Source organism: Pavona decussata, unplaced genomic scaffold, assembly GCF_977016875.1.
Source record: "Pavona decussata unplaced genomic scaffold, jaPavDecu1.1 SCAFFOLD_27, whole genome shotgun sequence".
NCBI lineage: Eukaryota > Metazoa > Cnidaria > Anthozoa > Scleractinia > Agariciidae > Pavona > Pavona decussata.
In genome coordinates this window covers 1,568,657-1,686,710 of record NW_028145450.1, presented here as the reverse complement: position 1 = coordinate 1,686,710, position 118,054 = coordinate 1,568,657, and the positions used below count along the sequence as shown (strand labels likewise).

General features: G+C 38.8%; 3 protein-coding genes and 1 long non-coding RNA gene across 6 annotated transcripts in view; 1 reads left to right on the top strand and 3 right to left on the bottom strand.

The window, feature by feature from the left end:
* Positions 1-7,001: 7,001 nt before the first annotated feature.
* LOC146485269 (germinal-center associated nuclear protein-like) lies at positions 7,002-53,813 on the bottom strand. Of its 3 annotated transcripts, none has more exons than XM_085103639.1 (43): positions 53,668-53,813; positions 52,841-52,937; positions 51,836-52,108; positions 49,539-50,335; positions 48,073-48,178; positions 46,740-46,816; positions 43,789-43,858; positions 42,342-42,422; positions 41,192-41,265; positions 40,450-40,518; positions 39,877-39,942; positions 39,146-39,292; positions 38,756-38,817; positions 37,327-37,459; positions 36,868-36,944; positions 35,794-35,907; positions 33,755-33,803; positions 33,160-33,273; positions 31,851-32,000; positions 30,689-31,012; positions 29,857-29,901; positions 28,865-28,948; positions 26,676-26,794; positions 25,031-25,144; positions 23,179-23,382; positions 22,517-22,660; positions 21,355-21,423; positions 20,554-20,806; positions 19,860-19,937; positions 19,317-19,436; positions 19,104-19,218; positions 18,640-18,752; positions 17,898-17,985; positions 16,497-16,570; positions 14,951-15,080; positions 13,919-14,020; positions 12,561-12,639; positions 11,372-11,647; positions 11,194-11,282; positions 10,010-10,202; positions 8,570-8,678; positions 7,993-8,099; positions 7,002-7,278 (listed from the first exon to the last, which is right to left on the bottom strand). In XM_085103639.1, exons 1-43 carry the CDS (start codon positions 53,692-53,694, stop codon positions 7,227-7,229), a joined length of 5,664 nt encoding a protein of 1,887 aa, XP_084959765.1. In that variant the 5' UTR covers positions 53,695-53,813; the 3' UTR covers positions 7,002-7,226. The 3 variants fall into 3 exon arrangements, with proteins under 3 accessions (XP_084959765.1, XP_084959764.1, XP_084959766.1); XM_085103638.1 differs by having other exon boundaries at positions 21,355-21,427; positions 22,518-22,660; XM_085103640.1 differs by having other exon boundaries at positions 21,355-21,427; positions 22,518-22,660; positions 49,539-50,329.
* A 4,370-nt stretch (positions 53,814-58,183) lies between these two features.
* Positions 58,184-89,642, bottom strand: LOC146485267 (uncharacterized). The gene is made up of 15 exons (XM_085103651.1): positions 89,555-89,642; positions 85,792-85,883; positions 84,306-84,559; positions 83,074-83,191; positions 82,827-82,946; positions 82,571-82,693; positions 81,681-81,803; positions 81,110-81,229; positions 80,854-80,976; positions 79,128-79,250; positions 77,813-77,932; positions 77,556-77,678; positions 76,662-76,784; positions 75,977-76,111; positions 58,184-58,859 (listed from the first exon to the last, which is right to left on the bottom strand). The coding sequence occupies exons 2-15, from the start codon at positions 85,880-85,882 to the stop codon at positions 58,489-58,491; spliced, it is 2,067 nt and encodes a 688-aa protein (XP_084959777.1). The 5' UTR covers position 85,883; positions 89,555-89,642; the 3' UTR covers positions 58,184-58,488.
* LOC146485268 (uncharacterized) lies at positions 66,455-68,747 on the bottom strand. Its single transcript, XR_014863461.1, has 3 exons — positions 68,648-68,747; positions 68,405-68,528; positions 66,455-67,310 (listed from the first exon to the last, which is right to left on the bottom strand). It is a non-coding gene; the product is annotated as an uncharacterized LOC146485268 (long non-coding RNA).
* A 24,396-nt stretch (positions 89,643-114,038) lies between the features above and the next one.
* The window catches only part of LOC146485266 (uncharacterized), a 5,749-nt gene continuing 1,733 nt past the window's right edge, over positions 114,039-118,054 (top strand). The window contains exons 1-5 of the mRNA XM_085103548.1: positions 114,039-114,420; positions 114,905-115,051; positions 115,779-115,901; positions 117,148-117,270; positions 117,786-117,929. Coding sequence (XP_084959674.1) covers positions 114,084-114,420; positions 114,905-115,051; positions 115,779-115,901; positions 117,148-117,270; positions 117,786-117,929 — 874 coding nt within the window. The 5' untranslated portion in view covers positions 114,039-114,083. The remainder of the gene's footprint in view (positions 114,421-114,904; positions 115,052-115,778; positions 115,902-117,147; positions 117,271-117,785; positions 117,930-118,054) is intronic.

Below are 118,054 nucleotides of genomic sequence, written 5' to 3'. Positions count from 1 at the left end.
TAAAGTATAGTGGCGCTACTGACAATAGCAAACGGCACTTACACGAACAATGTACCACTGTATTACTTTAATCCTGTCTGGGGAGTAGATTCATTGGGTATGATTGTGCCGGCTGAGGGGGGAGGGGGAGGGGGGAGGGAGGGGGTGAGAGTTGGGGGTGTGCGCACTTTCCCTCTACCGGCCGGTCTGTTTCCGACTCTTCCTTGGGCTTCCCCCATTTCCTTCTTCTACTGAAGTATTTATCTCACGTATTACTGTACTTGTGTTATTTCTACCATGCAACAAATGTTTAATTTCCAGTTTTATCTCTTTTCCTCCCATCTTTCGATTCTATTCCCCTCCCCTTTCCCCTACACATTCTCTGCACACGCTACAGTACCATATATACTTTTCTCTGATAAAGTTACTTTTAAGGACGGTGCCTACTATTGTTAGTGCGCATACGTTCTGCGCATGTCGAGATACTCAGGTTTCCTATGGGTGGTGCCTACTAATACAGGGATATTTTTGCGCGGTTTAAATCTATGCGGAGAAAGCAGAACTTAGCAAATGCTCTTGGTATCTCAAAAGAAAATTGGAGGTAGCCATACATTTTTCAGAGATAATTAAGGTTCAATTTAGGAAAAAAATCCCATACATTGCTTTATATTTTAGCGTTTTTTAGAGATATTGTTGCTTAATTTTCTCTGAAAAATGCGCGGTTACCCCCAATTTTCTTTTTGGATTCCAATAGCCCTTGCTAAGATCTGCTTTTCCCGCATAGTCATAAACCGCACAAAAATACCTCGGTATTAGTAGGCACTGTCCTTAATTTCAAGAAGATCTGTAAAGTTTTAAGTTTTATTACGATGGGATTAATCTGTTTTTCCTCTTAATGCGATACTAAATACGGGCATCTAAAGAGAAAGATCCGAGACGAACTTTGGGGGGGGGGGGGGGGGATACAGGAAGGCTTTAACCCAGGTTATAAGGGGAACAGGAATCGGGAATTGGGAAGAAAAGAGGGGGCTATTGCATAATATTTTTCGCACAGCGCCCGGAGCTACTATACCGTGATCGTAAACTGCAGCGAAATGGGAAGGGACTTTAGGAACGGTTGGATGCACAGAGCTCCCCCCACCCCCACCCCCACAACCACCTCAACTAAAATGTAGGGGGGAACGGGAGATTCAGACCCATTAGTGGTTCCTATTATCACCTTTAAAGAAAAAACAAACAACAACTGACAAAATGTAGAGAGCCAGCAAAGCAATAAGAAATGACATCGTCGTTTAAAGCAATATAGCCCGAGGCTTAGACCCAGTTGAAGTACCAGTAGAGTGGTCTGTATAGCCTGTATTTCATTATCTCATCCCTTCCCTCCCCCACCCCTGCCCTTATTCTATTTCTCGACTACGTGTTAAGATTTGTTATTATTGTGCAATATTTATTGCGGTGATATGTTTTCAGGACTGAAGCAGACTAGCATCTCAGTGGACAATTTGACAACGAACCCTATTATTATATGGAAATAATGACTGGGCATTGTTTTCTCATAGATATTGGATTGACCTGTCAGTTTGACACTTTCAGACAAAAACGGGCCGGTAGACGGTTAAATTGCTTCCGCCCGCAATCCACTTGAGCGTCTTAATAAACAGCTTGAGGACTTTTTAAAGTGAGAAGTAATTTAACGTGCGACCCCGGGGGGGGGGGGGGGGTACTCCTCGGAATTCTTGGTGGGGGTGTGCCGCCCGGGTTTTCAAATCCCGACCCTATTTCAGACCTAAACATACCATTTTACACACCCGTTTTCAGACCTGACCTCTAAAATTCATACCCGTTTTTAGACCTGATAATTATGCATCAGTGCCGAGCGGAAGTTGACGCAAGGAGTAAAAGTAAGCTGGAATGACATAGTTTATCTATTTCTTTCTCTCGCTATCGGTTAGTCGTTCCAGTTACGTACTGAGAAGAAAAATATGTTTCTAAGCTTTCGTAAATGTTCCCCGCCCCAAAAACCCGACCCGATTTCAGAACGTAATAGTCAAAATCTATACCCGTTTTCAGACCAAAACGGCTCAAAAACCATACCCTTTGGGGCGGCACATACCTATATAGCTTATATAGGGGAGTACTCCTAGCTGGGTAAAATATTTCGCTGCGTACAAAATACACAGTCACTTGATAGTAGACAAACGTGTTTCCATATAAGGAAACTATTCAGTCCAACGTGTGATAGTTTTAAAAATAACTGTATCATGTATCGGTGACTGAGAATGCCAAAATACAGCTGAATATAGTCGGTCAATAGACCCTTATCACTCGGCGGCCATGTTGAGTCTCAGGAGAATAAAAAGCTTTGTTTTTGTACGGTAAGCCTCGCACTGAATTCGCGTCTGGCCGAGGCTTGCCGTGCAAAAACAAAGCTTATTATTCCCCCGAGACTCAACATATGGCCGCAGAGTGATAAGGGTCTCTACGCCAATGTTTATTTAAACCCCCGCGGCTTCGAAGCGAGCGTGCTGCACGTCTGGCACCTCTTCCTCGAGTCAGCATTGCCTAGTTCCTAGGCCTCTCGCTGTCTTTCCTTTGGTACAGGCTGGCGAAGCCGAATAGGAACTAGGCAAGAGTCAGCACTGTATCTTGTGTAGCTTTTTCAATTAGTGCTGTGATATGAGTGTAATTAGCAGAGGCTTCCCTGATCCATCCTTCCTGTTTCAGGTCGATTCAGAAAATGGAAATTTGAGAGATTACCGGAGAGGCACTCTTGTCAACGAAACAAGGTCACCATAGAGCATCTGAGATTGTTGGTCATAGATTTAATATATCCAGTCGAAGTTGCATCTTTGCATAATTGTCCCATCAAGAGACCTATTCGGGGCTTCGGTAAGCTAGGTCCATGTCCAATTAACACCGGCGTAGAAGAATATGGTGGCTACGCTTATGGTTACTAGCAAAACCCGAAAAGGTTTAATCGGCAGGTGCAATGGTTCTGTATGGACGTTATGCATCTTGGCACATTGTAAGCCGTAGAATGACTCGACGAGAACAGCATGGAACTGACTAATGACTAATTCTGCATCGCCATGCTGCTGATGAACCTCAACAGCGATTTAGTTAATGTTTTCAAAGATCTTCAAATGGACTTTAAAGTTTTCTAACACGTGTAACTATTTAGTCTATTGGCAAAAGAAGCGTTTAGGGTTTATATTTGAATAAAGAAAAGCTGAGGCAAAACACAAACTTGTTTCTTACATGCTGTTGTACTCGTCGTATCCGTAGCGCTTCAGTGTTAAACTCGTTACGGCTGGGAGTCAATAGTTGGTTGAAGAACCTCAAAATGACCGAATCCAAGCACACGAAACTGCCTGATCCTCAGATGGACTCCATATTGTTTGTAGTTTACAAGTTGGAGCTCTTGTTACTTAAATCTTTCTTTGGACTTTCAAACCACTAGTCAAAACATTTGAAATCTTGCACTAGGTTGATCCGGGCGCTTCTTGGCCGCACAGGCCAACGATCCCAACAAGATCACGACATTTATGCCAAGCAGAGTGTTTAGCTTATTCCCTTGAAATCCTGTGAAATGTTTCTTTCCGAGACTATAACAAACTTCTGCCCTCCATTAAATTCTTTGCAAGCAAGAATCGATGGCTACCCCCTCCATCCACCTCACCCCTCCTCACGAACTTGGCACTTCCCTCATGAGTTTGTCAATCAACCTGCCTGGTAAGTAATTCAGTCTGTTTGGTCATACTACAACAATTCGTCCACCCCCGCATCAGTTGGGTCTACGCTTCAACAGCAAGTTTAGCGCCTTTTTACACGTTTTAAATGCATTCCGTCGGATAAGGGATTAACTTTTAATTTGGGCGCCAAAATGATCACCTGAGAAGTTAGCATAATTATTTTTCGCGGGAGCAATCTTTACACTTGATTGAGTATGCAAATAAGCCTATTGTGCAGTCACTTGAACCAAGGAATTTTAATAATATACGGTCAGAAAAGCTCAAAAACCTTTTATAATAGTTTTGATAAATAACTTTTGATTGTAGTGTGTTAATCATACATAATTATGATTTGACGTGCATGATCAATCACAAGAGAATTGCAACATACAATTATACTCCCAAAACTCAGCTAGTGCTGTGTTCCCTCTGATGCACAAATGCCGTAATATTTTAAAAAAACACTGATCGTACTGATTTCGCTGGGGATCTTAAACTTCGTTTACACTCGGGTTCCAGACCATTATCTTTAGATATGTCTGAGCAAAACGCAAAATCTCGCGGCGCAAATTCACATGAGGTACTAGAAATACGTGACTCGCGTAACCTCGCGGAGCTTGGGCTGGGCCGGGACAGTTGATTCGAAGTGATGTTGTCTTTTGTCTCTGCTTTGTGGTTTCCTGATGTCTCCTTCTTCTTCGCTGCTCGCGCTGAGTTTCGTTTACTAGGTTAGCGTACGAGAATCGTACGAGAATCGATCGTTTCTAGCTCAGGGTGGATAGAACTTCTGAGCTCTAAACCGTGATCAATTTAAAGACCCTTTCACGGCCACAACTTGAGTCGTGGAAATGGGGCACCGGCGCTATCATTAATTGCCCTTGTTCCGACTGTTTCAATCGCACGGAACGACAATAGCATGCAGACTCTTCATAAATCTGATCGGTTAAAAGGCACTTGTGTGTGTGGGCAAGCCTCTGTTACATGTACATTTTATTTAAAGATACCTTTTAAAATGATATCTCAATTCCTGATTAATTCAAGTTCTTAATTTCTGCGGCACAGAACCGACCGATTAAACATCCCTATCACGGTATGCGGGGATGTCATATTCAAAATCAGTCGCATGCAAACTCGACCTCAGTAAAAAACGTCACAGTGAAGTTTTACGAAGAGGAACAAAAGAAATGACTCTCGATCTCGTTACAGAAGCAATCATTGTCTATAATCGACAACAAGAGGCAACCTTTTCAAACTGACCGCACTGATTGCCAACTAGATAAAAGAGTTAACTTCACTTTGGGTCAGTGAATTGATCGCAGTCCGGTTCGGGAAGGGATCTGTATTTTAAACCACATCACAAAACTACTCGCGACGTATAATCGAAGTAGTTTTGACGCATGGCCAACACATAACGAGCGGTTGTTTATTAAACTTAGCCAGTGGGAAAAATCATGAAGCGTGACCATTGCAACGAAAGCAACTGTTGATCAACACGTTTCTGTGCTAGTTTTTCTATGCTGAGTAAAGACGTTCTACTTTTCAATGTCTAAAATAGAAACTTTTATACGAAGATTGAAATAAAAGCCCTTGAACAGTCATTTCTCGCAGATTTAATCCTAAATTGTTTTACCTTAAATACTGCATGTTTTTTTTTTTTTGTCGTCGTCGTTCTCTCAAATTGTTTCCATTCTTCAGGATTAAACGGCCCTTCCCTAGGTCGTGAAAGGTTAGCGGAAGCAAAAGACAAACATAGAAGTGAACTTGACCGTACAATTTTTGTGCAAAAGGGCGTTTTTATTCGCTTGGTGATTTTTAATAGCAAATTACGCTTGGCATGCTTCCTTTGTCTTAGCAAACCCCGATATACTAATTTTAAGGCGCCGCTCTGACCGCAATACAATCTTAATAAAAAGGCTCGACTGAATCAGTGAATGGAGCAGAAACATGCGCAATGAACTATCACGGACGGTTATTATATTCTTCATTTGGTTTCTACGACCTACGCTTTCGCACTAAATTAGTACCGAATTTGCAAACGCTCAAAATATTTGTTGCTGTTTGAACGATTTTTCATCCAGTTTGCGTGTTACATATAACAAAACGACCACTGTACGGCGAGGGTAGGGTAGCGGTGTAGAATTTGAATTGATGTCCATAATCAAAAGCCCATCTCAGCCATTCAATATTCGAGACAGGAGAAAGACATTTGGATACGAAATGACTGGTAGCGAAAGATTACAGAACTGGTCGGCTCTTTCGCCCCATTTCCTTCTCTTATATTGTTTCGACTGCGCAAATTATTCGCCCCACAACTGCGAGGAGGATTCATACTAAAAAAAATGCCAACAGTGTTAGAAAGGACGACTGGGCAAGACAGTGGGCGTGGTATGGCTTAACCTCGGTCAAACGTAAAACACTGATTTACCCTTTAACCCCTGATATCAAAGAACAAATTCTCCTAGCTTGTTCCCATACTTTTCTTATAAAAGTACTGGAGAGAAGGTATTAAAATATCAAGAAAATTCACCTTGATCATACCTTAATTCTCTTGACCTCAGGGGTTGAATAGGCATTAATATTACAAGGAGAAATTTGATGCTGATCACTGAACGTTAAAGATAAGGTTTTTACTTCGAGAACAGATGATAAGTTGTCTTGTGAATGTATGAGTTTACTAAACAAAAAAATTCCCTGACTCTTCCCTGAACACCAAAGACAAATCCTTTTATAATGAATAGATGAATTACATAAGTGAATATTTCACAATTATTCCACGAGCGCGCGTTGGGCATGAGATGATAGATAGCCAACGAGGCGCGTAGCGCCGAATTGGCTGTAATCATCTTATATCCAACAAGCGCGAGTGGAGTAATTGTTCTATCAAAAAAAATCTGAAATATTGCTAGATCTTATTTGATTTTGCTTTGCACGAACAACCAGACTGGTGGCTAGGCACTGGCATCTTTATATTATAGCAGTGTAGTTTGTTGCTAGAGAGCGCAAAACTCAGTTTATGTCTACCTCTGCATGAAGAAAGAGAAGAAGAAGAAGAAGAAGAAGAAGAAGAAGAAGAAGAAGAAGAAGAAGAAGAAGAAGAAGAAGAAGAAGAAGAAGAAGAAGAAGAAGAAGAAGAAGAAGAAGAAGAAGAAGAAGAAGAAGAAGAAGAAGAAGAAGAAGAAGAAGAAGAAGAAGAAGAAGAAGAAGAAGAAGAAGAAGAAGAAGAAGAAGAAGAAGAAGAAGAAGAAGAAGACATTTCCCCCTTCTCCAGTTCATCTTATTATCCCTCGCGCATTGAAACTTACAAAAGTCTTCATTTATTCTTCAAATAATCTACAGTAAGACCCATAACAAATGGGCAAAGCATACATCAGAAAACTACAAACATTAGAACAATTATTCACTTCAGACACTAGTGATGCTACAGTCAACACTTTATATCCGGAACTAAGACTTCAGCTTGAAACGAGCTCATCCAAAATGATCGTGTAACGCGAGGTCTTTGTAGTCGACCTTGTCTCAAGATTCAAGACACTCCCTCAGTCTTCTCTCTGTGAGCATATCAGAACGCCTGTGTGCACAACAAAAAACCGATACCAGCTATCAGAACACGTAAAAATGCGATACCGGTATTTGCGAATGTAAAGAATTAATCCAGTAAAAATTACCCATAGGGGCTTGTATATACGACAACAAGTGGTGAGGTGCATGCACTAAGCCCCCAAAATAAAATATATCATGCTGGTAGCAGACCGTATAACATGCTTTTGACAGCTTTACACGTTTTCCCGCTCCTGTCACCAGACACATGTTTTTCCACCCTTGGGACCGGTCTTCCACTCGTTAACAGTGACGTGTCTTCCCGCCCTTGTCACAGATTACATGTCTTCCCGCGCATGCGACCGGTTAAATATTTTGTTATCGGTTACATTTATCCCGCTCATGTTACTGGCCACTTGGTTCTTCGCCTTGTCACCAGGTTACATGTTTGCCCGCGCTTGGGTACGTGTACAAGTTTTCCCGCGTTAGTTAGCAGTTACATGCAAGCTTTCAAGCTGTTGTTAAACCGGTTACGACCGGTTTACGTTGCACGCTTTCTCCTGTTTATCGCCAACTGTATGTTTTCCTGCATTCGGTAACTTATCACACGTTTTCCGCCGTTTTCAATGGTAAGGAAACATACGGGTTCGGCTAATAACAATTGCACTGACTGCTGACACAGATGTAAATGTTCGCAATAACCTTAGTTTTAGTTTTACGATCAAAAAAATTAAAGCTTCCCTACCTTTGAGATTTTAGCGTTTCATTGAAGCAACTCAAGCTTTCTTCCAGGGAACTAAAAGAGAGATCAATATGTGGGATGTCCAGTTCTTCAAGAAATTTCGGTGACTTCTACAACAGATAAAGAAACAGCACTTAAGTTAAACAAAAAAAGCAATGAATAAGGGTGCTTTAAAGGTGTTCTTTTAAAATTCTATATTTGCAAAGGACAGAAAAAAAAAAACTATCAATACTATAGCAATGTTAAAAAGATGGCTCTCGTATTTTATCAATCTACACATGGCTAGGATGGAAATGGATTGCAACTTGAAAAAATTCCCAAAGTTCTTCAAGTTCTTCCTGTGTATTTTGAAGAAATCGCTGTAAACTGTTTATAGTTTGTTCTTCCTTGGAAAATTACTTACGCTTGATTTTCCTTCCGGGGCTCTAAAGGCAATTTCATGCTAAAGGAAAGGTTGTTTGTGAAATATTTGAGTAAATTTGAACAAAATACAGCAAAATCTCCACGACAATGTCCCCGGCTTTAAATTCAATCACACAAATGAACATAAGAATGGGTACAAGTCACATGACTTCTGTACCTTGCTTTCGCCCAGGCTCTGCGCTTTTCGTTTTCTCCGCAATGTCGGCGCCTCTAACCCCACAGGACTATCACCATCACCAAGAACATTCTTGAGTAATTCTTCAAATCTGAACGCATTAAAAATCAAATTACACGAGGTGAATTAAATTACACAGGGTAAGTTTAAAAAGAAAGTATAAAGCTGACCGCTAGCTTGATACTTTGGAGCAACAATTGACCATTCTTCACAATTATTCGGAGTTTTCCTGACTTTTCAACATTCTATAGGCTGCCTTGCTTGCAAAAAAGACGTGGGCGCTAAGTCCAGTGTCCACACTCACAAAATCAAGTTCTGGTCTACACGTATCAGTTTACGATCGAATTTCTCCGTCCACATGTAAAGTAACAACATTGGAAAAGGCACGAAAAAAGGAGAGTTTTGATTAGTTTAAATCATTTACGTGTAGACAGCAAAAACATGCGCTCCGCACATTTTTTTTTTCTTTTTTTTACGGCGATGACACCGCATGGTAAAATTTTTTGTATGCGAGAGACTCAAACTCACCTACTGCTGCAACTTGCAAATGCGACACGAAAATGCTATCTGTAGACCTTTTTCATAAATGGCGGCCGATTTATTATTCTTTTCAATATATGTTAATTAGCCCTACTAACCTCATTTCAGAGTAAAAATTCTTTTCAATTTTGAACATGCTGACGAGGCTAGTAAGGCTAATTTTCATGAAAACAAAAGAATAATTTATCGGCCGCCATTTATGAAAAAGGTCTATACTAATTCCCCAGTGATTACCCGCAATCAGCGCCGGTTACATTTTCGATTGGTCCATTTTCTTTCCCTCTCGCCTCGCACTTGGCTAAATGAACGCCTGTCATACAAGTTAGGTTCATTGAGATTCTTGAGTTTGCTGTGACTGTCTTGAATTTTTTGTTTGCTCTAATTTGGTTGTAAAAGACTCAATAGACCCTTCTCCAAAATCGCGGAAACAGATTTGCATGAGTTAAAATTGAACTGAATGAAAAACTGATACCAGCACTGGAAAGAGCACCTTTACTTTAGTAACCTTGTAAAGTTTCAGCTTTTTAGGTGTTACATCAGCTTAGGAAATGTAAAATGTATTTGACAATTTTACAGACGTTTGTATGACTAGGGGTATACGTCATACCCCCAGTCATACAGACGTCTGTAAATTTCTCATTTTACAACTTACATTTTCTCAACTGATATTACACCTGATACACTGAAACTTTGCGGGGTTACTAAAGTAAAAGTGCTCTTTCTAGTGCTGGTTTACGTTTTTAATTTTAACTTATTTGAATTTTCAGCCGCCATTTTGGAGAAGGGTTTATTGAAAACTGCTCGAAGAACCGCCGGCTTCTAACAATTTTTCAGGCAAGAGCATTCCCAAATGAAGAGGAAAACGACTAGAGCATAACCCACCGTTTGGACTCCATCTTGGCTTCTTCTACTGCAGCTTTTAGCTTTGCACTTGTTACTCGTACCGAAGGATCTGAGGAAGTACTGGAGGGCTTGACTTCTACAGATGGCGTGACTGAAGTTGGCGTGACTGTAAGTGACGGCGTGACCAGTGATGTCGTCAGTTGTGATGGTGAAGTGTTAACTTGAGATGTACCTACATCAAAAATAATTTGATCTGAGAAAGATATCTTGATTCACTGAATGATCGATCGAATCAATCAATTGAAAATTAGAAATATAAATATGCACGCTAGTATTTTTAAAAAGAGAAGAGGGTGGGGAGGGTGGGGAAGAAAGGACAGAGAAAGCAATGCGAGGCGTCAAAACAAAGAACGGAATGTGGGATTTTCCAGTTGACTGGACGGGAAAACGAACGATCCTATGATCCACTTCCCCACCTCTAAATGGGCCAAACCAATAAACTTTGGCAGGAGCCCATGATGGGCTCCTGACTTTTGGTTGATGTTTTGGTGATGGAAACGCTTTCACAGATGGTTTAAGTGGATGTTATTTATGGGGAGTAGGGATGGCGCAGTGGTGAGAGCACTCGCCTCCCACCATGTGGATCGGGTTCGATTCCCGGACTCGGCGTCATATGTGGGTTGAGTTTGTTGTTGGTTCTCGTCCTTGCTCCAAGAGGTATTTGTTCGGGTACTCCAGTTTTCCCCTCTCCTCAAAAACCAACATTTCCGTATTCCAATTCGATGTGGAGAGTGTCCCCATACTGTAAAGAGCTTTGATCATCTCGTCATGGAATTATGCGCTATACAAATTGAAAAATCTTATTACAAAGAAGGTATGTCCTCTAGGTACTGGCGGGCTTTCAAAAGGGAAACCAAACAAAATCCTGTTGGGGGGAAAGTTGGAGAGGGGAGGGGTGGGGAATAGAAAATGGACAAGCATCCCGTCCAGGGAAAACTAATGGCAACATGTCGCTTCATACCAAGGAAACAGAAGTATTGAGCGGGAAACGTGAACGACTAGCTTGTGCGAACATTAAAGCAATGAACCTAAAATATTGCTTCTTCCTTTAGCCCGTTCTCTTCTATTTCAACTAGAAAGGTTTACTGGGCAGTCGCAATATTGGCGTACTATCTGTTCTACTAGACTTGCACATAAAATGTTGTCAGGAACCATCTGTATACCTTTTATCTCATCCAGCTGTTGTTCCATGTCTAGAAATGACTCGTGCAGCTTGGTGTCTCTGTTTTTCCTTGGTCTTGATGATTCAAGCCTTAAAAATGTTTACAAATTACATGTGATTATTATTGAAAATGACGGCACCGTTTGATCGACTCTGGGATAAGAAGATTAAGTTATTACCTTGTCGTATTGTCAGCACTTGCTGCTTCTTCTTTCGAAGTCTTCGCCGACTGTCTCCAAAGCAACGGCTGAACAAATGCACTAAGCTCTTCCTCTAAATAATATACATATTGTTCGGCTAGGCCTGCGTCTGAGTGCAGATACGTAAGCCGAAAGTTAACGCATGCGTCAACGACAAGTGGCCAGGGAACCTTAGAAGCGGAGAGCATGGGGCTAGTCGAGAGGAAGTTGATCTCGTTCAGGACTCGTTTTGCACGAGCAAGAATCCACTGCACCCTACAAAGAGTTAAAAAAGCTTAAATCCACCACTGTACTGAGAGATCGACTCGAACACAAAAAGGTGGCTCTCTCCTCCGCCGAGGTTGCATCATGAAAAAAGAGAGGAAATGGGAAGGCAAAAGGGAGCGTGGGGGACGACCTTCCCATGGTCCCCCGCGCTCCTCGTCCGGTTATTTCAATCTCTCCAGTCCCTTATTTGTCTCCGCTCGAGCGCGAAAGAAACCGCCTGGGGAGGAGAAGTAAATGTAAAGATTGTATTAGACAAGTAAACAGGGACTTAAAGTACCCAAGACGAAAACGCCACTTACAAAAATATAAATTCACGTTACTGGTAAACATACGTACCAGAATTAACGTACCATGTAATATGTCTCGCATTTTCCGTTGCTGCAATCGCTACCAATACTAGAATCAAATTATTTTTCTGCCAACGATCACGGCAGCATAGAAACAGCGAAAATCCAGGTTGGTGGACTTGTTACACTAGAGAAACTTTCCGTATAACCCAGCGTAGCAATTTTGTTCAGAGACAACTGAACTTGCGCAGAACGCTTCCATCCAAGCTACTCGCAGCTAAAGCTTATGTATACTCGGGTAATTGTTAACAACAGTGAACAATTATTTTAACATTTCCATGGATAGTTGTGGCTGTCAATTTGTAAACACCAAATTTATTTGTATTTAGTTTAGTATAGACATACCTACCCGCCTCGACTAGCTTTAGATACTTGCGGGTAGGTATATAACCAGCTTGTAACTGTCTGTTTTAATAAAGTGTTGTTGAAATATGTTTTCGCCATCAAAGGCACCCTAAAAACCGCTGACACTGCAGCTTTAATTGTTATTGCCCAGCTTGTGTCCATTAAATCAAATCCCCAAGTTTTAGGGTAAACAACTTCGAGTACTTTACCTGTTTAGTAAACCTGCAGAGTTGGGCGACAAACATCGAGCGTATTCCAGACATAATTCACTTTCGGTCTCCCAGGTACCTTGACAAGTAAAGAAAACAATAGCGAATCAGATTCTAATTTCGCGTTACAATGACAGACATTTGATCCAGCATTCAATGCACAGGTCAAAACAGTAGCTTCTTTTCACAACAACGATGCCTTTTTGTCGGTAGGGGTGGGGAGGGGGGACACTTTGCTCCGGGAAAACGAAATAAGACAGGTCACGCGGTCTCCTACGCGGCCGTTATTTATGCCGTGGCGAGCGTTGCGTGACGTCCCAAAGAGTTTGGCGGTGCAAGTTCCGATTCCCGTTGTAGTAGGAGCATGCCATTGGAGAGCATTCTGCGCCTCAAAACCGATCGGTTTGACATTACAAACTGCTTGAAGCACTTGTGTAACAGCTTTACACAGCTTACCTTAATAGTCAACAGTCCATGAGCTTTATTTCGGAGGCGAGCTGGTGTGGCGGGTGGGGACTTATCAAAAGAAAGGCTTTTAGTATCTGAAATGTCGGGCGCTTGTGTTCAAAATTTTACGGTATAGGTGGTTTGCATTGCCGCCATGTTGGTGTACAAAAAAAAAAAGAAAAAAAAAAAGAAAGTTCGTTGACATAGTTTCCATAGAAATGGCAGTTAACTCCCAGAGGAGAAAAATCTTATTGCTCCTGTACACCAACATGGCTGCCATGACGTCACATGCAAACCATGAAATGAATTATACGTGAAACAGATTCCACTAAAATGTCGATTATTTCGCCTTTTAAGAATTTAACGAAAGGGCAAAGTTTCGTACAGATCTGCTCTGCAGGCACACACTGTCCACCCACCTCACATTCTTTGAACGTTTGATATTTGGTCGAGTTTGAAGCAGATCTTTATGAATCTTGTTGAACATTTTTGGTTTGGTTAAATTTGCTGCATAATCTACTCTTGGAACTCTTTTGCATTTCATTTCAAATTTTTTTTCAGCGTCATTTACCGTCAAACCAAGTGAAGCGTACCCCTCAAGATTACATTGATGAATTGATTATTTGAATATCGATCCCGCTAGTCGCAGCTAGTAGCTAATGAATTGATTTTTTGGATTTTGAACCCATTAGCCGTATTCTTGGAACGCCTAGCAAGTTCAATGTCCGAATAATCAATTCATTATTGCAATCTTGAGGGGTACGCTTCACTTGGTTTGACTGTAAGGCGTGGCAATGATTCAAAAAGAGAATTCCTTCGATATTCAAACAGATTCTCCAAACAAATCCACCAAATGAATTCATTCTTAACAAAGGAAACGAAAGTAAGGAGAAATAAGATTCTGATCTCACCATCCTCAGCAGCTGGTGGCGGAGGAGGCAGCTTCAATGCTGTTATACAACTGCGCAGTCTCTGTAGATTTTCTTCGCTATTCCACGTCACATGTGGTGCCCCTAAACAAATGGAGTTAATGTAATTACACCTGGGTATCATAAGGGTTATGACAAGCAAGATTTGGTAATTACATAACGTGCAACCTGGTCTAAAGCTTTTCTGTACCAAGAGCGCTGAAATTCAAAACCAGTAAAATACAACAACAACACCGTGATACATTAAACAATCAAACAAACAAACAAACAAACAAACACAGAATTTCCAATACCCTTTCACAAAATATCAAGAGAAAAAAACAAGTAACGCGCTTAAGTGCCGTTGAAGAACTTTACGTCACATTCAGAATTCCAAGCACAAACTCAGAAGTTAGACCACCTTGTACAGCATAATAAACAGCATTACAGGAAAGTACTGCCCAGTAGCTTTCATTTGAATGGTCACACTTTAGGATTTCAGTCCAAAACTCAGTAAGTAGAACCATCACAGAACAGCACAGGAAAGAACTGTTCAGTAGCTTTCATTTGAATAATCACACCGGCTTTAACATTTCAGCTATACACTCAACCGAGAAAGTGAAATTTATTTTTAACAAAATAGAAGAGGATATTGTTCAAGATAAATGGACGGTGCACCCGGTTTAGAGAATTTCAACGCTCGTAACAACAAACAAAAAGGCAAAAACAAACAACGAACAAATAATTTAAACGGTTGAAAGTCGCTTCATATGGGCATGCACTTTTTCAAGGCAATTACAGTTTCTATCGTCCAAACGCTCTGAATGTACATACAAATTGAGTCGACAAAGCTTTACGTAAATTTTAAGTAAGATTTTAAAAACGGCCTCCAAGAAAAGCTGCACTTCGTCGCTTTAATTTTTTTTCTTGTAGTAAGGTAGAAGGTAAGATAAATAGTTGATAATGATTAATAAGCCGGGGGAAGTGCCGTGTATAAATTAAGTTACCCTATCCTTATCCTTTTCTATCCTATACCTTGGTCTAATGTCTCTTTATCAGTCAATTCACTGATGGGCCACGAGAGACGCTGTAAACTGTGTGATGATACAACTGCCCCAAGATGATCCAAAACACTGTTGAACAGCTCGATGATAGCCTCTGGACACTGAAAAATCGAGAATGCTCTTAGCTTGCGTTTAAGCCAGAAGCTATGAGTAAATGATAAAGTTGTTAACTTAATAGATGAACAGATGAAAAGTCTTACATAGTTACTGTTTTGAATGGGATTCAACCCTTGACCCCAGCAAAAATGACGCAGTGCTCCACCAATTGAGCTATCAAGCAGACTTGGAGCTGGGGCAAGATTCGCGAAGCACACCTAAGTTAATATGTATCGTGGTATTGTTTCTTAACAATAGCCTATTGTCAATGTAACAATATACTCTTTATGTAAGGCCCCGAGGGAAACAGTTTGTTTTGTTTTCCCTTGAGTCCTGATGTTTCCTGAGACTGACTCTCGGAAAAACAAAACTAACTGTTTCCGGAGGAAGCATACATTCAGTGCTTTGTTGTATATTTAGACTTTCCCTTCAACAATCACAGCAAAACAAACAAACAACTGAGAGGGCAACAACTGAGGAATTATATCCCGGTCGGGATACATTTGTATTTGATCAGGGGCACGTGACCAAGAATCAACCAATCACAGTGCTCGTTTTGTTGAGTGGAAGTCTAGGTATATAACAATAGGCTACTGTTAAAACTAACAATAAACTATTGTTACACTAACAGTAGCCTATTGCCGAGAATCAATACTTATGTTTGTCCCATGAACCTAGGTTAATGGCCTTAGCTCCCGCGAGTCTCTTGTAGCTCAGTGGTAGAGCATCTGAACTAGTAATCGGAAGGTCTTAGGTTCAACTCCTGATAGGAGCACTCGGATTTCCTTTTTCCGAGTTTGCCTGTGTCATTACTGAATAATACATCATTGTCAATACTTAGGATACAGCTCAAGTTAAAGTGCTTAGCGAATCTGCCCCATGGTCATTTTGTGAAAGTTAAATCACAATTTAGAGTTTGATTGCTCTTTCTTTCGGTTCAGGTATTATAAAGTAGTCGAGCGAGAAGAAAACGCGTCAGCACGAGAAAATCGCACGCTCTTTTTTTAATGTTTTCCATAATACTTATGGCGGTAACATTAAAGAGAACGACTTCTTCTTTTTCCTTAAAAATTTTCCACTAAAACTTCAAGCTCCACTAAAGCTGTTCACATTGAAACTTCAAGCTTGTCTGGATTCCCTGTGTTTATATATAGCAGTGGCAGAACACCCAAGACACGAGTCATTTGGCCAGGTTTCCAAATAACATCCTCTTTAACCCAGAGGCAGTTAGTCCCGACTTCGCCCATGAAATTTTCGCCTCGCCCCGACTAGTAGTCTCCCTCGCAGCCGTTCTTTGTCTCGTCACGCAACGCTCCTCCTTGTGTGGAGGAGCGTTGCGTGACGAGTCAAGGCTGCGAGGGAAACTTCCCGACTAGCTGCCCCTGGGTCTCCCCGGGTGCAGTGCTGTTTTGCTTGAATACCTGTTGTTCAAGTTTGGCTTGTTTTCTTATGAACAGATCCTCAGCTACAGGTACTGTGAACTCTCTTTGAACACCTTAAGAATAGAACACAACAAAAAATAAGAGGTTACTGGGAGAGAGGAGGGGGGAATGAGCTGAAAAGAGAGGCCCCGTACGTGAAACTCATATCCTGTACAAGAATAAAATGTATTATCCTTGGCGCAGTGGTGAGAGCACTCGCCTCCCACCAATGTGTCCCGCATATGAAGTAGAGTCCGGGATTCGAACCCGGGTAATTGTTGGTTCTTGTTCTTGCATCGAGAGATTTTTTCTCCGGGTGCTCCGGTTTTCCCCTTTCCCCAAAGACCAACATTTCCAAATTCTAATTTGATCTGGAGAGTATCCCCAGTTAATGCTCTGCGCTAAATACATTGCCACTTGAATAAAGTGAGCCATCAAATGTTTATCCTTCCTCAGATCAAAATGGCAAAATCAGTTTTACTCTTATTTTAGAGGAGTAGCGTTTATCAAAGACAAAACGGCAAAAATCTCTACAATGAACCCTGCATTTCAGACGAAAGCGGCTTCCAAACCATACCGCTTGGGACACTGATGTCTATATTACTTATATTTGAAGGAGACTATACCCACTTCACAAGGAAAACGTCAAACAGATCCCTCGAGTAAATGCCACGAATGTTATCCCCTCTTAACCATCATCGACTAACTTTTATTGCACATTTTCGTAAGTTCATTTCACCTTCTGACAAGTTCAAATTCTTTCTACAAACCTCAGTTGCCCTGCCAGCAGGGAGATCGGGGGTGCTTACCATTTACACATGGAAATTTTCGGCATAAATACGAAATGATTTAGCTTGTCTTAACAGAAGATGGATAACATGCAAAATGTATGAACATCAGCTGTAAATTCCAAAAGGAGTAATAAAAATGCATCACTTTGACCAGAAGCCCATAATTTCAGAAGTAATCCAAATGGAATGATGCGTACCATTTGATTTTCCAACTGGAATTTCCGGGTTTTCCAAGCAAATGGTAAGCACCCCTCGTTACCCCTAAACACATCCTCCCTCTTCTGGGTATTTGAACTCTCCTTTTACATCGCAAAAAGATCATGGGAGGTGGATAAGACCGAAGGCTCGTTTTCTGCCACTCCCTCCGGTCCGGGGTAAGCGTGGGCTCATTTTCCCGAGCAGCGGCTCTACCAAATTTATAAATTATTCGCAATTCATCCTATTGGATGCCAATGATGTTTTAATAAACTATTATCATTATTAACACTAATCAAGCCTAATAAGAAGCAACTTTTCACTTGCTCGCCCCATACCAGGCTTCCTGCACACCCATGCCATTCAATCGCGCCTCAGTCGCGCCTGCTACTTCATATAAATCCATACAACTTACCATCCTCGATAAAATTTACCAAGCTGTCCGTCTTTGGCAGACTTGAAAAAAGCATGTGACGTCCCAGCCATGTGACCGCTGAGTTCAACTGCAAACAAACATAGCGATATAAATTAAGCTCTGTTTACATAGAGGCGAGCGAAGTTCCTTCAAAGGTAATATTTCACGTCGCCAGAGACAAATTTCAGTTTTATCCCGGCATAACTATCGCTGTACAAAATCAACCGATGGTGAACTCATTTCACAGGTGTTTGGTCAAACAGCGAGAGATAAAATTCGTCTATTCGTCTTGGGAAGAAAAAAAAAAAGATCACGGAATGAAACAAACGAATTAAACTTGTAAACAGCTGCAAGATGAACATTTTAACCACGTAAACGCTTGTCTCTGAAAAGGAAAAATTCGGATACCACAAGTTATCACTCAACAGTGATCTTCAACAAATTTCTCCTTGTAATATCAAAGCCTAATCTATCAGAAAGGTTAAGAGAATAAAAGATATGATCATCCAACATGAATTACCTTGATATTTTAACACCTTCTCTCTAATGTTATAAAAAGAAATGTATGGGGGCAAGAAAGGAGAATTTGATATTTGATATCGGGGATTAAAGAGTTATTCTCCGAGTTCCGTTGCACACAGACATACCATTTGTTGAGGAAGAAACATTAGCTTACGCGAAGAAGAAATGTTTATTTATTTTTTATTCATAATAAATGTGTAATGTTAAATTAAGGACAAACCGTTTGTGAGAGATCATCTGGATGAACATTTGAGCTGACACCGAAAAGTTTGCATTCGGACAGGAGACCATCAATCCTCAGTTGCTGGATACCAAGAATGGAGAGAATACGTGCTGAAAAAAAAAAATGGATACAGTCTTGTTATATAAACACCAATGAAATACCAGGTGAGCTTTCGCGCGAAAACATGATATCTTCACACGTGAAAAGATCACCGTTGCTACGGTTACATAATAAACCGCGCTTTTTTGCGATGATTTGGTATTTCATTGGTGTTTTTATAATAAACAGAACATTACATAATACTCGAAGAGAAATTTCGTATCTCCGCGCGGTCACATCACACATCGTTTGTACAAGCAGAGTCCTGTGGGTCGGAAATGTCTGGCCAGCGTAGTTTTTCTATTTCTACACTGAAAATGAACGTATTTGTGGGTGCGCTTACATGGTATAAATTAACTCACTTGGAGGTAAAGTGCTTTTGTCGTTGTCAATGGCAAACACAGTCACTGGGAGTCTTGGTTCTGGAGGTTTGCTTTCCAATACGCGTCTCAGTCGAATATGGGCCTCCCTTGCGGCCTAAACAGGGCAGAAGAAATCCAGTATTTTAGGGAACGGTGACTCTACTTTGACTCAGTCATTTATAAGAACTGAAATTTCACTTTTGGCACCCTTACTCGCTGATTAAGCTGAAGTTCTTGCAAGTCCACGACAAAAATGGCCGCACACGCACCGAGAAACTGCCGGCTGTCCAAAACCTCTCTCGCTTCTGAGTTTGTCAACACGCCATAACAAGCCTAAAATATACGAACAACAGACGACAGATCAATATGGTGAGCTTCACACAATCTATTTTAGTCAGCCATCTTCGTCTTAAGACAAACAAACAAAAACAACAACAACAACAACAAAACACAACACAGCCCGTCTTATTTCGGAACGATTTTTGTGATTGGATAAATATCGCCATGAACGTATGCGACTAACTTGAAAACGTATACTTCCGTGAAACAGACGTATCCAAGCAAACGTTCACCACATGTTGTATCGCAAACAGTTCCGTCAACTATAATACAAATTCATATGTCCAAATTGCCGAAGATGGCTTTTGATAAGAAGCTATATTCAAACTAATACGGAGAATCTCCGTGTGTGCGTATGTCAGAACGTAGACATCGCGTTTCAAAGGTTCAAACTTTGTGCCTTTGCAAACTTCTAACCTTAGTGCATATTTTAAGAATTCTGCTTTGCATTGGAAAGCTTCCTATCTCTGCTCTGTAGAGTGACAACAGATCGATCTAAAAAGAAAGAAAGGAAAAAAAATAGTAATAGCAATTAGAAAAAGCGGGTGATACCATCAGCGATTGAGTTATCACGTGCAAACGTGTCACGAGGTGATTGAAGGCACTGCACTTTGCACGTGTACAACGCGTGGCTTGTAGGTGACAGCTGACTTGTGATCGCTCAGGTTTTGTATCGATTTCTAAAGACAGTGATGATAGCTATGTATCACAGTTGTGATACAGAGTTTTAACTATTACAAATTACATAATATCATGAAAATGGATTTTTTTTTTCCTTTTTAATGTATCCTGTGATACAACAAAGTAAAACAAATTAAAGAAGCAAAGCTCGGTCGAGCAGCTATATGATCTGCTTTAGATCAACTTTGAGACAGGATTTCTTTTAACCCTTTAACCCCTAATATCAAGAAACAAATTCTCCTATCTTGTCCCCATACTTTTCTTACAAACGTTCTTGGGAGAAGTTATTAAAATATCTACAAAAGTCACCTTGAGTGAATATCGTTATTCTCATCACCCCAGGGATTGAATAAGCATTGATATTACAGAGAGAATTTTGATGCTGATCACTGTTATATAACGGGTTAACAAGGAAGAAACGCAAACTGACCTTTTTCTTGAGCCCTTGTGGAATGCTATGAGCCAGCGGATACACCCCTCTTTTGAATTTTTCCTTTATGACAAAACTCATTAATCGTCCTCTATCACTTTCAATCAACTCTCCTTCCTCGCAGCCCTCCGGTAAGGAAATAATCAGTTTCCAGTAAATGGGAGACCTGGGAACTAATCTGTCGGCTACCGGCTGTGATCTCATGGAGTTTGCAAGCAGTGAAGGTATGTCCAGTGGTTTGCAAGCTTGCTGCCTAGAAAATACAAATGGCAAAAAAAAAAAAAAATTGTATTCGCGATGAATTCATGAGTTTTGAGAGAGCGAATACGGACAAAACCGACACCCCTATGGGTTTAAGCCATAGGCTTTACCACTCGGCGGCCATGTTGAGTCTCAAGAGAATAAAAAGCTCTGTTTTTTCGCGGCAAGCCTCGGCCAGACGCGAATTCAGTGCGAGGCTTGCCGTGCAAAAACAAAGCTTTTTATTCTCCTGAGACTCATCATGGCGCCGAATTTATAAAGGCCTATTGGGGAGTTTAAGAAGCTACTACGGCGAAGGCAACTATCAACGTCGCAAAACAATAGGATTTAATGAGAAAAACAAAGGTCCTGCACGCCCTTTTAAATTTTGGTTCATTTCTTCGCCGTACTCGGCCAAACAACAACGTGAAATGACGAACTCGTTCAGACCTAAATTTTTTTCAGGGTTTCTTTTCGCAACTGCTTAAGTTACGTACTAACTACCAGCATCTTTCTTCTATTTAAGCATATTTATTTGTTACTTAATTCATGTAGTTATACCTGATGCGACCCAACTCAGCTTGCCTTTTCTCCAACGTGTCCCGAATTTCACGTTCGTGGGCACCAGTTCTGCCGGCGAAAATAAAAATCACACAATGTCGATCAGTCCCCGCAAGCTTCACAGTCAAACAAACTTGACACGTTTTTGGTAAATCGTAAAATGATTCAGTAAACTCACATACTCACCATAAACTTATCAGCTTTAAGCTCTCCGAGGAAAATCCTTGACTTTAACGGACTTTCCTTATGGGCGAATCTTTGTTTACACTTTTTGCCTCATTAACATATGCTTATCACTATCTGACGACGCTAATAAAATGAAAACTCTGACTATTAAAAGGGCATAATAGTTTCAGTTTTCTCTGAAACTTTGAGCCCAATAGATCAAATGGTTTTGGAGAAATTCTCTTTTAAAAACTCGAAATTTTACAGAGAATGTATGGTTCATTAACTTTTTTGCCACCCAGCAATTTCGCAGTTTTTGATGGCTGATATTTCCTTCAATATTGCTTGCAAAGAGCTGAAAATTGCACAAATTGCCCAACTTAATTAGCTCTTTCAACTTTTGCATTTAGTTCATATATACGACCACGGCTTCTATGAGTTAAGTCGTATGTTAATGAGGAAAAATGTAAACAATGACATCAGCAAGGATTAAGGCCCGGTTCAGACGCCGTACTTCACATGAGCCGAATCGAATTCGAATTTAGACGACCCAAGTTATTAATCCCGGCTGAATTGATTCAGACGCCGAACTTAATTCAGCCGAAATTAATACACTAAAGCATATTATGACTGAAGGAAATTCCGGATTTGTTATAATTTATGTATTTGATTAGGCTCATGTGAAGTACGGCGTCTGAATCAAAGCCGGCCCACAGCCGTTACTCCCGGCTGAGCCGATCCGAATTAGATCGGCCGTTCTGAATTGATTCAGACGCCTCATTGATTTCTTTTCGGCTCATGTGAGCCGGGCTTAACAGATAAATCACTTTGTCAAGTTACCGAAAACAGGGAAAACAGAAAGACATCACTTGGTGAGCCTTGCGTGGAGAATTCTCTCGTAATCGAAATAAAACGGTCGAAAGAACCTCTTGTTCAAAACGAAAAGGAAAGGTAATGGAAAAAGACACTCCACACGGGATTACATGAAGCACATTACCGTATAGCGGCCATTGTGATGCTCTGTCTGTTGTGTCCTACAAGATACTCAAGCTGTTCCTCAGTACTGAACAAGGGAGCCCCTGGTGGAAAGGTGCTTAGAAGGCCCTTGAGGTGCACACTGCTTCGGAAACATTTTACCCATCTGAAAGGAAAAATGTATATGTTATTCAGCTACTGAGCAACAATTTCTTGTAGTACTGATTATCTATAACCCTAACGTTTTTAAAATAACTCAAATGAAAGCTAACGAGCACCTGTTTTCTATGGTGTTGGTTATTCAAAAGTACAAGGTGATTCTTATCTAACTTTTGCGTCTGTGGATAAAATCCAAAAGTGTGATCATTCAAATGAAAGCTACTAAGCACTACTTTCCTGTGGTGCTGTTTATTATGCTGTACAAGGTGATTCTAACTTTTGCGTCTGTTGATGAAATCCAAAAGTGTGACCATTCAAATGAAAGCTACTGAGGAGTACTTCCCTGTGGTGCTGTTCATTTTGCAGTACAAGGTGGTTCTAATTTTTGAGCTCGTCAAAATAAAATACCAATCTGTGACCATTCGAATGAAAGCTATCGAGCAATACTGTCCTTTAAACAAGTCACTTCTGGAAGAAATTTCAAGCATTATGAAGAAATATCATTCATATAATGATCCACAATACCTCTTAAAATATCGCGCCATTCTGCGTTTCATAATCTGTTCAGCCAGTTGTTGCAGTCGTGCGTCTCTTTCTGCCTTTTCCTCCTCCAAAACTTCCCAGGCGAGGTTCTTCAGTTCCCCTAAAACTCCTTCTTCGACTAAAGATAGGCAGATTTTTCTTGAGGCGTTTTCTGTCGCTATTTTCAGAAGTTCTTCTCGTACTTCCCTAAAACAAACAAACAAGTTAACCACCTAACAAACAAAGAGGAGCTATTTCAAGGGCTTTTTGACTCTTGCGTGTCTTGAAGCCTTGAAAGCAAGAGGTATGAAATTCAAAAAAAAAAAAAAAAAAAAAAAAAAAAAAGAGGTATGAAATTCACACATTAGAGCGGTTTCCAATTGAGTGTCGTAAAACCAAAACCAAAGCAATTACTCTCGCCAATCAGAACAGGTGCAAGTAGCGCAATGAACCAATCAGAATTCAAAGCAAATACATGTAACCGGCACCAAGCGCGGGAAAACGCGTGCGAGCGAGGTACGATTGGTTTCGGTTTTACATCTTATTGGTTGAGAAAGTGGCGCAACCAATTACAGAGCGAAGTAATGCAAAGCCAAAGCAAAAACGCAATTGCTTTCGACACTCAATTGAAAACCACTCAAACAGTTTACAACACAGGTGCCCTGGTATTCATATACTACGGACGTCATGCCAGCAAAAAGCTGCTAATGGAACAAACAAATAAACAAACAGCAAACAAACACAAGTTGTTTCAAAGGCCTTTTCACTCTTACGCGGATATGTTCAGGTCTTAGAATGAACTCTGCTGAAACGCAAAATCGACATTTCTGTCCATTTTTGCTTTCTAGATGTATTTAAAATAATAGCCTGCTTCCGAAAAAAAAAAACGAATGAGCTGAGCTGAAGGAGCTGAGTTGGTAGGCTCTCGTTCCGTTTGTTCTTTTTTCTTAGGGGCGCATTTGATCAGTTTGCTTGGCACGTTCTCGATTTGTCCTCCCCTTGTGAGGGAAGGCGGCGTGGCCTTGTGGTTGGGGCGCCGGACTCGTAATTCCGAGGCCCAGGGTTCGAATCCCACTCTGACTACTTGGATTTATGAATAGCCAACTGGTTTGCCTCCTTTTTAACGAATGTTATGTTGCGAATGTTAACCCAAGCATAATACTTAGGGCAATTTCCGTATATCAGAAATGGCCGGCAAGTTGAATCATTCCGCAAATGGAATGCACCTATTTGAACGACAGTTTATATGCCACTTTTATGAATTGCTTCAAAATGGCGCCCAGTACTCTCAGAATGTGCCTTTTCGAAGAATTCGAAGAATCAGTCTTTCAAATTGGTACACTCCTTTTACGAACTGACCGGTCTGGCTGCATGGCCAGCTCTAACAAATTGAAAGCGCCCTAAGGCCCTGTTTATATGGAGAAAAGTTGTCCTGTGACTACCCGAGCTACTCTGGGCGAGCCAACTTTTGCTACATTTCCTTACAAAACTTGGCGAACCGTTTACAAGAGAAACAAAAAGTTGGTTCGGCTGGAAGGGTGACCCGCCTAGCCGGGTCACCCTTTTTCGATGGTAGGGTCACCCTCCTAGCCGGGACAACTTTTTTCCATATAAACACTTTGGCTCGCCTAGCTGGGTCAACTCTGTGAAGGCGAGACAATCAGAACATGCGCGAGTGCTGTTGGTTCGGGCAAAGGGGTCAACTTTTTTCTCATGTAAACAACGCTCGCTGAAGTTGACTCGGCTGCTGAGAGGGTGACCCTCTTTCCCGGGACAACTTTTCTCCATATAAACGGGGCCTAAGATTTCACAAACCAAGCCAAAGCGAGACGAAACGACAAAAACCAAAGCTTACCTCAAAACGTCCTCTACAATTCTTGCACATTCTTGGGAAACAAATTCCTCTGTGATGTCACCGTGGACAGCACGTGACACTCGTTCTTTCGTTGCCGCATTTTCTTCAGCGATTCTATGTAGAAAAAGAAGTTTCGTTTGCTTAGTGTGATCATCGGGGATCGAAGACCTTCAAACGGTTATGGCTTATTTAGAGCATAAAGTGGCTTCATATTTACCGTAGGCACTTATATATTACGAGCTATGACTTTAAAGAATGGTAGAAATGTTATAGCCTGCGAGAGCAGACGCCTTTTTCTGGTTTTGTTTGTGTGGTAATGGAACATTGAGATTATTCTTAGAGTCCCTTAGGTTACGTTGGGAACATAGGAACTGGAACTAGTCAAAATCGCACGTGATCATTTGTAATCGGATTGTTCGGATTATTCTTGTTTTGAGTGTGACTCTCGAAGGAACTCTGGAACATTATTTCTAAATGTAGCGGAATTTTTATCTTGTAAGTCGTGAGAAGCGGAATTCTTTCTCAAGGAATGTTATCATGTAAATCTTCGAGTTTATCTGCGTATTAAAGAGTTTGGTCAAATTCAATAGGTTATATGCAATTTCTTTAGTTATAGACTGCTCAGTTGCAGTCTGTTTCTTTCTCGAAGTTTGTGTAGTGGTGTAAACACGCAGCGAAAAATAGGACGACGAGGATTGGGACCAGGCAAGAACGGCGCGCGAGATGAGAAACCAATCCCTTCTCGTTCATGCCCCAAACCCGACTCGTTCATACTCCTATTGTAGTTCGCGCTCGAGGGATTGATTAACACTCGACAGATCTTAAAGTGCACCTAACCTCCAAATTTTTTTTCGCTTAAATAAATCTTTGCTCCAGTTCGAAACGCATTGAGCCTTTTTGCGCCTTTTTTCAACCAAATCTTGACTTTTTATTGGCTGTAAAAGTTACGAAGTCTAGCCATCATCTGTCCCATGACCGAGCTAGTAAGGAGCATGGGTCTATTCCTTACATGACGTCACAAACTGCTTTCCATGCATTTTCACAAAGACTTAATACAATGCAAATCAGTTTGTGACGTCAAGTAAGGAATAGACCCATGCCCCTTACCAGCTCGGTCATGGGACAGATGATGGCTAGTTTTCGTAACTTTTACAGCCTATAAAAAGTCAAGATTTGGTTGAAAAAGGCGCTAAATAGCGCAATATGTTTCGAACAGGTACAAAGATTTATTTAAGAGAAAAAAAATTTGGGGGTCAGGTGCACTTTAAGAGAAAAGGGGGACTGAAAGCTGTCTACTTTAGTTATCAACTGTATAATCGAATCTCTTTAACCCTTTAACCCCTAAAATCAAAGAAAAAATTCTCCTATCTTGTCCCCGTATCTTTCTTATAAAAGTACTGGGGAGAAGTTATTAAATCATCAACAAAATTCACCTTGGGTGATCACATCCTTAATTCTCATGACCTCAGGAGCTGAATAAGCATTGATATTACAAGGAGAAATTCGATGCTGATCACTGTTAGGGTTTAAAGTGTTAAGGTGTCCAAACATTCGTCTCTATTCCCCACCGACGCAGCACCGCAGCTTCTTTAGAAACTAACGCCTTTATCCATTCAATATAAACCAACAAGACTAGAATATTCACCTTTTCTTTTCTCTTTCTTCAGAGAGCACCGCACTTGCTGTCTCTCTTGTGAATTCAGACAGCGTCTGGTCATGAAAATCATCAGCAATCTCCGAAGATAATTGAAGGCAATAATGAATCTGTTAACAAGAAATAACATGATGTGAATAATCAAGCGCCAATGTAACAATTTAATTAAAAGAACAGAATAATACTTGGGCCAGCAAATACTACAAAAAAGACTCAAACGAGAGTGATGTACAGTCGAACCTGTATATAACGGCCACCCTCGGGACTTGAGGAACTGGCCGCTTAATACAGGTGGCCTCTTAATACAGGATCACTGAAAATACTCACTGGGCGTGGTCTAATGTCAATTTTAATGGCGTATCATACAAAACACTTCATGCAAGGAAACAATAGGACAATCAACACTCTTTCAAGCGATTAATACTTAAAAGTTCAGTGCCAACTTGTAACTTAACGGTATAATATACGTAACTTTGTGTAAAAGTACTATGCAATAAATATAAATTGTCCTCTACTCTTCTACGGTATACACTGCTCTATTTCTATGACTTACAGTTCACAACAAAATATCTTATTCCGTCATTCCATAGTTGTTACGCTCAATGTTCAATGTCACATGGCTGAAGAACAAGCTAATTAAAGATGAATTTCTTGCTAGAGAGTGAACCATATTCAAAACAAATTTCTTTTAGCGTTCGTGATATGGTACTGTACTTCAGCACATTGCGGACATGTGAAAAGCGTTAACGATATTAAACAACCGAGTATCAGCTTACAGTAGCTTTGTACATGTTATTTCTTTATAGCGATGCTGGATCGCATTTTAAACACAATAAAATACCGCATAAAATAACATGGCTTAGTTTCCATTCAAGGGTGGCCGCTTAATACAGGTAAAAATAACAAAGAAAGACAAACATAGGACTGCTACAGGGTGGCCGCGGCCGCTTAATAGAGGTGGCCGCCTAATACAGGTAACAAATACAGTGTTTGTATGAGCGAACAATCGGGACTTTGAAAACTGGCCGCTTAATAGAGGGTGGCCGCTTAATACAGGGCCGTTATATACAGGTCCGACTGTATTATTCCGTGAATGACACTAGCATACTCGGAGAAAGGAAATCGATCCGAGTGCTCATATCAGGAGTTGAACCTAAAACCTTCCGATTACTAGTTCGGATGCTCTACCACTGAGCTACAGGAGACTCGTGGGAGCTAAGGCCATTAAACTAGGTTCATCTGACAAACGTCCTGCATACTGTGCGATTTGAATGGTGAAACAATCGATCGAAATTTAAGTGGAAGTCGACTCAAGTACTGGCTTCAGTTGTTCAAAGGCCGGATAACTTTATCCGCTGGATAAGGCACTCTTCAGCGTCTAAAATATACTTCACGTTAAATGTTGTCCAAGGTTTTCGTACACTCCCAAACTAAGCAGTGGTTAGAGTGCACATATTCGGTGGTGCATAAGGAAATACTGAAATCTTTGCACAGATTGAAACTGTCGGATAGTGACTTATCCACTGGATAAAGTTATCCGGCCTTTGAACAACTAGGGCCTGCAATAAATGGATACTGGTTTTCTTTGCTGCTTTTTGTCTGTTTAAATGTAAATATTTTAAACATATATTTGAACTGCGGATGAAAGATCGGGATTCGATTGATCCTATGACCTCTGCGATGCCGGCGCAGTGCTCTACCACCTTTAGAAGCTATCAAGCCAAGTGGGAGCTGGTCACATTGTGAGTTCGTAATATACTCTGTATACTAATTTTTCTGTTTGTTTGCTTTCGGTGACCGACCACGTGATCAGTCAGTAAAGTACCAATTAATCTCCAATATCAACAAGTATATTCTCCTCACTGTAAGCCACACATTTCTTATAACAGTAGCTGGGAGAATTTGTTTAAACACAGACGTCGTTTCCTTTTACTCGTGACCTGTATGTTTGATCAAGTAGTGATAATAGAGAGATTGAGAATAGACCCTTCTCCAAAATGGCGGCAACAGATTTGAATGAGTTAAAATTGATCTGAATGAAAAACTGATACCAGCACTGGAAAGAGCACCTTTACTTTAGTATCCTTGCAAAGTTTCAGCATAGTAGGTGTTGTATCAGCTTGGGAAATGTAAGATGAAATTTGACAAATTTACAGACGTTTGTATGACTGGGGGTATACCTTGTCGAGGGCATCTTTGGTGATTTCTGTGCACATTTCATTCAGTACTTCCAAGAAGAGACTTTTAGTAAAGTGCATTATTTCCTACAAGAGAAAAAAACTTACAATCAGACTTACACTGAATACCTTTGTAGCCACGCGTGGTTAAAAACCGAAAAGCTTAAAAGTTAACGATGGCTTTAAAAGCGATATTAGTTACGTTTTGGTTGCCGCTGCAACCTTCATCAGCTAAGAGGAAGGTTGCGAACAGCAACCGAAACGTCGCGATATAACAAATACCTTGAACTACTAGGAAGTTAATTGGTTTGACTTTAGTTCAATAGCGCAATACACTGTAGAGGGTCTGCAAGGGATAAACTGATGGCTGAGAATTGGCCAGAATTTTAACTGTCAGCTGAGAAATGGAGGATTTTTGAACTGATAAATGAGAAACTTAACTTTAGAAGACTGTTAGCTGGGATGTCTAAACTTTCCTGAGCATAGCGTGAAATTTACTTGCCAATTAACCTGCAAAATCCTAAAAAATCCTAAACTGCGATAATTCAAACTGAATGAAAGCTAAGAAGCAGTATTTTCTAGTGGTGCTGTTAATTGTACTGTACAAATTTGTTTATTAAATTACAGTGGAATCCTGTTGACACGATCACCTTCGGGCCGCGAAAATGAGGTCGTAATAACGGGGGTGGTCGGATTAACGAGGTTGTCAAACTAAGGAAATGACTGGACTTTCAATTCATTTGGGGCGTAATAACGAGGTGGTCGTAGGGCGGAGTTCCACTGTATCAGTTTTTGAAATCGTCGCATGACACCTTCAAACCAAGACTGCTGAACAATACTACTAGGGTGTTTTATGTTTTCTCGCTTTCTACCCTCCCCCCTCCCCCCAATTCCTCCCGCCAAAAACAAAAAAATAGAATCATCGAAATTCTTATTTTAGAATTCTTGTGAGGTAGAAGTCAGATATCCCGTATGTAACCTCACTATCAACCTACCTCTCCAGTATAGACTACTTTGGCCTTTGGCTGATCCTGCGGAGGCTAAACAAAATCGAAGATTATGACACAAATTAATCAAACAGAAACAGCGTTAGTAATTTGAAGCAACATTCAGTTAGGGCGCTGTTACAATCTGCAATTTTTCCTTCAACTTGTCTCGCAATTTTGTCGCGACAGTCACACAAGTTGCTCGAATCGTTGCTTAGTATAACATGCCCTGAAATGAACTTGCCTCGCAATCGTTTTCTTGTAATCACCATTGCACGAAGTAGACCCGCGCTGAGCAACTGGCAATGGCGACTTTCAACGCCACAAAGCTTCGCGGAACGTTGACGCCGTGTAACATGGGTCACCTGAGATGATATCCAACGCATTTTTTCAGTTGCAAGATTTTGCAGCTGATTCAAAAGCTCGCAATGTACTAGCTGAGCAAAAATTACACAGAAAATCGTCCCCCCTGCATCCCGCACGGCATCAATTTTGCGCACAACATTATTGCGTTCGACGTTAGGGGAACGCATACTATTCGTGTCACTTCTTTATGGATGCTGTACGATTTCAGGGTTTGGGCGCCATCTTGGACTGGCTGACCACTTGCCTCGATTTCATATGAGAGTTTTGAATCCCGCTGTCTGAGTGAAGTCCCGCGGGTTGACTCGCTTCGGTCTAGATGCCATGAGATCGAACGCATTTTACTAATCCATGATTATTACTAGCTATAGTAGCATTAATTATTTTTGCAGCGTTCAAATCCAAACAAGTACGTTGTTTCGCGCTAAAACGCATCGTTGCTACTCATCACATGCAGCATCGCCTTAATGAGGCTAACCTGCGTAAACGGCCTGTGGACAGTCTGTACAATGGGTCGCTTAACAACGCCCACAGCAGTACCAGGGGGTGCTGTGGATGTAATTGACAGCTGTCTGTCAGAGGTATCTGATTCTGTTGGTGGTCTCCCTGGCAACGGCAAGGCTGACGCAACACCGTCAAATGTATCAGCATTAGTTTGATCTGGAGTTTGCGATGGAGGAGCGTTCTCTTTGGAAAATACTGCCACGAGCTCTGCTGTGTCTCCAATGTAGCGACCATCGTCATCAAAGCTCAGGCATGGTTTGTGCTGTGGGGGAGGTGGTAGGGGACCATTGTACACTACCTGTTAGTTGCGACATTACAAAAAGAGAATAAAGTTATTACTTTTCCACTAATTTAACTTTTAACGAAGTCACTGTAATCACCAAAATTAAATTTATTCAAGTTTCAAGTTTATTCAAAAATTAAAAAATTTAGCAAAAAAGAGAGACTGGCCCGCAGGTAGCGAGAACTAATCTAGGCGGGCCAGACTTACAACTGTTTAAGGATAAAATTAATATTATTACAGTTTTTACAATCAAAGACAAAACAAAGAGAATTTAGGGGAACAACAAAATATAACGTGGCTACTTAAGGACGGTGCCTACTAATAAAGAAGTATTTTTGCGCAGTTTATGACTATGCGGGGAAAGCAGATCTTAGCAAGTGCTATTGGAATCATAAAAGGAAATTGGGGGTAACCACGCGTTTTTTTTTTTTTTTTAATTTTTTTTAAATTTTTTTTTATTTTAGAGATAATTAAGCAGCAATTATTCTAAAAGACAGTAAAATGCAAAGCAATGCATGTTTTTTTTTTTTTTTTTTTTTTCAAATTGAAGCTTTATTATCTCTGAAAATTGCATGGTTACCCCCTATTTTCTTTTTGGATACTAAGAGCACTTGCTAAGTTCTGCTCTCTCTGCATAGTTTTAAACCGCGCGAAAATATCCCTGCCTTAGTAGGCACCACCCATAGGAAACCCAAGTATCTCGAGATGCGCAGAACGTATGCGCAGTAACAAAAGTAGGCACCGTCCTGAAAGATATAAAATGTATCTACTTGGACATCCCGAAAAGAAAGTTCGACGTAGATCGATGTGATAATAAACAAAGAAATATTTATGTTAACAAACAACGACTCACCTCTCCAATGGAACTGTTGCGTTTTGATTCAATCAGTTTCAAGGCTCGCTTTACTGGAAATCTGGTCTCGGGCTCCACAAACGACGACCGTGCAAAATTGACACAACCTTCTGTAACATTCAAACCATGATACGTGCAAAATTCCTCGGCCTGATGATAAGAAAAGGGAAGATTATTAGTATGTTCATTGACCTGCAGGGTGGAGGTTTGATCCTGGGTTCAGGGGACAACACACAAGAATTTCAAATGTTACAGGCCTGTGTGCCGTCACATTAAATTATGGACCTTAATCAACGACGACGGCAACGGCAACGAAAACGTCACCTGAAAATATATCTTTATTTCAATTATGCTACTCGCTCAACTTTTACAAAAATGGCGAACTATCCAGAAACCAAAGTTAAGAAAGAAAAAGAAAAATTCACCGTTGTGCGTTCACGTTCTCCACAAAACCTTAAATGTGGTCATTTCACGTTGTTGTTTTGCAGAGGAGGGCAAAGAAATGTACCAAAATGTAAAACGCACGTGCAGAGCGATTGTTTTTGCTCATTAAACCCATTGCTTTGCGTCGTTGTCGTTGCCATCGCCGTCGTCGTTGCTTAAGTTCCCTATTTCACTAGAGACGCAAGTACTGGCGCAAGAACAAGCATAAGAGCTTTATGTCAAGTGAAAACGCGACGCAAGCACAAGAGAACGAAAATTTTTGATCCTTGTGCTTGTGCTTGCGCTACTGCTTATGCTTGTGTCAAGGCCGTTTTCACGGTGAAATAAGTATTCTTATGCTTGCGTTTGTGCTTGAGTCGCTAGTGGAAAGCAGGCTTTAGGGACCTAAAGATCTATGAGGGTTACGTTGATGAAAACGTCGCAAAACAACCGCTCTGCACCGGGGTTATGAATTTTGGTATATTTCTTTCACTTTCTCTGCAAAACAATAACGTGAAATGACCAAATTATGGGGAACGTGAGCAAAAGACGATAAATTTCTCATTAATTGTCCCTAACATGAACGCGTCTTCTTTAAACTTGCCCATTTGTGAGAATCAACACGGCTTAAGTGACTTCTCATCCAGTCACCTGAAAACACTCTTAACAAACGATAAGTGTTGCTTTCTCATCGTCTCCTAATCGTCGGCAAAATTTTACAAAACGGTACTGTGAAGAAAGAGGTACTGCGCATTAAGGAGGGGGCCACGGGGGTGAGTGGTTACGTTGTAATCAGGAGTCGGGGGTGGGGAGGGGTAAAAAAAGTGTTTTTTACAGAACTTGAAGTAACTAAACGAAGAAGGCAACAAACATATATTCACAATACCTTTGATTCGTCCTCAAAGGCCAAGATATCGACCAGGTCTTTAAGCTGAAATGGCGTGCTCCTGTTGGAGATACTGAGAGAGTGATTTAACGTCTGGATAGCTCTGCTGCGAACCTGCGAAATAGTTAAAAATATACATCTTTAATTGATTCGATGTCATTATCTGCCAAAAATGGTGAAATAAGATCTTCGCTTAGCTATAAAATAATTCTAGAACAACGAGAAAGAAAGAAATCAACCCAGTTATTGAAAGGAACAACTCGTGATCTGTTCCAGCGCATTTTGGAAACAAAAATGCGAAAACTTGAAAAACGTTAGCCTAACATTTTTCAAGTTTAAATCCATCCCGACCTATTCTGTCTCTGGCCAGAGGCACCAATCGACAGTTTTATTGCACTGGGGGGAAGGGGGGGGGGGGGGGGGGACTTATAATAAAACTAGACAATTATACTTTTGTTTCTGTTGACAGACAAACATTTTTGGGTTTTGAAATGACATCGAATTCTCGTGATACTTCCCCTTTAAAGGGACTTTGTTCCCAAAAATCGCTGCTTTTTACCGTGCATAAGTAAAGATTACTTATTTACTTACTTACCTGAGTAAAGTAGCGGTGGAGCAAGCAGGCACTGAGATACTTGGCATTTCTAACAAGAAAAGGAAAAGGAACGTTTTTTTTTAAAAAAAGAAAAAGAATTAGCTGAGGCTCAATATTTTATTTCACATTTTGCATTCCAGACGTTTTGAATATAAATCAAGCCCCAGAAAACTGGCAAAAAATTGCAGTAAGTAAGCCCAGTAACCACAAAACAGGGAATAGCCTTAACTTTAAGAATTGAATGACTCACTCGAGAGTGCGTTTTTTTTTTGAGAGAATCCGAAAACGGATTTGTGATCTCAGATCATATGAATTCTTCATCACCAAAAAAACGAAAGATCGGAAAAAGAATCATTTGCCATGAACAACGCAAGATGGAGACAAGACATAACACCACTCATCATTCTATCACGTGGATATATCCTACTAAAAGGAGTACTAAGGGTTGAAAATACGCCACAAGAAAATAAATAGCTTAGCGATCGATAAAAACTGCTGATAAAAAAAAACATACCCACTAAGTAACAAATCGACGACTATCAAAGGTGTTTTTGCACTCAAATTGGTTAGCTGTAAGTAAGGTGCTTCGAATTGCTGTAAAATACCTTTTTCGTAAAGTTTTTTGCGTGAAATTAGCAGAGAAACCTACCTTTTTATCTCCTCGTGATAGGAAAAGGTAATGAATCTCAAAATTCCGGATTTAAATTTGACCTCAAGAATCCACCCGTAGCGTGGATTTTATGGTTTCATGATCCTTTTTACGGATTTCACCAAAAAACCGCAAAATCCGTTTTTGGATTCAGAAATCCGGATTTGGATTTTCCCAAAAGAACGTAACCTAACCCCCCGTTGACCAGAGTAACAGCAGATTCGATTCTTAACTGAAACCTGAATCCACTGTACCAAAAAAGATGGGGACTGGTCATTTACCCATAACTGTCAGCGCACGAAAACCCTAAAAAAGCTAATAAAAACGCACAGAAAAATTGTTCAGACTTCAAACCTAGCATAGGCCATGTGAGGTTAGCAAGGTATTGTGGTAAAATGTACATCCGCCACCTCTTTTCATACGGTGGATTGTGTTAGCCGCGACTGGGATGTGACTACATTAACACCCCCTTCCAAAACAAACATACAAACAAACAAACGAACATAAACAAAAACAGAAACTACAGATCAATAACCAGCGACCGAGTGACACTTCCCCCACATTACGATAACTCGTTCATTGCGCATGCGTGAAAGTTTACGACACATCGAGCGAGCGAGTGAAATTTCCCCCACATTACGATAACTGGCTCACTACGCGTGCGCGCATTCACGAGTTAAAAACGGTCTGCTGTGACAAAATACAAGACTAGTGTAGAGTCTTAGGGGCATTATTTTACGTGTTTACAATGCTCATTTCAGGCTGACTTTCCTTTCAGGCCGATTGGTTTTGCTTACAAACAGGGTTTCCACCAGGTAAGGGCTAAAAGCATATTCAACCTCGGATAAAATTATTGTCAAATGCTGCAATTACATTTTAACATTGAAACTATGTGCTGGAAAAGTTCGAAACTACAGCTGTACATGAAGGCACTTACAAAAATTATCACACTGATTCTAACAGAGCGGTTTTCAATAAAGTGTCGTTAAACCAAAACCAAAGTAATTATTCTGGCCAATCACAACAGATGTAAACGACACAACGAGCCAATCAGAAGTCGAAGCAAATACAAGTAACCGACGTCAAGCGCGGGAAAACGCGTGCGAGTAGGTCACGATTGGTTTTGGTTTGGCTTCCCATTGGTTGACAAAATGGCGCGAACTTTGCCAACCAATCATAGAGCCTAGTAAAGCAAAACCAAAGCAAACGCGAAATTACTTTCGACACTCAACAGACAAGCACTCTACAAGAACTCGCCAATAGAACATCATCTGTTAGAGTTAATTTAAACTAGGAACTGTTAGGAACTGACGATTATGCCCGGGCGTCTTATAATTATATTCGGGGCGTTTTCAATAAAGCTTATTAACAATTTTTAAACAAATAGTACCTCAAAAGTCGGAAAAACCTGACAAAATTATTGCTGTTCAGTGCATGGAAAATATCCATTGCAAATCTCACTTCAGCAGACTTCTGAACTTCCTCTCTAAAGGTCATTGCCTCTCTGAAAGGAAAGAAAGAAAATAATCGATTTTTATTAAAATCTAGACATGCACAAATCCCTGTTCAATAGATACACGTCAATTGACGTAAAATCTTAATTTTCTTACTATGGAGGTACATTTACATTGAGATTGATGTATTATTTAAAGTGACACAGGTATATTCGGAAAAAGGAAGTCCGACTTCTCCTTTCAGGAGTCAAACCTAAGACCTTCCGATTACTAGTTCAGATGCTCTACCACTGAGCTACAGGAGACTCGTGGCAGCTAAGGCCATTAAACTAGGTTCATGGGACAAACATCCTGCATACTGCTAGGATTGGAATGTCATGTGTGGCATATGCATGAAAAGTCCAGCGAGGTTACTTTAACTCTTCTCAAAAGATGATTACCAGACCTTCCATGAACATTTTTATTAACGTAGAATTTTGAAAGTAACCCATACTAGTGCGGGGACACAAATAAAATACAACTAGTTAACAATAACTGTGGAAAATTATAATTACAATATGTACAAGGAGTTTTTATTAAAATACATTAAAAAAAAAACGTGACTGAAAACAAGAAACTAACGCCCAAACTAGTAATCAAAGACAAGGGAGTGCGTTCGATGTCACCAGGCTTTCTCTCCTTTGCCAAGTTGGTGATGATGTTATCCGCCCCTTCAAAATCTGCGAGGGATGCCAGATACACGTCCCAACATCCATTCATTTATTCGTTGATCGATTGACTGTCCCATACAATCTCGACTCCAAACGCAATTAGGAGTGCGTTCTTTCTACGTCGAATGCAACAAGGTAAATACGACGGCGACATGCTAAAAATGCCACTTCCATCTTAAAAAAAAATAAAACCTTTCTCAGCAGTTGGACAATCCGACTACTCAACGAAAGTTGAGCCTGAAACTTGTGACGCGAACAACACCACTAGCTACAAAGGGTACCTCCTTCATATAAGTTTACCTTAATATGTCTCCTTCATTCAAGTTCAACAAAATGTCGTAGGCCCGGAACTCTGCTTCGTGCGGGCATGTTACACCCTGGAAAAAAACATAATAAATTTAACGCATGAGTAGTCTTTCGACACTGTTTAAATAAATTTGCTTCCCATAATCTTTTACAGATGTGCACAAGTTTCCCCCAAAATACCCATGACAAGATGAAAATAAAAACAAATAACTAAATAAAATAATAAATACTATGAGTAAATAAGAAGACAAAAACACACACAAAAAAGGTACCCACGCGTACATGTGGGTAGCGCTGTGCACGCGCTGTCGACCTGTTTGTTTTTCGGACACTCACTCGGTCGGTCGGTCGGTCGGTCGGTCGGTCGGTCGGTCGGTCGCTCACTCACTCACTCACTCACTCACTCACTCACTCTACAGTGCACTGCCCACAACAAATCAATAAGGAATTAACCTTGTCCTTGTAAAGGTCTCCATAAAACTGCTTCAAAGTTTGCAGGCATTTGGTCAAGTTCTCAGTATTGATCTTTGCATCAAAGGAGTTCATGTCTTCCTCGCACAGCAAATGGGCACAAATAATGTGAAATCTAAAAACGCAAGAAAAAAGACAAGGTCTTTGTCATTTCTCACTAGCATTTTGGCAAAAAGGGGGCAACTGTACAAGACTTTAAACACGGACCCGCACTATAAAAGGAACCTTAATTGGCCTAGCCAAGTCATTTCATTGTAGACACTGAGCTGTGAACATCGCAGAGTCCGTGCAGTAAGGTACAATAGATTGTTGAAACAACAAATGTGAAATTCGTATGCATATTTGGCTCGTGAAAAAAGCTAGAGTTTTGCTAATTTGTTTTCGCGGCTCAGTTGCAACATATTTTGTCCAAAAAGTTCTTTTAACAGCTTAGGTTAATTTTTTCAAGATACGTTTGGCTTTATTTCTTGAAATACCTATTCTCAAACTCATTAATAATTCATGCAGTCAAAAGCCAATAAATGACCTCCATTTCGGTCAGGTGGATGAATCTTGATACCCCAATGAAACACCAGATGAAACACCACCAGGTTTTCATCTGAGATGAAACATGTTTTTCATCTGAGATCAAACATTTGCATTTTAATGAGATTAATTTCTTATTGTTTCATTTGAGAAGACATGCCAAAAACTCGGGCTTCGTGCTTTATCACGGGTTCCAAATACCTCGAAACAGATGAAAGCACTCGGCCTGCGGCCTCATGCTTTCATCTGTTTCTCGGTATTTGGAACCCGTGATAAAGCACTCGCCCTCGTTTTTGACATATTACTTCCACAACGTTTACTTTCTACATGTATACTTGCTCGGCCTCACCATGTCTGCCATCCCCGATGTTGAAGCGGTGACCGTGTGACAAAGGTGAGAGGAGCTATCCCTTTTCAGTATAGTGCGGGTCCTTGTTCAATTATGTTATTTCAATCTCTACATTTCACTCCCAACAAGATATCTAGTGTAACATTAAGGGACTAAAGGACGCTGCCTTCTTTTGCTGCGGAGGATACGTTCTCTGTACCTCGGGATGGCCCGATAAACTCGCGTTTCAAGATTCGAACAAGGGCTACTGGAATGTAAGTAGAAAATTGGGGATAACCACGCATTTTTCAAAGATAATTAAGCTTCAATTGGGAAAAAAATGGCATACATCGTTAGGCATTTTTAAACCATTAACTAGAATTATTGTTCCTTGATTATCTATGGAAAATGCGTGCTTACCTTCCAATTTTGTTTTTGGATAACAAAAGCCCTTGCCAAGATCTGCTTTTCCCGCGTAGTCATAAACCTTGCAAAAATTTCTCGGCATTAGTAGGTGCCGTCCTTAAAAACGTGACTAAATTTTTAAATTATAGTTACCTCGCTGTTTTCTCCACAAGATCAACACAATCTGGGTCACATAAGTGCTGTTGAGTGATATCCTAAAAACGAAGCGACAGTTATTTAATGATTGCTTGCTTGATTGATTCAAATTCCAAATTACATTACACGACAAGACAATCTGATGAAGCTGAGGCCATCTTAATACACAATACGAGATTCCTTGCAAAAAAATCGCCTAATATATCAGCGATAGTTACATGTAATAAGTATTTTGTTGTTTATTGTTTAAATGAACAGTTTAATAGATTTGTCAAATTGGTACTAAAATGATGTTACAAAGTAAAACATTCATGAATAAATGGGTATGTAAATAAATAAATAAATAAATAAATAAATAAATAAATAAATAAATAAATAGCTGTTTACCTTTCTGATTCCTCTGGTTCTATTCCACACAAAATCAAACCATTCCCCTTCCCTGCCTTCCACGAGATCCATAATATTTGTTGCCAAATAATCCATTGTCATCTTCAGAACTGGGACAGGACGAAGTTCATGAGGCAGGGGCTCTTCCTGGAAAAAATAAATTTAATATGTAATAAATAATAATGATAATAAAAATAGCATTTTGTTTAAAAACACTCACAATAATTATAGGTATTCGAATGCGCTTTACAAGGTGGAAGGAAGACTTGTTAAATGGACACAGTCACGGCGATTCTACTTTACTTTGGCCAAAACTGCCCAAATAGTTTTTAGACGACCTGGTTGTAACCTACAACTGCTCGCACAACATCAGGAAGAAAATAATAAGGTTTTTCTCCAGGGAACTGTGGTCAGTTTTTAGTGACTTCTCCAAATTACACAGGAATAACTTGAAAAAGTTGGCCAATTTTCTCAAGTTGCAATTCACTTCCATCCTAGCCATCCGCAGCCAATAATAATTAAACGTTGTTTCTGTGCACCAGTGGGGTTATTGTTTAACTTAACAAAACTCTGCCATTATTTTAACGATTCCATTGAAAGAAATACGCTTTTTGGCTATTCATAGTGACACTAAAAATAACTGACCCTGCACCTTTAAAGAAAAGTCTTCAAATGATGAATTTGCATTGATTAAAAACACAAAAGTTTGAAAGACAAAATCTGAGACAAACCTTATCTGCTGCTGATCTGTCATACTCCTTGATTGCACAAGCATGGTCCACTTGAGGGTTTTCATCCTAAGTGTACAATCATAGGAAAACTGATTACCACAGCACTTGTAAATGCCTAACCCAGTAAGTTCAGCGTAATGGTATAAGGTAAGATAAAGGTAAAGTCACACTACAAGCCTTATTAGTGGCCCTTACGGCCAGAGCAATAGCCTGGTTTCTGTAGCATGAAGCAACTAGGCCGGAGTATTGCCAAACTCAGTGGGATAAACAGCATAAAGGTAATAAAAGACCTAACAACTAGGAATTATTAATTTCAGTTCAGTGGCAATCTTCATCAACCCAGTTGAAAAAGTTGTCATGAAGATAGACACCATGGGTTCCCAGGTTGATAACCTGCGAACGCATACGTATTCCCGGCTGTCACTTCTCTTTTCGGTGGAGAGAAGCTACAGCTTTTCGCTCTGACAAAAGGCTAACGCTTGAAATGTCAACACTCAAATCTCTATACAGTGGCAATTTATCTTTAGTTTTCAACTCTGCTGATCTACATTTGTTTGCACTGTAAGCACTTACAATGCTGCCTGTCCCTGGAATGGCCTCAAACACACTCAGCCTTCTTTGGTGTTCCCTCATGTATCTCTCCTGTAAAAATAGTTGAACCCATAAATAAATAAATAAATAAATAAATAACCTTTATTTACCCTGGTCAGTGTTTATAGCACAAGTGCTAGTGGGGCCAAGCATTAAACTTCACAAACAAATAATAATTAAATTATTTAAATTGAACATAACATGGTTGAAAATTCTCACTGACAGGAGGCAGACCAGCTGGTTATTTACAAGGGCGGCCGAGAAGTTGAACTCAGGGCTACCAAGAAACAACTCCAGCTAGTGGTCAGAGTCAGGCTTGAACATGGGACCTTGCAATTTCAAGTCTGGCACCCTAAGCACTCGACCATGCTGCCTCCACTACATAATTATGTATATGATTGAATGAAACTGAGCCTGCTTTTAAATAATGTATTATTATAAATGCATCATGAAATAAATGCAGTAGGCTAGAGCTCAGTGGTGTAACAAACAGGATCACATTGTTGCCAAATTTACTGGTCACCAAAGAGATCATTTGAAATTTCAAGGAAAATGTACATGTAGTTGGTGCTGGAACAGACCTGTAAGAACATCACTTTGATCACCCTTTGGAACTGACAGCATCTGTGGACTATAACTGTGTGTACATACATGTGCACGTATTTGTGTGCCAAATTAATTATTAGTATACACCTTGGTTAAAGTTTTACAGTACGTAGTTTACCTTCTCTGGGCACATGTCTTTACAGGTTCCGGTGACAGCCTTTGCAGAACTGATATCCGATGTTCTCTTAAACACTGTAACATTACAGTAACACAAGACGTAGGTCAAATCAATCTTATGTGAACTCCAACCCAACAAAGCATCCAGCAGTTACTCATGGCTATAAACACACATACAACCTGTTAGGTTGATTGGGACGTTTTGATTGCTGTACTGCTTAGGTGCCTGCCTACCATTAACGCAAAACACATGGATGGAAATTTTTGGCATAAATACGAAATGATTTAGCTTGTCTTAGCAGAAGATGGATGACATGCAAAATGTATGAACATCAGCTGGAAATCCCAAAAGGAGTAACAAAAATGCATCACTTTGACCAGAAGCCCACAATTTCAGAAGTACTCCAAATGGAATGATGCCTACCATTTGATTTTCCAACTGGAATTTCCGGGTTTTCCATGTAAATGGTAAGCACCCCTGGTCTTCATTAGGTGATCTCCACCCACCATGCTGTTACTGATATTGATGATACATAGAGAGTCGGGCAATACCATCGCTTCTCATTATTGACAACATTTTATTGGCTTTAAAAATTGAGTTCACACAGATAAATTCAGCTAGCAAGAGTCAGCATTACTAGATAAAATTAATAAGAAAAGAGAGGTTTGAACCTCACTGTCCTTTTTTACTACTGGATAGAGGGGTGTTATGTAATAAAGACACCATCTTTTGAAGTTGCGCGGGAAGGAGGAAGCAGGTAGAGACCACCATCTTTTTTTGTGGTTTGGTGGGTCCTGAGCACTCGAGTATCGTAGTTTTGGAGAAAGACAAAACAATAGGTCATTGGTTGGGAACAATGGATCCCCCGCAGAAAACAATGGGAGCTACAGTACTAGGGGACCAATGAAAATAGAGGTCGGGAAGAGGTACTGTACTATCCTAGTTTTGACCACTTTCCTTACCATAAAAGTTTAAAAGTTAAACCAGTTTTAAAGAATTAAACCAAGCTAAAGATTTAATCATAACATGGATTTAGTGGCCAAGTCTGGAAACAGGCATTACAATATATTACATGTATATTTTGGTCCAAAATATGGTTTGGGTTTGGTGAACTGGTGGCACACCCCTGGGTAGTAAAAATTCTCAGCACCTTGTCTGAGTTTCTTGTCAATCCCTTCCAAAACTTGAAGTTTTTCTCCAGCATTTTCACTTGGTTCTACTGTCTTCAGATCTAAGGATAAAGAACAGAATTCATGCATATATTTAATAATCCACTACATGTAGATAATAAAACAAAATAAATTAACAAAATCATTAAAAAACATTCTGAGGTGAAACATGTACAGTCACGCAGCGGTCGAATGATCGCTGAAAAAAGAATTAATTTCAAGTGAATGTGGGGGTTCTACAGTACTTAAGTTGTTCCTACATGTACATGTAGCTAGTTCCCATTTGCTTGAAACAGTAGCACTTGGTCATATTATTACTATTAGTTATGTAGCATTTCAGCATAAGCAACAACATAACATGAGTATTAACATATTAACACATACATGCTGTTCATTCTAAAATATAGAAACACAATAAATATTGAGTATATTCTTAACTTCCTTCCTTCCTTCCCTCCTTCCTTCCTCCCTCCCTCCCTCCCTCCCTCCCTCCCTCCCTTCCTTCCTTCCTTCCTTCCTTCCTTCCTTCCTTCCTTCCTTCCTTCCTTCCTTCCTTCCTTCCTTCCTTCCTTCCTTCCTTCCTTCCTTCCTTCCTTCCTTCCTTCCTTCCTTCCTTCCTTCCTTCCTTCCTTCCTTCCTTCCTTCCTTCCTTCCTTCCTTCCTTCCTTCCTTCAGTTAGTTTGCCAAAAAAATTAATATCATTTCACTCCAAAAATGTTTAAATTAAAATATATCATGTTTACATCAGTTGCAACTTCTGACATGTCAGTGGCACATCTAGGGGAAGGACTCCTCCCCCTTTATTTGTTAGACCAAACCGGGGTCCCGGGCTAAAGGTGTCAAAATATTTTGTGTCATGAAGAGGAGGCAGTTGAGTGCTTTAGAGTAGGGGTCTGTTTTTTCTTGAAGGTCCCAAGAACTTACCAGGCTCGGAAAGTGTCCTTGGTGATAAATGTTTCTCAAATTTTATTTTTAGATTGTAAGCTTAGATTTTACAATTTTTAGATCTTAAGTTTATAATTCTATAAAATCATTGGCCAAGTACCATGTCTGTTATCAGCGAAAAAGCATTTAAAAATATACCTATGGGGCTCGGTAAGTTACCCGAACGTCTGGTCATCCACTACTGCATGTTACATTAGTTTGAACAAAGTTACTTACTGATAAACACAAAAAAATTTAAGCCTCAGGACAATTGTGCTAGACCATGAAATATTGACATTACATAAGAGAAAGAGAACACTCTTGTAGTGAGGAATGGGGAGAGGGGGAGGGGGCTTTAAAGTCAGGGGTGTCCTTTGTCTCCCAGCACCTCGAGCAGGTACTGACAAAGGTCTAAGGAGAGGAGATCTCAAAGTAGACTACGGTCTTATCTAAAATGTGCATGCATCATGAGCATTACAATATAAAAAGGAAAGTTAAACATACAATCTTGAATCTCTTTTAGTGCTTCGGAGCTTTTCATGCTCATTGAACTCTTGTCATCAGTCAGTTTAGCCTGCAAAGAGAACAGTGAATGAGGTGCAAAAAATAAAAAAAAGTTATACCAACTAATTTGCACTGGACCCTGAAGGGAACAGGGAGTATAGCTTTGACCACTGACCATTTGTTAAATACCGTTAAACTCATCAACAATAGATGAGCTTGGGAGCTGGTGCCTAACAAGGTTAGTGGAACAAGGCAGCAATCAGGCAAGGCAACCCTGCAAGCCGCCACCACCAAAGGCACCATCACACTGAACCCAATCAGTGGAATACTTACCAAACCTGATACTTGTACCAAGGGAAGATGGAGAGGCAAAAAAGGCTTGAAAATAAAGCAAGCAACATGACCTTCCTCACAGGCCAGCAAGCAAACAAATGCAAAGCAAATCATGAGGTGAACCAGCAGAGAGCTCAAAGGTCAAAGGTCACCCCTGAGCCGTGACGAAAGGCGACCGCTGACTGGCATTGTCTTGACTTTAAAGTGCCCATATCGGAATTTTTTTTATTTTCTTATCTGAATCTAAACATCACCCTAAGAACTTCAGTGAACAAATTTTTCGATTTGCATAAAACGCAATTTTTTTATGAATTTTATAAGACGTTCAAATTTGCCGCCATTTTGGCCCACCATTCGCATTAGTCTCCTCTCGGTTTAGCAAGAGCTGTGACGTAGATTCAGGAACACGTGACTTCAGCCTTTCTCTGGATCTCAGTGAAAACAAGTCGCGGTATTTCTGCATGTTTCTCGAAAATGCCGGAAAGATGTGTTGCAGCGAGATGTGGAAACATCAAAGACGAAGCGAATGGAATAAGCATGGACAGGATTCCTTTCTTTGGCACCACATGCCCGCAAAGACTGAGGAGGCGAAAGAAATGGATCGATTTTATGCTGGAGCGGAGGAAGATGTGGACGCGCGCCTGGAAAGACCTTGTCCTTGTGCTCGATGCACTTCAATGACGAGGATTTCACAAGGCTGATGAATTCAGGTTTAAACTTAAAACGTGAACTGAAGTAGGATGATATTGGCGTTTGTGTTTATCCTTCAAAACATGCTGTCTGTGAGCGAAAGGAAGACGAAGACCAAGAGCCACCTTCGAAGAGGAGTGGGGAAAAGCGAATGGTAAGCCGCTTTGGATACTGAATATTCACACCCGCTTGTGACATTCTAAGCGTTGTGACCTTCTGAGATTTATAGTTTGACCTCACTGTTAACTCAGTCGCAAGTTTTATAAAATATGGCGTAATTCTTTTGGTATATATTCTCATAGATCGTGAGATCCGCGAAGTTTCGTTGAGACCAAGCTCTCTAAAAATACTAGCACTAATGCTACCACTGATGTAAATAGATCGATGTGAGAACAGTCACACTCGGCGAACACAGAAAACATTGTAAACGACGATGTAGATAAGGTAGATAAACTGCAGCAAGAATTCAACGAGCTCAAACAAATATTGTACACATATGTGTTGCAGAATTCTGCAAACAATAAAAATGCTGAAAAGTATAACAGCGTTATCTCTGAAAACCTAACCACCACAACGGGGGTTCAAAATAGAAAAAGGGCACAAAACAAATAAGCGCAAAGAGCGCAGAAAAAAATTGGCTAAAAAACGGATTGAGACACAAAGAGAAAAGCACGAGAAAATATGATTCATAAAGAATTTTTCAAACCAACAACTTAGCGACAGCCTGTTAGCGTTTAATATTCCTAAAGGGATCAAATTTGTCCCGACACCGGTGACAGACGCGAATATATATTTACATCAGACGCCAACTCTTGTTAGACTTCGAACATTTCGCAAGACGTATGCGCCTAAAAGATACAATGGATTTCATAAACTTTATGAACAAGCTAACAAATTCCATCCTACAATTAAATTTTTGGCCGAAATTTCAGAGAACGAGACAAGCTATTATTATCACAGTTCAACGCGTGTCCTTCCTGTAGTTCCGCGAGAACAATGTCGCTAGTCAGCTAAGTCAGCGCCGGCTTCCCAATTGCCTTCGAGTTCCTTGCAGCAGTAGTACTCGCTGATATTTGCTAGCAGATCACGGCTACAGTTACCACAAGTACACCTACATGGAAATAATTCGTTCGAATGTTTGTGAGCACTTGGCCATAGTTTAATTTTGACAGATGATAATGAAGAGCGCGTACTCAAAATGCAAGGTGAGAACTTTACCATCCACTAACACGCTCTCTATTCTCCAAGTGTTTCGTTAAATCTTCCTCGAGTCGTCGCTTCTCCTCTTGTTCCTTGCGATATCTTTTTAGCCATTCTTCGTCTGCTATCGGCTCGTCCGCGTACGGTTCGAATGTCATCATCTTCACACGTATTACTTGTTTCGTGGACGCCATCTATCGCCTCGACTTCGACGCTTTCAAATTCGTCCTAGCTGCTTTCTTCAGCGGTTTGCTCACTTTCCGTGTCAGATAAGTTTTCTGCCATGGGATATACTTATTTGGAGCTAATTTTTTCTTTCCTACTGGTGAATCTGACGATTTTCTTTCTGCCGCGAATGTACTTTACTGAAGGTCAAGTGAGTGCATAGACTCGAGAGATCCTGAATGTACGTCACAGACTATGTCACGTGGCCCGATTATGAGCCCGTTGGCATTCTCATCAGCAGGGCGGGTGGACCACAATAAAATAGAATTTTAAAGATTTGTAAAATTCATAAAAAATTCGCGTTTCATTCAAATCGAAAAATGTTTTCGCGGAAGTTCTTCGCGTGATGTAAAGATTCAGATAAGAAAATAAAAAAAATTCCGTTATGGGCACTTTAACCTTGCCTAAATTACATTTAGCCACATTAAATGAATTTGTTTGTTTGTTTGTTTGTTTGTTTGTTTTCTTTTTTTTTGGTACATGACATTATGTACAAAAATTACCTGGTTTAACATCTTTCGGCCTTTCTCAGGACTTCTTCCAACTGACTTATCAATATCTGGACTTTGCTGATCACTCTCTAATAAAAGAAAAGAACAACAAATTAATCAATTTTAATTAAGAATTTAAGCCTTATTACATTGTAACTGTTTCAATTTTCATGTGGTTATACCACATACAGTATGTTATAAGTTTATTCCTAAACTGTAGCCAATTCAATTTATACATACAAACAGAATATAGATATAAAATATATTATTCATTTGATACATTGTAGATGTATTTTTTCAGCCAGTGACACAAGTATACTCAGAAAAAGAAAATCAGAGTTTTCAATTTTAATTACTAGGTCAATTAGGTTCGACTCCTATTAGGAGAGTTTAAAAATTTTCATTTTTCGAGTAATTGCCTGTGTCAAATTGGCTTGAAAAATACAGCTATTATTTATTCACCAGGCTTCAAACATAACATCACATTTTATTTCCTTTCTCATAAAATTTATCATTTACGCCATACAGTGGAACCCTACCTTATGACCGCCTCGTTGATACAACCATGCACTTTTTTGTGCCCTGAACAAATTGAAATTCCAGTCATTTTCTAAGTTTTACGATCACATTTTCATGACCTGAAGGTGGTCATATTAATGGGGTTCCATTGTATACAGTCGAACCTCCACTAATGGCCACCTCTCCACAATGGCCACCTCTCTACAACGGCCACATTTTTTTGTCCCGGCGGACAGTCCATACATTAGCTCTTGTTTAAACCTCTCTACAACGGCAACGGCCACTAAAGTGTGTCCCCAACTGCCAAAATAACCTCTCCACAACGGCCAGTACAGTTCTTTTCTGTAAGAACCTTTTTTTATAAACTGATGCAGTAATCGACATTTGTCTTCGGGAGATTACGTTTCTGTATCCATTTTAATGATATACGTATTTTGATTGTGTTCCATTTATATGCTACAGTAAGCATAAATTGTCTACAATAATATAGCGAATGTTGCGAACCTTCCTCATTTCGTCTTGTTAACATTTTGATTCAAAACATTATTTACGTTTTATTGTGTATTTTGTCTATACACATATTATTTAAGATTGGATTGCCGTTATAGGCTACAGTAAGCATGAATTTGGCACAATAAACATGTTGTACTTCCCGAAAAAAAGGTGTCATTTTACACCCCTACCTCCCCATAACGGCCACCTCTCCACAACGGCCACTTTCTTCTGTCCCTAAAGTGGCCGTTACAGAGAGGTTCAACTGTATTTTATTTTTGTAAGTACACTGTACATGCACAGTGTACAAGACAGACTGACTGGTCACAAATACCTGATGTTGTACTTCTCCGTTTCCCTTGCTGTTTCCAGAAAATCTCCACAGGAGGTAAACCTTGTCTCAGAATCTTTCCTCTTTTCTTAGCTGCTTCTGCAGCTTCCTGAAAAATAGTAACAGTAATTATTCGTCATTCAGCATCCTTTTTAATGGTCATTAACGTTACTATTGAAGAGATGTACAGTGTAATGTAACTGCAAAGAGATACAGAAAAGTACATGACTTGTACATTGTACTGAACAGTATAAACTTTCTTTGCAATAGATGCACACATCACCCCATGCAGCATTGTTAGCAAATGTTGGAAAGAAAAACTGTCTTCAATGGACAAATTGAACGGTTGCCTGGAAAAAAGCCTTAAGTGACTTCGGATAAATTGCTATATTCTCCTTCCAAATTGCCTTGTTTTTCGCTTGTGAAACAAAAGGAGAATTCAACCTTACATCAAAAGTCACTTTCTGTGCACCCCTTCAAATAATGGTTAACTGGCAAAGCTCAAAACAAGTACAATCGTCACTTCAAGAGAAGTATGTACAAGAGTTCCATGATCACCTAAATGCTGTGAACAAAATCCTAAAGTGCAACTTAACTCAATGAAAGTTGACGAGCATTTCTTCTTCCTCATTTTTGAACATGGGTTTCAATTCTTGTATTGGAAATCTAAAAGGGTGCATTATGTTGTGGTTTAAAATAATTAAATTTTTGGTTTGAAAAGTTTCATTTGAACCAATTTGATTTTCATTTCCCTTTGTCTTGGATCATGGTAAATTGAATACTGCACAAAGGAAAATGATAATTAAACTGGTTTGAAAAATGTTACACTAAAAAATATTTTATACCACAACACATATAATTATACAACTAAGGAGTTAGTAAATAAAGAAACTGTGGTGCGTTATTGAGTGAAAATGAATAATAATTTGATTTCGACAAACAAGTTGATAAGGGGTTGATGAGGGATCGAAGCAGGGATGATGCAGGAAAGTAGCTGGGTTGGCACAGTGGGGAGAGCACCTCGCCTCCCACCAGTGTGGCCTGGGTTCAATTCCCAGACTCAATGTCATATGTGGGTTGAGTTTGTTGTTGGTTCTCATCCTTCCTCCGAGAGGTTTTTCTCCGGGTACTCCAGTTTTCCCCTCTCCCCAAAAACCAACATTTCCAAATTCTAATTCGATCTGGATAGTGTCCCCAATTAATGCTCTGCGCTAAATGCATTGACACTTTAAAAGATAATTAGTCAGTGATTCATTTATTTTATAACTTCAGGTGGTTTGACCGTAAAGAGTTTTGACAGCTCACGCTTGGAGCACTAGTGCATCATCTTCATGTAAATAAAATGTCAGCTCTTAACACTCTTTATGTTTGCCAAATTGCCTTTAACAATGTGTTTGGAATGATAGAACCCAATATTTATAGTCTGCGTAATTTTAGTTTCTGACTTCCTTACAAACCTGACTACTTACATGTGTTTTAAATGTGATAGTCGCACTCTTTCTTGCCGCAGTGCAAACAACCTTGGTCACCTCACCAAACCGTGAATAGAATCTTCTCAGCCACGCATTTTTATTGTACATTTCAGGTATGTCCCTAATGACCAATGCCGTCAGGTCGGCAGTTGGTAAGCCCCTAATCTTCTTCTCCACAACCTTGTCCTTATTTTCCTTTTCCTGGTGGTCTCCTGTTGCCGTGGCAAGTGCGCGACTAAAGGTTCCTGCTGTTCCTGATCCTGGGTTATTCATTTTTGCTGTACTAAATGTAGAGGAAGATTGCATTATTGGGAAAAGAGGTTTGGAGACAGAAGAAGCAGCACTTGATTTTCGCTCATGAGGATGTGGTCCCGTTTCAAAGGAAAACGATGGCCCACTTCCCATGTCACTAGCCGCACCACCCGATGAGGATTCTCTTGAAGTTCCTGGTGAAGAACCTAAGTTGCTGAAACTACCAAATGTCAGAGCGGTAGAGGAAGGCTGTTTGATTGAATCTCCAAGCTTAAAGAGGGAACTACTACTTGTGGCTGATGAAGAAGAAGCCAAATCTTTTGAGGCAGTGCTTCTGTGAAAGCCTGATGAAAAGACAGGAGTTGAAGCTTGGGAAGTTCCAAATAAAGGAGCTGGTATCTGAGGACCTACCATAGGTGCCGCAAGGACGTTAACAGATGTGTTGGGCGATGATGAACTTAATGTGTTAGCCGTCTTAGACGTATTTGTCCCAAATACTGATCCAAAAACACCACTATTGGATGATGAAGAAGTTGCTTCACGTGAAAAGTAAAAGACAAGCACACCCAGTTACAAGACATGTATTTTCATGTGAAGGGTACAACGAATGTTGTGCTGCTAGCACCAACGACACAAATGATGATTTTGTTGTGCTTCAATTTTATCCTCACACGCAATTGGTTCAATTGTTATTTTCCTTTGTTTTTGTGTATGGTAATGTATGATAATGAGTATAAAACAAAGAAAAATAAAAATTGAACCAAGCATAAAATTGAACCACAACATACAGTATGCATGGTGAAGTGCTAAAGTGCACCCACTTATTTCTTGCTGAACATTTGTCCCTTGGCTGATATACTGATATTTACAAGGAAAAGGGACAACACACAGGCAAAAAAAGAATTCTTCAACCTTCATTCTTCAACCGCAGGAATCGTCTGTAACTAGGAGCGCTTTCCATTTATCACAACTGGCCAGCCAGACTGCTCAGTTTGAAAATGGAATGTTTCACATTTAAGGTTAAGTTTGATCCTAGTCCTTTGAATTTTCATAAAATAGCGCAAACCCTTTAATTTTCTGAGTGATTATTTTTCAAGATTTTGCAGCACCATCCCTTCAAGATGGTGCATTTGATTTACAGACTGGCTGGTCCGGCTCACCAGTTCTGGCAAATGGAAACCACTATAGGTCTAACATATATCAATGGGCATTAGAACTGTACAGCTGTAGGTGCAATTAGCAGGCTATTGGGTACATCAAGCTTAAAAAATAATGATTATCTAAGTTAACAGAGCTAAATTGTTAAAATTACAGCCTAATTCATGACACATGCTGTCATTTCTCAACAATCCAATCAATTTATCACTCTGTCAATTTGTCTGTGCACAAGTTACTAAGAATTTGTCTTGTGAGAATCTTAAAACCAATCACATTAATTTTCTATTTTATTTAAGTAAGAAGTTGTAGGTCTACACTGTCCTTTCTTTTGTTCTGCTATATTGAAGCTGCCTTGCTCTAGTTTCAAATACATGTAGCTTTGTGCTTTGCAACAACTACATGTACAGTCAACTCTCGCCTTACGGACAGCCTGATAAAACAGACAGCGACTAGACCCCCGGCAAAAATCAATTACAGACGTTTGACTGAAACAAATTCCCGCTATTATGGACTCTCGGTAATAAGGACAATAATATTATTCCCGGTTCCCGAGGGTGTCCGCAATAAAGGGAGTTGACTGTACACTTACATGGATTTATCTAGTACATGTATGTCTTTAGTAAACATCATGTTTAAGATGGTGGATGTTTTAGTACTTTAATTTGTAGTAAATAATCCACCCCCCCCCCCCACCATCTTCTTTCTCCAGAGAAGGGATTTTCTTCAAAGACCCCTACTTATCTGGAAATTTCAATATTTAGCTTCACACCTTCGTTTAAATTTTTTCACGGGGGTGAAAAGTCCACCCTCCTGGATTTTCCAATCCCTACTGTGGGGGAGGGGGAGTATGGGATACTTTCTGGGATTGCACATCATGAACCTACCAGCAGACGCTGAAAATGTAGATCCAAAGCTGGGAGCAGTTGAAAACGGAGACACGGCTGAAATAGTTGTTGTGTGTGTGAACTGAGTGGCTTCACTACAGATCACAGTTTGTGCAGTACCAAAACTAAAAGCTGCTGTCCCAACCGGTTTAACAGGTTCTGGTTCGTTGCCACTACTGACGACGGAATCCTGATGAAGTGGACTGATGTGGCTTCTCTTTGCAGGCCTTTGATTTGCCTCATATGGCTGCTGTCTCTGAGTGCGATGCTGATCTACAAAGTTCATAATCAGGGTTCTTGTAATTGGTCCTTTTTACCATCTATTCATATAAATGTTACTGGCTATTTTGAAAACAAAACAAAATGTTTCCAAAGTTATTGAAACCGCAAATTCATTATTTTTTGAAAAACTTGTCTTTTTGTGGATTTGCTTTCCATAAATTAATGTAAAAGCATCAACCAGATAGATCACAGGAGAATTCAGGTGGAAAATTTTTGTAAAAAAATCATTTCTAATTTTGCCTTCAGATGCAAACATAATTTTGCTATTATACAACAATCATCTTGATGCTCAAATTAAGTGATGCTGATGTTTACTTTACAAAGTTCAACACAAATTGTAGAGCTTGGGCTACTTGTGGATAAATATCATGTTGAAAATCCACATCAAAAACAACACAGACTTTAAGTCCCGCCTTATTTGGTTAACAAGATCACGTTCACCTGCCTTTGCAAATTTATTACCCTCTATAACAAATCTTAAGAAATAACCCTGCAATTAACCTTGTTGTGAAAATACTGAACAATGCTAAATTGGAAAAGTTACATTGCATAAACCACAATTACACAAAATAATAATCATTTCAAACATAACAAGCACGCCCACAACTGATGATGACGAAACACCCTAAATAAAATAATTATACAGTGTTGCATCACCTTGAAAATGTTATGATTATGGCATTGCTTTTGGGAACTTTTATGAACCATTTATGCACGTCTTACCTGGAAATTTCCTACGTTGAGGCCACTGGCCAGAAGCATGTGACGATGTAGAGGCACTTCCAGAACCCTGTGACAGCCTCCGTACAGCTTCTTTTTTCTACCAAAAGTACAGTAATTCATTCATGTCAGCAAGGCTAAAGGCAGAGCACATGAACCGGGCTGGCTTGGTTTGCTGAGATGAGCTTCAGGCTTGCATTACATGACGATGTACATGGGGTGAGCAAGCCCAATCTTGACTAAATTTAGACAGTTAGCCAAGGTCCCAACTAGCCAGGGTGACCTGGTTCTCATGTGATCGCAGCAATGACGTTTGTTGTGTTTAATGGTCTTTAATACACATACCAAGATCTCAGCTAACTAGGCCATCCCCACCCCAAGTAATTGGCCCTTTAATAAGAGTATGGCAATAGCCTGGGCTAATTTCTCTTTTCTGCTTCCAAAGTTGGCAAATTATAACAAAACACCTACTATTTTTTAGTTGCATATTCAAGTTTCCCATACCCTGCAAGCAGGGAGATCGAAGGGATCGCTGCTTGAAGGGTAGGTTTCCGAACACATATCTCAAAGATATGCTAAAATTCTGTAAAATTTAAATAAGAAATCGCCAAAAATTAATCTAGCTAGCTACTCAAGTTACTGATTTTGCGTTTCGGTCTGTCAGTTATCTGGACCGTACAAAATAATACGATCAACTCACATCAAAACCAAAATTTAAGTTTCAGTTTGCTAATCTGTAGTCATTACAGGTTTCACCTTTTCACCTACATGTATCACTCAGGCACAAGTCGATCAATAAGCTGTTTAAAATGTTAAATTTGAAGACTCACCTTCTTTAGTCGAATCGGGGTAAGCATGTTTTTAAAGACCAATGTAACTAATCCTTTTAGCTACAGAAAAGATTAAACTTGATAAATTGTAATCAGGCGAGCAGAAAGTATTCTTTCATTAGAGAGAACTTTGTAGAAACTCAGCTCAACAATCGAATCTGAGCCGGTACCGCTGACACATTGGAGATTACGTCATGACAGGTGCACAAAAACTCGCCTAGTTCCCAGTACCGTGTCTTTCTCAAACCCCCACGGCCCGGAAGGAAACTATTTTACGGGGATCTCAATGGAGTTAACCTTAAACGGTCAAGCAGCCCATAGTCGTCAAACCTTTTGTATCTCCTTAAAGAATGCTGCTAAATATAAGATAACTTAAGGCTTTTTGCGCGTTTTTTTTTGGACCAAAATTTGGTTTTACTATGCGTTTCATTCGTGACGAATGTCATTGCAAAAATTGCAGTTAACCAACTTTTAAAGTAAGCAGCAAGCCAGGAAGTAATTCTCAGCGATTTAACCCGGGCCCCGTACACTATTAACTGACTCCACCAAGCGCCATAAGCCCAAAAAAACATTACATTTAATCAGCGAGATTCCGAAATAAGGAGTGTTTACCCGTTGGACGGGGACATTTTGGTTGAAAGAAAGCAAAGGGATCAAAATATTAATTTCAGAAATTCCATCAGGAATTTTCGGGCTATCTTCGAAGTAATTGACTTTGTTATTTTCCCATTCAGAACGGAAAGTGAGAAAATTTTGCACCGTTTATCGTTTATCCCGTTTCAAGTCGATCTTGTTGCTAATGGGGGGCCGGTGACTTAATTTTGCCGGTTCAAATATTCATTTATTGATTGATTTCTCTTTATCTTATCGTATATAATTTAACTATAAAAAATTGCGATAATGTTGAAAACTTTAAAAAATTTAAAACCGTCTTGGTTTAAAAGTTTAAAAAGCGACGACGTTTCGACGTTTGCTCAACGTCATTATCAAGTCAGTGATGAGCGAAATGAAAACGAATAAAAATTTAAAAGAATTCCTTAGAGACAAATGAAAGAGAAAATATGTGATCATAAGGAAGTATTCGCACACGGAGTCATGTAAAGAGTTTAGCGCGAATAGAGTCTCTCTGAGTATTTAACTCAGGGTTCAATTCCTTAATGAACAACATCTCAAAAATCAGGCAGTCGAACTTTGATCTACATTTCTTTAGAACAGAGAATTGCTTGTCGGCTAAATCAGCCTTCGATAAACCGTGTTGCTCAAGGTGCCTCCCGATTGCAGAATATTTGTGTTCATTAATGCGCTGGTGTAAATGACGAGTGGTGTACCCGACATAATCTGCGTCGATCACATTCAAATATATATATTTGTATATCCCTTTTAAGTTGTGTTTTGTCGTCTTGCGGGGCACCGTAATTGATGAAGTGTTTCTGATCTGTTGCAAGTCCCTCCCAATTGTGTATTGATTTGCATTGGCGTATCTTTTAAATAAAAAATGTCTTTTGTCGAGGAAAATCGCGTGTAAATATAAACATATATCATTATTCAACGTTCAAAAAATATATATAATTATGATAACGACTCGGAAAAACAGCAGCGGTGATCCCAATTGCTTTTCCTTCAAATGCAAAACTAGTATAAACCAGTATAAACTAGAATTCAGGAAACCACGTCTTTGACTCCGATACAATTGGTGAATACTTAAGAACTGGTCATCAGTCACGGGCTTATTCTAGCCGTTAATACACTGTAAGAAAATTAATTCACTAAGAGGCTTCAGTTCTTATTTGGACAGTTTACAAAGTTGCTTTAATAATAAATCAGTGGGAGAGCAAACAGCAACCTGTTTGAGTTAATGGACAAATGTCAACACAGTTAATAGGAATAGACCTGGTATATTTTAAGCCTTGTGAATTTATTTGTTGAGAATGATGTATTATTCAAAGTGACAGAGGCATGCTCGGAAAAAAGAAATCCGAAAAAAAAAACATACCATCACACTTGGTACACCCAAGTACTCTCACACTTGGTACACCCACCGAATCGTTACGATTTCAGGTCAGACCAACTAAGATGTTACAACAACAACAAAAACACTTTATTAAAACAGACAGTTACAAGCTGGTTATATACCTACCCGCAAATAGCTGAAGCTACTCGAGGCGGGTAGGTATGTCTTTACCAAACTAAGTACAAATAAATTTGGTGTTTACAAATTAACTAAAATAAAAGTTAAATAAGTAGTAAACAAATTACTGAAATAAAAGTTAAATAAGTAGTAAACAAACAAGTGAATATACAAAACAAAAAGGATTCGCAAGGTGATAGAAATGTAAGGATTGTTACAAATCCGTGCATCCAAATGTTAACTGGCTAGCGGGTGGTTGTCCTCACCATCACGTCCCATGATATTATTTATATCGCGACGTTTGCCTGTTAGACCAGCTTAATGTCAAACGTGAGCTCTGTGGTAAATTACTGTGGTAAGTCCCACGCAACCGAGGAGCGTAGAGTATAAAACCACACCCCTTTGTTGGATGAATCTGGTCACGGATTTGGCAGGTTTAATTGATTTAAGGCTAAAGCTGACAACACCGCAATAAATATAAACGGTTAAACTTAATTACCAAACGTGGGGCGAAAAACAACGCCACTAATATGGACTAGTAGACAAAGAAACAGTAATAACCCGTTGGCTGGCGAAAGAGGAGGGGGCGAAAAAACTTGTCTCTCGATATGAACACTCTGATGGCAAGGAAAGGAGGGACGCTTTTAACAAGAAATTTCGACCGTAAAAACCTAGTCGGAACCGCCCTATAACTTCATTGGTTAGACTTAACGCAATCTTGGTATCTAGCACCGATGACCTCAACAGGTTATCACGTGGGCATCATGTCGCGACATAAATAACATTACGAGTTCTGTAAAGTTTACTTATTGCGTACCGTTAATTCCTATAACTAAAGATGAAATCAGCCAAAAGCGAACAAAGGGAAAAACGAATCAAACAAAAAGAACCAACCAAACTAAGAAATAAGAGACTCAAGGAGTAAGTGGCTTATAGACGAAGAAACATGCTACCCGTAAGGAAAAAGGAGGCTGTGACAGACAAAATGAAGGGGAATGTTTTCTGAGCGGTTTTATGTTAGGAGAAGTTACTTGTATGGAGACTGCAGATCCGAAGTCGTACCAGTCTGAGTCATTTGTATCCGTTAAGCTTCTGAATGAGGTAGACATGTCTGACATGATTTTTCAGGACATTTTACCCTAATACTGTTTGCTATTCTGTGGTTCACGAAGAAAGATTCCATATATAGTGGTTGATTCATTCTAATTCTGGCAACTTGCTTGAAATTGAAAACAAAATGCTTAGGGTATAACATCAACTAAACGACCCTGTCGTTTTCCACTGTTTTTGTTGGAGCTTTTGTAAGCAGAATCTATTGCCTGCATTTCTGTTAAATTTTGAGCCGTGATATTTATGTAACTTGTTAGAAACTGTGAGGGCAAAATAATAACCACTTTTACGTTTAACAACACGTTGCTATATTTCTTTCATTGCGACAACCCTAACTGTGTAACGTTTACAATCTACTCATTGGTTCTTTGAGAATGGTCCCAAAAGTTATAATTAAAGATATACAGTTATCCCTTACAATTGTAATTTATTGACATTATTTTTTACCTCAACAAGAAAAACATAATCAATCATGTCTAGGCTTCACATTTAATTTTTGGATTTGGTGTTTCACATTGCTTCATTTTGCTAAAGGTTTTGATTGCAGTAAACAAGTTTTTATGTTATTTATTTATCTCAAATTCAATTTTGTAATTTTTTTTTTCGTAACTGGCGATGACTGTTGTAACGACCGAAAAATGTTGTACTCAGTTTCTTCCAAATGATTTAATTGCCTCCACATCTGGGAATACGTACTAGCATCAGTGATATGTGAGCCTGATGAGATACATTTCAGCTGGCAAACTGCTCAAAGAAATGGAATTTTCCTAGTTCATCAAAGGATCAAAAGTACAATTATCGCTGAGAGACAACACTGCGACTGTTCCAAGTGGGCTTTGGTACATTGTTATATATGATAATACTTGCAGTTGAAAGTGTAAGCGCTTGGTTAGGCTCAAACTCAAGGCGCCGGAAACAAAACCTATTCAGTAGGTTGTTTTAGCTGGTTTCATAGCAATCTTGTACCCAGAGTCCTCAGGGTTTTTGGTAAGCGGTTGGGCGCCAGGAAAGACCCTGTGGACTTCGAAATTGTTTTTGATTGGCTGCTCCGTAATGGCTTACATTGTTTTAGTGAAGAAATCCTGCAGTAATAAAATTCCAGTTCACCACAGTTCCTCCTGGCGACTAACCGCTGGCCAAAGAGCCCGAGGACTCTGGGTAATACTCCATAGTAATTTCCGCTCGAAAACTGACCTTAAAAGTGCAAATATACCTATAGCGCAAACAATTTATTTTCAATTATTAATTCCAGTATTTCTTGGCCCTCGGCTCCTTGGACGTGGAAGCATTAAAGTCAAAGTAAGTTATCAACATAACGTCTTCATGCTCTTGGAAATAACTAAACTTGAATTAACGACAAGTGCAATTTGTGATCACCTTCTCAATATAATAACCCAGAATGTTTTGTTTTTAAGTATTTCAGGCTCGAATAATTTTCCCAAAGCAAAATAATTAAATTGGAAAATGTTACTGTACTGATCAGTCCCAAGATAAGAAAAAAAAACTGTAGTTATGGTCTTGATTAGTTGAAAAAAAAATCATCCATATATATAAAACAAAACTTAGACTGAAAGAGAACAGTCTCAGTTCCTTCTCTTGTCACTACCACAGAAGCGGAAAGGGCAGTTAGGTGTGCCACTGAGGTAATACACATAGAAAGAACTGCAGTTCCTCACTTGGATGGTAGTTGCCCAATTGCAGCAGTGTCCAGAATAGTGGAAGCACACCGTTCTGTTAACTTGACCATCAGCAACATTAGGGTGCCCTCCTGTTAACCATCCTGTTGCATAAGTGTTACACCTAAAAGTGGGTGGGCATGAGGAAGCCATTCGTTTTCCTGCAGCTCCCTCAAACCGATACCATCCATGAGTCATTCCTTTGTCACAATTATACTGACGAGTGGTGTAAGTTATCTTTCTGTCAGCACTGTTCAGGCTGTAATAGTTTTGGCATTCTGAAGAGAAACAGTAATAAAAGTCACGCAATGGTATTTATCACAAATCAGACCAAAACAAGTTTAAATTCGCTGTGTTATCCCAGATCCTTATTACCAGTGGATGATCGATGTTTCTAAGCATTAAAATATCATAATTATTATATTCATAATTCAAAATAATTTCAGCAACACCATTCCAGCGTATAATTCATTATGCTGCGAGGGAATACAGGGGCGTAGCTACCATACACGCACATACACTTGAAATCCTACAAACTGAAAATTAAGATTATAAACAATAAATAACATAAAAAAGAAATTAATCTTGTGATTTAAAAATATAAATCTTTCACTGCAGTTCGTTGAATTTAGCAAGACAAAGTAAGTTTTTAATCCGGGGTATTAAAATATAATAAATTGTACCGTACGCAATGACGCACAAGTCACGGTTGATTACTAACATCTCCCAGAAATGTCGCCGCTTTGTGGGTTGCAGGTGTAAAGATCAATTCTTCATGTTCATAAACATATGGAGGTTTACACTGGTAAGATCCTCATTGATTTTGCAAACGTTAAGGATAGGCGTTAGGCTCTTTGTCTGTACAACACTGATAACAATCATTTTTATTATTATTTTCTATTTCTCAGTGCGCGAGCGGGCGGGCTTCTGTAAATCATGCAATCTGATTGGTTCCGGCAGCGGGCGGAATTATTCCATCTTGTCCACGGACCCGGGTGGAATTCCGCCAAAATTGCTGCTTTAAATCATAGTTACTTGAGGGACTGGTTATGAAACTTTGCCATGAAAACAATGGTTCTGCAGTTTATGTTGGAGGGGCCGCGACCCTGCACAAACCTTTGTTTCAAAGTTCACATCACCGTTGAATATCTTAAAGGGCCCTAGTCAGCCACACCTTTGTTTTTGTTTACATGTGAGAGTTTGGCTATTATATTTAATTCGGAGCATGTAGAAATAAACGAAATCACTGTGAAACTACTAAAGATAATGAAACATACTTTCAGGAACACAACTTACAGTTAAGCAATAATATTTCGCTTTACTATGTAATATCAATTATTTCGATGGCATCGAAAATGGTGAAGGCTGACTAGGGTCCTTTTTCTTTTTTTTTTTAAATACTCAACTTTATTTCAATTCTACGTCATGTTAACATTCCTTTCATTTAAGTATTTTTTTTTTTTACATTTATATTTGATAAGTGATAACACATATGTATATATGCAAAGTAAAACAAACATACAAACAGTATTATATATACAGCCAAGGAAAATTAAAAGATTACAATTAACATGCACTGTCAAAAACACGCACACTCTCTCTCTCTCTCTCTCTCTCTCTCTCTCTCTCTCTCTCTCTCTCTCTCTCTCTCTCTCTCTCTCTCTCTCTCTCTCTCTCTATCTCTCTCTCTCTCTCTCTCTCTCTCTCTCTCTCTCTCTCTCTCTCTCTCTCTCTCTCTCTCTCTCACTCTCTCTCTCTCTCTCTCTCTCTCTCTCTCTCTCTCTCTCTCTCTCTCTCTCTCTCTCTCTCTCTCTCTCTCTCTCTCTCTCTATCTATCTATCTCTCTCTCTCTCTATCTCTTCCTCTTTCTCTCTCACACACATCTACGGAAGGCTACTTAGACGAAAGAAAAAAAACCTAATAGATACAATTACGATTGCTTGTACTTCAATTAGAGCATTGATCAACTACCTATAACACTGATTAACTTTTTCCATTTTTTTAAATGATAAGTTAATTTATCTCTTTTCCTGGCAATATGGAGCTCAATAGAATAAACTCTCTTCGTTTTGGCAATGAACCCTTTTAAGGAAGGCTTGGCGTTTTGGCATTTCCGAGAATAAATATAGTATTTACCCAACAAGAGAATATGATTGATTAAAGTAAAATCGTCCTGAATGTCGAATTTCCCAAAAATTAGATCAACTTCCTTTAATTCGCCAACGTAGATATCCTTATCTCGGAGCCAGGACAAGACATGTTTCCAAAATTCACAGGACTCCTTACAGGAAAAGAGTAGGTGCTCGATGGATTCGTCCTCTTTTTGGCAGAAAGTACATAGCGGTGATTGCGTAATGCCAAACCGAAAGAGCTTTTCATTTGTAAAAACAATTCGATTTAGAACTTTGTACTGAAATTCTCTTAATTTAGAGTCCATGGACGAGCAGAAGGATAAAGAATAGACCTTCTCCCAATCGACAGCAGAGTGTGGGTATTTATCAGACAATTTCTTTTGAGCAGTAGGCACTTCCTGCTTCTTCGCCTGGAACTGGCGGTAAATTTGTTTAGAAGTGACATCAAAAATTTTTAAAGAACTTCCATCAACAGTGATGGTGGGAACATCTGGGACTGGAAAAACTATTAGTAGAAATGAAGCTTCTTTTATTATCGTGCGCCAATGAACTGGGATGGAGTCAATGATACTCATCACAAAAAAACGTTGTTCAGGATTGAGCAGTAGATTCGTAAAGCTAAATGCTGTACCGTTACCCGAGATTAAATCCCCTAATTTTAAGAGACCAATGGTAAAAAGATCCCTTCTAAAAAACGATTTTTTGTCAACACAAAGAAACTTATTATTCCATACAATTTGATTCGCAACCTCTTGAAACGAAAGTGGTGTATTGTTGTTCATATCAGACCAGGAATCGAAGCACTTTTCATAGAAGGGCGGCAATGTTACTCTTAACTTGGTAGTATCGAAATTGCAATGAAGTACAAATTTACCACCCACAGATAACAGACGTTCATCGAGGAAGAACTTCCAAGGACTAGGATAATCTTCCAAATATTTCTTTAAACAGGAAACACGTTTTGTAAAAATCATTGAGTCAATATCGAGCATGTTTAAGCCCCCACTCTCAATGGTGGAGGTGAGAACATTTCTTTTAACTTTATCTTTGCCATTCCAGATGAAATTGAAGAAAATGGAATTCGCATTTTTTATAAGTTCTTTAGAAATAGGTATGGCTGATGCCCTGAACATAAGTTTGGGAATCGCGAAGGTTTTAACTATCTGTATCCTCCCTAAAAGTGACAAACCTCTCCATTTCCATAGATTTAAAGATTTCTTTATCGACTTTAAAGTTTCCCTAAAATTTAAGTCGTCCCTTTCTTTATCGTTACCACCGAAATAGATTCCTAGAATTTTTATAACACTGCGAAGGTTGTGCATGTTAGATAAATCTTCCCATATAGAACTGTCACCAAAGGCTAAGGCTTCTGTCTTCTCATGATTTACTTTCAAACCCGAGCACTCTCCAAAGTCGTCGAGGAGGCGAAATAGGCTGGTATAAGACCTTTTGTCTTTCAAAAAACATGTCATATCGTCAGCGAATAAGTTGAGCTTTACATTAACTTCACCAATTTTAAAGCCTTGAATGGAATCGTCGTTTCTTATCCTAATCGCCAAGACCTCTAATGCGATTATAAAAAGATAAGGAGAGAGAGGGTCACCTTGTCTTACCCCTCTTCCTAATGAGAAAGGCCCTGTTGAAAAACCATTCTTCATCACAGAACTTGAGGCATTTTTATACAGCACGCGTATCCACTGGATAAAACTAGGTCCGAAATTAAATTCGTGTAATATTCTTATTAAATAATTGAAATTAAGAGTGTCAAAAGCTTTCTCAAAGTCAACGGCTACTAAAATTCCAGACAAGCCTTTTTGTTTAGTATGCTCTATTACATCTTCTATCGTTCTGATCGCATCGAAAATCGTTCTTCCTTTGACAAACGCATTCTGATTGTAGTGAATAATTTCAGGAAGAGTCTTTTCCAAACGTTTTGCTCGGCTAGAGCTTTTGACACTATTTTCGCATCCACATTTATAAGAGATATTGGACGCCAGTTCTTTATCAATCTTTTATCCTTCCCTTTCTTTTCAATTAAGGTTATAATAGCCTGTTTCTGTGAATTAGAAAGTTCTCTATACTCAAATGCATAATTTAAACTATCGACTAGCAATGCTCCAATAAGAGGCCAAAAGGCAATATAGAACTCTACAGTTAAACCGTCATTTCCTGGAGATTTATTCTTTTGGAAAGACTTTAACACATTATAGCACTCTCCATATCCTAGTTTTCCTTCGCAAATATTTCTCAGATTTTCAGGTAATTTTGGAATTTGATTTGATTTGCTAATAAATGTAGATATGGTATCCGAGTTTGCACAACTATTTCCATCATAAAGACTCGAGTAATAAGACTCTAATTCATTCATAATTTTTTTGGGGTCGTGTGTCAATGATCCCTCACTTGTAAAAACTTTTCTTACGCTGGTTTTCTTTTTATTAGAATTTTCAAGATTGAGAAAGTATTTATTGTTCCTCTCACTCATTTCGTACCAAGTCGCACGAGAGCGTATGATAGCTCCCTGTGTAATAAAGTCGTACAAGTTCTCATATTCTGCTTCCAGAGATTCCAGTTCCTCCAAATTTTGTGAGGAGGGGTCCTTGTCACATTTATGAGAGCATTCTTTTATACATTCCTCAACCTCTAGCAATTTTGCTTTTCTTTCGCGAGCTTTACTTTTACTATACTCAATAGTACACTGACGTATTCTATATTTTACTAAATCCCACAGAACTCGTTTATCCAAAACCTCTTTAAATTCCTCTAACCAAACATTATAATTTGCGTTAATTAGTTGACAGTAATCTGAATCATTCACTAAATTGGAGTTAAATTTCCAGAAGGAAGGTCCTCGCAGACTTTCATCCAAACTATTCATACCAAGTGTTATTGCGGAATGATCTGATTTTATTGCCGTTATAACATCGACGGTATCAATGTCCACTTGCAGACAATCACTGACCAGCCAGTAATCTAGACGTCTTTGGATAATTGGTGTTTTTTGGCGCCATGTAAACCTTGTATCTGTAGGATTGCGAATGCGCCAAATATCTATTAAGTCGTGTTCTACACACATTTCTTCGACAAATTTAGCAGACTCTTTCCTCTTCTTGTTCGCTCCCCGCCCGTCTAAAACCTCGTCAAGGATTACGTTAAAATCGCCTCCAACAATGAGAGATGAATCACACTCTGCTGTCAAAGACTTAATTTCTTCTGAAATATTTTGAAAATATTGAATTTGGTCGCTGCACTTATTTGGAGCGTAAATATTCAGAAGACAATCTATAAGTTTCCTGCAAGAAACAAATATCCGCGCCAGATTTACTGAGCCAATTGAATATGACTTTCGGCTTTTCAAAGGTACGAATCCCTCGAACATTTAAGGACAATAATTTAAAATTAACATTGCTAGGCCCCATGTGACTGAGAGAAAAAGACAATAGGACAATGGAAAAAGCTGAACAAAAAAATACAGTTTTGTTTAAAAAATACTAATGAAGTAACAATGACAACTAAGAATTGAGGATGTAAATCAGATTTTGACACGTCCAAATAGTCATCAGCGAAAACAAGAGAAAAAAACAAACAGAAACAACATACGTAAAGAACTGCACAAGGAAACAAAATTTAAATTTAAATTTAAGAGGGCAACAAGGAAAAATATCCCGAGTGCTGCCCTTGAGAGTAGAACTCGTATCGAATAAGAAAGCCTGACCAGTCTTGGCCGCTTAATCTGCAAGGCCGGCAAAGGCTCCACTGCACCTTATTATAGTATTATAATAGAGTAAACTGAAACGCAGCTTATCTAAAGAATAATTCTAAATAGCATAATATTCAAACAATAAACAGTTCAAAGTTTATGAAACAACCTTTCCGTTAATTATTAGCTTGTCGGGTTCTGATTTACTAAAGGATACCCTTAGCCCTTTCTCCTTGGCTTCTTTGAACTTTGGCATCTTCTTGCGCCTCTTCTCGATTATTTCTTGTGGAAAATCTTGAAGTATCATATATTCAGTGTCTTTTAGTTTGAAGCCTTGGCTGAGAATTCTTTCTCGGTCTTGGAACCGCAAAAAGCGTGCAAGAATTGGCCTGGGTTTACCATTGATGGACTTACCGACCCGGTGTACGTGCTGGATCTCTATAGTGTTACTTGGGTCATGGAAGCCGAGCGCCGTTTCCAAAAAATGGTTTAGGACCGTCCTTGTGTCAAGGGCTTCACCGCCTTCTACAGCGTTGACTTCTTTCTCTGGAATGCCAAAGAACTTCAGGTTTTCACGCCGACTGTACGATTCAAGATAGAGATGCTTCATGTGTAGCTCGTTGATCTGCTTTTCCTTTTCCGTGAGTTTACCTCGCAGCGCGGATACTTCGTCTTTCAATTTAGTGAGCCCAGCGTCCATTGTGTCAATCTTCGAATCCATCATGCGTGTCTCACTTTCCAATTTCTCCACAGTCCTTTCTGTCCTGGCAAGTCTAGAAGAAATGTCCCTCAAAGATAGCTCAATGGCATCCAGTTTCTCTAGTTTCTTTAGAATCATATCCAGTACTGGTTTAATGTCCTGGTTATCCGGTGTGTTTGTCATATCGCGAACCGTTTCTTCTTCGATCTCAGCGACTTCAATTTCACACCTTCCGAGGTCGCTTTTCTTAGTTTTGGAACGTTTATCTTTCGGTGAACTCGATTCTGTGGAGCTCATACTACTTCTCTCGGATCTAGTGCGCTTTGATGATATATTTGTCTTTTCCATTAAAAGGCTACGCTCAAAAAATTAAAAAAAGGCCGCGGAGCCTTGCAAGACACGACTATTCGGCAGCCATGCTCGTTCCAGTCTCCGACTAGGGTCCTTTAACAAAAACATTTCGATTGGTCGGTTGCTCCAACACATTCCAAATTCTATTATTGGTTGTGCAGGGTCAAGGCCAAAAAGGCAAACAAAAACATATAACAAAGAAGTTTGTCAGGTTTCATAACCATTGCCTTCAATTAACTATGTTTAAATATAGGAGAACATTTGCTGAAAACGGCCCCTGCTGACGAATTGTCTTCTCAAGTTAAATATTGAACAAAAATGTCACAGGAAGGGATGGCATCCCCTTTCCCTCTCTTTTCTGTCCGAGTATAAAAATTAAGTCGCAGTATTGACAACAATTTAGTGTTTAGTTGGCGTGATGCGTTGCCATGGTAGTGTAACAAGTCCGAACAGAAATTGTGGAGAAATAAGAAGAGCGGCTGAGTGAGTGGATAATACCCTTACAATTTAACTTAGCCAACGTCCGGTCTATCAACTCCACAAAACTATCTTTTGTTTCGCTAAATTCCAGCCAAATAGGATGGCTTAATTACAATGGGCTGGTCTTGCGGGAGAAACGGATGACCCTCCAGCTTCGATCTTCAATCAACACATTTGTTTTTCTTCAGAAGGATACCCGTTGACATTATTATACATACATACATACATACATACATACATACATACATACATACATACATACATACATACATACATACATACATACATACATACATACACTGTAAAAGCTGACCAGTTACCATAACCAAAAAAAAAAGGTTAAAGTTTGAATCTGAGGTAACAGTATTTTTATTGGTCACTATAAACTTATAATTACTGGTTAAATTAACCATTCGCTTTTCAGTTAAAATAACCGTTTTTGAAAGGTTGTTTTCACCAAAAATATGGTTGTTTCAGACATAATGATACCCGCCTTTTAACCCATTTTAAATAGGTTGTTATTACCCAATATTTTTAGGTTGATATGACCTTTTATATTAGGTTATGTAACCTTTAAATTTTGGTTAAAACAACCATTTTTTATGGTTGTAGAACCATTTAAAATGGTTACAGTAACCTCAGTTTTTTGGTTCTGTCAATGAATCTGAGGTAACCAATTTAAAATGGTCGAAGACTGGTCAATTTAACCATTCTTTATCAGTTGCAAAAATAGGTTATTTTAACGGATAGAAATAGATTATAGTGACTACGAAATAAAGGTTCAAGTAAACGTTTTTAATGGTTATTTCAACAATTCTTTACACCCAAGATAATACAATAAAACAGAATACAGTTCTTACAATAACCTTTAGTGACTATTTCAACACTTACAAAATAACTATTTCCATCATAGCTCTAATAACAAAATAAACAACTCTACTTCAAAAGGAAAGAAAAGGAGATTGACGTGTAAATTACAAAATTTTGAAAACTCCATGGAAACCTTCAAATTTGCAAACTGTTACTACCTCAATCTTTTGTGTTCATTGAAAAGTATGTGTTCCAGGTTTTTGTAAGTCAAGGTTTGTGTAAATCACTAAGAGCATGTTCCACTAAAACATCTTGAAAGTGGAAGCGTGGCAATCCAAGCAACACTGTGTGCCGTCAGTAACAAAAGGACATTCTAGTCACTGCCAGCATTACACTTTGAAAACTCCATATTAAAACAATAGCTAGGTAGCTTGAATTTACACACCACTATCCTTCCGAGGTCAAGAAGAGTTCTTTTAACTATTCAAGTGTCCATTTAAGGAGTAGAATTTGTGGTTTTAGATGGATTCTTTTCCCAGTCTGGATTTAAAAACCCCTGAAAAAAACAAAAACAAAAAACAGTTAATACAATTATTTTCTACACTATCTCAAGTTAAAATTAAGAAAGTTACAAAGCAGATGAGTTGAAAACTAGTCGTTGCTTAGTCTCCTAGACTTAGTCTACTAGACAGTGGTCTCTGATCGGGTATCTGTAAACTCCGCAGCACCGGATGCATGCGAATGTCGGATGGCTGGTGATAAAATAGGGATGGAACAAAACAAACCAATAATAAAACAATAAAATAAAGGGAAGAAAAAAGGAATTGGCAAAAGTCGTGGAAGGAGAGAGGGTAGAGGAATAGTATGTTAAATTTAGTGGTGCGTCATGTTAAAGTACGTCGTTTGGGAAGAAAATTGTTTTAACCAAGGACCAGGGAGACTAAGTGAAGGGCTCATGTTCTTAGCAGGATTTGTCATGAAACTCGGAAATTCGGTTTCGCAACCGGACACAATTGATTTACTCTTGTCTTGTGCCAATGGAACATCTTATCACTAGTACGTTTCTGACAAGAAAAACACGTTTGGGTGGTGCGTTTCAGTGCTTAACTTCTCTGTACAGTCCAGAATTTGTAATTTTATTTGTACATTAATTGGCTTTTTTAATAGACCCTAAACTAAATGTGATGACAATTGTCTCGAGCTGGATCGTCACGCAACGTGCGAAGAGTTGTATGACGAGCCAAGCAAGCAGACAGAGGAGCGAGACCAAAAAAACCGCGCGCATCCGGTCCTCGTTTTACAAATACCCCATTTGACCGGCTCAATCATGAACATGAAATCTCTGTAACCCTTGCAAATGACACGGGAATTTGGATAGCTTGGTGTAATAAAAGTCTGAATACACCATTAGGGAGAGTTAAGTTTGTTTCAATAATCTCAAAGGGAAATATGAAGAACACAGAGATATGCTATTTTTGAAATATGACAGCCGGTCGTTATACATGAAATATGCTGATTTGAAAAGCAAAAGAACCATCTATGTAATGATCAATACCCCGATCCCTATCCACGGTCGCAAGACCATGGCCATTTGACAACAATTCTTACTTTCGCTTGCAACATAGTGATAAGACAAAAAAAAAACCTCACCATTCCGTCCACGCAAGTCTTGGCAGTTTCCGAAGCTTAACTTTAGCAGTCAAAGACTGTATTAATGTCCGGGCAGATCCATTTCGATGAAGCTCTCGCCATCAAGATCAGCATCTTTCATAAGCTAGAAATAAAAGTGGAATTCCCAAATCATTTTGCAAATTTAGAAAAATAATTCAGTAAGATACTCTTATGGTCCTATTACGAGAAAATGAAGAAGGCATAGTGAAAATACAGGGTTACCTTCCAACGTTTGTTTGATTTCTCCAAGTCCCTTGCTTTCAAGGAATTCCACGACCTCTCGGTTCACTGTTGATTTGCGAGAAATTGCCATATCTTCCACTGCTGATATTGCCAGGCTCGATTTTTAATTGTCCTAACGTGGTGTACTTTCTTCAATGAACAATACGTCTTCACTGTAGAACGAAGGATTTGGTTCCAAATTCAAAAGGCCAACGGTAAAAATACTGCCTTTGGCCGCGGCCGCCAAAATTCTATTACCTCTTATTGAGTGAGTTGTCAGGTTATTACACACTTTCGTAACATCTCATTGGTTGTATTACTTTTAACGTGTAAGTGTTTTTTGTGGTTGGTAACCACAGAAAACGTGACCCGGTCAGGATAAAAGATTGGTTAGATTAGCGGAAATAACTCTGTGTCCTGGCACCGCAAACTAATAGAAACAAAATGCCGCTGCAATGCCAGAAGTTCCTGAAATAATTTCCTGATTTTGGCACACGTACACATGCCTCAAATATACCTTGAATTCACGGGACCCGGCGGCTGGATAAAACAAAAGACGGGAACCATGAAAAACCTAAAATGCCAGCTTTACCCCGCTTTTTACACTCTTGCCGTGGTGTTAAGTCATTTGATTGGAGTTTACAGTAATGATCTGCACATTTCTGGCAAATGTGACTTGCGTGGGTGCCAACGTACAGTTTAAGTTTATTGAAAGCCATGTTCCTACCAGTCACGTCTTCCCCGGGATCACGCAGAGTTCAATTTACATTCACCGAAACAATAGTGTATGGAGTGAATGAAGAACAATTACGGCAAGAAGAGGAATAAATTCCAATGGAAATTGCGGGAACTGAACCAGATATTGATGAAAATCTTTGTTCATGTTCAGAACCAAGTGATTTATATGTGAAAGTGGTAACAGTTGTAGTTTTTGTGGCTTCTTTGTCCTACTTGGTATTCATCCTCACAAAGGCATGTTACTACCTCAAAACAACACTCCGGTCTGACAGTAAAAGTAAAGAAACGTTTCTTGTATGTTTGTCTTTGTTTTAGCCTGATTAGATGTATTCAACGATTTTTTTTTTTTTTGGAAAACGTCCATTTGGTTAAAACAACTAACACAATTGGTTACATCGTTATAGACAGTATTTACTTGGTTTATTTTGACAAAAAAGGTTGTTTTGACAATTTCTTGTTCAACCAATTTTTTTATGGTTGAAGTAACTTTTACTAATTGGTTAATCTAACCATTACTGAATAGGTTATCGAATTTAACCGATTAATTGATGGTTAAAATAACCTAATTGCATCGGTTATAACCTTTTAAAAAGGTTACCTTAACTGGTCTGCTTTTTAAGAGTACATACATACATACATACATACATACATACATACATACATACATACATACATACATACATACATACATACATACATACATACATACATACATACATACATACATACATACATACATACATACATACATGCATGCATGCATGCATGCATGCATGCATGCATGCATACATACATACATACACACACACACACACCGTGCAAAAACGTGTCATGTGTTAACGCGTATTAAAGGTTTATACTGAAATATTAACTACACTTTAACTAACTGGAGTCCATTATATAATACATTGGAACAACATGAATAACATCAGATAATTAAAGTTGCCTTGCTTGCGGTTACATTTCGGTTGATTTTGTTTTGTTTCGTTTTTTTGTTTTTGTCTTTGCTTTTTTTCTGTTTCCGTCTTTCTTTGCCCGTTATTTTTTTTTAAATAAGTACAGTAGTGGGCAACGCAAAACCATTCTAACCACCAATGTTCTCACTTTTAAGCGACGAGATTGGAAAAGACGCAATGATCGTAGTAAGTTTAACTTGTTTTTTCTCCTTCACTTTTTGCTTGCAGCGCATATCAACTTATCCACTTGCAGCCCTTACAGCAGAATGATAATGCCCCCCCCCCCTCCCTCACTTAAACCGTAGCACGTATGTTTAAAATTGTGTCTAATTTTTATTTTCTTTTATTATGATTATCATCATTAGTTTTTTTATCATTTTACAACTGACCTAAGGTGGCAACAAAACTTGTTCATATTTCTTCAGAGATTAAGAACCGTTGTCTGAGAAAACCGGGCAGGCGTCACGGATGGGGGTCGGCCGATTTCCTTCATTTTTTAGCTGTTTTCTAGTTTCGGTCAGTGATGTTGAAAGGCAATATTTTTATATTCAAACACCTTATAGTTTTCAAGATCTGACCACCCCCCCAAAAATCGGCCGTTACGGACGCGAAATCCGGTAAAATTCAAATGCTTAACTTCGGTTACGCGTTGACAAATTACTCGCTACTCAAATTCTACCAACTTCGAGAATCTCTTATTTGGATAGTTTTTCTCTGATTCTAAGTCATCTCAAACTTTCTCGATGCGTTTATTACCTCAAGAGAGGAAAAATGATTTGCACGTAATAAAATTCAAAAGATAAACATGTGTGTTTATTGACTTTTCGTAAGATCGTTTTCTCGAAAAGGCGGCCGTTTATGGTGAAAGAAAATAGTTGTAAGAAATCATTATCATCCCCTTAACACGAATAACGAAACTGAAGTTTGGGATCTACAAAATCAGAAGCGCTTTCAACCTTGATTTCAGGTGCATTTCATGCGTAATATTGGACAAAATAACATGTCACGTACATTGTCACGCACTTTTTGTTGACAAAAATTTTGGCAAATTTTAATTTAAGCTGTAGCTCTTTCCCTGACAATTTGATCAAGTGCCGAAATAAGAGACTCGATTTGTATTTAGAACCCAAAACTGGTCAATTAGCTCCCTTCTCCAATACATGTATATTTAATTTCTGATTTTTGGAATGTTTATATTCGATTCTTGTCGCTTTTGAAGTGTTGCTGGAACTCAGCTCGCTTTGAAGCGTGGCAATCTCACGAGAGAAACACAGTGTACAGCTTTCTCAAACGTTAATTTTTTCCAGAGTTTCTGAGAGTCATAAAAATTCTTGGTCTGACAGTGATCAAACCTTTAAAGAAATCGCTTAGTCCATATAATTTTTTTGGGTCTTAATTGAACTGAGTATCTGAAATAATATTTCATTATATTCATTTTAACAGATTTTAAATATTCTTTTTTTTTAATACGTAGCAACGCACTATATCAAACAAATGGCTCAACAATCAACGAAGGAAATGTTCTGTATTAGTTTAGCTGATATTGATGCCTCAACTTATCTGTTAACACTTTTTAAATTTGAAATTTGCCTACAAATTTCGGAAAATAGTTCGACAAACATTTTTCTCGTCGGAATTCACTCATCATTAAAAACTGCGGGGAGATGTAATTATCAATATTTTCAAATTGCGCACTTTCACCGCACCAAGAAAAAATAGAAGTTCACGATTGCCAGAGTGAGCTGTTCGTTTTAAAACGCAAATTAACCCTGTGGTCCAGTTCTGGAACAAAATAATCCCACGATCGTCTCAGTGAAATCTTGCAATCATGATTTACACAGCCATCTTTCCTCGCTTGGTATAAGTGGAAGAACGCGAGATCATCAAACTGTATTTGCTTGTGAACCGACCAGTTCCAGTTGGAGCGGGTAAGAAAAAGTCATTCTTAATTTTCCGGCATGAGAAAAGTTTGAGTGGCCAGTCTTCAGTTAATTTTTTCTTTCCTCCATAAACAATTCCAACGAGAGAGCCGCAATGTTGATAGCCTTGCAAAATATGACGATTTTTTAAGGTATTTGTAAGTCTTATCACATCGATCATTTAGTACTTAGGAAAGGAAATAAAATTCTCCAGGTAAATATCTTTTGTTTCTTACTGATCTGGCGCAAGTCTTTTCATTGGAAGTGTTTGTTTGGGTAAGGTTTTTTTTTTCTTATTCCAGGTTATTACATATAGAAATCGTGTCACCGTTTTCTGTAAAAGTAGCTTAAGAAATAGAAGGAAAACATGTCGACTTTTAGAGTTTCGTGTACAAATATGAAAAACTATGCCCGATTTCTGTAAAATGTTACCAAATTTTACCCCGCACAATCCTTCTCGTGTAAGGGGAGGGGGGGGGGGGGGGGTGGGACCCTGTGTCTCTAAGGGAGCGGGTTTTTGCACCACCTACAATATATGATGATTTTTGCAGCTTATGACCATGCGGCAAAAGTAGATCTCAGTAGCAACATTTTTTGGTGTTCATAAAGAAAATGGGGGTAACAGCGGAGTTTTCAGAGATAATTCAATATATTATGTTGTGTCAGCTTTGTAGTAGTCTTTGGACTTCCCATCGTCTATTTTTTAAGTTTGGCTGATTAGATCTCCTGTGAGATCCAACGTACAAGCAAGCAGGATCTTTGTAAAAGGCTTTGCAGTTTTTAAAGTTATAATTCAGTAGCAATAATTCTAAAAAGATTTATAGTACATATCAATGCATGGCATCTTTTTTTCTTTTTCTAATTGGAGCTAAACGATTTAAGAAGAACGAGCGGTTACCCCCATTTTTTTTAATTCTATTATCCCTGGCGGACATTTGCTTTTCTTGGGATGTCATAAACCGCACAAAAAATACCTGTGCCTTTTCACGTTTCACATAAAATAGCGTGAACCTTTAGACTTTAGCTTCGCTTACTCGTCAAATGAACCTGTTTTGCGACTCACTATGGTCAGTTCATGAAGAAAAGTGCGGTAACAGTGGCGGATCCAGGGGGAGGTTCCATGGGGTCCGGACCCCCCCGTAAGACCAGGGTTTTTTTTTTTGTATTTTTATTTATTTATTTATTTATTTATTTATTTATTTTTGTTCTTTTACTACTTGTTTGACACTTAAATTCTTGCAACGCAAGATATCATAGCATATCACTATTCAATTAGTTTTTTTTTTTAATCATTTTGCCATAAAACTAAATTCTAGTGCTCTACAGTGCTCTACTCTGCTTTCTTTCAACCTGTTCCATCTGCCGTGGTGAAGCATGACAGTCTTCGTAATTTAGCAGAAAAGTAGCCGGCAGAACAGGCGTATCAGTGCTTTTTGCGTTTCTTTCAGGCGAGCGGAGGCAGGCACGAGGCGAGCGCGAAGCGTGAGTGACGCGCAACGGCCGGGAGTGGCTCTCTCATCGCGTTTGTTCTGCAGGCTAGTGGAAAGCTACAATTTGGCAACACGACTTACCTACACCGTCCACACTTCAGTCTTTCTGGGTTAAAGGAAAGGCAATACTTTTGGAAACATCACACACCAAATTTACCACTACCAGGAAATCTTATGGAGTGTGTAAAATATGCTGACGGGGGGGACTCGTTGGTGTAGGGGATAAGTAATTTACCGTAAAAACGTTTCAAAAGTTTGGACCCCCCCCCCCCCTTCTATCCAAGATTCCTGGATCCGCCCGTGGGTACGGAGTGAGTTATGAACGATTTTTAAACATGTCCCACTTGTTTTCAACAATATAGAAAGAAATATAGGAAGAAATACTTGCGTAGTTCTCACGTAGACGGCAAACGCGAAATAGCCTGTTTTCACGTAGAAACAGCGACCGGCAAGCGGCGAAAAATGGCGGGAAAATCGTGGTCACGTGTTTATTTTTTGCCGTTCGCGTTTCACGTTTACGCGATGCTAACTCTCTAATATTTGCGCAAGCACCTTTGAGACTACGAAATTGTTTTTAAAAATTTACCAGAACACAATAAATTAGCTGTGGTTGGTTAGTGTTCCGTGACATTGATGTCACCATGGCAACCAAGTTTTGACAACCCGTTTTTGAAGAGAAAAGAAAACTCATATTTTTAGCTGAAGAAAAATTACCTTTGTCACAGTAACATTTATGTTTGTAGGTCATATTTAATACGGTTGTTTTAGTGCCGGTCTGACGTATTGTACAGTGGCTGGACTCCTGACGGTGGACACAAAGCAGTAAATTTAGCCCTCCCCCCACCCCATCCGTACTCCCTCCCCACTCTTGCCTTAAATGTCGAATTTGCCTATTTATTAAAGTGTCCAGAAACGTTAAAATAATTACGTAATGAAGAATTCAGTGTAATGTTTTGAAGCATTCTCACTCGTGTTTAGTCCGTAGTCATTCGAGGTTAGTCGTGGTCACTCTTGGGCACTCGGGTGTACTTTGAGACATGACGTTTTGTCCAAGTATTTGTAAGAGCTGTACAGGCCTATTCAAGGTGAAATCACTTTGTTCACATTGCGGTATGCACAATCTCAGTAATAAATCATGAAAACATCTATGTCTTTAAAACAACAAAGAACTGAGACGAGGCCTCGATGACGGGGCAATCCCCATATGGATATGTTGTATGCTATGCTGAGTTCAGTAGAGGTTCTCTACAGAAACTGTACGTACTTGAATGATTTACTTATTTAGAACGGGTGGTTCTTTGGTCAGAATTGTGAGTTTGTGACTGAAAAACGTTTTAATGAAATCTACTCGCATACTTGAGCAAATGAAATGAAATCATATGAAATCCGAGCCGCTGAAATTGCCTTTTGAATGAAAATTAGTTGAACCAGTGTTTTATTCAGAAGTTTAGCAAGATTTTAAAAAGCGACGCGATGGAAAATCCGAGAAAATAAACAGTCATAGCGTTTTACATTTAGGTATATCCATCAAGCAAATGTAGTGTACGTTTTTAAATCCAAACTTGAAGAATTTGTAGCTAAAGTGTGCGTGACAATGTGCGTGACATGTTATTTTGTCCAATATTACGCATGAAATGCACCTGAAATCAAGGTTGAAAGCGCTTCTGATTTTGTAGATCCCAAACTTCAGTTTCGTTATTCGTGTTAAGGGGATGATAATGATTTCTTACAACTATTTTCTTTCACCATAAACGGCCGCCTTTTCGAGAAAACGATCTTACGAAAAGTCAATAAACACACATGTTTATCTTTTGAATTTTATTACGTGCAAATCATTTTTCCTCTCTTGAGGTAATAAACGCATCGAGAAAGTTTGAGATGACTTAGAATCAGAGAAAAACTATCCAAATAAGAGATTCTCGAAGTTGGTAGAATTTGAGTAGCGAGTAATTTGTCAACGCGTAACCGAAGTTAAGCATTTGAATTTTACCGGATTTCGCGTCCGTAACGGCCGATTTTTGGGGGGGTGGTCAGATCTTGAAAACTATAAGGTGTTTGAATATAAAAATATTGCCTTTCAACATCACTGACCGAAACTAGAAAACAGCTAAAAAATGAAGGAAATCGGCCGACCCCCATCCGTGACGCCTGCCCGGTTTTCTCAGACAACGGCTCTTAAATTCTCCGTCAAAAATAACAGAACTCAAAGCTATGCGGGGCAATTACCTGACACAAGATTGCACGTCCTTCCATCTCCAGTGTAAGGCTGATCACACGAACAATTGTACGATCCTACAGTGTTGTTACAAGTAGCTCGGGAACTGTGGCAGCTGTGCAGGCCACTGGCACACTCGTCGACATCTGTGGGAAACAAATCAGCACGACGCCAGTGATGGACGTTTGTGGACAACGTCGTAGGAGTTTGTGTGACAGAAATGTATACAGTAAAATGCAATATGGGAATCGTGTTACTTAAGATCTCCTGGTTCTGTTCACATAACAATAGCAAAAAGAAACATTGCTCAGACACCTCCATTCCTGCAATGGCTATTAATCTAATCCGTTTATTCCAAACTCACGAATTCATTCACTTCCATAACCCAAGTTCGAAGATAGGCTCCGTTTAGCGATCGTGGCGTACGTTGTTGCCACATTATGTGACGTCAACTTATTCCGTTATGGAACTCAAAGGAAATATATTTGGACGCCCTATTTCTCATCCATGAGTGAAATTTCATAGTATTAATACTAGAGGGGTTATGGAGAGAGGAGGGAAGGGGGAATTGCCCGTTCTAGGGTCCCAGAAGGTAAAGAAAACACCGATATAGGTAGAATCAGGTTCCTCTTAGGTTTCCAAGCCGATTGTCGTCTGTAATCAGAAGATAACGTCACGAGCAACCTCAACACTTACCCGCGCAAGATTTTCCGTCGCCTGAATACCCAGCGTTGCATGTACAATTATATAATCCGTCAGTGTTGCTGCACGCAGCATTGACATCGCAGCTGTGAGAATTGATAACACACTCGTCGATATCTGTAAAAAATGAAAATGTGAACAGGTCTAAGTATTAGCCTTTATGTTCTGTTGAATTTCACTCTGTTCGGATTAGTCCACGATAAGAGGGTTGTCCAATATAGACAAACCGATACGGTCTGAAAGAAAAAACAGCCTCACGATCCGTACGGTTTGACAAACTGTTATGGTCTGAAAACACACCATAAGAGTACTTTTCGGACCGTTCGCGGTTCGTAAATTGCATCTCATTAAGGATACTTGAATATTTCCGCGTCTTATCCGAGAGAGTGTATTATATGTTTCGACGATCAGTCCGGTGTGTACAGATCGTAAAGGCACTTTTCGGTCCGCAAACGGTACGTAAATTGCATCTTATTAAGGAAAATTAGAATATTGCCACGTGTTATCTGAGTGAGGGGCTTTTGTGGTTTGATGATCCGTACGGGTTGTACAGATCGTAATGGCACATTTCGGTCCCTATACGGTCCGTAATCTGCATCTCATTAGAATATTTCATTAGGATATTTCACTTCTTATCTGAGAGAGGGGAGGGGGGGGGGAACAAGTACAGTTAAAGTGTCCAGCATTGTTCATACTGGTTGCGCTTTCATTGCAGTCGGGGATGCCGTTGCTGCATTCATCGATATCTAAATTATTCGAGCGTAATAAAGGGCACCTAAAATGATCAGGCAATAATGAAACTGAACTGACTTTATGAAAGGAAACGGGACAATGAAAAAAAAAAAAAAAGCAAACGTACACCTTCCAAAACAAGACAACAAGTTATACCTGAACATAAGTGACCATCCCCACTGTAACCCGAGTTACAAGTACAGTTAAAGTGTCCAGCAGTGTTCATACAGGTTGCGTTTTTGTTGCAGTCGTGGATGCCGTTGCTGCATTCATCGATATCTAGATTATTCGAGTATAATAAAGGGAGACGTAAAATGATCAGGCAAGAATGAAATTGAACTGGCTTTATGGAGGAACAGGAAAATGACCTAAACAGAAACGTACATATTGGAAAACAAGACAACAAATTATACCTGAACATAAGCGACCATCCCCACTGTAACCCGAGTTACAAGTACAGTTAAAGTGTCCAGCAGTGTTCACACAGGTTGCATTTCCGTCACAGTGGATGCCGCTGTTACATTCATCGATATCTAGAGAATTGAAAAATTGTATTGGATTAGTACATTGATAAGGGAAAGATGAGATTAGACAGGCTTATTATAAATGGAAAGGCAAATTATGTCTGATTGAATGAGCTGAATAACTTATGATATTTACCTTTTTTACAATTTTCTCCTGTAAATCCGGATGCACATACACAGAGTATTAGCCATTATGTTCTGTTGAATCGCACTCTGTTCGGATTTATATTAGTCTACGAGAAGAGGGTTGTTCAATATGGACAAGCTAATACGGTTTGAAAGGAGAAAGAAAAGCCTCACGATCCGTACAATTTGACAAACTTTTACGGTCTGAAAACACATCTTAAAGGCACTTTTCGGTCTGTATACGGTCCGTAAATTGCATGTCATGTGTTGTTTAAAATTAATACCAGCCGATTGTCGTCTGTTATCAGAAGATAACGTCACGAGCAACCTCAACACTTACCCGCGCAAGATTTTCCATCGCCTGAATACCCAGCGTTGCATGTACAAGTATATGATCCGTCAGTGTTGCTGCACGCAGCATTGACATCGCAGCTGTGAGAGTTGATAGAGCACTCGTCTATATCTGTAAAAAATGGTAATGTGGATAGGTTTAAGTATTAGCCAGTTCTGTTGAATTTCACTCTGTTCAGATTAGTCCACGATAAGAGGGTTGTCCAATATAGACAAACCGATACGGTCTGAAAGAAAAAAACAGCCTCACGATCCATACGGTTTGACAAACTGTTATGGTCTGAAAACACATCATAAGGGCATTTTTCGGACCGTTTACGGTCCGTAAATTGCATGTCATTAGGGATACTTGAATATTTCCGCGTCTTATCTGAGAGGGTGTATTATATGTTTCGACGATCAGTCCGGTGTGTACAGTTCGTAAAGGCACTTTTCGGTCCGCAAACGGTACCTAAATTGCATCTTATTAAGAAAACTTAGAATATTGCCACGTGTTATCTGAGAGAGGGGCATTGTTCATACTGGTTGCGCTTTCATTGCAGTCGGGGATCGGCCGTTGCTGCATTCATCGATATCTAGATTATTCGAGCATAATAAAGGGCACGTAAAATGATCAGGCAAGAATGAAACTGAACCGACTTTATGAAAGGAAACGGGACAATGAAAAAAAAAAACAAAAAACAAACAAACAAACGTACATCTTCCAAAACAAGACAATAAATTATACCTGGACATAAGCGACCATCCCCACTGTAACCCGAGTTACAAGTACAGTTAAAGTGTCCAGCAGTGTTCATACAGGTTGCATTTTTGTTGCAGTCGTGGATGCCGTTGCTGCATTCATCGATATCTAGATTATTCGAGCATAATAAAGGGCACGTAAAATGATCAGGCAAGAATGAAATTGAACTGGCTCTACGGAGGAACGGGAAAATGACCTAAACAGAAACGTACATATTGGAAAACAAGACAACAAATTATACCTGAACATAAGCGACCATCCCCACTGTAACCCGAGTTACAAGTACAGTTAAAATGTCCAGCAGTGTTCACACAGGTTGCATTTCCGTCACAGTGGATGTCGCTGTTGCATTCATCGATATCTAGAGAATTGAGAAATTGTATTGGATTAGTACATTGATAAGGGAAAGATGAGATTAGACAGGCTAATTATAAATGGAAAGGCAAATTATGGCTGAGTGAATGAGCTGAATAACTTATTATATTTACCATTTTCACAATTTTCTCCTGTAAATCCGGATGTGCATACGCAGAGTATTAGCCATTATGTTCTGTTGAATTACACTCTGTTCGGATTTATATTAGTCTACGAGAAGAGGGTTGTTCAATATGGACAAACTAATACGGTTTGAAAGGAAAAAAAAAGCCTCACGATCCGTACAATTTGACAAACTTTTACGGTCTGAAAACACATCTTTAAGGCACTTTTCGGTCTGTATACGGTCCGTAAATTGCATGTCATCTGTTGTTTAAAATTAATACTAGCCGATTGTCGTCTGTTATCAGAAGATAACGTCACGGGTAACTTCAACACTTACCCGAGCAAGATTTTCCATCGCCTGAATACCCAGCGTTGCATGTACAAGTATATGATCCGTCAGTGTTGCTGCACGCAGCATTGACATCGCAGCTGTGAGAGTTGATAGAGCACTCGTCTATATCTGTAAAAAAAAATGGTAATGTGAACAGGTCTAAGTATTAGCCTTTATGTTCTGTTGAATTACACTCTGTTCGGATTAGTCCACGATAAGAGGGTTGTCCAATATAGACAAACCGATACGGTCTGAAAGAAAAAACAGCCTCACAATCTGTACGGTTTGACAAACTGTTATGGTCTGAAAACACATCATAAGGGTACTTTTCGGACCGTTTGCGATTGGTAAATTGCATGTCATTAAGGATATTGACTATTTCCGCGTCTTATCCGAGAGAGTGTATTATATGTTTCGACGATTAGTCCGGTGTGTACAGATCGTAAAGGCTTTTTTCGGTCCGCAAACGGTACGTAAATTGCATCTTATTAAGGAAAATTAGAATATTGCCACGTGTTATCTGAGTGAGGGGCTTTTGTGGTTTGACGATCCGTACGGGTTGTACAGATCGTAAAGGCACATTTCGGTCCCTATACGGTCCGTAAACTGCATCTCATTAAGGACACTTAGAATATTTCACCTCTTATCTGAGAGAGAGGGGGGGGGGGAGGGGGAACAAGTACAGTTAAAGTGTCCAGCATTGTTCATACTGGTTGCGCTTTTATTGCAGTCGGGGATGCCGTTGTTGCATTCATCGATATCTAGATTATTCGAGCATAATAAAGGGCACCTAAAATGATCAGGCAACAATAAAACTGAGCTGACTTAATGAAAGGAAACGGGACAATGAAAAAAAAAAACACAAACGTACATCTTCCAAAACAAGACAACAAGTTATACCTGAACATAAGTGACCATCCCCACTGTAACCCGAGTTACAAGTACAGTTAAAGTGTCCAGCAGTGTTCATACAGGTTGCGTTTTTGTTGCAGTCGTGGATGCCGTTGCTGCATTCATCGATATCTAGATTATTCGAGCATAATAAAGGGCACGTAAAATGATCAGGCAAGAATGAAATTGAACTGGCTTTATGGAGGAACGGGAAAATGACCTAAACAGAAACGTACAAATTGGAAAACAAGACAACAAATTATACCTGAACATAAGCGACCATCCCCACTGTAACCCGAGTTACAAGTACAGTTAAAATGTCCAGCAGTGTTCACACAGGTTGCATTTCCGTCACAGTTGATGTCGCTGTTACATTCATCGATATCTAGAGAATTGAGAAATTGTATTGGATTAGTACATTGATAAGGGAAAGATGAGATTAGACAGGCTAATTATAAATGGAAAGGCAAATTATGGCTGAGTGAATGAGCTGAATAACTTATTATATTTACCATTTTCACAATTTTCTCCTGTAAATCCGGATGCACATACATAGAGTATTAGCCATTATGTTCTGTTGAATTACACTCTGTTCGGATTAGTCTACGAGAAGAGGGTTGTTCAATATAGACAAACTAATACGGTTTGAAAGGAAAAAAAAAAGCCTCACGATCCGTACAATTTGACAAACTTTTACGGTCTGAAAACACATCTTTAAGGCACTTTTCGGTCTGTATACGGTCTGTAAATTGCATGTCATGTGTTGTTTAAAATTAATACCAGCCGATTGTCTTCTGTTATCAGAAGATAACGTCACGAGCAACCTCAACACTTACCCGAGCAAGATTTTCCATCGCCTGAATACCCAGCGTTGCATGTACAAGTATATGATCCGTCAGTGTTGCTGCACGCAGCATTGACATCGCAGCTGTGAGAGTTGATAGAGCACTCGTCTATATCTGTAAAAAAATGGTAATGTGAACAGGTCTAAGTATTAGCCATTATGTTCTGTTGAATTACACTCTGTTCGTATTAGTCCACGATAAGAGGGTTGTCCAATATAGACAAACTAATGCGGTTTGAAAGGAAAAAGAAAGCCTCACAATCCGTACGGTTTGACAAACTTTTACAGTCTGAAAAGAGATCTTAAACGCACTTTTCGGTCTGTACACATTCCGTAAATTTCATGTCATTAAGGATACTTGAATATTTCCGCGTCTTATCTGAGAGAGTGTATTATATGTTTCGACGATCAGTCCGGTGTATACAGATCGTAAAGGCACTTTTCGGTCCGCAAACGGTACGTAAATTGCGTCTTATTAAGAAAACTTAGAATATTGCCACGTGTTATCTGAGTGAGGGGCTTTTGTGGTTTGACGATCCGTACGGGTTGTACAGATCGTAAAGGCACATTTCGGTCCCTATACGGTCCGTAAACTGCATCTCATTAAGGACACTTAGAATATTTCACGTCTTATCTGAGAGAGGGGCGGGGGGGCACAAGTACAGTTAAAGTGTCCAGCATTGTTCATACTGGTTGCGCTTTTATTGCAGTCGGGGATGCCGTTGCTGCATTCATTGATATCTAGATTATTCGAGCATAATAAAGGGCACGTAAAATGATCAGGCAAGAATGAAACTGAGCTGACTTAATGAAAGGAAACGGGACAATGAAAAAAAAAAAAACACAAACGTACATCTTCCAAAACAAGACAACAAGTTATACCTGAACATAAGTGACCATCCCCACTGTAACCCGAGTTACAAGTACAGTTAAAGTGTCCAGCAGTGTTCATACAGGTTGCGTTTTTGTTGCAGTCGTGGATGCCGTTGCTGCATTCATCGATATCTAGATTATTCGAGCATAATAAAGGAGACGTAAAATGATTAGGCAAGAATGAAATTGAACTGGCTTTATGGAGGAACGGGAAAATGACCTAAACAGAAACGTACATATTGGAAAACAAGACAACAAATTATACCTGAACATAAGCGACCATCCCCACTGTAACCCGAGTTACAAGTACAGTTAAAGTGTCCAGCAGCGTTCACACAGGTTGCATTTCCGTCACAGTGGATGCCGCTGTTACATTCATCGATATCTAGAGAATTAAAAAAATTGTATTGGATTAGTACATTGATAAGGGAAGATGAAATTGGTCAGGCTAAGTATAAATGGAAAGGCAAATTATGGTTTAGTAAATGAGCTGAATAAACTTTTGTATTCACCTTGTTCACAATTTTCTCCTGTAAATCCGGATGCACATACACAGACGTACATTTTGTCAGTGTAGCCATAGAGGCATTTGGCGTTGTTGATGCAAGGTTTGACGATCGAGCAAAGATTCTGATGAGAAAAAGTAAACACATTTGTAATACAACACTTCTATCCTCTCAAGCTAGGTCACAATATCAAATTTAAACTGACGAACGAGGCACATAGTACTCAGCTTGTCATAATTACTTGAGTAAGGCAACTCTGCGTAAAATAATTATTTTGTTAAAACCTACTATAAATATAAATGCAGGGAAAAACTGAAACGTGAAAGCAAACAAGTGTCAATCACATGACTAACTAAGAAAGGCGCCAAAACTTGCGATATGCTTCAGCTGCTCGAGGCAAAGCTGAATAATTTCAATATATAATTTCGATACAACAAAAGGAGTACGATCTCCCTGCCATTTTATGTTGTTTATTTTGTTAAGTGTTTTGGATCTTTTAGTGTTCCAGTAAAGAAAAAGCGTTTTTTCATAAGACAACTTGAAAAACTCTCAAACTGGAGGTGAGGAGTATAAGCTAAAGCCCTATATCTCAACACGGCGCTGTAGCAGTCCCTTGGCCGTTTTTTTTTTTAACAAATCACCGCTCAACAATTAAGTATTCATTCTGATTTGAATGTCACTACTGGAGTGCTTTCCATTTGTGAGAACTGGCCAGCCAGACTGGTTCGTCCGATTCATAAATGGAGTCTATCATTGTTTGAAGGGATGAGTCCTTGAATTATTCAAAATGGCGCATTATGAGAGTATTGTGTCATTTTGAACCAATTGAAAAGTGTGGCGTATAAACTGTCGTACAAATTGGAGCGTTCCGTTTACAAAATAATTGAACTGGCTGGACAGTTCTGACAAATGGAAAACGCACTTAGTATAGACACTTATTTCCTAGTTAAGTCCGCTAAATCAGTGATTTTCCCTACAAGTTGATTCGCTTTGCTTTAAAGTAAAGTTCACTTCTTATCTAACCCGTTTGCTAACCATGTTTGATCTTGGGAAGGTTTTGTCCTTGGAGCGGGATTATGAGTCGTTAAATCTGCTGCAATTAGCCGATCAAATGACAAAGATATAATACCCATAGTTCAGTTTGAATTATCACACTTTTCTGAAGTTTACCTTGTGGTGTTAAAAAAACGCCCTTATTTTCAAACGCATAACAACTTATTTATTATTACAATTCATACCTCAGTTGCTCCATATGTCCAGTCACGCCTTGTTATTACGTCTTCCGGATGCTGGAAGTGATCCGAATTACTCAACTCACAAATCATTTTGTTATCGATTGGTGGTCCAATGTTGACGGAAATGCATTCACTCTCCATAAGGCAATGGTGTTCACATAATCGGAACTTGTTTTCAATTGTAAGATTCAAAATTACGTGACCTTCCAGGTAATAGCCATGCTGAGGTGGCAGAAATTTGATCGTTCGACAGCTCCCTACAAAAAAAAGTTCTTAGTCATAAACATCGTTAAAAAAAAACCAAGGATGAATAAACAATTCTGACAAAAAGAGAAAGAAAGGAAGATCAAAGAGATTTCTAAATTATAGGCTTTGTAATTGGCCTTTTTCGTTATGTGGTGTGATGTTAGCGTGATTAGGGTCAGGGTCCAAACAAATGATGAGCAAAACTTTAATTACGAAACACGACAATCTGTCGTTGTATTTTATGACAGCTCGAATTCATATTTATTACAAAGCTATCATGATTAAAAGCCATTACACTTCCTACAGGCATCGTTGAGGTTTTTCAGGCTTTCTCTTCGCAGCTGCTCAATTAAAAGTTGCTGAAATAACTGCGAGGGTCTTTCTTTTATCTAATCTTTCGCCCGAACTGAGTTCAGAAATATGTTTCATATATTCATAGTCACAGTAATAGTTTTTTCAACCGAAGTCGCAAGGAGAAAAGTGAACATTAAATTTAATTTACTACGGATTTTCTTATAGTTCCTTGAATGCGAAAACTATAAACGGTATTCATCGATTTCTTCATTTTTACTTTTTTCCTACCCAGAGATAAGACATTTTCTATCCCTGCTGCTGCTCTCATAAAATTGACGCGAAACAGAACGCGCTCTTCAGTTAATTTAGTTATTTAAGTCATGCCGCATATCTCGTATTTCGCATGATTATGCCATACCGCACGTCATGCCACATGCCATTCCGAAAACTCATTAGCTTTTACCCTCATCGGTTGGTGAACCAGCAGTATGTAAGACAGAAAAAATCGTCATGAGTTAAGATTTTATCTAAAGAAACGAGTGATATTGGGGATCGAAAGTTTAAGTGCTAGGATAAAATAAGTGAAATTAACATTCTGACTTGGTCACAGACGAAACCTCGAATTTTTCACTCTGCCTAAACTAAAATACTCGCTCAAAATTCATTCGAGTTTTTGCATGTCCAAAGGGTGATAGCGTAGCGCGGGGATTTTTTCCCAATAAATTGCATCAAAATATGAAGAAAATAATATTTAGCTTCCATAATCAGTAACAATTCTAAGAACAGTGTATGCACTGATAGTTTTACGACCAGGTAAGTTAACGGAACGTTCGAGAAACGGGCATCTGTAGGTCTAACGTTTTAGACGATGTAAACGCCTCTAACATAAAAACAGCTAATGACGCCTTTTGGTTTGGAATGAGCATTAAATTAAAACTTGTTTTCTCACCTTGCTGGGCATCAGTGTGGCAATCCAGCCAAGCTCCCCAAAGATAACAAAGAAATAGGAAATCAAAAATGGAGAAGCAACAACCTGCCATACTTAAATAGAAAAAAAAAATAACTGAAATGGAAATTTAAAAACATCAACAAGAAACCGATAAAGATATATGCTGTATTTATCATTTCAGCTATGGAAAACTCTTTGAGGTCCTACAAAAATAATACACGGAGGTATCTTTTCTGTCCCCACAGAAAATCTAGTTTCAGTAAAGTTTGGTTTTCATATGGAAGATAAATGAACTAAAAATTAAGTATGCTTGCGCTTATGCGACAAGTTATCCACAAAAAAGAATCTTTAACGGCGAAGATAACGTCGACGAAATTTATCACTTCACCACTAGGTTTATCAAGGTTACCTTACAACTTCAGAGGTGTCTCGCGTTTAAGCGGTATAGCGCGGCCAGTTTAAACTGTAGATACCTAAACCCCCATATCAAATTAAAGCTTATAGAGCTGACTATCAAACCATACCAAGAATTTTGAAAATAAAATGAATTGTCGAATTTTTCACGACCTCTAAATGCCAGCGTCCTAATCACCATTCTAAAGCTACAATCGCAAGTCAAAGCGAATTTTGTTTTTCGGTAATTTAATTTGCTCCTCAGTTTCCGGACCCAAAGAGCTAGAATCGCTTAAACGCGAGACACCTCTGAAGGTGTAAGGTAACCTTAATAAACCTAGTGGTGAAGTGATAAATTTTGTCGACGTTATCTTCGCCGTTGAAGATTTTTTTGTGGATAACTTGTCGCATAAACGAAAGCATACTTAATTTGCGTTTCGCCACATTCAATCGCAATAAAAAGTTACAGAGCATTTTCGAAATAGGATGAAAAAAAAAATGTGGAGTGATCGTACAAAAACCGCTGTCGGAGAAAAAATATTTTGAAAGAAAAAATTCGCAGACAGGTTTTGATTATTTATATGTTAAACTAGCTACTGTCCAAATTTGAAGGCAAACGAACAAATTACTTTTGAGTTTTAGCTCTTTGAAGTGGCTCCTCCAAGTGAAAAAAATTGATTCGAGAAAACAGCGCTAAAAATTGGGCAATTCATTTTATTTCAATATTCTTGGTTTAGCTTGATAGCCAGCTCTATAAGTTTTAATTTGATATAAGGGTTCAGGTATCTACGGTTTAAACCGGACGCGCTACATCGCTTGGACGCGAGGCACCTCTGAAGACACTTCTGAAAGTATAGGGTAACCTTGATAATATCAAAGAACGCCAAAAAAGAAAAGAAAAACAAAGGAAAGATATAGTTAAATGCGAAAATCTATGTCACTGGCATGGTTTATTATTTTCTCTCCATTAAGCAGTAAGAGGCTAGTCTACAAACGGACGTCACAAACCAACAGCGAGCCCATTATTTCGTAGCCTCAGAATTAAACATCATAAATTTGGTAAAACAAAAGTTATATTGGAAGCGTTCATAGGTTTATTTTTTAACTTGACGCGAGCCGGATCAATTTGCACTAAATTTTATTCAGGTTACTGATAGGTTTCACTGGTGTCTTCGTGGAAATCTTGCGTACACGTGCTTCTTTCGATGAGACCACAGAAAACTATATATCACTGTAAAGCTTACTAGAGCCGTGCTTTCGGCCTTAAAACATTTTCAGAGTTTTTGTATGTCATTAAGATTCTTGTCGACGCGCCCATGCCGCCGGGTAATCAAACACAAAGAAGCATTCCCTGCGGAAATCTATTACAAAAACAATAATTTAAATTCACGGGAAAGCATACAGTGTTACTGTAATATCGTAATAGGAAAAGTTAAGTCTGGTGCGAGGAAACCACTTGCTAAATCACTACATCCATCGGTTCTGCGAGCTGAAGTTCGCTGCTAGTTTTTGAGCCGGTCAAATACAGCGAAAATGGCCGGATCGTCGCGACGTCGTTGTGATTCGTCAATGAATTGCCCAGCTGCCGAGGCAGTTATTTTCGTTCGAGTAGCCCCGATATCTTTCGACGAAGATGCTTTAGAAACAACAACGGCCTGGTTGAACCACAAACCTTTACCGCTCGCTGTGAGCTGAAGTTTTTTTTGTGTGTGTTTTCGTTGAACGTTTAGACTTTGACCTTGTTCGTGTTCTTTATCCCCCGTTTTTTTTGTCTTAATTTTCACCCAAGGCGACTTTTCTTGCTTCGCTCGCTTCCAATCCAAAATGGAACACTCTCTAACTGTTAAATTCAGTATAAAACGTCGTGACATGCGATGAACACGATGTAAGCAAATTTGCCAGTTATTCGAGATCGCGGGTAAACTTTGCCGCGTAAAACGTCAACACAGCCCCGTATAAATTAGATTATGACATCCTCACTCGTTCACCGCTATTCCTACAAAACATTTTTTTTTTTCAGATAGCTCGCGTTCTTTTCAAGATTTCGAACTACCGTTTTAATTAAACCCTGCATCTTTTTCTCGTTTCTTGTTTGGTAAGCAACACACTCACTGCGGAAATCATTTTTAACACGGCTAATTCATACGGCCTCGAAATAACGATCAAAAGGCAACCCAACCCGTGATGTTCAAGGATTTTGTTACCTCTTTTGTTGAAAGTGGTGAAATAAGATCTTCACTTTGCTAAAAAATAATTCTAGAACATCGAGAGGAGAGAAATCAGCTCAAACATTTTTGGGTTTTGAAAGGACATCAAATATTCGTGATACTTCCCCTTTAAAGTATTAATTGAAGGAAGGAGAATATTTTCAATAAATTGCGCCGGGTTGTAGATTTTACTGAGCCAGTTTTTGCAGACTGTTAAGATCTCCCACAATTTCAGATTTCTCAAACAATGTGGCTTTGTCGATTATACGGGTGCGTCCAAGAGTTCATTTTGGTGGAATATCCGTTCGAAAGACATCACCAGTCTCAGTCAGAAATTCGGATTCAATTGTGAAGAAAACTGAAAAACAAGCGTTATCTTTAACAAAAGGTCACCTGAAACTTTAGCAACGCTGAAAACTATTCCCATTTGTGTTCGAAGGACAAATACGCCGGTAAAAGTGCGATAAAAGACCCGCTAGCCTTTCGAGAAGCAGACAACAGCTCGTAAATTCGGGGAATAGTATTCCGTTCCCTAAAATTTTCAGCTAAAGAATACGAACGGATCAAGCTACGTCAACTTGTGAAAATTTACGTTTTGGAGGTCGTAAAATGATGCGAGATTTTTTAAGGCAACAACATATTTACTATTTTTGGCACGCTAAACGGAGAAAGGTGTCTACACACAAACTTACACTTTGTAAGCAAAAACGAGATTCGTACTGGTCGCGCCGGGCTCGTTTCTCTTCTAAACAAGCGAAATAGGTCGAAATCGAAAGACAAATGTGCACTGGCATGGGCCAAAATTGTGCTTGAAGAGTTTGACACGAAGACTCTTGTCTCTACTTGGTTTTATTGAAGGACACGATGCACCATGTAATTTTCTCATAAGAGAGCAATCCTTTCATTCATTGTGGTTGCCAAAACTTCCATAATACGGCATAAAATATTTTCATTTTGTTTCCGTTAATAAGTCTCGTATCGTTGGCCAGAAATAAAAAGCAATGAGTTCACGAACTGGGAAAATCGTTTAATGCTCGAACTTCTTTGTGTGGTACTATTTAAATTTCCTTTTGAGACTTCGTGCTAACGACCAATAAAATAAAGTTTACTAACGGTGGCCGAACTTGTTTACATGGCTATAACTATTATTATTTCTGTTTTACCTTTCTGGGCGTCTGAATTGTACTGCAACCACACTTCCCAACAAAGAGCAGATCAACAAACTCAAACTTGAACAGAGACGATCTGTAACCCCCGGTGGTGAATACGAGAACTAGAAAGATATGGATTGGAAGTGGCAGGTGAGTATTGATCACAATTGGATAGAGAAAATTGTCATCCACCCGGGAATGACAGAATTTAATATTGGCACCAAACCAATTTCTCGTCTATTATTGATTGTCGCATGACTTTTAAGGGACGACAATAAGGTAAGCACTTGTGCCAATTATTTTTTCTCCCTTGATAACTTTTATCCAGAAGAAAATAAGAGAGGGAAAAAGGGCGATATGTCGAGGACGTATATATTATGCTTGACTAAAACGAGGATCCCTTACACAATTGTACTGAAAGTGACGCTTTCTTTTCAAAGTTTACGTTACAGATATTCAAAACAGGAAGTTTTACCCAGCAAGCTGGCGCTTGCGTAGGGGATAAATTAAAATGTCTTGGCTGACATTTGTCTGTTTGTTTGTTTTTTCTTCGTAATTAGTCATAAGGGAAGAAGATATGTCATGTACATAAATTTTTTGTGGCGGCTGAATAAGAAACACAGTGCCGAATTTTTCGACTTTACTCTGGTTATTCTCCCAATATCTCAAACGTTAGATGAAATAAAAACTAAACCTGCTGCTATCTCCAACTAAATAGGAAAAAAGTGTCACCCTTATCCTATATAGTTCATTAGAGCTTATATCTAGTCCTGGCAATACAAAAGCTGCAAGATAATGATTATTACACGGTTCAAATCCTATCCTTACAAAGATAAAAAGAGAGGCTATTTACTGTCACAACACACACTGAAATGAACATATGAAGCCTGAAGAACCAAATGCCACAAACGGCATGAGAACGACAGTCGCTAAACAGAAACAACAAGAGGTCAAATAGATGAAACGCATAACCCAGAAATAACCGTTGAGATAAAAATACAAACATGCAACAGTTAAGCACATGGGATTGTTCAGTGACTATCCCGCAAATCCTCCAAATTATAAATGGAATTTAATAAGAAGACAATCCAACGCTAAAAGAAAATTTACAGGGCCTAGTATAGGGAGCACCGCTCATTTCATAGAGAAAAGGGGGTTCTCTGAAAGACATACCCGTGAGGACAAAGCTTTTATTTAGGCAAAAACACGCACATGAGAGTCGCGCAGGTCTGTCAACCCCATTATTGCCATATTAAAATATTACAGACAGTATATATCTAAGGATGCTTTTTTTTCTTTTTAGTTTTCGAAGTCTTTACTATTGTAGAATCGCCGTATTTATACAAGAAACTCATAATCCATGTGGGACGAGCTTTGGAAAACAGCTCCAGGCGTCTGGCTAAACGTTAAGCATCTCGTGCTGTACTTTGGCATAAATATGGGCTCGAGACCAGAGATTGCAACTCCGATCATGCAATAAGACGTTCAACTAAATTTGATCGTTAGCACTTGTTAGAAAATTATCCTTTTTTCACTTTTCAGAAATAAAAAGAGCCTTAAGAAATTTTAGGTAAACACCTTACATGGTTAACGGAAAATATAGAAATCAAGCCTTCTTGACATACAGGAAAAATATACTTTGAATTATTTGCATTTGGTCGGCGTTTTGGCGTCGGTTATAAATGATACCTCAAAGATCGAATTCCTCTAATTATTTCCATTTTATATAAACAAAGGGAACAAAAATGGAATATCTAAGAACCTCTTATAAAACGTTCAACAACCAAATCATATTCGCATAATTTTAAAGCACTCCGATCGGAACCATTTTGCACCTAGACGTGTTAATTTAATCCTCATGGAAAATTTGTATTTTTATTAATCAAAGGGAGAAAAAGAAGAAGCTAAAGAACCAGATGAAAAGTGTATATTTAGCATCAAATTAACGGTAGAAGCGAGTTTATTGACATGAGACAACGCTACTCATTTGCGTCTTTGCAATTACTGTACTTGTTGACATCAAACCCAGTGTTGCTGAGCCAAATTAAAGTTTACTAATTGCCTCCACTGGTTAAGAAATATTTACTTAGGTGTGGGCAGATGATGATCAGAAATTGAAAATTAAGGCTGGAGCCTGCCCTTGACACGGTTCGCAATATTTGTTGATAAACCATTCTACCGTTTTCCTAACAGCAGTAACATGAAATCGAATGTTAAAGGTCTAATCCAGCTATTTCAAAGAGCAGCTGTTGTTCCGCGTTATGTATTTTTGTGCTCAGCATTTGCGATGAAAGTAATAAAAAGCCGCAATATTTTAATATTAAAATGTCAAAGACAGCGTATAACTCTGGATGCTTTTTTTCCCTTTTTTTTTCTTTTCTTATAATTTTTTGTTTTTAGTTTTCTAAGTCCTTACTATAATTGTAATATCGCCGTATTTATACCAAAACTCAAAATCCATTTGGGACGAACTTGGGAAAACAGCTCCAGGCGTCTTCCAGTGGTTAAGCGTCTTGTAGTGTCCTGTAGTATGCTCGAGACCAGAGATTGCAACTCCCCCGGATACGGAACGAATCTCCCGGTGAACCGTATTTTCGCACTCTAAGGAGTACCAAACCACGAATTTTCACGCTTAAAGGATCGACGATCAAACCCGACACCAACACACCATTCACGTGGATGTAAATAGCATTTTCAAAATGGAGTTTAGAAGGAATGATCCATCTCTTTTATAGCATTTTAAATATTTTTTATATATATTATTTTTTACGATAAAGGATGAGCATTTTCTAATCAGTGAAGAGTCGTTTAATCTTCTGTTCCTGTCCCCTGGTCACATGGGTTTATTTATTCTTGCGGGAGGAGTTTTCTTGAACATCAAGAGAGATATACAATTACGTTTATGGCAAACGACAGAACTGACCACGTGACCATGTTTACCCTATACTTGTCACTCGCTGTTTTAGTCTCATTACATTTTGTCAGTTTTACGTCAGTATCAATAGTCAAAATTATTTTGCACTATTCCCATACGTGTACTGTTGTTTTTTTTTTCCAAGAAAACAAAAACGTGAATCTCACGTTTGCTGTAAAAGCGACTCTAAATCTCTCTAATAACGACTTCTCTCTCATTTTGTTGCTGAAGTTTCCGACATCATCCCAATCAAAAGCCAAGTAGGGTGCAACCCATATTAAACTATTAAACTCCAATAGTGATCCGCACGTAATTTCTTCTTACCGTATCACTGTCTGATCAAACAGTCAGGCCACGAGAATAAAGAAAATAATCAGCAAAGATAAAATGTTCTTAATTCTCCTACCTGGTGCCACAAGAAATAAGCACAGAGGAGTAAGGAGAATGGACATGTTGACATTGCTCCTTAAAGGACTAACACGGTGTTCATGCAAGCAGGCTTAATATTGAAAGAATGAAAACGAAAGGAAGGAAATACAAAGAAAAGAACGGCATCAAACAAATAATCACTTTTGGGTTCGAAGGGACAAAAACTGTCGTTTGGCAAATTGGCAAATTCGGAAAGCCAAACGGAAATACTGCAATAGGGAGCTGTTTTAAAAGAAATAATTATAAGTTAATAAATAAATTCTGCGACTTAAAAATTCAGCTAAAGAATGCGAACAGATCAACCTGTGTTAGCCTACAAAAATAGCGCCTTGGAAGACTGGATATTAAAAACAGGATTTGAAAACAGTAAACGATATTTAAAGTACCTTTTTTCAAATATTGAGTGAGTGTCCCCGCAAGATAAATACTGTAGTAGTTAGCATATAAACAAAGGTAGAATTCTAGTTTGTTTAACATCACGCAGAGCTATCACTTCAGTTTCATCGATTGTTGACCACAGACTCAGCGAGTTGGCTGCAAACCTATTGTTTATTTATTATTTCACTAGTGACTAAGACGTCTTATCATACTTAGTTTTTATTTTATATTAACACAGGAAGAAATTTCTTTTCGCAAAACGACCAGGAAGCACCTTAATCAACTAAGGTGGACTTAACAGTTCTTAACACCTTACATGGTCAAAGAAAAAGAAAGAAAACGACCCTTCTCGTCATTCAGGCAAAAATATACTTTGAATTATTTGCATTTGGTCTGTGTTTTGGCGTCGGTAATGGACGATAAATCAATATTTTCCCGTTAAAGATCGAATTCTTCTAATTATTTCCATTTTATATAAACCAAAGCAGCAAAAAATGGAATATCCATAAGAATCTATTGTAAAACGTCAAACAACCAAATCACCTTCGTATAATTATAAAGCACTCCGATCGGTACCACATTGCACCCTGATGTGTTAATTATGATCCTCGTGAAAAAATGTTATTTTTTCATTAAAAAAAGGAAGAAAACAAAGAAGCCAACAGAACCAGATGAAAACTTTGCTGAGCCAAAGTTTGGTAATAGCCTCCACAAATTAAAAAAAATATTTTCTCACGAGTAGGCAGGTAATGATCAGGAATTGAAAAATAACGCTGGAGTCTGCACTTGACGTGGCTCGCAATTTCCGTTAATAAACCGTTCTACCGTTTCACTAACAGCAGGCCTAATCCAGCTATTCCAAAGAGAAGCTGTTGTTCCTCGTTGTATATTTTTGTGCCCAGTATTTGCAATAAAACTAGTCAAAAGCCGCCATATTTTAATATTAAAATATCACAGACAGGGCTTAGCTTCGATTTTTTATTTTAGCTTTTAAGTCTGTATATTGTAGCATCGTCGTATTTGTACACGAAACTCATAATTCATGTGGGACAAACTTGGAAAAACAACTCCAGGCGTATGCCAGTGGTTAAGCATCTCGTAGTGTCCTTTAGTATAAATATGGGCCCGAGACCAGAGATTGCAAGTGCCCCGAATACGGACCGAATCTCCTGGTCACCTGTACGGGCCACAAATCTCCCAGATAAATTAAAACAATGCCCGGATAGTTCTCTACAATCAACTAAGGCTGAAGCTTAAATGTTCGCAAATATCCACAAAATTTTAATTTTCCGAGTTCACGTTACGGTTTGTTGGTGAATTGTTTTGTATAGTTATTCACCAGACCGGGTTGGAACTCGCATATCTAGGATTATAGTTTCATATTGCTTATGGGATTTGGAGTTAACGTCATGGTTATTCAAACGATAGAAGACATTGGTGAACTCCAATGGGAGGTCCGCCTCTTCGACGAAACGACTGGCAAATATTTCGGGCGGCATTCTTGGTACACATTCATGTTTGGTAAACATCATGTAAATTCCGGTTATCCCAGGAAATTTTAAAAAGAACCCCTAAAAGGTAAATAAATAAAGTAAATAAACTTTATTGGCTTGCTAATAACGACTTTTTTCTCATTTTTTTAGCTGAAGTTTTCCCGACACCATCCCAATCAAAATCCCTGTAGAATGCAATTCCATATTAAACCTTGAACTCCAATAGTGTTCAGCATGTAATTTCTCCTAACCATATCACTGTCTGATCATACAGTGAGGCCATGAGAATTAAGGAAATAATCACCAAAGATAAAATGTCCTTAAGGTTAGTCCTTCGCGAAGAAAAATATTTGCGCGCTGTCTTAAATGCAACAACCATAAACTATGTAGCAATACAAAGCTAATGAAATGTACTATCCGGTAAAAATTATTTCGCTTTGATTTTTTCTAGCCGTAAGGAGAGTGTGTCCCAAAAGCCCAAAGCGACCGATGTCTCTTTGAGCGAATTTATCGGGTATGGAATTCGACCGCAGAATCAAAACTAATGCATCATATCAATCACAAGGCATTAATCTTTAAAACTGTATGAGGCTTTTTCGATATTCCTATTGGTTGCTCCGCAATTTTAATGTCAATTTTGACGATTAAAAACTCACCGATACGTTTTACGACGAAGGCCATTGCGGGAGATCAATTTTACAAAATGGAAACGCCTCACACAGTTTTTCGCTTGGTGTCTTGGGAATCTTTGGGCCAAAGTTCAAGGCAATCCGTCAAATCCTTGTATCGTACAAATTACTTTAAAGGAAGCACACTCGCGTAAAAACGAAGTAGGTTTTTTTCGCTTCTAAACGTTTACGCCCTTGCTGCGCCATATTTCAACACTGTGGATGCCGCCGACGTCCAAAAGCCAATCGAATTACAGGAGACCCACTACTGAGTCCCCCGAGATTACTGGTGTCGCGCCGGAAAAGTTGAGTGCGTGACTGCAGTTCTATTACCAGTCTGAATTTTCTCGGATTTCCTAGCGAAATGCCGGGCAGAAAAAATTCTTCGAAGAAAAGGAAAACTGCAGTTGCCTCGACGGTGAGCCCCATCGATCCGAAAGAACAGCTGCAGTCAGAAATGCAGTTACTGGGGTACGTTGAAGGACTATATATATATACTCTTATCCATGCGTATAAATTGCCGTCTCAAGCTTGCAGTCCAATATCCGAGTTTTTTTGCTCTGCAGGTTTGATGGAGATATTTTCACCCGCAACCAGGAGGCCAGCGTTGAGCGCAATATGTGGGGAGGGAAAGGGCCTCAAAGAACTCGATACATCGATTATTGTGCCTGGGCTTATGCGCTACGCACTTATGCGGTTTCGGCAAAAGTTTTTCGCCATCCTTCATCGGAAACTTTCTTCTTCTTTTTCTTAAGACCAGTTTTCTTCTTAGTTTTCAACTACGGACTCTTTTCTTTCTTATATTTCGCCATACACGATACGCAAAACGAACACAAGCGAAAACTTGGTGTGAATAAATCACAACTTGCAAACGTAAACAAAAGGAATAGAGGCGACATAAAATGAACGACTCCGGATGTTTTACCGCGAAAAACATCACGGGAAGCCCTGACGCTGACAAATTTTAATTGGCTCATAGCACTCTGGCGGGTGATAGAATTTCATTTGAAAAAAAAAATTCTAGTTGATAATTCGCCCACGCCTCAAGATTTGTAAAAAAAATTTTTTTGAAAATGAAGTGAAACTAGAAATGTTTACTTTGGCCTCAAAATTTTTTTGGCAAAAAAAACAAACGACTCTCGAAGGTATCCAGTAACCTTAATTCTCCAACCTGGTGCCACAAGAAAAAAGCACAGAGGAGTAAGGAGAATGGACATGTTGATATCGCTGCTTAAAGGACTAACGGGGTGTTTATGGAGGCAGGCTTCTGGTTGAAAGAATTAAAAAGAAAGGAGGGAAAGACAAAACGAAAAAAGGGACGATGAACGAAAGAACGATACAAAGAAAGAAAAAGACTGTTTCTTCTTTTTTTGGTATTTTAGTTTCGTTTTATTGGATCTATGATTCCAACTGAGTACTGTTTCTAGTAACATGAACGGATTCGGTGCGAAGTGGGCGAACAATATGCGGGACGAAATGGTTTTTGAAAATCAATTGTTTTTAAGTTGCAAAAGTCTTTAAGATGAATGGAATATCATCTCTAATGTCGAAATTTTCACCTTCGCGCCCCCTCAGAAAATACCTTTCTAAGTCATTTTGGTAGAGCTTGTAGTTTCGCTGTTTTTCATGGTTCAGGTCTGTCAATTTGATTTCCTTATCGTAACGCGACCGCCGAACGGCAGACTCGGTAATTTGTAAAATATTTTTCGCCTCTTGGTTTATTTAAAATTTTTAAATCTCCTCGGCATCTAAGCTAAAATAATAATCCTTTCTTTACCTTTTTTGGGTACTAGAATAATAATGCTTTTTTCCCCCTTTTTGGGTACAAGTATGATTGCCTTTAATTTTATTCTTACTTCTGATTATGAGATTCATTCATCACTGTTTTCATATTGTTGTTTATCTCGCAGCGGTAACAAATTATCAATAAAATTTGCTGGTAAAATGTTTAAACCTACCAGGTCGTCTATTTTATCAAATGTTGGTACTTTATGGACTGTAAATGTTTGCACTTTCTTTGTTTTGATGTAAAAATTAAAGGCAAAAATTCAAATAACCCGTCACGAGAAAAAATTTTGCGTGCGGATATTACAATGGCTACAGTTTTACTGAAGTAAGAATATCTCTTTCAATCAGCGCACGATTTGTACTTTATCCGTTTACTCTCTCCAACAAAAATGTTTGTATCGCGATAAAAAACTTAATTCGATTTTGAAAACGACATTACTGCTTTATAATGACGGCGTTGGGAGAAAATGTATTCCGTATTCCACTACGTAATATATTTTCTCCCAACTAGCCGTCATTATAAAGCCGTCTCAAAATGGAATTTAGTTTGTGATGTGCCAACAAGCGCGAGTGAAATAATTGTTTTATTAAAAACAATCTGAAATATTACTAGATCTTTGTTGATTTCGCCTCGCAAGAAGAACCAGAAGACAATTTTATGGTCGCTATTTCTTGGGCATGGTATAATGGCTCTTGTTATAAACCTAATCTCGTACCCAGATCTCCCACGGTCAAGGGAGAGGGAGATCTGGTAAAGTTCGATTTGAGGCCCAGAATACGGGTTTGCCCATGATCCTTTGTCCACCGTGCTGAATGGCCGCCAGCTCGTAACTGTGATCATTCCTGGTGAAGTTTTCGCTTTCGAGGATGCTCTTCGGAACGTTCTTCGGTCCAGAGGACAACGAGACTTAAACCAAAACGAAAAAGTCAATGGGAGAGATTTCAATCATCAAGCGCAGTAACTCGCTTTTTTACTAAGATTAGTTCCCGCCCTTTGTGATCATCTTTGTAATGAAGACTGTTCCAAGAACAAATCCATCTTAATTGTGCTTAGTCCACTCAAGATCAACCTGCTTGTCGACGATCAATTAAAAAGACTTAACTCAACCGGGGTAAGCTGTACCAGTTTTCGCCTTATATGGTAACTGTACTGAAGATACTGTATTTACAGGCAGGGAATTAAATCATTTTTGTGCACCCCAAGGTAATGTAACAGTTAGCAACAGACAATGCAGAGAGTTCTTGTTGACGAAGCTTAATCAGAAAAATTTTGTGGCCGTTGTTGTAGATGAGGCACAATAGAGTTACTGATTGGCATCTTGCGGTCAAAATTCGCATTGGAAAGTCAAATGGTTCATGTCATATTTTCGTGTGCAAAGTTTCAGAAATAATTATTGTGGTCTGTGATACGTAAAAATTATTTCTTCTCTTTGTAGTCTCTTCAGCTGATTTGGCCACACAAATTTTCCTTCTTCCGTACGTTAATGGTTTAAATTTTCAAATCAAATGGATTGTGTAAATGCGACAGATTTCTTTTACAGGCCAAAGGACACAACATAAGGACACTAATAATATAATTTTATATGAACCCGCTAAACAGGGCCTCCCAGCCCCAACACCATGCTGCACTCTTGGTTATATACCAGCAAACCAGAAAGACCTGTCCGTGTAAATGGAAGGCGCCCAATTATGTCCAACATTAAAACGCCAACTACACCCTTGCTGTTTTAAAGGGTTTTTTTTTCTCAAAATGGAAGTTTGAATTTCTTTTGGGAAATCCACATCTGGATTTGGGATCTGAAGAATGTTTTGGTTACTTGCAGCATGTGAGCAAACACAGCAAGTCCCTATGAGTTTCCCATTATATTTTTATTTGGTAGTGATGAGCATTCCATTTCAGTGGTTCTTGATTCACCTTTATCACATAACACTTGAAAAGTTTTCACCTAAAATTTATGTTAAGTTTAGGGGACATGCCCCCTCAACTGCTTCTTTGATGACAAGTTAATAAAGGTTATAATTTTACACATGGGAGTCCACAGTCTCGAAAATTAGAACCACATTATACACAAGTCTAATAATATTTGACTCTTGATATGAAGAACAAAGGCCATTATCTGCATTTGATTTGCAAGGCACAATGAGCTGCTTAAATAATCGTTGTTATACTGAGCATTGTATTATTTGTACATGCATAGAGGATGATACACAAAGAATACAAGGTTCTTTATGTCCAAAGCAGCTATCTTGGTGCTTGGACACTCACCTCTAATGGGATCCTTGATTTCAGCAAAAAAAAGTAGTAATAGGAAGGTGTGAAGGTCTTTTGGGCCCATAAAAGTAGCAAATGGGAGATAAATAGAAAACAAATAAAAAAGGATTTCCACTATTTGTTTTCCTGTGCATGTCTGTGTGTTCAAATGAACTGTCACTCATTTCTGCAGCAAAACAGCTTTCACAGTAAGCTGATCTTCAGTAACCATGAATCCCTTAAGTATTCCATAACCATGGCCTTCCATAGCCAGGAAACAAAATTTAATCTAACTGTGAGACACAAACCCACTGCAGAAAAGTGGCGGGGAAAAGAAACTTTGAAAACGGTGTCTGTCTTGGATGAAAATTCCTTGTTGATGCCAATTCCTTGTACAAAAAAATTTTCTTGTATTGATATTTGCACCTATGTCAAGTCCTAATTTTTCTTAATATTAAGACCAGCAACACAAAATTATGTTCAAGGACTTTTCACACAAGTACATAAAAATATCAGAACAGTGAACCTTGAACCTTTAAGCCCCAGTAGTGATCAGTATCAAATTTCTCCGAATAGTATCAATGCACAATCAAGGAGAGGTCATGAGATCACCAGTGGTGAAATTTCTTGATATTTCAGCAACCTCCCTATAATGCCACTATGAAAATGGGCATGTAGAGACCAGTAAGGAGAAACTGTATGTTGACACTGAGGCTAATAAATACAGAGCCATATTGTTAGTGATTATCGCAGCTTCTTTTATGCTTCGTCCTTCCACCACCCCACGCGTCAAAAAGGGCTTAGTTACTTGAGAATCCCTTTTGATTCAGCCTTCTCATTACCCATTTTCTGGTAATTATATCCTTATTCTAATGGAAAGAATAACAACATCCCAGCGAATGACTACGTTTTTTTCTCAATTAATTGCATCTTTTTTTTTTCAGGGGGTACAACTTCAGAGTACAGCAAACTAGGAACACTTTCCTCAGTAGTCCCTACTGTTGTCATGACAACAACAGCAACAGAAGAACAACCAAACTAAAATCATACAAAGTTTGAATATGAAAGATTTATGGAGTACTACAAAGGCTCTCTTATTTTAACACTAACTAATGTTGACCAGTTTGATTGAATATTTTCGCTCATAGCAGATAAACTTCTCACCACCAATGTTAAAAATTAGGCCTGTCTATTATTTACTCATCATTAATACTGTGTGGAGTTGGCTGTGCCTTTTTGGATGGAAAGCTTGGGGATTACCAGTTCTACCTCATTGCGACTCCCTAAATTCCTCAAAATGGACTTTTGGCTCAGTCTCATTCTCTACAGACTGACAATGAATATTATTTGCCACAATGGCTTTGGGAATGGGGTTGATTGTCCTTGTGTTGGAAGGATACTAATTTATTCATTTTGGTCTTCCCCTTACTATGGAAAGTTTTTTCCAAGAAAGTGGAAGAGATGGGAAGCCTGCTGCATCAAAACTGTACTTTAACAACAATGATATTGGTGCAAATATTGAAGAAATACAACCCATTATGACAGATTAGTGTAAATACCCCAGAAATCTGTGCAGGGAAAAACGTTTGCCTAACCACTTTGGTTTTGGCTTTTGTGTGAGAAATGCAGCTTTTGTGACATCTGTCGTCCAAAATGACTGCCATTGCTCTTAATTATGTGTTGAGCTGTGTCCAGCTGTTTTAGCCCTTGAAGATGTTAACATCACTGATAGGAACTTTAGGAACTTGCTTTTCCCTGGAAATCAGGTGGAAGAAATCAAGGCATATTAACAAGAAATAAAGGAGAAACTTAGGCCAGTGATAATCGATAACTATTTGTATCAGAGAATGTGCTCAGGATCAACAATGGAAGTAGTAAATGAAGTGTGTTTAGTACTTCAAGTACTCCATACTATGAATATTGTAATAGTAAGAATATTGCGTGTCGTCTATAATGTATTTATGTTGTATTTTTTTGTTAATGGCAAATAAATTGAATTGAATTGAATTGAAAATAATAGAGAAATTCCCCTACCTTGAAGAAAAGAACACGGCAAAAGATTCTAAAAACCATAAGTGATGTCAAATCCAAAGAGGCATGTCCTCCTTTGAAAACTACTTCTTTTCTAAAGCGTAGCACAAGTATAGACCTGCAAAACATTAGGTGGTGCAGACATGAAAACCAAAGTCCCCATTTTCATTTAAATAGAGGAAGGCTAGTTTTATATTTTGGGTCCTAATTTTTTTTTTAACTCAGTAGGTGGGGGAGAGGGAATAGAATTAAACTTACTACACTTACATAAAGAGCCCTTTAATCGGTTCAGACAAGGTGTTCTCTTTTTTGGTATGGGTTTCATTACAATTATTTTTGTGGTCATAAGTCAGACATTTTCATTTGTCTTAGCTGAGGGGTGGGAGGGATATTGATCTCACCAGATTAATAATTTGTGTGGACACTCTATCAATTTCTCCAAAGTAGTCCTATGAGAGATGTTGTATGGATCTTGAAGGAATAAGCACACTGGCCTGAAAGGACTAATATTATATTATGAAGTCTCTTACCCAAAGTCCAGTTTGATTTATAGAAGAAAAATAGTCTTTTAGCAGAAGACAAAAACTAATGCGGCGCGCGTGTTCAGGAACTCAAGGTAAAGTATTTTGGAAAAATTAATTGGCTTTTACTAAATAAATAATCATTTTTTATCAAGAAATACAAAAAAACAAAATAAAATATGACCTACCTCTATTTTTTCCCCCAAAATAAACAAGCTTATATCCATCGTGTTGGAAACTTCAACTTGTGTAATTTGGCAAGGCCGTTTAAACGCATTCGCATTCGCTTTTGCTGGTCCATCCAAGTGGAATAAGCTTCCTCTGGCAATTAGGACTGCCAAGAACTTAAATACTTTCAAGAAACGCTTGAAGACATTTTTGTTTAAAAAAGCATATGACTTCTAATTATTCTTTACTTAATTTATTTTATTTCTTACTTTTTGTTTGATTGATTATTCTTAAATTTTATATTTTATTGATTTTGACTAAATTTTTCCTTTTTGATATTGTAAGCGCTTTTGAATGTTATATAAAAAGCGCTATATAAATTGATTATTATTATTATTATTATTATTATTATTATTATTATTATTATTATTATTATTATTATTATTATTATTATTATTATTATTATTACTGCCAACTCTTTTCGGCTAAAGTCGCTGTTGTCTTCCAAAAAAAAAACAATTTCTCACTGTTCTCTCCCCACACAAACGGCATGTATGTATTAAAACGTCGCATGACAATCTTCATCGGAGCGAAAACTTTTCCGTACATATGTTTTTGTTTCTTCCCCGAACTGAGCGAAAACCAAACACAGAAGGAAAGAGCCAATCACAGTGCAGATTAGAATGAGGCATTCTTAATTCTGGTAACCAACCAGAAATGGCCTTGTATCGAACTTTACCAGATCTTACATTTCGACATTCCCGAACCATGCAACTGAGGTCTGGCTACGAGATTAGTTATAAACCTAGACTTTCACTCAACAAAACGAGCACTTTAATTGGTTGATTCTTGGTCACGTGACCCGGATCAAAAACAGATGTATCCCAACCGGGATACAATTCCGCAGCTGTAACCCTCTCAGTTGTTGAATTAAGGCTAAAGCTGACAACACCGCAATAAATATTAACGGTTAAACTTAATTACCAAGCGTTGGGCGAAGAACAATTCCACTAATATTGACTAGACGACAAAGAAACAGTAATAACCCTTTGGCTGGCGAAATGGGAAGGGGCGGAAAAAATTGTGTCTCGATATGAACACTGTGATGGCTATTAAGGGAAGGAAGGACTCTTTTAACAAGGAATCTCGACTATAAAGCTAGTCGGAACCGCTCTAACACCTCGCTCACTGGTTAGACTTAGCGCAATCGATTACCTCAACTGGTTATCACGGGGGCATCATGTCGCGACGTAAATAAAATTATAGGGTCTGTAAAGTTTGCTTATTGCGTACCGTTTATTCTCTATTTAACTAAAGATGAAGTCAGCCGAAAGCGAACATTAAAAAAAGAACCAACAGAACCAAAGATAAGAGAAAAAACGAATAAGTTAGACTTGTCTGACATGATTTTTCAGAACATTTTGCCATAATACTGTTTGCAATTCTGTGGTTCACGAAGAAAGCTTTCATATATAGTCGTTGATTCATTCCAATTCTGGCAACCTGCTTGAAATTGAAAACAAAATGTTTAGGGTATAACGTCAACTAAACAGCCCTGTCGTTTTCCACTGTTTTTGTTGGAGCTTTTGTAAGCAGAACTATGTATAGCATTTCTGTTTAATTTTGAGCCGTGATATTGATGTAACTTGTTAACAACTATGAGAGCAAAATAATAACCACTTTTACTTTTAACAACACGTTGCTTTATTTCTTTGATTGCGTCAACCCTAACTGCGTAACGTTTACAATCTACTCATTGGTTCTTTGAGAATGGTCCCAAAAGTTAAAGATATATAGTTGTCCCTTACTATTTTAATTTATTGACATTTTTTTACCTCAACAAGAAAAACAGAATCAATCATGTCCAGGCTTCACATTTAAATTTTGGGTTTGGTGTTTCACATTGATAAATTTTGCTAAAGGTCTTGATAGCAGTAAACAAGTTTTTCATATTTACCTCAAATTCAATTTTGTTATTTTTTTTCGTAACTGGGGATGGCGTTTGTAACGGCCGAAAGATCTTGTACTTTTCTTCCAAATAATTCAATTGCCTCCACATCTGGGAACACGTACTAGCATCAGTGATATGTGAGCCTGATGAGATACATTTCAGCTGGCAAACTACTGAAAGCAATGGTATTTTCCTAGTTCATCAAAGGATTAAAACTACAAACGCTGAGAAACAGCACCGCAACTATTCCACGTGCGCTTTGGTACATTGTTATACCATGACATTCTTTGCAGTTGAAAGTGTAAGCGCTTTGTTAGCCTCAAGCTCAAGACAAAGGAAACAAAACCTATTTCGTGGTTACCTCAGCTTGTATTTATAGTAGTTTCCGCTTGAAAACTGACCTTAAAAGTGCAAATATACCTATGGCGGAAGTAAATTATTTTCAATCAAAATTTTCTTTCCTCTTGACTCTCTTGGAACTTGATGCATTATAGTTAAAGTAACTGATTTACATCACGTTTTCATACTCTTAAACACAACTTAACTCCAATTTAAGACAAGTGCAATTTGTGATCACCTTCCAAATATAATAACCGAGAATTTTTTTTAAATTTTTTTAAATTTTTTTTAAGTATATCAGGCTCGAACAATTTTCCGAAAAAAAAAATTAAACTGAAAAATGTTACACTACTGGTCAGTCCCAAGATAAAAAAAAAATTGATTAGTTGAGAAAAAAGGAAATGATCCTCATATGAAAAAACAAAAAAACAAAATGAAATAGAATAAACTGTAGGGTTTGCTGAAATAGAATAGTCTCAGTTCTTCTCTAGTCACTACCACAGAAGCGGGAAGGGGAGCCACGTGAGCCTCTGAGGTAATACACGTAAAAAGAACTGCAGTTCCTCACTTCGATGGTAGTTGAAAAGAAGCTGCTGCAACCCCTGCTAGCTGTGTGGAAATACACCTTTCTGCTAACTTGACCATCAGCAACATTAGGGTGCCCTCCTATTAACCATCCTGGTGCGTAAGTGCCACACCTCTTAATGGGTGGGCATGAAGAAGCCATTTGTTTTCCTGCAGCTCCTACAAACCGATACCATCCATGAGTCATTTTCCGGTTAGAATAGTTCTTTCGAATGGTGTAACGTATGTTTCTGTCAGCGCTGTTCAGTCTGGTATACTTTTGGCATTCTGAAGAGAAACAGTAATAAAAGTAACACAGTGAAAATTATCAAAAATCAGACTAAAACAAGTTGAAATTCGCTGTCTTATCCCAGATCCTGATAACCAGTAGATAACGTTTCTAAGCATTAAAATGATCATAATTATTATAATCATAATTGAAAATAATTTCAGCAACACCATTCAGTCCAGCTTGTAATTCATTATGCTGCTAGGGAATACAGGGGCGTAGCTACCATACACGCACATGCGCACGCACGTACACTTGAAATCCTACAAACTGAAAATTAAGATTATAAACAATAAATAACACAAAAAAAGAAATTAATCTTGGGATTTTAAAAGATCTTCTTTTACTGTAGTTCGTTGAATTTTGCAAGACAAAGTACGTTTTCAATCTTGGGTAATAAAATAGTAATAAATTGTACCGTACGCAATGACGCACGAGTCACGGTTGATTCCCTTGCAATTCTTCATGTTCATAAACATATGGAGGTTTACACTGGTAAGGTCCTCATTGATTTTGCAGACGTTAAGGATAGGCGTTAGGCTCTTTGTCTGTAAAACACTGATAACAATCTTTTTTATTATTATTTTCTATTTCTCAGCGCGCGAGCGGGGGGGCTTCTGTAAATCATGCAATCTGATTGGTTCCGGCAGCGGGCGGAATTATTCGATCTTGTCCACGGACCCGGGTGGAATTTCACCAAAATTGCTGCTTTAAATCATAGTTACTTGAGGGACTGGTTATGAAACTTTGCCATGAAAACAATGGTTCTGAAGTTTATGTTGGAAGGGCCGCGACCCTGCACTAGGCCCTAGTCATTAGGGCCCTAGTCAGCCACACCTTTGTTTTTGTTTATATGTGAGAGTTTGGTTATTATATTTAATTCGGAGCATGTAGAAATAAACGAAATCACTGTGAAACTACTAAAGATAATGAAACATACTTTCAGGAACACAACTTACAGTTAAGCAATAAGATTTCGCTTCACCATGCAATATCAATAATTTCGATAGCATCGAAAATGGCGGAGGCTGACTATGGTCCTTTAACAAAAGCATTTTGGTTGGTCGGTTGCTCCTACACATTCCAAATTCTATTGTTGGTTGTGCAGGTTCAAGGCCAAAAAGGCAAACAAAAACATGTAACAAAGAAGTTTGTCAGGTTTCATAACCATTGCCTTCAATTAACTATGTTTAGATACAGGAGAACATTTGCTGAAAACGGCCCCTGCTGACGAATTGTCTTCTCAAGTTAAATATTGAACAAAAATCTCACAGGAAGGGATGGTATCCCTTTTTCCTCTCTTTTCTGTCCGAGTATTAAAACTAAGTCGCAGTATTGACAACAATTTAGTGTTCAGTTGGCGTGATGCGTTGCCATGGTAGTGTAAAAAGTCCGAACAGAAATTGTGGAGAAATAAGAAGAGCAGCTGAGTGAGGGGATAATACCCTTACAATTCAACTTAGCCAACGTACGGTCTATCAACTCCACAAACTATCTTTTGTTTCGCTAAATTCCAGCCAAATAGGATGGCGTAATTACAACGGGCTGGTCTTGCGGGAGAAACGGATGACCCTCCAGCTTTAATCTTCAATCAACACATTTGTTTTTCTTCAGAAGGATACCCGTTGACATTATTATACATACATACATACATACATACATACATACATACATACATACATACATACATACATACATACATACATACATACATACATACATACTTACTTACTTGGTTGCTTGCTTGCTTGCTTGCTTGCTTGCTTGCTTGTTTGCTTGCTTGCTTGCTTGCTTGCTTGCTTGCTTGCTTGCTTGCTTGCTTGCTTGCTTGCTTGCTTGCTTGCTTACTTACTTACTTAGGAGAAGTAAGAATTCAAGAAGGAACGAACCTGCAGGACTTCTTTTTCTCTGAAGTAGTGCACATGTCAATAGGCAAAGAACTTGAACTTAGCTCTTACATCAGACGGCGAGCAACATCAAACTCATTGGCGTACCGTGTGGCTCATTTTCCTTTCTACTGTGGAAAAATTCACCTGCAATACAAACTATTTTGCTCAACCAAAGAACAATAATTAACATGTTGCACAGTTCACTTGTCCGAATCCGCTTGTGTTGTTTCATACCTTTTGTCATATATTTGTGATTAGGCATTTGGCAACAAAACAGTGAGGAAGGCAAGCACTCACTGTGATAAAAATTCATAATGCAAGCTAGAAATAAATAAATTGTAAAAAAAATTGCTCAACAGTAATTAGCACGTTGCACAGTTCACTTATCCGAATCCGCTTGCGTTGTTTCTGACCGACTGTAGATACCTAAACCCCTATATCAAATTAAACCTTCTAGAACTAACTATCAAACTATACTAAGAATTTTGAATTAAAATGAATTGTCAAAATTGTAGCGCTGTTTTCTCGAATCCTTTTTTTTCACTTGAAAGGGAAACTTTAAAGAGTTAAAACTCAAAGGGAATTTGTTCGCCTGCTTTCAAATTTGGACAGTAGCTAGCTTACCATATAAACAACAACAATGTTGTCTGCGAATGTTTTCTTTAAGAGTAATTTTTCTCCAATAGCGATATTTGTTCAATCACTCCACATTTCTTTAATCCTATTTCGAAAATGCTCTGTAACTTTTCACTGCAATTGAATATGGAAAAACGCTGACAGGTTTTTTTAGCGCTTTGGGTCCGGAAACTGAGGAGCAAATTGAATTAGCGAAAAAAAAAAATTTGCTTTGGCTTGTAGCTTTCAAAAGGCTATTCAGACGCTCGCATTAAGAGGCCCTGAAAAATTCGATGATTCAATTTATTTCGAAATTCTTGGTATAGTTTGATAGCCAGCTCTATAAGCTTTAATTTGATATAGGGGTTCACAGTTTAAACTGGACGCGCTACATCGCTTACACGCGAGACACCTTTGCAAGAAAGTCAAAATCAGACTGAATTCCATAGTTTCTCTGATGCATAGTTAAAGATTGAGCCATTTCTCGACTCTCAGAAAATACATGATACATCCCTCAGCGCTTGCGTGATTGGAAAACGGTCACATTTTATCTGGATCGGCGCCTGATCAGTTACGCGTTTGAGATGCAATTTTTGTGTTTGGCTTGCAACCTCTTTGTTCCAACTATTCCTTATTGGAGTAGAACCAGTACGTCAACTGGATTTAAAGATTATATTATTAAAATAGCATAATTCGCTTCCTTCATTTGCGGTTTTGCTGATACAAACCGCAGCCATTGTTTGCACCTTTGCGGGCGTCTTATTGTCTCGCCCACTAGCCTGCCTCCGGTGGAGAAATGCGGGAGTTGCTCGCAGGGCGAGGGTTCGCGTGCGCCGGCTAAGGAACGGTTGCTCTGAGCAGTGGTTTATCTCCCTTTCGCAGCGTAGCTTCCGGTGGAGAAACCACTGCCCGCAGGAAACGCGCCTACTGGCTATCATGATTTAAATAGAACTCAAGCTAAAACGAATTTGTTCATGGTAAACGGACTCGTAGATCTGATCAGTGGGATTACAAGTGTGACGATAAATATTTTAGTTAAGTATGTTAAGTTATAGTTTATTTTAGGATTTAGGCGCGCGAAGCCAATAATAAATATTCGTGACTTAGATTATTTAGTTCCTTCATTCTTAGTTTGCGCGAAAAACGCTCCCACCTGTTTATACCTGTTATTTAAATTGTTTTCTGTTTCCGCTAAGAAGACTTACAACTCATGCTAGTTATATTAGACCAACGCTAATGTTCTCGATATCTTTCTACCCTTCACTGAGTTTTCACGGCTGTGCCAAATCTTCCCCTTCTCCTAGCTAATTAACTATTCTTCCCCTTTGCCAATAGAACTAAACAACGCCTCCTAAATTATTACTTACTTTTTTGCTGAGTCACATGTAATAGTTCTCACTGGCTTCGTTCCATAGAATTCACACATAAGGGTTCGGTTGTAGCCTTGTTAAATTTTGATGTATTAAGTTTAAGTAACTTTCTGGGAGTTAGCTTACGCAAAGGATGTGTTGAAAACGTTAAACAGATTGGAACTTGAGAGAGAACTTGTAGTTGTTGTTGCCTATGTTCAAGATCCCAGACACTGTCGGTACCTCTTGAAAGAAGCGAGTTGCTCTGCTATTCCCAGTGCCAGTAGACAGGTTTAAAACACAAAAGAAGTTTATTTTTTGCTAAAAATAGCGGAGAGTAGATGTTTGAATGACGTGTAGAGTAGAAATTATGAGCTGTAGAGACTTGAAAGCTTTGTTTCGTTTTGCGGGATATTAAATGGTAACCAAACAATGAAGTTTCCTTCAATGGCCGAAATTGGAAATGTAGCACTTATTTATGTTACTACGCGATTTTTTTCAAGTCATCAACTTGTATAAATTCAGCGAACTACCCAGGAACCAAATTGATAGGCGTGACATTAGAGTTGAAAAAGAGAATGCAGAATTTGGTCATCTCACGTTGTTTTGAAGAGGACGACAAAGAAATGTAACAAAATGTAAAACGGACGTGCAGATCGATTGTTTTTGCTCATTAAACCTGTTGTTTTGTGGCGTTGCCGTCGCCATCGTCGTTGCCTAATATTAGTTCTCAAAAATTGTGGAAGGGGGAGTTGTTAAGACTTTGGCAAATTGTTTAACTCTTCAAGCCAAAGTACATATTCCATTACTGTTTTTCATATATTTCTTTCTGTAATAGGGAGGAAATCTGTTTAATTATAAGGAAATAAATGTTCCTTTGGTGATGGTTTTCCTTATTTTCGTCACTTAAGTATTTGTAAAAAGTGATAATTTGTAAAGAAAAATACGATGACGTTCCCTATTGAGCCTTTAAAGATATAAACAAACATACGATTGTGAATTAGAATACAGTCGGACCTCTATTAAGCGGCCTCCCTCCATTAAGCGGCCGCTTTCCAAAGTTCCGAACTATTTGTTATTCGATACCCCTATTCAACGGCCACCTTTTTGCTGTTGCAAGTTTAGTATTTAAGGCCGGCAAATTACCTTTTCAAGCGAAATGGTGACAGAAGGTGATAACTGATAACAACGAGAACTGCAATTTAAACTCAACTATAATGCCACCGATCAACTCCGACACTTTGCCCAGTTTTACGGTTACCAGGACCTTGCCCTATCTATCGGCAAGGCAAATGACTTGATCTCCTCGTCGCTCCGAGCTTCACAGAGGCAAACAGCAGTGACAGATTATTTTGAATAAATCGTCCGTGAAATATTTTGAGCTAAATTTGTTACAGACTATTGATGCAAAAAAAGGCGTAAGAAACTTGATGTTTTGTTACATAGATTTGCATATTTTTTCTGTACATACTCAACACTAAAAAAATACTGTTGTTATCGACTACATGCTCCCCGTTTTAGAGCTAGAACTTTGCATGGACTAGAAAATTAATGGGCAAATACAGGGCACTTAATGTTTTGTTTCAATGATTTGCATTTGTCTTCACATATGTTCGCTTTTCAACAAGCGTTTTGCTATATAGAGGAAACGAAATTACGCTGACTGCCACTTCTACCCAACTTATATTGTACCTCTGTTAAACGGCCAACCTGTATTAAGCGACCAGTTTTCAAAGTCCCCAGGGTGGCCGCTTAATAGTGGTGCGGCTGTAATTTCAAACGTTCGCTTTGAACAGAAGGACAAGAAAAATATTGCAACCAGACTAGTGAATAAAACAAGGGATACAGTCAATAACCTATTTAGATTCTTCCACTAACATTATCGCATGCTAGCAATTGCCATGCTAACCACATTGGTCCATTTGCTATGGTGGTTTGCCTTTTGTCTTTCAATTTAACGTAATTAAATCAGTCTTTAAAGTAGCAACCTTAGTCCATTTCTTGCGGTTGCCATTTGTCGGTTCATTTAAACGTAAACCTTTAGTCCATTTCTTGCGGTTACCAAAGAGGCTTTTACGAAGCGCAATTAATTTAGCCTTTAATGCAACATTTGACGTTTGATGACGCCAAACTGGTGATAGAATGTTAATTACCGCCCACAAGAAATTGTCCTTTGATTCTCGTGCTCGTTTTTACGAAACCACTTTGTATACTGTTTGTCAAACCAAGTGGAGGACTTCTTTATTGAGATTACAGCTGAAAAAAAAATCACAAGAAATTGGTAATGTGCTTTTCACTGTTGTTTTAGTTATTTTCTTTTTCCTCTTTTTCAATTTAAGTTCCTATTTATTGAGAAACTTCTTTGTTACTTGAAGGGGTGTGTTGCTTCACTCGGCAGTTTTTATTTTTTTCGCTTATTTGTTAAAGGGAGCAGGGATGGCGCAGTGGTGAGAGCACTCGCCTCCCACCAATGTGGACCGGGTTTGATTCCCCGTCTCGGCGACATATGTAGGTTGAGTTTGTTGTTGGTTCTCGTCCCTGCTCCGAGGGTTTTTCTCCGGGTACTCCGGTTTTCCTCCCTCCACAAAAACCAACATTTCCAAATTCCAATTCGACCTGGAAACAGCGGATAGAAGAGCCGCTCCGTGGATTCCACTGAAATTCCCATTTGTATACCATATCATGATAGCTCTATCGCTGGTATGTTTGTTTTTCGTTTATGATACTTTTTTCTTAACGTGCACTCGTCGAAAGTTTCTAGCTCTTCTTGAAATGGATATTAATGATTCCTTTTATGTTGTTTTCGTCTGTCAGTATTTAAAATCAAGTTGTTTGGTCGTGCGCCCCTTTTTTACACAGACATAATTATCTACCTTTTATGGTAACATTAACGTTTTTCATACTCTTGTATAATGAATATAACGGGTCGTTTTAGTGAAAGACCATATAGTTCATTTCGGTAATAAAATGATATAGAGATTTAGAATTACGTCCACGACAAATCGCAAACGGCGGAAATGACAACGTGACCTTGTTTATCCTTCATTTGCCGCTCGCTGGGAGTTCAGTTTCAGTAAAATTGAGCAGTTTTTCGTTAGCATCAGAAGCCAAAATTATTTTGCACTATTCTCTATCATGTACTCATTTTTTCAAGAAAAAATAAGCGTGATTCTCACGTTTGCCGTAAACGCGATTCTAAATGTCTCTGTGCAAAAACACGCCAACTTCGAAAAATTGATCCCGTAAATATGTTATTGAACCAGCGTGAGGTCCGTATTTGAAAAATATTGGTCAAAAAAGGTTTGTTTTTTTTTTTTTTGGGGGGTAGAGCCGAATATTATACAGACTTTCCCGCTTGTATTTAGGTTTTTTTCTTTTCTTTCTTTCTTTTTTTTTGGCGAGTTTATGGGTACTGATCCTAATATTATATACGACTTTCCCGCTTGTTGCTTTCTAGTCCGAGTGAAGCTTGTTCAGTATGTTAAAGCAGAGAGAGAAAAAGTGCAAGAAAGTAAAAACTCCGACATGACGGTTTGAACAGTTCCTACTTCATAAGCTTAATTTAGGACATTTTTGTTTTGTTTTTTGCCAAAATTGAAACACTTTTCTTCTTTCAATTTGTGCGTTTTAACGCAAGCGATCCATCTTAGGGGTCCGTATAGGAAATTTTGGACCGCTCAGGGAGCCAACCAGAATGCTTCTTTTCAGCAAGGACTTGAGTTCAGTTATATAAAAGGCGTAAAAAAGGCGTAACTTTACAAAGAGGGCAAAATGTATTACAGGAGACAACGTTTCTATGTAATGTTGTTCAGGCTTTGTCTTGTTATTGGATAATCAACCGACACGTCCTGATGCTTCAAAAATGTTGTAGTTTAACGTGTGGCAGGCATAATGGCAAACAAAATATAAAATGGAACGTTTGGGCTGGATAAAAAGTTTAAAGAAGGAGGTTAATTTTAGCAGCGCCATTTTCCTGCCTTCCTCGGCGCACACAGCAAATTCTACGTTACCGAAACGTCTCTTTCTAGCTAAACGTTTTTAAACAGTGTCAACTTAAATTCAACTCAAAAAAGGATTCTCGTATATTTTCGAGAAAATACAAAGAGGAGTAAGGTTGGTCAAGAGGTAAGGTCGAAGAGATTTATTAACAAAATTAATGGAAATAATTCGCTTAATGCTGCCAGGTAATGCTTGAAAGTATGTAATACTTTCTACTTGTGCAATAATTGGTCGATATATAATACCCTTTGCGTGAATTGTGAGCAGAGAAATTTTAAGATAGATAGATAGATACCTTTATTTAAAGAGGATTTCTCCTTCGATTCAGTATTTACACATAAAAATTGATATCACTAGAGGGCCCACTAAAATAGAATAAATAGAATAAGTTAAGGTAAAATAACATTTTATACCAAGAACAAAATTGTTCTAAAACGCTACAAATTACGGTCAAAACTGACTATACATCCTTGATAATAAATGCCTTTTCTTTTCTATACATTCCAATTTTATAGATGGCAGTCAGAGATGGTCACTTTGCCTTGTCCTTCTTCTTAAACCCTAATTATATTTAAAATAATCCGTAAAAAATTTCGGGCAGCGATTACTTAAACATTTCTTCACTACATTCAGCACATTTCTCTCGCATCTATGCTCTAGAGTATCATAGCCAAGGTAAGTAATCACTGCTAAGCCTTAACAGTGATCAGCATGAAATTTCCCCTTGTAATATCAATGCTTATTCGACCCCTGACGTCATGCGAATTAAGGATACGATCACCCAAAGGTGAATTTTCTGGATATTTTAATAACTTCTCCCCAATACTTTTATAAGAACAGTATGGGGAGAAGATAGGAGAACTTGTCCCTTGATATCAGGGGTTAAAGGGTTAAGCGTGGCTTTTATGTTTGTAGGCATGGCCGTGGGACACTTTTTCCGTATTTCAGTTCTGCTTGTCATTGGTCACATGTTCCACAGAGCAGAGACTCAGCAATGCCCAGCCTTTGGATCTGAGCTGTCCATCTTTGGATGGATGTTACAGCGACACATCTATAAGACGATGATGGCCGATCTAGGTCTTCACTGCATGTTAGTCTGTCGTACAGATGATCGATGTCAAAGTTTCAACTTTATGATGTCTCTCCACATGTGTGAGTTTAGTGATCGGACGAAGGAGGCCAGACCAGAGGATTTCATTCCTGACCCAGACAGATATTATTTTCGACGTGATATTAACAGAGGTAAACTGGGGGTGATGCCTTAATTGAAAATGTCCAACATAGCCTAGAAATTTAAACAGAACAAAGAGCTGCGAAAAGAAAGCCTGAAAACAAAAAAATTCAGACTTGAACGGGATTCGAACCCATTACGTCTGGGATGCTGGTGCAGTGCTCTACCAACTGAGCTATCAAGCAAACTGGGAACTTTTCACATTGTGAGTTCGTAATATACCCGTGAAGGATGAATATGAATACATGAAATATATATTGGAACTTCGGATGAAAGATTAAATAGAAGAAAGATCCTCGCATTTATTTACGCAACTTAAGCAGCTGCGAAAAGAAAGCCTGGAAAAAATTCAGGCTTGAAAGGGAACCCATAACCTCTGCGATGCCGGTGGGGTGCTCTCCGGCCAACTGAGCTATCAAGCCAACTGGAAGCTAGTCTTGTTGTGAGTTCGTAATATACACATGAATAAAGCTTAATAAACGTCTTTCTCTTTAGTTCCCCTCGGCTCCGTCCCTGAGTTCCCAGCTGAGACGTGTAAAGAAATAAAGGCGAGTGAAGGGCATGCGGACAGTGGTACATATTGGCTGTCTACTATAATACCAGCAAGGTCTGTGCCAGTCTTCTGCGACATGAAAATGGAAGGTGAGTAAGGGATTACTGGTGTTTTCAAAGAATTGTCGCAGGTCGCAGGTAAAGGTTAGGGTTAGGGTAAGGGGCTAGGGTTAAGTGCTAAGGGTTAGAATTAAGGTTAGGGCTAGCAACAATTTTTCGTCACGCTCGACAGTAAGCTCCTCCACTTTTATTTGAGCTTAATGGAAACTTCTCTTAGAACAAGAAATGCTTTCAATGTTTTCTTGAACGTGAGAACTACGTAATTATTAAGTACATATAGGTAGTTAATTGTTGAAAACAAGTACCCCAATAATTTTTACGGCAAGTCATACTAGGATAAATTAGGTTTAAAAATAATTCACAACTCACTCCTTACCACACGTTTCTTCATGAGCTCACCACAAAGAGTCGAAAAACAGCTTCATCGAAACTCGTAAAATTCCGCTATAAGTCAAAAGGTTCACGTTATTTTACGGGAAACGTGAAACGGCAAGATGATGTTTGCCGTTCCACGTAAACGCGATGCTTATCTCTCTAATATTATTCCTTACTTGCTTATTTACTTATTTATTTATTTAGTTATTTAGTTATTTATGTATTATTATTATTATTATTATTATTATTATTATTATTATTATCATTATCATTATCATTATCATTATCGTTATCGTTATCGTTATCGTTATCATTATCATTATCATTATCATTATCATTATCATTATCATTATCATTATCATTATCATTATTATTAACTCAGATGTTGACGAGTGCCGTGGTTCTTCCCCCGTCTGTGACGTAAATGCCACATGTAACAATACTATTGGCTCTTATCGCTGTACTTGCAATACCGGATACCATGGTCACGGGAAAAGCTGCCAAGGTAAAAGAAATGAAAGAAATGTTCGAGATTATGTGCGCATCCTCAATCAGAATATACTGCAAAATATCTAAACGCGCCACAACAATGTAAGTGTGCTGTATTTCCGATCACTTTTATCGGTTTGTTTACTTTATAGTTGGTACATTTTGTAAGCTACCAAGGTAAAAATGGGAGAGCTAAGTGAAGTGCGAGATTGCCGTATAAGAAGAAATCCAAAATGGTGGATCCAAGACGGCTACCATTTGACATTAGTGACGTCAGTACTACGCCCGGACGCCATAAAAGCCCGTTGCAGACCTCAAGGGAAACATTGTTGGACGTACTCTTTATCCTCTAAGTCTTACTGTCATAACTTTATAATATTTTATACTAGCAAAATCATGGATGGGGGGGGGGGGGGGGGTGCGGACTTCCTCGGTCTCAGAAGACAACAAAAAGCCTTGTCCAGATAGGGTTAAGGTGATTTCACTGAAGAAGAAGGAGTATTAAAAATTGTCTAAGACTTGGTCCAGTTCATGACTATGTTATGAGCATTACAAAAATGCAATAAAAAATGGGGGTCACCGTGCTCGTTTTTGTGCAACCTGGATGGCTATTATAGTAAATAGATGACCCACAAGGTTTATATTAGGAACGCTAGTAATCAGAAAAGGGAACTATCATTTCTAGAAAAATTAATTTCTTGCATTAAAATATCGAAGCAGTTCAACAAAATTTACTTTAATCTTACACAACAAACTATTTTAATTGAACTAGAATAAGGATTATGAAATAAATTAAAGATTTCGCTGCGTGTGCACGTAAGCAGCACTACCTAAATACCTGCTTTTTAAAGCATTCAAATAAAAAGTAGAGTATTAAACTTTTCTTTAAATCGCGATATATAGTGGTCAACCGTATGACATTTAAATTGATGCATTAAAAAATGGGGGTCACCGTGCTCGTTTAGAAGAAAAGGACCATTTATTTTCCTGCTAAGCTTAACCTCAAGGAAATCCCGTAATGTTGTGCGTGTGCACGCTCGTGCGCACGCTAAATGACGCAAAAAAAATATGCGCAGCAAGGATGCACAATGCAATTCAGTGGAATCACCTTAATTTACACAAATTCGCCTTTTGAAGGGGTATAAACTGGTCTGGGAATGTAAGAAACAACATTGAACTAGTTTGCTTTATAATGCTCTCGTTTGATGGCCCTGGTAGAACCTGCGTTAAACAAATACGATTTATCTTCTTTTTTTATTCAGATGTCAACGAGTGCAAAGCTTCTTCACCCGTCTGTGACGTAAATGCCAAATGCAACAACACTATTGGTTCTTATCGCTGTACTTGCAATACCGGGTACCATGGTGACGGGAAAAACTGCCAAGGTAAAAGAAAGTTACAGTAACGCTGGAGATTCGATACTTCACCTAAACTCTAATTACAACATAAGATTATTAACACGACCCTCTCCACTAATTCTCGCATATTTATGTTCAATAAGGTCTGGCACCAAAACCAATACTTAACGTCACCTTATTACTGCACAAACAGGAAAAACGTGATGCTGTGGAAACTAATTCTCTAGTTCAAGTCACCTAATGGGGACTTTCAGTGTACGATGCATCCGCTAGCTGATGTCAAGGAGAGAGTGTTGCATTGGGGGAGGGAAGTAAGGGGGAGAGGCGTGTGGGGTAGGGGAGGGTGCAACATACAAAGATGTGATAAACGCAAAAAGTAAAACAAGAGAGGAAATAAACAGTGTCTGAATCTTTATGTATTTGTTTTCTTTACCCTGTTCTTAAATGGCGATGATAGGATTAGGATTAGGACAATAAAAATTTGAACAACTAAATATATTTATTCCATTTTTTTTGGTAATTATCAACTTTATCTTCATTAGATATCAATGAATGCGCTCAAGGATCCCATGACTGCCTCCCAAGCCTTGCTTTCTGTACAAATACTGTTGGATCGTACAACTGTTCTTGTAATCCTAAATACGTGGGGGATGGAAAGACAAGCTGCGTGGAGTCTCCAGACTTAGGCAAGACAAATTACATGGTGCCTCCTTGTGCAAATGCGCAAAAGTTCTGCAAAGGCTATTGAAATCCTGGCTAAGGTCTTCTTTCTCCGCATAGTCGCAAGCCGCGCAAAAATACCTCTGTTATT

Coding starts and splice junctions, on each gene's coding strand:
- LOC146485269 (XM_085103638.1), bottom strand. CDS start 53,694: ATGCTTACCCCGATTCGACTAAAGAAG. Junction 29,902..30,688: donor TCCACAGGCCGTTTACGCAG/GTTAGCCTCATT, acceptor GATTTTGTTTAG/CCTCCGCAGGATCAGCCAAA. Junction 8,679..10,009: donor GCCAAGATGGAGTCCAAACG/GTGGGTTATGCT, acceptor TAATGCGTTCAG/ATTTGAAGAATTACTCAAGA.
- LOC146485267 (XM_085103651.1), bottom strand. CDS start 85,882: ATGGCAGGTTGTTGCTTCTCCATTTTTGATTTCCTATTTCTTTGTTAT. Junction 81,804..82,570: donor GGATGGTCACTTATGTTCAG/GTATAACTTGTT, acceptor ATTTTTTTACAG/ATATAGACGAGTGCTCTATC. Junction 80,977..81,109: donor GGATGGTCGCTTATGTTCAG/GTATAATTTGTT, acceptor CGAATAATCTAG/ATATCGATGAATGCAGCAAC.